General features: G+C 51.8%; 1 protein-coding gene across 2 annotated transcripts; it reads right to left on the reverse strand.

The window, feature by feature from the left end:
- Positions 1 to 53,313: 53,313 nt before the first annotated feature.
- PDE2A (phosphodiesterase 2A) lies at positions 53,314 to 118,399 on the reverse strand. 2 transcript variants are annotated; one of them, XM_079930143.1, is made up of 31 exons: positions 118,159 to 118,301; positions 107,150 to 107,211; positions 85,142 to 85,231; positions 81,691 to 81,779; positions 74,563 to 74,672; positions 73,770 to 73,825; positions 68,419 to 68,478; positions 67,658 to 67,811; positions 67,451 to 67,503; positions 67,193 to 67,267; positions 67,050 to 67,091; positions 66,448 to 66,516; positions 66,064 to 66,194; positions 63,319 to 63,430; positions 62,584 to 62,623; positions 62,378 to 62,441; positions 61,865 to 61,937; positions 61,539 to 61,716; positions 61,204 to 61,316; positions 60,456 to 60,533; positions 59,232 to 59,354; positions 58,704 to 58,774; positions 58,302 to 58,424; positions 57,891 to 57,978; positions 57,612 to 57,659; positions 56,498 to 56,572; positions 56,229 to 56,328; positions 55,859 to 55,971; positions 55,431 to 55,469; positions 55,189 to 55,295; positions 53,314 to 54,851 (listed from the first exon to the last, which is right to left on the reverse strand). In XM_079930143.1, exons 1-31 carry the CDS (start codon positions 118,175 to 118,177, stop codon positions 54,641 to 54,643), a joined length of 2,766 nt encoding a protein of 921 aa, XP_079786269.1. In that variant the 5' UTR covers positions 118,178 to 118,301; the 3' UTR covers positions 53,314 to 54,640. The 2 variants fall into 2 exon arrangements, with proteins under 2 accessions (XP_079786269.1, XP_079786268.1); XM_079930142.1 differs by lacking the exon at positions 107,150 to 107,211 and having other exon boundaries at positions 118,159 to 118,399.
- Between the last annotated feature and the right edge of the window lie 25,780 nt (positions 118,400 to 144,179).

The raw sequence follows: 144,179 nt of genomic DNA on the forward strand, positions 1-144,179 counted from the left end.
TGTATATTAATGCATATATGTCGAACCTAGAAAATGATACAGATGAACCGGTTTGCAGGGCAGAAATAGAGACACAGATGTAGAGAACAAATGTATGGACACCGAGAGGGTAAAGCCATGGGGGTGTGGTTGTGGTAGGTGTTTGGAGATTGGGATTGACATGTATACATCTATATCTATAAAATAGATAACCAATAAGGACCTGCTGTATAAAAATATAAATAAAATTAAATTAAAAAATAAAAATTTTAAAAACCGAAAAAAATTATTCCTTTCTCATACATGTATTTATAAGAATGAATTATTTCCATGCTTATATCTATAAATACAAAAAAGAGGAATAAATTCTACCTTGAACCAAAAAAGAAAAAAATAAAAGAACCCACAGTTATACAGGGGAAAACCCTATCAGGGCACTTGCTCCAGTGGTAAACAATTATGAAATTGGTCAGAGGTGGGAAATTGTCTCCCATGCAGCCAGCAGCACCCCCGCAAAGAGCATCCTCATTGCAAAGAGGGGGGACCGTGCCGAGGCGTCTGTGAGTAAACGTGAGCTGAGCCCCAGGCCAGCTGCTGCTGAACTGTTCCCACCCTTCCCAGGTAAAACACCTGAATAGGTACAAGGACTTGAAAGCCTATAGGAAGGGCCATGCAGCCACACCAGTGACAGCATGCCGGCTAGGATTGTCCGGCCCCGGGCGGTCTTCTGGAAGCTTTCCATTTCCCTGCCTGAGATACCGCTCCGGTCCCAGCCCCCACTGCTTTTTTCCTTCCTCACCTCTGCCTGGGGAGAAATTCCAGCGGCAGGTATGGGTGACACATCCTCTTCTTTAGCAGGTGGCAGCTTGGCAACTCCTGCAGAAAATCCAGCAGAGCCCCACTCACACCGGGCCACCCACAAAGCAGTAGCCCCTCACTCTCACCCACCAGCCCAGCCCTGACACTGCTGACGGGGCAGAGAATATGGCGTCAGGCACAGCTTCGGGGGCTCTTGCTGCCTGGAGCGGTGATTATATTGACCTCAACCCAGGCACACCTGGGGAGGGCTGGCCCACATGGTCAGGCTGCCCAGGTCAGCCAATCCTCGCCCCTCACGGGCTCACAGTTCCAGAAAATGGACCTTGCTGAACCTGCCAAGTCCAAGGAACAGGTGTGGGCTCCTGAGAGTCAGGATAGACAAAGGGCTGCAGCTCTGGCTTCTTTTCTAATCATTTTATCTGGCCCATGAGTGGGAGACAATTTCAAGAAGACCCTCTCCTAATGAGAGGAACCCAGGAGTCAGGGAGAGGGGGGTTGGTGGGGGGAGAGGGAGGCCTGGTGTCCCAGTGTCAGTGGAAGTCTCTGGAAGGCCAGGCGGAGGGAGGCCACACAGAGGGATGCCCAGGGTCACAGACCTGTCAGAGCGTCTGTTTCTTAGTTCAAGTGCTGCTCTGAGGCACTCTGTGTCAGCTCTGAGCGACAGCTGAGCTGGGGGTGCTCTGCAATGAGGGCTATGTGCACGGATCCTGTGTGCCCAGCCCTGCCGGGGTAGCTGCCCAGGGGAGCTCTGTATCCTGGGAGGTGCCTGACCACGAGAGCCTCATGGGCTGCTGGGAAGCTGCACAGGTGCCCTCCATAACCTGGGAGGGACCTGACCATGAGAGCCCCGTGGGCTACTGGGGACCTGGTAAAGGATGTCAGGACAGTCAGTGAAGCCACTGAGGATATACATCCAGTAGTTCCTAATTCCTACACCCTGCTGGTCATTCTACCATCCACCAGGACATGGTATTCTGTATTATACTTCAATGATGCTTTCTCCTGTATTCCATTAGTCCCAGAGTCACAAGAAATTTTGGCTTGTGAGTGGCAGGACTCAACATAAAATAAAAACAATACTGCTGGGCCGTTCTGCCCCAAGGGTTCAAAAATTCCCACACCATCTTTGGGGAAACGTTAGCTAAAGACCTAAAATTCTACCTCCGGAAAAGGGAACCCTCCTTCAATATGCAGACGACATTCTGATCGCCTGCCCTACTAAGGAGGCCTCTGAACTACGTAGCCAATAAAGGATAGAAGGTGTCCAAGAAAAAGGCTCAAATATCACAGACTAAGGTGACCTGCCTGGGCTTAATTCTCACAGAAGGTCGGAGAAGCCCATCCCAGGACAGGGAAGAAGCCATTTGCAGCCTTACCCCTTCTAAAACTAGAAGACAGCTTAGGGGTTCCTGGGGAGGCCGGGATTTGCTGCATCTGGATCCCTAAATACAGTCTAATAGCTGGGCCTCTATATGAAACACTGAAAGGAAAAGATGATGATCCTTTTGAATAGAATCCAGAAGCGGCCTTTCAAGAATGGAAAGAGCAGTCAATTCAGACCCTTACCCTGGACCTCCCTAATTTAGCTAAACCCTTTGACCTTTACATCTCCATAGAAGGTGAATTGCCCTTGGATTATTAGTGCAAAAACTGGGACCACTTGAAATGGAACAATGCAAGAATGCCCTCCAGGTAGGCTAAATTACGGTCACCAAGGGCTTGGCCCACTGCCCCATCCGACTAGGGTACTGAGGGTATCTAAAAACCTGGAAATCAGCAGCCTGCAAGGCCAGCTCCCTCCTAAGGGAAAAGGACCCCACGAGGTGATCCTAACCACCCACCATGCCCTGCAGTTGCAGGGGTCGCTCCGTGGGCACACTGACCTCGAGTGAGGAGGCCCTCCAACTCCAACCTCCAGAGAGACAACTGGGGGCAACGGGCCCCCATGACGACTCGTGTGACCATCACTTGACTTGGAGTTTCTCTCAGAAAACAACAAGACTGTCCCCCAAAAGAGCAGACTACTGCTTGCAGGACGTACTGCACCCAGAGGGGAGCTAAGAAGCTTGGCGGGGGAACCATATATCATGCTGTCACCATAGAAAAGCCTACAGACACTGCAGTGACAGAAGCCAATGAGATCGGATGGACTCCCGGCTACTTCAAAAGGCCATTGTCTCAGTGGCCGTCACGGTCCTGGATCACCACTGGCCCTAGACTGTCTGGGAGTTGAGCAGGCAGGGCTCTGACACCTGGTGCTGTTTGTATGTTAATTCAGGGGCCTAATTGAAGAAAGCACAGACTACAGGTCAGAGCATCTAGGCTGGCAGAAACCGTCAGCCTAAGGTGGCCAAAAAAATGTGGGGCAGGGTAAAACCGGCACCCCCAGCATCTCTGCATATCTCTTTCCTGGACCCTTAAAGGTCATTAGAATCTATAGCACTTCCAATGCTGGTGCTCAGACGGACGAGCAGTGAGGCAGGAGGCCTGGGGACAATCAACCTCACCTGGAGGCTGCTGGGGGGAGAAGTTCTGCCCCTCCCCCCCGGGTATGAGGACTCCCAATTCAGCACGAAGCAGTTACAGAAGAGGGGTCTGCACCCACAGCGCCCCAAGAATGAGGAATGGGAGAAAAGGCAGAGGAGGGGTTTGTCACTGGCAAAGCCCATTAAAAATTCCTGGGAGATAAAAATGGAATCTGGGCAATAAAATAAAGTCTAACCTTTTTTTCCTTTGTGCTTTGTCTAATTTCACGTGCTCCTAGGGTTCCGCATGCAGAGGTCCCACACCCGGCACTTCAGACCCGATTTCCTAGTGCAGAATGGCTGGGTCGACACTCCAGCTCCGGGGACCCCATGCAGACTCTGCGACATAGAGCCTGAGCTGCAGCCAACCCGGCCCTCGAGAGCTCCGCCCCCTCCCTCCCGCTGATGCTGCTGGGATCCCTGCACAGCAGCCCAGCCCACAGCCCACGTGGCAGCGCATGCTCTCATCTCTCCATTCTCTGATCAAAATATAAAGTTTCCTTTGCTTCTGAACCAAACTCAGTCTCGATCTGTTGGCTCCAATGACACTGGACAGGGGGACCCTTGTTGGGGTCCACTCTGGAGGATCAGTAACAGAAATAGAGAATATTGTAACTTCAATGAACAGATGTGTGAGCCAAACTGTAATTAACATAGAGCAGTGTATAAGGTTCGGGTAAAATAAGATGTTTCTAGCATTTCCATTTGATATTTCCATCACTTTATATGGAGCACAGGGGCACTGCAATTCACCCGTTCCCTAACCCTAACCCTAACCGTATCCGTAATCCTAACCTTTACCCTAACCTTTACACTAAACGCTACCCTAATCCTAACCCATACACTAACACTAACCCATAAAATAACACATACCCTAACACTAACCCATTGGCGAACCGTAACCTGTACCCTGAATTGTACCCATTCCCTAAACCTAACCCTAAACATAAACCTAAACCTTAACCGAAGCCTTACCCTAAACAGTACCCTAATCATAACACATACACTAACATTAACCTGTACCCTAACACGTAACCTAAATCTAACCCATTGTCGTATCCTAACCTGTACCCTAAACCATACCCGTTCCCTACCCCAAACCTATCCCTAAACCTAACCCTTACCCTAAGCCTTACCCTAACCTGTACCCTAATCCTAAACCGTACAATAACACTAACCCATACCTTAACATGTACCCTAAACCTAACCGTTTGTCGTACTATAACCTGTACCCTAAACAGTACCCGTTCCCTAACCCGAAACCTAACACTAACCCTAACCCTAATCTTCAGCCTTGCCCTAATCCTTACCCTAACCCGTACCCTAATCCTAACCCGTACACTGCACTAACCCATACCCTAACACGTACCCTAACCCTAACCCATTGTCATACACTAACCTATACCCTAAACCGCACCCATTCCCTAACCCTAACCCTAACGCTAACCCTAACCCTAACCCTTGCCCTAAGACTTACCCTACCCCGTACTTTAATCCTAACCCATACACTAACACTAACAGGTACCCTAAAACGTACAATAACCCTAACCCGTTATCGTACCCTAACTTGTACCATAAACCGTACACGTTCTCTAACCCTAACCCTAAACCTAACCCTAAGCCTTACCCTAACCCTTACCCTAAGCCTTACCCTAACCCGTACCTTAATCTTAACCTGTACACTAACACTAACACATACCCTAACACGTACGCTAACACTAAACCATTGTCGTACCCTAACCTGTACCCTAAACATTACCCGTTCCCTAACCCTAACCCTAACCTTATCCCTAACGCTTACCTGAGGCCTGACCCTAACCCGTACCCTCATCCTAACCCGTACACTAACAATAACCCATAACCTAACACATACCCTAACCCTTACCTGTTGTTGTACCCTAACCTGTACCCTAAATTTTACCCGTTCCCTAACCGTAACCCTAACCCTAACCGTAACCCTTACCCGAAGACTTACCCTAACCCTAACCCATAAACTAACACTAACCTGTACCCTAACACGTATCCTAACCCTTACCCGTTGTCATACCCTGACCTGTACCCTACACTGTACCCATTCCCTAACCCTAAACCTAACCATAACCCGTACCCGAAGCCTTACACTAACCCGTACACTACACTAACACTAAACCGTACCCTAACGTACCCTAACCCTTACCCGTTGTTGTACCCTGAACTTAACCCTAAACCATACCCGTTACCTATCCCTAACCCTAAACTTAACCCTAACCCTAAGCCTTACCCTAACCCGTACCCTATTCCTAACACGTACACTAACACTAACCCATACCCTAACACTTACCCTAATCCTAACACTTTGTCACACCATAACCTCTACCCTAATTCGTACTCTTTACCTAACCCTTAAGCTAAACCTAACCCTAACCCTAACTCTTACCCTAAGACTTACCTTAACATGTACCCTAATCCTAACCTGTACACTAACACTAACCCATACCCTAAAACGTACCCTTTCCCTAAACTGTTGTCGTACCCTAACCTGTACTCTAAACCGTACCATTCCCTAACACTATCCCTAAACCTAACCCTTACCCTAAGCCTTTCCCTAACCCGTACCCTAATCCTAACCCCTACAGTAACACTAACCCGTAACCTAACCTGTTCCCTAATCCTAACCCATTGTCATAACCGAACCTGAACCATACCCATTCCCTAAACCTAATGCTAACCCTTACCCTAAGCCTTACTCTAACCCGTACACAAACACTGACCCATACCCTAACATTACCCTAACCTGAACATGTTGTTGTACCTTAACCTGTACCCTAAACCATACCCATTCCCTAACCCTAACCCTAACCCTTACCCTAAGCCTTAAACTAACCCGTACCCTAATTCTAACCCTTACACTAACACTTACCCTAACACATACCCTAACCTGTACCCTAAAACATACATGTTCCCTAATTCTAATCCTAACCTGTACCCTAACCCTAACCCATACCCTAACACTATCCGTTCACCTGACACCTACCCTAATTCTGACATGTTTACGTATTCTTACCTGTACCCTAAAGCAAACCCATTCCCTAACCCTAACCAAACTCGTTCCCTAACCCTAACCCTAACCCTTACCCATACCATAAAACTAACCCATACACTAACACTAACCCATACCCTAACCCGTACCCTAATACTAACACTAATCAGTACCCTAACACTAACCCGCAGCCATACCCTAAACAGTACCCTAAACCTTACCCATACTCTAAGCCTAACATGTACCCTAACCCCATACCATACCCTATCCCTAACTCATACACTAACCGTAACCAGTACCCTAACCCTAAACCGTACCCTAACCCTAACCCAAACCCTAAACCCAAGCCTTTGTGGTACCCTAACCAGTACCCTAAACCGTGCCCTAACTGTAAAACTAACCCTAAACCTAACTCTAAACTGTACTCTAAACTGTACCCTAATAGAGACCCATATCCTAACACTAACCCGTACCTTAACCTGTACCATACAACGAACTCGTAGCCATACCCTTAAAGGTACCCTCACCCTAACCCGTACCCTAACCCTTACCTGTACCGTAACTCTAACCCATACACTAACCCTAACCCATACTCTAACCCGTAACCTCACCTGTACCCTAACCTGTACACTAACCTGTACCCGTAGTCATACCCTAAGCTGTACCCTAACCCTAACACATACCCTGACCCTATGCCTAACACTAGCCCCAAATGGAACATAAACCCGTACGCTAATCCTAACTCGTACCCTAACAGTAACCCATAACCTCACCCATACCCTAACTGTAAACCATAGCTATTCCCTCAACTGTACCCTAACTTTAACCCATACCCTAACCCTAACCCATACCTCAACACATACTCTAACCCTAACCCATAACCATATCCTAACCTGTACCCTAACCCTAACTCTAACCCTCACCCGTACACTAACCCTAACCTGTACCCTAACACCTACCCTAAACCTTACCCGTTGTCATACCCTAACCTTTACCCTAAACCGTACACTTTCTCTAATCCTAAACCTAACCCTAACTATAACCCTAAACCTTACCCTAACCCGTACCCTAATCCTAACTCGTACACTAACATATACCCTAACCCTAACCCATTGACATACCCTAACCTGTACCCTAAACCATACCCGTTTCCTAACCCTAACCCTTACCCTAAACCATATGCTAATCATAACCCATACACTAACAGTAACCAGTACCATAACACGTACCCTAATCCTAAGGCGTTTTTGTACCCTAAGCTTTACCCTAAACTGTACCCGTTCACTAACCCTAACCCTAACCCTTAACCTAATCCATACCCTAATACTAACCTGTACACTAACACTAACCCGTACCCTAACACCTACCCTAACCCTGTCCCGTTTTCGTACCCTAGCCTGTAACCTTAACCATACCCATTCCCCAAGCGTAACCCTAACCCTAACACTTACCCTAACCCGTACTCTAAACCTAACCCATACACTAACACTGATCCGGACCCTAACATGTACCCAAACTCTAACCCATTGCCGTACCCTAACCTGTACTCTAAACTGTACCCGTTCCCTAACCACAACCCTAACTCTTACCTTAAGCCTTACCCTAACCCGTACCCTAACCCATAACCTAACCCGTATCCTAAACCCTAATCCTTACCCCTAACTTAGTTTTCTTTTTTTGTATTTTAAAAAAATATTTTTCTGTGGCTAAAAAAAATAAGCAGAACAACAAAATAAAAGAGAAAGTATCCTGAGTGTCCCTCAAAAAGCTAAGTCTGAAATACTTGCTACTTGTGTTCTATGGACTGTTATGTAGCCTATAAAAAGTGTGAGAGCTAAATCTGTTTTTCTACAGTGAGAAACATGATGTTCCAGATGTATAGAACACCTGGATAAAATGAGAAATCTACACACTATGCTAGTCATTTCAGTAAATGGGAAAGGATGGCAAGTGGTAAAATATTATCTTTTCCTTTAGTCTTTTAAATTTCACTTGTTACTAAGAACCTGAATTATAATTGTACTTTTAAAAAGTAACAATGGAAATTTAAAAGAAAAAATATATATATTTTGTGTTCAATTACATTTCATAGAATTATGAAATGCTGCCGCGCTCTGGCCATTACCTGAAAACGCAGCTTTAAACCCTATGCTAATGGCCACTTCATATGAACAAGTACTGCAGGGCTGTAAAGGAAACCTGCCCTCATCATGTCTTGATGGAGGTAAAGGCCAAAATATTTCAAAATGTGGCACATATTTCAAGAAAACCATTTGAAGATGTAAGCTGTAATAACAGTTTGAAAAATAAAAGGACATGCCTGAAAGCTCAATTTCAAGGGAGTATGAGACACATGCAAATCCAACCACATAGAGGTATCAGCTCACACCATTCAGAATAACCATCAGGAAAGAAATTACAAATGATCAATGCTGAAGAGGTTGTGGAGAAATGCATACCCTTAATTTGAAGTGGGACGTAAACTGGTAAGAGCCACTAATGGAAACAGAATGGATGTGCCTTTAAAAGGTAAACATTGAGCTACTATATGATCCAGGAGGCCCACTCCTGGGCCTATAACCTAAGAAGACAGAATTGGAAAGACACAGGCAGGCAAATCTGCACTGCAGCAGTATTACAATAGCCAAGACATGGAAGCAACCAAAAGTCCATCAACAGATGGGTGGATAAAGAAGAACTGCTACATGTAGAGATGGAATATTAGCTCGGGAAAAAATGGAACAATGCCATTTGCAGCCCCGTATATGAGTCTAGAGGTAATCATGCAACTTGTAGTAAGTGAGAAAGTGAAAGACACCTAACATATGATATCACTTATAGGTGTTACCTAAAAATTGATAACAATGAAGATTTTCCCCAGAGAAAGGCAATCACAGATTCATTAAACAAAATTATGGTTCCCCAAATGGAAAGGTATGAGGATTGGATACATTATGATATTGGCGTTAACAGAGATATACAAACACATGTGAAATATATAATCACCAAAGACCTATGGAATACCAAGAGAAGACTACTCAACATTGTGTCATAACCTACATGGGAAAAGGATCCGAAAAAGAACAGATAGAACCACATCTTGCACACCTAGAACAAACAAAACATAGTAATCAAATTTGCTGTGATAAAAAATAAAAATTAAATTAAAATAACGAACAAGAAGTAATGAGACATAATCTTAAGGGGCTTTTCCTGGCACATTCCATTCTAATTTTCAACCTAGAACAGGACTTCCATTAAGGCTCCGTTGCCCTGGTAACCAGATTTGGTAAAGGAGAAATGCTGCCGCCTTGTGGCTATTTCACATAACAGCAGCTTTAAACCAAGCACTAATGATCACATAATATTCAAAATATGTGCAGGACTGTAAAGGACACCGGGCCTCAAAAAATTCCTGGGGTCGTAAATCGACCAGAAAATTCAAAAGACGTCAACATTTCAAAAAGACAATGTCAAGAGGCATATTTTGCGCACATTTTGTCTTTTTTTTCTTTTTGTTTAAAAAAAATGCATGGAATAATGATGAATATCAGGAACTAATAAACCCATGCAAATCCAATCTACAAAAACTTTCACCTTACCACCGTCAGAGTGATCGTCAGCAAAATAGTCTGCAAAACATGAATGCTGAAAGGGTTTTAGAGAACTGTGTACCCTCAAGCTGCTGCTGGGACGATAACTGGTAACAGCCAGTAGTGAGATGCGAATGGCGGTGCGTTTAAAGTTAAAAATGGAGCTCATCACTCTGTAATAACCTACACGGGAAAGGAACCAAAGATGAACAGATAGATACATATATATAATGAACCAGATTCTGTACACCTAGAACAAACACATTTTTTATCAAATTTGCTCAGATAATAAATAAAAATTAAATTTAAAAAACAAACAAGAGGTAAGGAGATATAAGATCTTGGGGGTGTGCCCTGGCACATTCCACTCTAATTTGCAGCCTACTAACACGATTTCCAGGAAGGCTCTGTTGCCCAAAAACCCAGAGTTGGAAATGTGGAAATGCTGCCGCCTTGTGGCGGTTTCCCACAAGAGCGGCTTTAAACCAACAACTAATGGCCACTTAACATTCACAAGAACTCAGGGCTGTAAAGGACACCTGCCCTCAAAAAATGTCCTGAGGTGAGGAATGGCCAAAAAAATTCAAAAAAGGCAAAATTTTCAAGAAGGTAGTACGAAGCGGTAAGTTTGACTTACTCTCTTGTTAAAAAAAGGAAAATGGATAGAAGCCCAACCTCAGGAATTATTAGACTCATGCAAATCTCATCTACAAAAAGGTTTCAACTCACACCAGTCGACTGACCATCAGCAAAAAGTCTACAAAGAATAAATGCTGAAGTGGTTTGAGAGAACTTTGTACCCTCTAGCTGCTGGGGGGATGTAAACTGGTAACTGTTAGTAGTGAGAACATAATGAAGGTGCGTTTAATGGTAAAAATTGAGCTACCATGTGATCTGGTAGGTCCTTTGATGCGCCTATCACCTGAGAAGACAAGAATGAAAAAAACACAGGCAGGCAATCCTGCAGTGCAGGAACATTTAACATAGCCAAGATTTGGAATAAACCAAAATGTCCATGAACAGAAAAATGCACAAAGAGGAAGTGGTCCATGTACACAATGGAATATTAGCCACAGAAAACAATGAAACAGTGCCGTTTGCTCCACTTTATAAAGTCCTAGAGATAATCACCCGACGTGAGGTAAGAAAGAAACTGCAAGACAGATGTCCTATGACATCACTTCTAGGTGTTACCTAAAAATTGATACCCATGAAATTATTTCCAAGAGAAGGAAAAGCATGGACTAAGAAAATAAAATTATGTTTAACCAAATGGAAAGGTATAAGGAATAAATGAATTACGATATGGGGGTTAACAGACATGTACTAACACATATGAAATATATAATCACAAAATACGTATGGAATACCAAGAGATGTCTACACAACACTCTGTAATAACCTACATGGGAAAGGATCCAAAGATGAATAGACAGATACATTGATATAATGAACCAGATTCTGTACACCTAGGAGAAACAACATTTTAATCAAATTTGCTCTGATACCTAATAAAAATTAACTTTAAAAAACAAACAACAAGTAAGGAGATATAAGCTCTTGGTTGTTTGCGCTGGCACATTCCACTCTAATTTGAAGCCTACTAACACGATTTCCAGGAATGCTCTCTTGCCCAAAAGCCCAGAGTTGGAAATGTAGAAATGCTGCCGCCTTGTGGCCCTTTCCCGCAAGAGCGGCCTTAAACCCACAGCTAAGGGTCACTTAACATTCACAAAGACTCAGGTCTGTAAAGGACACCTGCCCTAAAAAGTTGTGCTGAGGTAGGCAATGGTCAACAAAATTCAAAACAGGCACATTTTTCAAGAAGATAATATGAAGACGTAAGTTTTACTCACTGTCTTTTTAAAAAAAGGAAAATGGATAAAAGCTCAACCTCAGGAATTATTACACTCATGCAAGTCTAATCTACAAAAAGGTTTCAACTCACACAGGTCGACTGACCATCAACAAAAAGTCTACAAATAATAAATTCTGAAGGGGTTTTAGAGAACTGTGTACCCTCTAGCTGCTGGTGAGATGTAAAGTGGTAACAGCCAATAATGAGAACAGAAAGGAGCTGCGTTTAAAAGTAAAAATTGAGCTACCATTCGATGCAGCAGGCACACCGCTGTGCCTCTCACCTGAGAAGACCAGCATCCAGAAGACAGAGGCTGCAAAAGCTGCACTGCAGCCTTATTCACAATAGCCAAGACATGGAAGCAACCTAAATGTCCATCAACAGATGAATGGATAAAGAAGTGGTCCATGTACACAGTAGAATATTAGCCATGGAAAACAATGAAACACTGCTCTTTGAGGTACCATAGATGAGCCTAGAGTTAAACACAGAACATGAGGTAAGTTGAAAAGCAAAAGACATATATCCTATGATATCTCTTATAGGTGTTACCTAACAACTGACAAAAATGGACACACTTCCACAGAGAAAGACACACACAGACTTAAAAAACAAACTATGCATATCTAAAAGGAAAGGTGGTGGCAATGGATAAATTAAGATTAGGTTTACCATACCTATACAAATACAGATTAAGTACATATATCAAAAAGCCCGACCATATAGCAAGGGAGGTCTACAGAACACTCTGTAATCCTTTACATGGGAAAAGGATCTGTACATGAATAGATATATATGATGTACGAATGAACCAGATTGTGTACACCTAGGACAAACTGTATTCTAATCATTACCCCGGTTAAAACAATTAAAACAACGAACAAGTAGTAATGAGACATAAACTTCAGGGGCTTTTTCCTGGCACATTCAATTCTAATTTACAACCTAGTAAGAGGACTTCCAGAAAGGCTCTGCTGCCCTAGTAACCAGATTTGCGAATGGAGAAATGCTGCCGCCTTGTGGCCATTTCCCACAACACCAGCTTTAAACCCAGTGCTAATGGTCACTAAATATTCACAATCATTGCAGGCATGTAAATGACACCTGCTCTCAAAAAAAATCCTGTGGTCAAAAATCGACCACAAAATTCAAAATATGGCAACCTTCCAAGAAGGCAATTTCAGGAGGTATATTGTACCCACACTATTTTTTCTAAATAAAAGAGAAAGATGTGGAAAATTTCTGAATATTAGGAATTATTAAAGACATGCAAATCCAAATTACAAAAACCTATCAGCTCACACCAGTCAGAATGGCCATGAGCAAACATTCTGCAAACAATAAATGCTGAAGGGGTTGTGGAAAAATGCGTACCCTCGGTGTTAATTGGGACGTGGTAAGAGCCACTAATGAAAACACAATGCAGGTTCCCTGAAAAGGTAAACATTGAGCTACCAGTCAATGAATCATACCCACTGTTGGGCCCATCACCTGAGAAAATGAGAATCAAAAGTCACAGGCTTGCAATACTGCACTCCAGCAATATTTACCATAGGCAACACCAGGAAGCAACAAAAATGTCCATCAACAGAGGAATGCACAAAGAAGTGGTCCATGTACAGAATGGAATATTACTCCTCTAAAAAATATAAATTAAATTTTAAAAACAAACATAAGTAAGGATACGTAAGCTTTTGGGGGTATATCAAGGCACATTGCACTCTAATTTATAACTGAGGAACACCACTGGCAGGAAAGTCTGTTTCTCTAGGTACCAGAGTGGGGAACGTAGAAATGCTGCCATCCTCTGGCCGATACCTGCAACAGCAGCTTTGAAATCTGTGCTAATGGGCACTTCATATGCACAAGTACTGCAGGGCTGCAAATGAAACCTGCCCTTAAAATGTCTTGATGCAGGTAAAGGCCAAAAAATTTCAAAGTGTGGTACATACTTCAAGAAAACAATTTGAAGAAGTCAGCTGTAATAATCGTTTGAAAAATAAAAGGACATGCCTGAAAGCTCAATTTCAAGGGAGTATGAGAAACATGCAAATCCAACCACAAAGAGGTATCAGATCACACCACTCAGAATAACCATCAGCAAAAAAAAAAAAAAAAAAAAAAAAACAAACGATCAATGCTGAAGAGGTTTTGGAGAAATGCATACCCTCAATTTGAAGTGGGACGTAACCTGCTAAGAGCCACTAATGGGAATAGAATGGAGGTGCCTTTAAAAGGTAAACCTTGAGCTACTATGTGTTCCAGGAGGCCCACTTCTCGGGCTATATCTTAAGAAGACAGAATTGGAAAGACACAGGTAGGCAAATCTGCACTGTAGAAATATTACAATAGCCAAGACATGGAAGCAACCAAAACGTCCATCAAGTGATGAGTGGACAAAGAACTGGTACATGTACAGATGGAATATTAGCCAAGGAAAAAAATGAAACAATGCCATTTGCAGGACCATAGAGGAGTCTAGAGGTAATCATGCAACTAGTAGTAAGTGAGAAGGCGAAAGACACCTATCCTATCATATCACTTATGGGTGTTACCTAAAAATTGATACCTATGAAGATATTTCCAGAGAGAAAGGCAACCACAGATTCATTAAACAAACTTATGGTTCACCAAATGGAAAGGTGTGAGGATTGGATACATTAAGATATTGGGGTTAACAGAGATATACAAACACATGTGAAATATATAATCACCAAAAACCTATGGCATACCAAGAGGAGACTACTCAACATTGTGTCATAACCTACATGAGAAAAGGATCTGAAGAAGAATAGATATATGTGTATGTGTAAAAGAACCACATCTTGCACACCTAGAACAAACAAAACATTGTAATCTAATTTGCTGTGATAAAGAATAAAAATTAAATTAAAATAACGAACAAAAAGTAATGAGACATAATCTTAAGGGGCTTTTCCTGGCACATTCCATTCTAATTTACAACCTACACCACAACTTCCATTATGGCTCTGTTGCCCTATTAAGCAGATTTGGTAAGGAGAAGTGCTGCCACCTTCTGGTCATTTCACACAACAGCAGTAATGGTCACTTAATATTCAAAATAATTGCAGGCCTGTAAATGACACCTGCCATCAAAAAAAATCCTGGGGTCATAAATCGACCGGAAAATTCAAAAGATGTCAACATTCCAAGAAGACAATTTCAAGAGGCATATTTTACGGACATTTTGTCTTTTCTTTTTTTTTCTTTAAAATAAAAGGGAATTCAAAAATGTGCAACATCAGCAATTAATAAAGCCATGCAAATCCAATTACAGAAATATTCACCTCACAGCCGTCAGAATGTTCTTCAGAAAAAGTCTACAAAGAATAAATGGTGAATGGGGTTTCAGAGAACTGTGTACCCTCTAGCTGCTGGGGGGGATATAAACTGGTAACAGAAAGTAGTGAGAACATAATGGAGGTGCGATTAAGGGTAAAAATTGAGCTACCATGTGATCTGGTAGGTGCTTTGATGCGCCTATCACCTGAGCAGAGCAGAATGGAAAAGACACAGGCTGGCAATCCTGCACTGCAGGAACATTTAACATAGCCAAGACTTGGAAGAAACCAAAATGTCCATCAACAGAAAAATGCACAAAGAGGAAGTGGTCCATGTAAACAATTGAATATTAGCTATGGAAAACAATGAAACAGTGCAGTTTGCACCACCATATAAGGACCTAGAGATAATCACCCAAATTGGAGTAAGAAAGAAAGTGAAAGACAGATATCCTATGACATCACTTATAGGTGTTACCTAAAAATTGATACTCATGAACTTATTTCCAAGAGAAGGAAAAGCATGGATTAAGAAAAAAAATGTTTAACCAAATGGAAAAGTGTAAGGAATGTATGAATTATGATATGGGGGTTAACACACATGTACCAATACATATGAAACATATAATCACAAAATACCTATGGAATACCAAGAGAGGTCTACTCAACACTCTATAATAACATACACGGGAAAGGATCCAAAGAGGAATAGACAGATACACTGATATGATGAACCAGATTCTGTACACCTAGGAGAATCTACATTTTTATCAAATTTTCTCTGATAATTAATAAAAATGAAATTAAAAAAACAAACAAGAAGTAAGGAGATATAATCTTTTGGGATGTGCCCTGGTACATTCCACTCTAATTTGAAGCCTACTAACACGATTTCCAGGAAGGCTCTGCTGCCCAAAATCCCAGTTAGAAATGTAGAAATTCTGCCACCTTGTGGCCATTTCCCGCAAGAGCGGCTTTAAGCCCACAGCTAATGGTCTCTTAACATTCACAAGGACTCAGGCCTGTAAAGGACACCTGCCCTAAACAATTGTGCAGAGGTAGGGAATGGCCAATAAAATTCAAAACTGGCAAATTTTTCAAGAAAATAGTATGAAGAGGTAAATTTGACTCACTCTTTTTTAAAAAAAAGGAAAATGTGTAAAAGCTCAACCTCAGGAATGATTAGTCTCATGCAAATTTAATCTACAAAATGGTTTCAACTCACACCAATCGACTGACCATCAGCAAAAAGTCTACAAACAATAAATTCTGAAGGGGTTATAGAGAACTGTGTACCCTCTAGCTGCTGGTGAGATGCAAAGTGGTAACAGCCAATAATGAGAACAGAAAGGAGCTGCGATTAAAAGTAAAAATTGAGGTACCATTCAATCCAGCAGTCACACCACTGGGCCTCTCACCTGAGAAGACCAGAGTCGAGAAGACCCGGGCTGCAAAAGCTGCACTGCAGCCTTATTCACAATAGCCAAGACAGTGAAGCAACCTAAATGTCCATCAACAGATGAATGGATAAAGAAGAAGTGGTCCATGTACACAGTAGAATATTAGCCATGGAAAACAATGAAACACTGCTATTTGAGGCACCATAGATGAGCTTGGATATAATCACAGAACATGAGGTAAGTCAGAAAGCAAAGATCTGTATCCTATGATATCACTTATAGACGTTATCTAATAAGTAACACAAATGAACATATTTCCAAAGAGAAAGACACTCACAGACTTAGAAATTAAGTATGCTTATCTAAAAGGAAAGGTGGGCAGAATGGATAAATTAAGATTAGCGTTACCATATGTATACAAATACATATTATAAACATATATCAAAAAGACCGACCATATAGCAAGGGAGGTCTACGGAACACTCTGTAATATTTTACATGGGAAGAGGATCTGAACATGAATAGACATATATATCTATATCTATATCTATATCTATATCTATATCTATATATATATAGTACAAATGAACAAGATTGTGCACACCTGGACAAACAATATCTGATCATTACCCCGATTAAATAAATTTTAAAAACCAAGAAGAAGTAATGAGACATAAAGTTATGGGCGTTTCTCCTGGCACTTTCCATTCTAACTTACAACCTAGGAACACGACTTCCAGAAAGGCTCTGCTGCCCTAGTACCCAGATTTGGGAATGGAGAAATGCTGCCTCCTTGTGGCCATTTCCCACAACAGCAGCTTTAACCCAGTGCTAATGGTCACTAAATATTCACCAAACTTGCAGTTCTGTAATGACACCTGTCCTCCAAAAAGATCCTGGGGTCGAATATCGACCAAAAATTCAAAAGAGGGCAACCTTCCAAGAAGAAAATTTCAAGAGATATATTGTACTCACAATTTTTTTTTAACAGAAAAAAAAAAAGGCATGGCAAAATCATGAATTTTAGGAATTTTTAAAGACATGCAAACCCAAATCACAAAAACCTATCAGGTCACAGCAGTCAGAATGGGCATTAGTAAAAATGCTGCAAACAATAAATGCTGAAGGGATTGTGGAGAAGTTCATACCCTTGGTTTTAAGGGGGGCATGGTAAGAGCCACTCATGAAAACACAATGGAGGTGCTTTGAAAAGGTAAACATTGAGCTACCAGTCAATCAGTCACACCCACTGCTGGGCCTGGCACCTGAGAAAATGAGAATCAAAAAGTCACAGGCTGGCAATCTTGCACTCCAGCAATATTTAATATAGCCAACACTTGAAAGCAATGAAAATGTCCATCAACAGAGGAATGCATCAAGAAGTGGTCCATATACACAATGGAATATTACTCCAATAAAAATATAAATTAAATTTAAAAAACAAGCAATATTAAGGAGACATCAGCTTTCCGGGGTTTATCCGGGCACATTCCACTCTAATTTATAGCCGAGGAAGACCACTGGCCAGAAGGTCTGTTTCCCTAGTACCAGCATGGGGAATGAAGAAAGGCTGCCACACTCTGTCTGTTACCTGCAAAAGAAGCTTTAAAGCCTGTGCTAATGGTCACTTCATGTGAACAAGTACTGCAGGGCTGCAAGTGAAACCTTCCCTCAAAATGTCTTGAGGGATGTAATGGCCAATAAATTTCAAAATGTGACACATACTTTAAGAAAACACTTTGAAGAACTAAGTTGTAATCACAGTTTGAAAAATAAAAAGGACATGCCTTATGGCTCAATTTCAATGGATTATGAGTCACATGCAAATGCAACCACAAAGATGTATCAGCTCACACCACTCAGAATATCCATCAGCAAGAAAACTACAAACAATAAATGCTGAAGGTGTTGTGGAGAAATGCATACCCTCAACTTTAAGTGGGATGTAACCTGGAAAGAGCCACTAATGAGAAGAGAATTGTGGTGCATTTAAAAGGTAAACCCTGAGATACGATGTGATACAGGAGGCCCACTCCTGGGCCTATAACATAAGAAGACAGAACTGGAAAGACACAGGCAGGCAAATGTGCATTGCAGCAGTATTACAATAGCCAAGACATGGAGGCAACCAAAAAGTCCATCAAGAGGTGAGTGAACAAAGAAGTACTGGTACATGTACAGATGGAATATTAGCTAGGGAAAAAAATAAAACAAAGACATTTGCAGCACCGTAGATGATTCTAGAGGTAATCAGGCAAATTGTACTAAGTCAGACGGCAAAAGACACATATCCTATAATATCACTTATAGGTGTTAGCTAAAAATTGATACCAATGAAGATATTTCCACAGAGAAAGGCAATCACAGATTCATTAAACAAAGTTATGGTTCACCAAATAAAAGGTGTGAGGATTGGATACATTAGGATATGGGTGTCAACATAGATATAGAAACACATGTGAAATATATAATCACCAGAGACCTATGGAATACCAAGAGAAGACTACTCAACATTGTGTCATAAGCTACATGAGCAAACGATCTGAAGAAATATAGATACATGTATATGTGTAAAACAACCACATCTTGCACACCTAGAACAAACAAAACATTTTAATCAAATTTACTCTGATAAAAAATAAAAATTAAATTGAAAAAAGAAGAAGCAATGAAACATAAACTTCAGGGGCTTTTTGCTGGCACATTGCATTCTAATTTACCACCAGAACATGACTTCCATTAAAGCTCTGTCATCACTAATAAAGCAGCTTTATAAGCAATGTTGAAGGTAGCTTAAAAGAAGTCTCACTAATTATTGATAGTAACAATAAGACAAACAAAAGTAAAAATCTCACTGCAAAAAGTATACATAGAGTAAGGATAGTAGATCAAACACTTATTAAACTTCTGTAAAGAATAAAAGACAACGGTAGTAAGTTTTGTTAAAAAGAGAGGGCCCAAATAAATCAGAAATGAAAGAGATGATATTACAACAGCCACGACAGAAATACAAAGTATCCTAAGATACACACAGGGTAACTCAGGGCTCAGATTGGACAGAGCGCACTCTCCATTCCCCTGCACATGACTTATAGGAGCATCAGGAACTGAGGAGGGGGTCCCTGAGGAGAGGCACAAAATAGAAGATGTTAGGCATTAACATGACCGCATTCATCTTAAACGTGCCTTAACTACATTCACACGAGATGATTTTGTCCTGTATGTACATCGGCACCTCTCATCGGAACTGAAGATCTTTGGCTTCACCACCTCTACTGACAGCATTAGCTTCACCTGCTGTGGACCATCTCCTATAGGATTTCTAGAACCACAAAACATTGAAGCTTCACAGGACCCAGAGTCTGTGCGACTCCACTACGAGTCTCAAGAGTCTCAGCTGCACTCAGAGACTCAGAGTCTCAACAGAGACTCCACTCTTGGAGGGCACACACAAAGTAGTGGGCACATCAGGACACAGGGGAAGGAGCAGTCACCCCATAGGCGAATGACCATACCTAACTGCTAGTGTTAGAGGGTCTCCTGCAGAGAAGGGGAGTGTCTGTGGATCACCATGGGGACAACGACACTGACAGCAGAAGTTCTGGGAAATACTCCTTGGCGTGAGCCCTCCCAGAGTACGCCATTAGCTCCACCAAGAGCAAGGTAGGCTCCAGTGCTGGGTCGCCTCAGGCCAAACAACCAACAGGGAGGGAACCAAGCCTCATGCATCAGCAGAGAAGCGGATTAAGCTTTTTATTAAACTTTTATTTAATCCACAGACAAGCAGATTAAAGCTCTGCCCACCAGCGCAACACCCAGCTCTACCCACCACCAGTCCCTCCCATAAGGAAGCTCGCACAAGCCTCTAAGATAGACTCAATCACCGGAGAGCAGACAGCAGAAGCAAGAAGAACTACAATTCTGCAGCCTGTGGAAGGAAAAACACATTCACAGAAAGATAGAGAAAATGAAAAGGCAGAGGACTTTATACCAGATCAAGGAACAAGATAAATCCCCAGAAAAACAACGAAATGAGGTGGGGATATGCAACCTTCCAGTAAAAGAATTCAGAATAATGATAGGGAAGATGATCCAAGACCTTGGAAAAAGAATGGAGACAAAGATCGAGAAGATGCAAGAAATGCTTAACAAAGACCTAGAAGAATTAAGGAACAAATACCTAGAAGAATTAAAGAACAAACAAACAGAGATGAACAATACAATAACTGAAATGAAAAATACACTAAAAGGAATCAGTAGCAGAATAACTGTGGCAGAAGAATGGATAAGTGACTTGGAAGACAGAAAGGTGGAAATCACTGCCATGGAACAGAATAAAGAAAAAGAATGAAAATAAATGAAGACACCCAAAGAGACCTCTGGGACAACATTAAACACAACAATATTCACATTATAGGGGTCCCAGATGGAGAAAAGAGAGAGAAAGGACCCAAGAAAATATTTGAAGAGATTATAGTCAAAAACTTCCCTAGCATGGGAAAAAAAATAGCCACTGAAGTCCACGAAGTGCAGAGAGTCCCAGGCAGGATAAACCAAAGGAGAAAAATGCCGAGACACACAGTAATCAAATTGACAAAAATTAAAGACAAAGAAAAATTATTGAAAGCAACAAGGGAAAAATGACAAATAACATACAACGGAACTCACATAAGGTTAACAGCTGATTTCTCAGCAGAAAATCTAGAAGCCAGAAGGGAATGGCATGATAAATTTAAAGTGATGAAAGGGAAGAACCTACCACCAAGAGTACTCCACCCAGCAAGGATCTCATTCACATTTGGTGGAGAAATCAAAAGCTTTACAGAGAAGCAAAAGCTAACAGAATTCAGCACCACCAAACCAGCTCTACAGCAAATGCTAAAGGAACTTCTCTAAGTGGGAAACACAAGAGAAGAAAAGGACCCACCAAGACAAACCCATAACAATTAAGAAAATAGTAATAGGAACATACATATCGATAATTACCTTAAACGTGAATGGATCAAATGCTCCAACCACAAGACACAGGCTCGCTGAATGGATACAAAAACAAGACCCGTATATATGCTGTCTACGAGAGACCCATTTCAGACCTAGGGACACACACAGACTGAAAGTGAGGGGATGGAAAAATATATTCCATGCAAATGAAAATCAAAAGAAAGCTGGAGTAGCAATACTCATATCAGATAAAATAGATTTTAAAATAAAGAATGTTACAAGAGACAAGGAAGGACACTACATAGTGATCAAGGGATCAATCCAAGAAGATATAACAATTATAAGTGTATATATATACCCAACATAGGAACACCTCAATATATAAGGCAACTGCTAACAGCTATAAAAGAGGAAATCAACAGTAACACAGTAATAGCGGGACACTTAAACACCACACTTACACCAATGGAGATCATCCAGACAGAAAATTAATAAGGAAACACAAGCTTTAAATGACACAAGAGACCAGATAGATTTAATGGATATTTATAGGACATTCCATCCAAAAACAGCAGATTACACGTTTCTTCTCAATGGCACATGGAACATTCTCTGGGATAGATCACATCTTGTGTCACAAATAAAGCCTCAGTAAGTTTAAGAAAACTTAAATCATATCAAGCAGCTGTTCCGACCAAAATGCTATGAGATTAGAAATCAATTACAAGGAAAAAAACATAAAAAACACAAACACATGGAGGCTAAACAATACGTTACTAAATAACCAAGAGATCACTGAAGAAATAAAAGAGTAAATCAAAAACTACCTAGAGACAAATGACAACAAAAACATGATGATCCAAAACCTATGGGATGCAGCAAAAGCTGTTGTAAGAGGGAAGTTTATAGCAATACAAGCCTACCTCAAGAAACAAGAAAAATCTCAAATAAACAATGTAACCTCACACCTAAAGGAACTAGAGAAAGAAGAACAAAACCCAAAGTTAGTAGAAGGAAAGAAATCATAAAGATCAGAGCAGAAATAAATGAAATAAAAGCAATAGCAAAGGTCAATAAAACTAAAAGCTGGTTCTTTGAGAAGATAAACAAAAATGAAAAACCTTTAGCCACACTCAAGACAAAGAGGGAGAGGACTCAAATCAATAAAATTAGAAATGAAAAAGGAGAAGTTGTAACAGACACAACAGAAATACAAAGCATCCTAAGAGACTACTACAAGCAACTCTATGCCAATAAAATGGACAACCTGGAAGAAATGGACAAATTCTTAGAATGGTATAACCTTCCAAGACTGAACCAGGAAGAAACAGAAAATATGTACAGACCAATCAGAAGTAATGAAATTGAAACTGTGATTAAAAATCTTCCAACAAGCAAAAGTCCAGAACCAGATGGCATCAGAGGTGAATTCTATCAAACACTTAGACAAGAGCTAACACCCAACCTTCTCAAACTCTTCAGAAATTTTCAGGGAAAGGAACACCCCCAAACCAATTCTATGAGGCCACCATCACCCTGATACCAAAACCAGACAAAGATACTGCAGGAAAAGAAAATTAGAGAACAATATCACTGATGAATATAGATGTAAAAATCCTCAACAAAATACTAGGAAACAGAATTGAACAACACATTAAAAGGATCATACACCATGATCAGGTGGGGTTTATCCCAGGGATACAAGGATTCTTCAATATACACAAATCAATCAATCTGATACACCATATTAACAAATTGTAGAATTAAAATATGAGCATCCCAAAAGATGCAGGAAAAGCTTTTGACAAAATTCAACACCATTTATGATAAAAAAGTCGCCAAAAAGTGGGCATAGAGGGAATCTACCTCAACATAATATAGGCCGTATATGACAAACCAACAGCAAACATCATTCTCAATGGTGAAAAACTAAAAGCATTTCCTCTAAGATCAGGAACAAGACAAGGATATCCACTCTCACCACTATTATTCAACATAGTTTTGGAAGTCCTAGACACAGCAATCAGAGAAGAAAAAGAAATAAAAGGAATACAAATTGGAAAAGAAGAAGTAAAATTGTCACTGTTTGCAAATGACACGATACTACACATAGTGAATCCTAAAGGTGCCACCAGAAAACTACTTGAGCTAATCAATGAATTTGGTAAAGTTGCAGGATACAAAATTAATGCACAGAAATCTCTTGCATTCCTATACACTAACAATGAAAGGTCAGAAAGAGAAATTAAGGAAACAATCCCATTCACCATTGCAACAAAAAGAATAAAATACATAGGAATGAACCTACCTAAGGAGGTAAAAGACCTGAACTCAGAAAACTATAAGACACTGCTGAAAGAAATCAAAGATGATATAAACAGATGGAGGTATAAACCATGTTCTTGGATGAGAAGGATGAATATTGTGAAAATGACTATACTACCCAAAGCAATCTACAGATTCAATGCAATCCCTATCAAATTACCAGTGGCATTTTGTACAGAACTGGAGCAAAAAAATCTTAAAATTTGTATGGAAACACAAAAGACCCCGAATAGCCAAAGCAGTCTTGAGGGAAATTAAAAGAGCTGGAGGAATCAGACTTCCTGACTTCAGACTATACTACAAAGCTACAGTAATCAAGACTATATGGTACTGGCACAAAAACAGAAATATAGATCAATGGAACAGGATAGAAAGCCCAGAGATAAACCTACGTGCCTATGGCTAACTCATCTATGACAAAGGAGGCAAGGATATACAATGGAGAAAAGACAGTCTCTTCAGTAAGTGGTGCTGGGAAAACTGGACAGTTACACATATAACAATGAAATTAGAACACTCCATAACACCACACACAAAAATAAACTCAAAATGGATTAGAGATCTAAATGTAAGATCAGACACTATAAAACTCTTAGAGGAAAACATAGGCAGATCATTCTATGACATAAATCACAGCAAGATCCTTTTTGACCCACCTCCTAGAGAAATGGAAATAAAAACAAAAATAAACAAATGGGACCGAATGAAACTTAAAAGCTTTTGCACAGCAAAGGAAAACATAAACAAGAGGAAAAGGCAACCCTCAGAATGGGAGAAAATATTTTCAAATGAAGCAAATGATAAAGGATTAATCTCCCAAACTTATAAGCAGCTCATGCAGCTCAATATTAAAAACACAACACAATCCAAAAATGGGCAGAAGACCTAAATAGACATTTCTCCAAAGAAGATATACAGATTGCCAACAAACACATGAAAGGATGCTGAACATCATTAATCATTAGAGAAATGCAAATCAAAACTACAGTGACGTATCACCTCACAGCAGTCAGAATGGCAATCATCGAAAAATCTACAAACAATAAATGCTGGAGAGGCATTTATTGGAGAAAAGGGAACACTCTTGCACTGTTGGTGAGAATGTAAATTGATACAGCCACTAGGGAGAACAGTAGGGAGAACAGTTCCTTAAATAACTAAAAATAGAACTACCATATGACCCATCAATCCAAGTACTGGGCATTTACCCTGAGAAAACCATAATTCAAAAAGAGTTATGTACAACAATGTTCATTGCAGCTCTATTTACAATAGCCAGGACATGGAAGAAACCTAAGTGTCCATCGACAGATGAATGGATAAAGAAGATCTGGCCCATATACAAAATGGAATATTACTCAGCCATAAAAAGAAACAAACAAAACTGAGATATTTGTAGTGAAGTGGATGGACTTAGAGTCAGTCCTACACAGTGAAGTAAGTCAGAAAGAGAAAAACAAATACCGTATGCTAACAGAGATATATGGAATCTAAAGGAAAAAAATGTTTATGAAAAACCTAGGGGCAGGACAGGATTAGGGACACAGACATAGATAAAGGACTTGAGGACATGGGGAGGGGGAAGTGTAAGCTGGGACAAAGTGAGAGAGTGGCACGGACATATATACATTACCAAATGTAACATCAATAGCTACTGCGAAGCAGCCACATAGCACAGGGAGATCAGCTCGGTGCTTTGTGACCACCTAAAGGGGTGGGATACAGAGGGTGGGAGGGAGCAAGAGGGAGGGGATATGGTGATATATGTATATGTATAGCTGATTCACTTTGTTATACAGCAGAGACTAACACTCCATTGTAAAGCAATTATACTCCAATAAAGGTGTAAAAGGAAAAAAGCCCAGAAATAAACCTACACACCTATGGTCAACTAATCTATGACAAAGGAGACAAGACTATACAATGGAGTAAAGACAGTCTCTTCAATCAGTGGTGCTGGGAGAAATGGACAGCTACATGTAAAAAAATGAAAGTAGAACACTCCCTAACACCATACACAAAAATAAATTCAAAATGGATTACAGACCTTAATATAAGACCCGGACAGTATAAAACTCTTAGAGGAAAACAGGAAGAATACTCTGACATAAATCACAGCAACATCTGTTTTGATCCACCTCCTAGAGTAATGCAATAAAAAACTAAACAAATGGGACCTAATGAAACATAAAAGCTTTTGCAAAGCCAAGGAAACTACAAACAAGACGAAAAGACAACCCTCAGAATAGGCGAAAATATTTGCAAATGAATCGATGGACAAAGGTTTAATCTCCAATATATATAAACAGCTCATGCAGCTCAATATTAAAAACCAAACAACCCAATACAAAAACGGGCAGAAGATCTAAATAGACATTTCTTCTAAGAAGACATAGAGATGGCCAAGACGCACATGAAAAGCTGCTCAACATCACTAATTATTAGAGAAATGCAAATCAAAACTACAATGAGGTATCACCTCACACCTGTTAGAATGGGCATCATCAGAAAATCTACAAACAACAAATGCTGGAGAGGGTGTGGAGAAAAGGAACCCTCTTCCACTATTGGTGGGAATATAAATTGATACAGTCACTATGGAGAACAGTATGGAGGTTCCTTAAAAACTAAAAATAGAATTACCATATGATCCAGCAATCCCACTACTGGGCATATATCCAGAGAAAACCATAAATCAAAAAGACACATTCACCACAATGTTCATTGCAGCACTATTTACAATAGCCAGGTAATGGAAGCAACCTAAATGCCCACAGACAGACGAATGGATAAAGATGTGGTACATATATAAAATGGAATATTACTCAGCCATAAAAAGGAATGAAATTGGGTCATTTGTAGAGACGTTGATGGACCTAGAGACTGTCATACAGAGTGAAGTAAGTCAGAAAGAGAAAAACAAATATTGTATATTAATGCATATATGTGGAACCTAGAAAAATGGTACAGATGAACCGGTTTGCAGGGCAGAAATAGAGACACAGATGTAGAGAACAAACGTATGGACACCAAGGGGGAAAGCCATGGCGGGGTGGTGGTGGGATGAGTTGGGAGACTGGGATTGACATGTATACATTTATATGTATAAAATATATAACCAATAAGAACCTGCTGTATAAAAAAAATGAAATTTAAAAATTAAATAAAATAAAAAAATAATTAAACAGAAAAAAAGTTCTTCCATTCCCATAGATGTATTTATATGAATGAATTATTTCCATGCTTATATCTATAAATACAAAGAAGAGGAATAAAACCTACCTTGAACCAAAAAAGAAAAACAACCCAGAAACCACCAGTTAAACAAAGGAAAACCCTATCACGGCACTTGCTCCAGTGGTAAACAATTCTGAAGTTGGTCAGAGGTGGGGAATCGTCTCCCATGAAGCCAGCAGCCCCCCCGCAAGGAGCGTCCTCATTGCAAAGCTGGGGGACTGTGCTGAGGCGTCTGTGAGTAAACGTGAGCTGAGCCCCAGGCCAGCTGCTGCTGAACGGTTCCCACCCTTCCCAGGTAAAACACCTGAATAGGTACAAGGACTTGAAAGCCTATAGGAAGGGCCATGCAGCCACACCAGCGACAACACACAGGCCGACTTGGTGCCTGCAGGCCAGCCAGGATGGTCCTGGCCCCAGGCGCTCTTCTGGAAGCTTTCCATTTCCCTGCCTGAGATACCCCTCCTGTCCCGGCCCCCACTGCTTTTTTCCTTCCTCACCTCTGCCTGGGGAGAAATTCCAGCGGCAGGTATGGGTGACACATCCTCTTCTTTAGCAGGTGGCAGCTTGGCAACTCCTGCAGAAAGTCCAGCAGAGCCCCACTCACACCGGGCCACCCACAAAGCCGTGGCCCCTCACTCCCTCCCCCCAGCCCAGCCCCGACACTGCTGATAGGGCAGAGAATATGGCGTCAGGCACAGCTGCAGGGGCTCTTGCTTCCTGGAGCAGTGTTTATATTGACCTCAACCAAGGCACACCTGGGGAGGGCTGGCCGGCAGGGTCAGGCTGCCCAGGTCAGCCAATCCTCACGCCTCAGGGGCTCACAGTTGCAGAAAATGGACCTTGCTGAACAGGCCAGGTCCAAGGAACAGGTGTGGGCTCCTGAGAGTCAGGATAGACAAGGGGCTGCAGCTCCGGCTTGTTTTCTAATCATTTTATCTGGCCCATGAGTGGGAGACAATTTCAAGAAGACCCTCTCCTAATGAGAGGAACCCAGGAGTCAGGGAGAGGAGGGCTGATGGGTGGAGACAGAGGCCTGGTGCCCCGGCTGCAGTGGAAATCTCTGGAAGACCAGGCAGAGTGGGGCTGCACAGAGTGATGCCCAGTGTCACAGACCTGTCAGAGCTGCGGTTTGTTAGTTCAAGTCCTGCTCTGAAGTGCTCTGTGTCAGCTCTGAGCAACAGGTGAGCTGGGGTTGCTCTGCAATGAGGGCTACGTGCACGGTTCCTGTGTGCCCAGCCCTGCTGGGGTACCTGCCCAGGGAAGTTCCGTATCCTGGGAGGGGCCTGACCACGAGAGCCCCATGGGCTGCTGGGGACCTGCCCAGGTGAGCTCCATATCCTGGGAGGGGCATGACCACGAGAGTCCCGTGGGCTGCTGGAGACCTGGTAATAGATGTCAGGACAGTCAGTGAAGCCACCGAGGACATACATCCAGTAGTTCCTAATTCCTACACCCTGCTGGTCATTCTACCATCCACCAGGACATGGTATTCTGTATTAGACTTCAATGATGCCTTCTTCTGTATCCCATTAGTCCCAGAGTCACAAGAAATTTTGGCTTGTGAGTGGCAGGACTCAACATAAAATAAAAACAATACTGTTAGGCTGTCCTGCCCCAAGGGTTCAAAAATTCCCACACCATCTTTGGGAAACGTTAGCTAAAGACCTAAAAGTTCTACCTCTGGAAAAGGGAACCCTCCTTCAATATGCAGATGACATTCTGATTTCCAGCCCTACTAAGGAGGTCTCTGAACTACGTAGCCAATAAAGAATAGAAGGTGTCGAAGAAAAAGGCTCAAATATCACAGACTAAGGTGACCTGCCTGGGCTTCATTCTCAGAGAAGGTCAGAGAAGCCCATCCCAGGAAAGGGAAGAAGCCATTTGCAGCCTTACCCCTTCTAAAACTAGAAGACAGCTTAGGGGTTCCTGGGGAGGCCGGGGTTTGCTGCATCTGGATCCCTAACTACAGTCTAATAGCTGGGCCTCTATATGAAACACTGAAAGGAAAAGATGATGATCCTTTTGAATAGAATCCAGAAGCGGCCTTTCAAGAATGGAAAGAGCAGTCAATTCAGACACTTGCCCTGGACCTCCCTATTTTAGCTAAACCCTTTGACCTTTACATCTCCATAGAAGGTGAATCGCCCTTGGATTATTAGTGCGAAAACTGGTACCACTTGAAATGGAACAACGCAAGAATGCCCTCCAGGTAGGAGAAGTTACGGTCACCAAGGGCTTGGCCCACTGCCCCATCCGGCCAGGATACTGGGGGTATCTAAAAACCTGGAAATCAGCAGCCCGCAAGGCCAGCTCCCTCCTAAGGGAAAAGGACCCCACGTGGTGATCCTAACCAACAACCATGTCCTGAAGTTGCAGGGGTCGCTCCGTGGGCACACTGACCTCGAGTGAGGAGGCCCTCCAACTCCAACCTCCAGAGACAACCGGGGGCAACGGGCCCCCATGACGACTCGTGTGACCATCACTTGACCTGGAGTTTCTCTCAGAAAACAAGAGTGTGCCCCAAAAGAGCAGACTACTGCTTGCAGGACGTACTGCACCCAGAGGGGAGCTAATAAGCTTGGCGGGGGAACCGTATATCACGCTGTCACCATAGAAAAGCCTACAGACACCGCGGTGAGGGCAGCCAATAAGACCGGCTGGACTCCTGGCTACTTCAAAAGGACGTTGACTCAGTGGCCGTCATGGTCCTGGATCAACACCCACCCTGGACTGTCTGGGAGTTGAGCGGGCAGGGCTCTGACACCTGGTGCTGTTTGTACGTTAATTCAGGGGCCTAATTGAAGAAAGCGCAGACTACAGGTCAGAGCATCTAGGCTGGCAGAAAACGTCAGCCTAAGGTGGCCAAACAAATGTGGGGCGGGGTAAAACCGGCCCCCCCAGCGTCTCTGTGCATCTCTTTCCTGGACCCTTAAAGGTCATTAGAATCTATAGCACTTCCAATGCTGGTGCGCAGGCGGACAAGCAGTGAGGCAGGAGGCCTGGGGACAATCAACCTCACCTGGAGGCTGCTGGGGAGAAGTTCTGCCCCTCCCCCCCCGGGTATGAGGACTCCCAACTCAGCACGAAGCAGTTACAGAAGAGGGGTCTGCACCCTCAGCACCCCAAGAATGAGGAACGGGACAAAAGGCAGAGAAGGGGTTTGTCACCGGCAAAGCCCATGAAAAATTCCTGGGAGATAAAAATGGAATCTGGGCAATAAAATAAAGTCTAACCTTTTTTTCCTTTGTGCTTTGTCTAATTTCACGTGCTCCTAGGGTTCCGCATGCAGAGGTCCCACACCCGGCACTTCAGACCCGATTTCCTAGTGCAGAGTGGCTGGGCCGACACCTCAGCTCGCGGGGCCCCATGCAGACTCCGCGACATAGAGCCTGAGCTGCAGCCAACCCGGCGCTCGAGAGCTCCGCCCCTTCCCTCCCGCTGACGCTGCCGGGTTCCCTACACAACAGCCCCGCCCACAGCCCGCAGGGGAGTGCATGCTCTCACCTCTCCATTTTCTGATCAAAATATAAAGTTTCCTTTGCTTCTGAACCAAACTCAGTCTCGATCTGTTGACTCCCGTGACACTGGGCAGGGGGACCCGTGTTGGGGCCCACTCTGGAGGATCAGTAACAGAAATTGAGAATATTGTAACTTCAATGAACAGATGTGTGAGCCAAACTGTAATTAACATAGAGCAGTGTATAAGGCTCGGGTAAAATAAGATGTTTGTAACACTTCCATTGGCTATTTCCATCATTTTATTATAAGCAAGTTCAAGAGGTTTGTCTTATTTGTCAGGTCAACATTAGAGAAATGAAGTGATTTCTTTCCAAGGATGTACATCTAATAATCTTGGCTAAAGCTTTAATCTTGTTTTGAATGCTTTTCCATTGAAAATGATACCTCTCTTTCAGCTCCCCCATTTCTGAGAAGTATAAAATCTTATAATTTATTATTACCAAAGGGGAAAGGTGGGAGGAGGGATAAATTAACAGTTTGGGATTAACACATACACACTGCTATGTATAAAATAGATCATCAACAAGGAACTACTGTATAGCACAGGGAACTACACTCAATATTTTGCAATAACCTATAAGGGGAAAGAATCTGAAAAAGAATAGATATTTTTATCGACATCATCTATCAACGACAGATAAAATGTAACCTAAGGGAGGCCGATTGTGAGCGCTTCTGACCCTGAAGACTTCAATCATCTAAAGTTCGGACTCTGCCTACTGCCCAAGGCCCTTAATGAACATATGTGTGGCCATAGGTTAAAACTTCCCCAGTTTGGGGTTCGGGAAGACACTGATTTGGAAAAATCCCTGGTGTTCTCCTTACATGCACGGGACCCTTCCTACAGCTAAAACATGCCTGTGACACCCAGAAGATGGTACACCGTTTGATCGGGAAGAGTTTGGAAAAGGCGTCTCATCTCCTCATCTCCTGGTGCTCGGGTTCACCCCTCCAGCGTCTTTCCTAACAATCTCCCCACTTGGGGATGTCAGCACTGTCAACATCCTGTTGCGCACAGTTTGGAATTTGTCCAGAGGATGAAGCGTAAGGAGAAGAAACAATGAGAGACAAGTCCTAGGTGTTCGGACAGGCACATGTCACTCTAATTTCCAATAAGGAAGACGAATTGACCAAAGGCTAGGATTGCCCACGGAAACAGAATAGGGCTTGAGGAAATCCCGCTCTCTTGTGGCCAGTTCCCAAAAACACAAGTTGAAAAATGGAACTCAGGGGCACTAAAATTCACGAAACTGCAGAGTTGAAAATATCTACCGTCGAAAAATGTCTTGTGGCAAGTCACCGAAAAGGACTTGTAAGCAAGGGAGAATGGCAGGAAACGGATTTGAAGAGGTAGAAAGGACTCTCCATTAAAGCACAAGAAAAGAGGCTGAACATCACCTACGATGCAGTTGGCCATAAAGGGCGTATGCGTTTTTTCTGAATATATTCAAGAAAAGGGCATACACCCTTTTTAGCCAACAAAACAGGTGGGCACTGGAAATCAATACTACAAAAGGTATCACTTCGCATCAGTCAGAAGAGCCATCCTCATAAAGTGTAAACAGGGCGAGGAGAAAAGGGAGCCCTGTGAGGCTGATAGTGGAAATGTAAATTGCCAATGGCCACTCTGGAGAAGTGTATTGTGTTTATTAAAACATCTAAAAAATGAGCTACAGAGCATAAGGCACTGGCACTCATGGGTGTATACCTTGGGAAAAACAAAAATCGACAGGACACAGGCACCCCAACGTTTACTGCCTCGACTTGGATATAACCTAAATGTCCCTGGAAGGAAAAAATGGATAAAAGAGATGTGGTACTCATGTAGAGTGGAATATTGCTCAGCCCAGAAATCAATGAAATAAGGCCAGTTGCAACAACACCGGAGGAGTTACATACGATCAATCTAAGTGACATAAGTCAGAAAGAAAAAGACACATATCATAAGATATCACTTAAAAGTGGAATCAAAAATGGCTACACCTGAAATAAATTACAAAACAGAAACGTAATCAAATATGTAGAAAACACACATAAGGCTGCTAAAGGGGAAAGGTGGGGAGGGGTGAGGCATTATCCAGGAGGTTGAAATTAGCAAAGATACCATTCCAAATACCAAATTGATAATCAACAAGGCCTACATGGTACCTCAAAGAACTGCACTCAGCACACTCAAGTCACCGGAAAAGAATATATACGACTGGTAAGAATCTGAAAAAGAATTTATTGATGTCTCTCTGTACGTGAATCAAGTGGATGTACAGCAGCAAGAAACAGAGCTTTGAAAATCAGCTGTAACCAATATAATAATAAATTTTCAAAAAATAAAAGAGTAAGACAGAGAAAAATTCTTACAACTTTTGCTCAGGGGCTGTGATGCAACATGGATTGAACACATCTAGACCCACAGCAGGATGAGATATAAGGCTGGAAATTGTTCGCGCTAAGAGAATTAGTGAGGTTGGGTGAGGAAATGCAGACCCTTTAAAGTAATACTGCCTGGGACCCATTCCATGGGTCCCAAATCTGCAGGTTCAAGGGAATCTTCCTACAGCTAAAACATGCATGGGAAACCCAGAGGATCGTACACCGTGTGATCAGGAAAGGTTTCTAAAACGCACCTCATTTTTCATCTCCTGGTGCTCGGGTTCGCCATTCCAGCCGCTTTACTAACAATCTCTCCACTTGGAGAATCAGCACTTTAACCTCTTGTTTCACACAGTTTGCAATTTGTCCGGAGGATGAACGGGAAGAGGGAGAATCAATGAGAGACTAGCTGTAGGTATTTGGACGGGCACACATGTCACTCTAATTTCCCATCAGGAAGAAGAATAACCAAAAGCTCAGCCTGCCGCCCGGAACCAGAATAGGGCCTGAAGCAATCCTGTGGTTTTGCGACCAGCTCACAAAAAAGCAAGTTGAAAAATGGAGCTCAGGGACACTGCAATTCACAAACCTGCAGAGTTATAAAGGACAATTATCGTACAAAAATATATTGAGGTAAGGCTACGAAGAGGACTTGAAAGCAAGGCAGAATTGCAGAAAACAGATTTCAACAGGTAGATTGGAGTTGCCTTTAAAGCATATGAAAAGCGGCAGAACTTTCACACTGATGCAGATGGCCAAAAAGGGCTTATGCGTTTTTTCCTGAATATATTCAGGAAAAAACGCATAAGCCCTTTTTGGCCAACCAAGCAAGCGGGCAAAGCAAATCCGCACTACAATGAAGTCTCACTTCCCACCGGTCAAAAGGGCCATCTGAAGAAAGTGTAAAAACAAGAGAGGCCTGACAGACCATGGAGAACAGGGAGCCTTGTTACACTGATGGGCGGGATGTAAATTGCCAACAGCCACTCTGGAGAAGTGTATGGTGTTTCCTAAAACATCTGAAAAACAGAGCAACAGAGCATAGGGCACTTCCACTCATGGGCGTATATCTTGGGAAGACTAAAAATCAACAAGACACAGGCACCCCAAAGTTTAGGGCTGCTCCGTTTACAAGAACCTCGACTTTGGTACACCTTAAATATCCCAGGAAAGAGAAAAATGGATAAAGAAGTTGTGGTGCTTATGTACAATGGAATAAAATTTTCAGCATCCCTTTGGTACCAACAATAACCACCAACTTTTGGGCATTCTTTTTCCATCTCCCTCCCTTAAGAATGCATGAAGCAGCAAGCAACAGAAAAACCAACCACATGATCTTAAACAAATAAAAACACTATTTGTCTCAGATAACAAAGTCTAGAGGTAGGTAGTCCAGGCTGGTGTCGAACTGCATGATGTCCTCGAAAATTCAGCTCCTTCCCGTTTTGGTCCTCCATCTTTAGAATGTGATTGCAAGATGGCTACCTAGCCTCTGGAAATCACATCCTTGTTCCAGGAAGGAAGAATGAGGAAGAGCAAAAAGGAGCCTAAGATACACCAACTACCTCAGATTTCCTTTGGAAACCTTTCCCAGAAGCTGTACTCAGCATGGTCTCTACTTGCTGCAAGGGAGTATGGGAGGTGAGCAATTTTAGGTGGAACATAGCCACCCGGAACTAGAACCAGGTCCTGTTAGTCAGGAAGAAGGGGCCTCTGTTCTTTTGCCCATGTTTTTCTCTCTGCTTCCAATGCCCCCCACTCCAACTACCCCGGTTATTCCTTTATTTAACAAATATTTATTTAATACTCACTCCCTGCCAGGCCCAAGGCCAGGTCCTGGGGCTCTAAAGAGAATAAAAAGTAGTGTTTGCTCTTGAACAAGCCCTAATGTAATCTATAGCAGAAAGCCAATACGTAATATCTAAACTTGCTAAAAGCAGAGTCACACAAGCAAACATTTTATTTAAAGATATAGAAGGAACCTCTTAAAGATATAAAACCATAAATGGTTCAAAGGGGCTACCTCCGGAGACCAGGCTGTGACAGGAAGATGAAGAGCTGGGGATTGCTGATGCCATTATAAGCTCTTTTGTACTGCTTGGCTTTTTTTTTAAAACCATGTACCTACATAACTTTGATAAAATGTAAAAAGTAATTCTGAAAAATAATACTGCAGTAGACAACTTTGTGCATAAAAAATGGTTGCCATTTTTTTCATGATGTATTCTTAGAATTTCTGTGTTAGAGATTGCAGATATAAATCTGTTTCCAGGAAGTATGAAAGATTGTTGAGTTTAAATGGAGTGACATATGTAAGCTACCAAGCACATAGCAGGCCCTCAGTACACATTCGTTAGAAACAAATAAATCACAGCATTTTGTCCAGATTCCAACCCTTCCCAACAGCTGCCACAAAAAAGAAGTGCAGCTCTCTTGATGATGTTTGTCTGGGTCTTTTGCTAACAAAAATAGTATGGCAATGAGTAGTCTTGTGCCATTGTCAATTCAGGTTTTTGCCAGTGTGTATTTGGGATAGATTCCTAGAAATGGGTAAACGCACATGTCATTTTGCTGGGTGTTGCCATGTTCCCTCCAGAGGGGCTGTACTATTTTGAGACCCCCCCTCTGAGTAATGTGTGAGTGTGCCTTTTCCTCACAGCCTCTTCAAGAGAAATTGTCCAACTGTGGGGTTTATACTCATCTGATGGGTGAGAAATGGTCTCTCAGTGTAGTGTGAATTTGCATTTCTAACTGATACTTACCATTTCTCCCTGCCACAGCCCATTCTGAATTTCCCTCACTCTCAGGCTGCTTGCCAAGGGGATGACCCAGACCTTTGTCCATGAGGGATCTGAGCCCTTGGTGGCCTTGTCTTTCTCAGATCACGGATGCCTCAGTTGCCTAGGCAGCGTTATTACTGAGCGCAGAAGCACCAAGATGTGTCCTAGGGAATCTGAGCTCCAGACACTCTCCTTTCTGCCCCACTAAGCGTCAGCAGCCCTGCCTCCTTGTGGCAGTCAGGGTTGATAACATCCTGCCACCATCACAAGCCCATTTTTGCCTTCTGCACCACTGGTATAGAGATCCAAAAGTGATCAGGTGACAGTTATAGCTTCAGGCTACATGGAACCCTCCTGTGTCCTTTGATGAACAGCTTACCCCTCCCTGGGAACTACGGCTTCTTTCCAACAGAGCCTAAAGTTATAGGAACACAAAGCAAAACTTTTGCAAGTGAGGCACTGGAAATGATGGTAAGAGGGGCCACTTCTCCTTCTACACTTGTGTTCCTGGACCCCTGTATTCCAACTGGTGGAGACAGAGCACCACATCACAGCCATTCGTTCAATATACATTGTACAGGACAGCACAGTACAGGAATACACAACCTCCGGGGCCACACTCAACCCCACAAGGAGTCATCCCCAGGCTACCACCCTCACTAAGACTTTCAGGCCAGGTGCTTTCAGGTGACACATTCTATAGGAGGCCCAGTGCATCTCATGGGAATGTGCCCATTGACACACCTTCTCCATCGTGATATGGGGCTGTTAGGGTGAGGCATTAGCCCATTAGATTGTCAGGAAATCAGGCACACCGTCAGCTCTGTGCTACTCCTGGCAGAGGCCCTGTAAGCTGGGAAGGCAAACCCATACCCACAGCTAGTTTAAGTTCCTATGAGGAAGAATCACTCCCCCTCCAGTTTAGAAGGGATCTGATGCAATCAACTTGCTTGATCTTCTTGAGGGATGGAGCGGCACTGGGGACTCTGTTGGTGACAAGTTAGATAATCAGCAGAGGCAGCAGCTAGAACAGCCTTGGTGAGCGGCAGCCCATGCCGTTGGGCCAGTGCAGAGCCTCCATCCCTGACGCTATGACTACTCCATTCATGAGTCCATTGCTCCAGCACCGGGGTGGCTAAAGACAGAGGTCGGTTGACATCCGCCTGAGAAGTCATCCCATCCACGAGGCTGTTGAGTACTTCCTCTGAGGTCAATGCTTCCTAGTGAACACTGATGTGAGACATAAACGTCTTCACATTGGTGCCCACCCCGGGAGGCCCATCTGCATGCCTCTTCCTTCATCTTCCCATGGTTCTTCTTTCAGGCCCCTGACCAGCCAGCCAGTGATTCACTGCTACTCAGAAAAGAAGCGTCTACCTCTACCTTTGACCACTTCTCACTCCATCAAATGCTCACAACCAAAATCTCTGCCCAGATCTCTGCCCACTAGGAGGATTTTCCTTCTCTACTGCCTTTTAGGGCCACCACTGCCTAGGGCTTTAGAGTGGCAACAGTCCACTTTCGGCTCACATCAGCCTACCCATACATGAAGCAGGCCGAGATGTTTTCTTTCCCTATCATCTGGTCATAGGGAAGCCCCCATGAGGCCTTAAGTGTGAGCTGCAGGAGAGGCATCAGTGCAACAGATTACATGACATGGGCCACCTCTGAGCCACCTGCTTGTGTAACTCATTTGTGCCTGTTGGACTTCCTCAGGCCTGAATGTACCATTTCCATCATACGATGGGTTACTACTATGCCTGCCTGACCTTATTATGACTTGATGGACCTAACAATACCCAACTCATGATAGGCAGCTCCTGTCTCATAATCACTTGGTGTCTGTCCCCTGGTCAGCATCTAATGGGGCCCACTGATCCATCATTAGTTGCTTTTTGAATGAATAGTTCCTTGATGCAGAAGGCATGGCCTAGCTAGAAGACTGTGCCATGCATCTCCTACTGGGGCTTGCCAGACACTCCGCCCAGCATCCCTAGCTCATGAGATGTCTCTAACCCTATAGCCAAGTGGCAGAGCAACTTGTCCTGCAGCCTGGTCCTAATGCAGGGGCCTCTTTTCCACTGGGCCTCACTTGAAATTGCTAGACTTCTAACTACCTGATCAATGGATTGGTGTAGTATTCTCAGTGCAGCATACACTGCCTCCAAAATCCAAAGGACCCATAAAACATGCGTATGTTGCTTATCAATGAGGAGTATAAGGTGTGATAACTTGTTCTTTACCTCAGAAGGGATGTCCCAGCATGCTCAAGACCTAGACCCCCTAAAACCTTCACCTATGTGGTAGGCTCCTGAATCTTTGTGGACTTTATCTCCTCATCCTCTGGCACATACCTGTCTTATGAAGACATTCAGAGTAACCCCATATTTCTGCTTACGAGGTCCAATTAGCATGATATCATCAATATAGTAGACAAGAGTTATGCTCTGAAGTTAAGTCAAGATGACCGAGGTCTTTGCAGACTACACTGTGACCGAGAGCAGAAGAGTTATCATAGTCTTGGGGCATGACCATGAATGAATGACTGCTCTTCCCATATACACCTGAAATGCTCTTGGTTCCCTTACTAATGGGGATTGAAAAGAACACACTGACAGATCCAACATGATCTAGCATGATCCAAATGGTTTTTGCAGATACTAATACAGGTCGACTAAATGGGGGATATAATTGGAGCCACCACCCCTGTAGCCTTTAAGTCTTTAAGGGAGACATTAACTTCTGAGACCAAATAAATTGCCAACCTACAGATTCAGGAACTAAATAAGCGGTTCTAGTTTTAAGCTACTAAATTTGGGACACGGTTGTCATGTAGCAAAAGCCGCATTGGATATGCAGGCTGGGAATATAGAAGAGAGATCTGAACAGGGCGTAGAGATTTAGGAGTCAGAAGATGGTAACTGAAGCCAAGGCAGTAGGTGAGACTATACTGAGAAATCCTGTAGAGTAAGAACAGCGTGAGACCCCCAAAGTCAACATTGCCAAACTAAGTTCAGTAATTCCTATCTCAGAAAATGGCACCACCAGCTACCCAGGCACCCAAACTGGGTACATCATGCCTTTCATGACCTGACCTCACCAACCTCATCTCTCTCCTTCAGGCGCCTTATGCTCCAGCAAAACAGACGTTCTGATGCTCCTCACATGTGCTATGCTCTCTTTCCAACACCATGCCTTTGCCTATGCACTTTCTTCTATCAAGAATATCCTCTCCAGCCCCTTCCTCATATATTTACCTGCCATTTCAACCTCATATGTCACTACTTCTGGGCAGCCTTCCCTAATCATCCCCGATGAGATGTTAGATCCTCCTCATCCCATATCATGGAGCACACATGGAGATGATTGCTTTATCTCCGCCAGCCCTTCACATCCTCCCCACCTGCCTCTGTGACCCTGAAGGGCGTGGACTGTGCCTTTACGTTTATTTATAGTCAAGAACTTAGAGTGTCTCTCTGGAAACAAATAAATCTAAGCATGGTCCTGCTTGGCGTGAGGAGATTTCAGAATGGCCAGTCTGAGGGAATGACCAGTCTGATTATTTTTTCTCTCTTCTTTCTATAGACTGTGTAGCAATCACTGTTGATGGCTAATGTAACACTCATCCTCAAACCACTTTTCCTTTGCCCCCTTAACTACAGAGGTGGGAAAACCTAAATTGTTTTCTCAGGCTCTTTTATATTTAGTGTAGCCAGTATGGTGAAGCAGAGGTCTGCTAGAGGCTTCTGGGAAAGCTTCTGATTTTCTGATCAAAAGGACACGTTAGCTGGCCTCACCCCTATCTCCCATCTTCCTGCCGGGAATATAGATGTGATGCCTGAAACTTCGTCAGCCACCTTGCCATGAGGCAACCGGCCACTACACTAAGGGGGGCAGAGCGAAAAGCCTCCACGAGTCTGAGCCTCTGATGGCATCTTAGAAGCACTGCCCCAGCCTTGGGCTGCCCGCCTCCAGACCTCTCCTCGTGTGAGATAATTAAGTGATCTGATTGTTTAAGACCCTGCTTGTCAGGGGTTCTCTGGCAGAGCAGAAAGCAGTCCTAACAGAGAGAATATACACAGAGCAGCAGGAACTAACTGTCAGAAGAGGGCTCTGAGTCAAGGTCGTGCTGGGACCAGTGTTAAAGATAAACCTATCAATTAAGGAATACAGAGGGTTGCTGTTCTTCAATTCAGCTCCTGGTTCTGTGGGGGAGACTTGGAAACGAGAGATGTAGCCTCTGTTCTTAAAGTGTTTATAGTCAAGTGGGAGGCAGTCTGATGAAATACCACAGTGAACAGCATGCAGTCGAGAGCTGGATTTTTATAAAGCTTGGAGGAGAAGAGGCTCAGCGAAGGGAAGTGGCTCAGAAGGGGAAGGTTTCCTGGAGGCTGAGGGGCTTGAGCCTCAGAAGATGAATGGGATTTGGTGGCATATCATTAGCCCATCCATGACCTCTGCCATGGGGCCGGAGGATGCTGTAGTAGGTAACCTGCTGACAGGCCCCCCCGGGCGCAGTAGAGACTCATTAAGCCTTGATGCCCTTCTGATTCTCCATACCAGGTGGTTTAGGAAGATATTTTTCTCCCTCTCAGATTCATTTATTCAACACATAATTTTTGAGCCTTTACTATGGATGAGGAACAGCCTCAGGTGCTACGTTACGGATACAACTGTGAGCAGCACACACACAGTACCTGACCTTGGAGAGCTTCTATTCCAATAAGGGAGGTAACAAATGAAAGGAAAGCTCAGGGCTGGAGGGGGCGGGATTAACAAACAGCCCTGGGCATCTCCCTTTAGGCCTCTGCCTTCCCAGATTGGTTACACGTCTGGGTTCTTGCGGCCCAAGGGACTCATTAGCCAACCCTGCTTTCTGGAGGAAGTACGGTCCTGGGAGGACACCCGCCAAGGGTGCTGTGCTCAGCCTCGGTGCCCAGGCCAACCCCGTGTTGCTGCAGGCTGCAAGCCACTGCCATCCCTTTCTTTTCTTTCTTTCTTTTCTTTTCTTTTTTTTTTTGCCAGAACTATCTTATTTATTATAAAGATACACTGTGAAGAACAGACCTGACTGTATACTGAAGCCTGGAATGGTACATGTCAGAATGTACAGTACTATACGTAAAAGTGCCATTCCTTTCCGCCCAGCCAGGCTAATCACCCTGCACCACCGCCCCACCTCCCTTTCTGCATCACATGTACAGCGTGTGCAGAAGCTCAACTTCATACTCCCTCGTTCTTCCTGACGGGCTGTGCCATCGCCCCAGCCAACACACTCTGGCCACACCATCCTGCTCCGCGGGGGAAAGCAGCGATCTCTCATCCTAAGGGGCCCCTCACTTCCTCTTCTCCCTGGGAAGCCCTCCTCCTCATCCAGAGCTGAGTGATCACACCGTTGATCATCCCAAACTGGGCCCCAGTGAAGAGGGAAACGGGGCACCATTGATAATCACAACAGACAACAGGCAAACCAAGGCCTGTGTGGTCTCCTATCCAGAGCCCAACACTAAGGCCTGATGCTCCAGACAGCCTCTTCATCTGTTACCTCACCATTTCCCAAACTGTGTTCTGTGGAATACCTGGGAGATATCAATAGGGCTTCACAAAAACAAAAAGAAACTAAAAATTCCACACTGAAATGATTTTGAGAAACTCTTGAGTTAACCCAAGATTAATATGTATTGGTAAGAATATTGCGTGTCATGTCTCCCAAGCCCACTTGACCATGGAATCCTTCTGCAAAGAGCATCTCATGGAAGAAACATATTTTGAGAAATACTGTCCTAGGCAAATGGAATTGTTCCCAGAGTTTGTCTTATCTCTGTCCTAGTGTTTAGTATTAAGATATGAACATAAGGGCTTCCCTGGTGGCGCAGTGGTTGAGAGTCCGCCTGCCGATGCAGGGGACACAGGTTCGTGCCCCGGTCCGGAAAGATCCCACATGCGGCGGAGGGGCTGGGCCCGTGAGCCATGGCCGCTGAGCCTGCGCGTCCGGAGCCTGTGCTCCGCAACGGGAGAGGCCACAACAGTGAGAGGCCCGCGTACCACAAAAAAAAAAAAAAAAAAAAAAAGATATGAACATCAGGATGGAGACAGGCTTATACCCAGCTGGGTGCCATTTTGCACCAGGATGCTTTTGGTTGCAAGTGACAGATATCAGTAGATATTGTAGTTTATCACTCTCATAGCAACAACTCCTGAGCTAAGCACTTCCAGCCCAGCCATCTCCTCAAGGTCCCAGGTGTTTTCTATTTCTTCTCCCTGCCATCTTCAGCATGTCGTTTATTTCTTCTTGTGGTCACGGGATGACTACAGCAACTCCAAGCATAGCATATAGAAACAAAGACATCCAGCAAAGAGGGCGTGTCCTCCCACATATGCCTTTACCATTTATTCTTAGCAAAGAGAAAGTTTTCCAGATGCCCCATCTCTCTCTCCCTCCCTCCCTCTCTCTCTCTCTCTCTCTCTCTCTCTCTCTCTCTCACACACACACACACACACACACACACACACAGAGAGACACCTGTAGAAGTCTCCTGCTCAGGTCTCAGTGGCTAAGCAGGGTGACCAACCAACCCAGTCTGCCCAGGACTGACGTGTTTCCTGGGAATCAGCACTACTAGTGCTGAAACCAGGACATTCCTGGGCAACGTGAATGAGTTCATAACTGGGTAGGAATGGACCCTATGACTGCCTAAATCAGTCATTGGATAGGGGAGTGGACTTACTATGATTGGTTTAGACTAATCAGGATTTACACCCTGAGACAAGAGAGGGAGCCAGCTTTCCTGAATGCAGAATGATGAGCACTCAAATAAAACCTACTTCCTTACAGTGAGGAAGAGGGGAAAGGCTGTTGGGGAGACAATCAGCAGGGCTGCCTTTTCTCTGAAATGAGATACAGCAATAATTCTCTCCTCATGATGCTGTGGTAAGGATTAGATATTGAACAGAATGACACATGACAGTGCCTTACATAGAGAACCAATAATAGCATCTTTTTATTAAGCACTTACTGTGTGCCAAGCACTGTGCTAAAGGCATTACATGTGTTGTCACCATACCCACACAACATTCTAGGAGATACGGATGTATTGATAAATCCCATTTTACAGAGGTTCCTGAGACACAAAGAGTTTAAGTGACTTGCCTAAGGTCATACAACTAGAAAGCTGTAGAGCCAGGCCTCAAAGCCAAGTCTGTCTAATACCATAATGACCATCTTAATCTCTCTACCCCACCTCCTCGCAGAATTGTGCACCAAATGTTAATTCCCTTCCCTTTAATCTCCAGCACCTGGCACAGGGCCCAGCATATAGCAAGCACATTTGTTTTTGATTGATTGATTGATTTTTGGCTGAGTTGGGTCTTTGTTGCTGTGTGCAGGCTTTCTCTAGTTGCAGTGAGCAGGGGCTACTCTACGTTGCGGTGCACAGGCTTCTCATTGCGGTGGCTTCTCTTGATGCAGAGCACAGGCTCTAGGCGCGTGGGCTTCAGTAGTTGTAGCACGCAGGCTTCAGTAGCTGTGGCTCATGGGCTCTAGAGCGCAGGCTCAGTAGTTGTGGCACATGGGCTTTTTTGCTCCAGCGTGTGAGATCTTCCCGGACCAGGGCTCAAACCCATGTCTCCTGCATTGGCAGGCGGATTCTGAACCACTGCGCCACCAGGGAAGCCCAGCAATTGCTCATTAAATAACTTTTGAATGAGTAGATGGTAACAGCTGACACCCCTCAACCATCGGGTTTAACACAGGACTTTTGCCTGAATTTAGGATTTTCTCCTTCAAATCTGATCCTCTTTCAGGGATCCTTCTCCCAGCAAATGGCACCACCATATATCTGTTTGCACAGCCAGAAAGTAGGGTAACCATCAACCCATCTCTCTCCCTCCCACACATCATATCCAACCCATCGCCAAGGCTGTCTCTCAAATCTGTGCATTTCTTTCCATCTTCCGTGACCGTGACCCGTGTTACTACCACATTCTCACCTGAACCACTGCAAGAGCTCCCTCACTGTTCTGTCCACAGCACTGAAGCCATCCTAAGGGCTCTTACCTGTGCTGCAGCCAGAGTGGGTGTCTCCATTTCTGACCAGGTAGCGTGCCTACTGAAAACCCTTAATGTTAATTCCTTTGGGGATAAAGCCCAAACTCTCTAACACAGCCTGGCCTCTGCCTGCCTCCTGCGCCTCTTCTTACACACGATCCCCTCCCCCTCTCATACTCTCCCAGCCATACCCTCCACTGACCTTGCTGAAGTCCCTTCTTCTTGTTGTGCTTCCTCCAGCCACCGGCCCTCTCCACACAAGCTGTTCCCTCCCCTCTTTGCCTAGTTAACTCTTACCACCTGATGTCTTAGCCCGGCCTCCCTTCCTTTTGTTAAGACTCCGCTGACCACCATGACCAGGTCAAATCCCCTTGTCAAAGGCTCTTGTAGCAACATCTACTTTTCCCTAATGGCCCAGCTGGCATTGTTACTGTTCTACATTTGCTTGTGAGTTTGTTATGTTACCTCCTCAGGTCCTTGGACTCTTTAATCAATAGAAATTGATAAGAAGCCAGATGAGGGATGCAAGCAAGGCTTTACTGGGACTCGTGCTGAGGCACAAGGGAATGAAAATAAGTAACAGGTGCCCTTGCTCGCTCCCGAGGAGGGAGGGCTGGTCCCTTACATGGGTGAGGGTAGCGGCGGATGAGTGGGTCAGGCCAGAGGGGTGGCTTAGGTGGTCTGCCCACCCCCTTGGTGTGCTGTGTGCAGGGACCACGCGCAGTCCCGAGCCTTTGCTCCTGGCGCCTCCCAACCGGCAGTTGGTTTGTGGCCTTTTTGTAGCCTGTTGGTTCTAATTGCCTCAACTGCGCATGCGTGTAGTTACTTTTAGTCTTTATGTTTTCTTTGTATTCTGTTGCTCGAAGAGACGTTTATCCAGGTGCAAGCACTTCAGTAAAGGGTCTCAGGCCCCAGCCTATCCCAGTTTGATTGTATATCCCTCTACAAGCTTGTTGGCCTGTTTCGTTGATCTCTCTGCAGCCTTTCCAATGCCCAGCCAGGGACGGCACATAGTATGTTTTCAACAAATGTGTGTTTAATTAATTAACTAGTTGATGAATCAATAAATTAATGTTTCACCCAGGTTACTGTGAGCTCCCTCGGGGCAGGGACCTGCCTTAAATTTTCTGCACCAACACCACCCCCCAGCAGGCAGCACATGACTGGGCCTGGGGAAGTGTGTACTGACCACTCTGAGTGACGGTGGCCACATGGTTGATGGGGATGGGAGTGTCTGTCAGAAACAACCTGGAAGGGAGTGAGGCAAGCAGGACAGGAAAGGGGAAAGAACTGAGGACAGATGTGGTCTAAGGGGACCCTAGCCTCAGCCCGGTGGGGAAGGAGGTTCTGGAGCATAAATCGTGGATTGTATTGCAGAGCTGTCCCATTTTGAGGCAAGACGGCTAGGCTTTTGTGTGTATGTCCCAGATGGTCTTCAGTGATTAGGTGTCCTGCCAGCTGGCCCCAAGACACCAAAGCTTGAAAATGATGATCAGTTATGTCCCCTCCTCCCTCCAATCCATCTGTGCCCTGTGAGCTGAAGTACCCTGCCCCCTGCCTCACCCACTGTGTTGTTTCCTTGGGCTGCTGTAACAAAATACCGCAAACTGGGAGGCTTCGAACAAAAGAAATGTATTCTCTCGGGGCTCTGGAGCATAGAAGTCTGAAATCACAGGGTTGGCAGGACCGTGCTCTCTCCGAAGGCTCTAGGGGAGGATCTTCCTTGACCCTCTCCTAGCTTCTGTGGTTGCTGGCAATCCTTGGCGCTGCTTGGCTATGGCCGCATCGCTCCAATCTCTGCCTCTGTTTTCATGCGGCCATTTTCCTGTGTGTCTCTATGTCCAGATTTCCTTCTTCTCATAAGGACCTCAACTTAACGACATCTGCAAAGACCCTATCTCTAAATAAGGTCATATTCACAGGTACCGAGGGATGGGATGGGACTTGAATATATCTTTTTTAAAAATATTTATTTATTTTTCTTTCTTTCTTTCTTTGGCTGCATTGGGTCTTAGTTGCGGCACGCGGGATCTCTGTTGAGGCACGTGGGATCTTTCTTTGTGGCAGCCGGGCTTCTCTCTAGGTGTGGCACAGGCTCCGGAGTGCGTGGTCTCTGTAGTTTGCAGCACGCAGGCTTAGTTGCTCTGCGGCATGTGGGATCTTAGTTCCCCGATCAGGGATTGAACCTGTGTCCCCTGCATTGGAAGGCAGATTCTTTACCACTGGACCACCAGGAAAGTCCAGGGCCTTTAATATATCTTTTGGGGGACACAATCAATACACTAACCCAGAATGCCACAGTTACCTCTTTCAAACTCTTGAACCTGCCCTTTCTGTATCTGAGACTGAAGCTTTCTTCCTGGGACCACTCCCCTGACCCCTCAGCTTTTGCCAAAAATGAAGCAATGCTCCTCATTCCCAGAAATGCACCCTGATAGAGCCCTGCAATTCCACAGCTGGCAGCTTTGACAGTGGCCAAAGGCTCTTCTGCCTTTTCTCATTTAATCCTCACAACAGCCTCAAGAAGATTTACCATTCTTCCCATTTTATAGACGAGGAAATTGAGACTCAGGGAAGGTAAGCGCCTCACACACAGTCTCACAGCAGGGAACTGGCAGAGCAGAGACTTGATCCAGGTCTGCCTGATGGCAGACACCACATCCTTCACCACCGCACTCTACCGCCTAGCTTCTTCCCTTGGTGGTACATCTGCCAGCCGCCAAGAGGATCCAGGTAAACCCATCCAGCAACTTAGAAGAGTGTCATGAGAAAACTGCTAAGAGATAAGAAAGAACACAGAATTGGGGGCCTGGGTTTGGTTGTTAAGAGGACCTAGGGATAAGGAGTCACAGGTCACATGAAGAGATGAAAACAAGATGTAGTTTGGGGTGACATTTCTTTAGGGAGGAATTTTCCATTGGTGATAGTTTTAAATTCATTTGATGATTGATATAATATAAATTCAGTTATTTTTCTCTGTCCTACTTTTATAGGCCTACTCCTGGTGAATATCCTTTCATATCCTGAAGCCTGCCGGTGTTCTGGAAGCCAGTTTGTTGTTTTTGTTTGTTTGTTTGTTTTTGCGGTACGCGGGCCTCTCACTGTTGTGGCCTCTCCCGTTGCGGAGCACAGGCTCTGGACGCGCAGGCTCAGCGGCCATGGCTCACGGGCCCAGCCGCTCCGCGGCATGTGGGATCTTCCCGGACCGGGGCAGAAACCCATGTCCCCTGCATCGGCAGGCGGACTCTCAACCACTGCGCCACCAGGGAAGCCCAGGGAGCTCACATTTTATTGGGGAAGATGGACAATCACAACTAATGAGATCAGTGCTTCAAGAGAACTGTCAGTTGAGGTTCTTGGCTGTCTACACCATAATCCATACAGGTTTAAGCAGAAGGAGAAGAGAATCAGGCTCAGTGCTACACAGTTAAAGGTCAGGGCCAAAGCAGTCAGCCAAAACACCCATCCACACCAGGGGAATTTTCTAGTGGAAATATCACCACCCTGCCACCTGTTGCTTGGCACCTATGTGAGGTGATGGCTGTTAAAAACTCCTCCACGGATGCCCCTAGAACACCCAGACACCCCCATCACAGATGCTTTCCAGGTGATCTTATCTATCTGCATGCAGACATCAGTGCCCATCATTTCCTTCCACTTCCATGTCTTATCAGGAACACCTTGTGAATTACCTGGTGGTCCAGTGGTTAGGACCCTGTGCTTTCACTGCCGAGGGCCCAGGTTCAATCCATGCTCAGGGAACTAAGATCCCACAAGCCACACAGAGTGGCCAAAAAAAAGAGAGAAAGGAACACCTTCTACGTGGAACCCAGGTTACACGTGAAACCCACGTGGAATGTGGGAAATGTTACTTTCGTTTTCCAGCTTCTATAACACAGGAAAGCAATCCAGAAGGGACTGGGCAACTGGATGTTTGTATCTGAAATTCAGAAAAGATATACAGACCAGTGAGCTGGGACAGATCACAGAGGGTTCCCCCAGGTGCAAAGATTGGTGAGAATGGTGACTCAGACCAGGTACAAGGGTGCTTCCACTTTGGTTCACCACTGAAACAGCAAATGAGCTGACAGTGATAGAGCTAGAAGTGTGACGGTTGCTCCCTGATGCCTTCCTACCTCCACATACAGGTGCACTTTAAGCCTAATGGTCAAAGGAAAGAGTAAGAAACCTGCCAGGGCAGGGGAACCCTGTCTGCCCGTTGGCCCTTCTTTATTCCGTTGGGCTAGAACTCAGCACTCAGGGATCTACTTACTATCATGAAGGGAATTCCCTTTGATGATAAATCCAGACTTCTATTCTGACATATAGAAGTTCTAAACAATTAAATACTGAACTGTTCTGCATTAAAATGTGTTGACTAAGAGGTAAAATTTAGAGAGACAGAGAGAAAGTACTTTTTCCTTCTTATCAGCCACCCAACAAAGTGGAAAGTCTTGATTCCAGGTAGGGATGTCTGGTCAGGGACAGATCCTCAGTTATAGATCAGGAGCTAAAGAGAGAGACCACCACTGGTGACCCTTCTCTCCTAAGGAGAGGTGTGAATTTGAACCCCAAGGATGAGAACCTAGTGGTTGATTACAAATATTTTCCCCACCTCTGCATCATTATTTCTTTCTTGTTATCCCAGGATTTCAGTAAAATTTTGTAGGATATTCTTAGCATGCATTGAATTATGAGAAATGACTTATCTACACTTGATGAGTAGAGGGAATTGAGAAGAGGGAAAATCATCACAGATTCAAGACACATTATGATTCTAAAGCAGGCTAAATACAAAGAAAACCATATCTAAGCATATAGCAATAAAACTGCTGAAAACCACAAAGATAATATCTTAAAAGCAGCCAGAGAAAGAGATGCATTACTTTTGAAGTCACAGTAATAAGACTGATAGCTGACTTCTCATCAGAAACAATGAAAGTCAAAAAGAGAATAGAATGTTATCTTAACAAAGTGCTACAAGAAAATACTTCCCTAACCTAGAATTCAATAGCTGCAAAAACATCCTTCAAGAATAAAGGAAAAACAAAGACATTTTCAAACTAACAAAAACCAGGGTAATTCATCATCAGCAGACCTGCTATAAAAGGAATACTGAAAAAATGTTCATAGATAAAAAGGAATGGTCCTAGATGGAAGCTAGAAGATATGCATCAACAATAGAAGTAAAGATATTCATACAATGAAATACACAAAATATATACATATACAAGAATAGTCATATGGTCATTGTTTCTAGTAGCTAAAACATTAATATCCAAATGTCTGTCAACATTCCTACATGGTGTACTATACTGCAATGAAAGTTACAAATAGACTTACACTCCCATCAAAGATGGAGTAATAAAGACCAAATTTACCCTCCTACCTGAAATAACAACAACAAAATGACAAAATGTAGGAAATAAAGGTTTTCGAGGCATTGGTTATCAGGCAATGTTTGGGATCTTAAGAGGCAGAGAACACATGTAAACCCTACCATTGCCCACACTGCCTGGAGAGAGTTTCCAGGCCACCATGCAGGCAGGATGAACCAGATGAAGCCTGGAATGCCCCCTGTGTTGAGGAGATGGAGCTGTGAGTCTGAAGAGGCTAGTTGGCTAGAGTTTACAGGGCAGAGTGCCAGAGATGAAAGAGCTGCAGAGAGAGAATTCTGGAGATTTTCAGAGGGTCTCCCTCATTGTTCAGCTGAGTTTTGATCAATGCATGCATTGGAGTCCTGACTCTGCCACTTTCTGTCAATCAACACGCCTGTTTTGAGCACCTACTATGTGCCAAACACTGAGGAGGGATGTGGGAAACCAGAGCTGAGGCAGACCTGTTCCCGCCCTTATCAGGCTCCCAGTCTAACTGAGGAGAGAAATCACATGCACCCAGCAGGCACACACCACCCGAGGAGTCTAAGCTGAGAGCCAGAGGAATGGTTCAGGGCAGATGTGAAGAGAAAAGAGGGTCCACTGTTCTAACCCACACCATCCCCTCCCTGACCCTGATCCCAGCACTGGATGGATATGGGGACATAGTGATGTGGGAGACATAGACCAGCTCCCCAGGTCTAGCCTGCAGTGTGAGTTCTAGGTGGGACCTGAGGAAGCAAAGACTGCCATCCCTGGGAAAGGGGGAGAACCTTGGGCCAGGAAGTGGGAGCTGGTGCCCCTCCTTGCTCTGCCTCTAGATCTTTGTGCAGACTTTCCGGGTCTCAGTTTCCTCATCTGACTCTGGGGAGGCTAAGCTCCTTTTACTCTGAAGGAGGTTCCCACCAGCTGAGCTTCTGGGCCTCAGTTTCTCTTGACCACAAAGGGGACAATAATCCCTGTCCATCCTTGGGAGAGCCTCCCAGTCAAGGGATTGTTCTTTTCCTCCAGCTACTGCCAAGAGGAGATGAAGAAGCCCCAGGAGTTTGTGCAGAAGTGAGGGGACAGGCAATGATTGACTGTCCAAGGCAACAGGGGTGAGGCAAGTGCTTTCTGCTGACCCAGCATCTCGCTTATATCTCTCCCCAACTCCCCCCACCCCATTGCACCCCAGACTATTCCATGCTTCCTGCTTCCCGCTCAGTCCTATGGTTTCTCCAGGGATGATTTAGGAATGGAGAGTGGCAGCCATCTTGTCAGGAAGTTGCAACACCTCCGTTCTCACATCTACCCTGCCAATCTTCAGACTCGGTGTACTTCACGTCCTGTACGGACCCATCCTATTCTGCCCTCAGAGAACAATGTGGCTGTGCCGTCTCTAAGCAGATTTCACTCACACAAACTCCCTGGAACATGGTGGCCTCCCAGCACACCCTCCTGTACCCTGAAGGCCTCGCCTTCCAGAGAACTCATCACCCCAGTGAGAGAGTGGACAGGAGTGAGGTTAGCCCCCATCACACCCCTCCCCTTCACATGCCCTTCTCAGACCTCCAGAGAGGTCAGGACAGCAAGGGTTGGGCGCCACCTGCTGGCCACGAGCTGCACTACAGACCACTATCCTCTTCACCCCTTTTCTCGTGCCCCACCCTCTCTGACAACTCAGGCTGATCCCAGACCCTTCTCTGGGGCCCCAACCAACTTGCTCACCACCCCTACCCACCACAGTCCTACGGAGGCAGGTGGTGACCCTGCCCTCCTGAATCTCCTTCCTCCATCTCGGAGAAAGAGCCCTTGGAGACGAGTCAGGCTCACACCAAACCTTGGCCGATTACTTAACCTCCTGAACCTCAAGCTTCTTGGCTACAGAATGAGACTAATAGTATCTACGCCACAGAATCGTGAGGTTTCTGCCCTGCAAACCAGTTCATCTGTACCGGTTTGCAGGGCAGAAATAGAGACACAGATGTAAAGAACAAACGTATGGACACCAAGGGGGGGAATGTGGCGGGGGTGGGGGTGGGGGTGGGATGAATTGGGAGATTGGGATTGACATGTATACACTAATATGTATAAAAAGGATGACTAATAAGAACCTGCTGTATAAAAAAATTAATTAAATTAAAAAAAATAAAAGAATCGTGAGGTTTCATGTAAAATGAAACCATTAAGTTGGGAGGGCAGGGCAGCCACTAGAAGCCCTGGGGCTAAGCCTTGGGTTCTCTAACCTGGTGAGGGCTGCCCGTGGTTCTGCAGATGCATGGCCCTCCTCCCATCTGTCCTCCCACCCCCTCCTCCCGCCCCCTCCCCTGGCAGCCCCAAACAGCTGCCCCGCCCATCTTCCCAGGGAGCTCACCTCCTGCTAGAGGCTCCACCCAACACCCAGTTGCCGGTGAAGGTGGTGCTGAAAAGCTGCCCAGGGCTGCTCACGAGCCGGTTCGTTTCCCAGCTCATTCTCCAGGGCACTTGCCAGTCCGCCCTCTGCCCTCACCCCCATCCAATTGGTCGAATGTGTCTTGAATGCCTCCTCCCTCGCCTCGCCCAGGGCACGGAGCATCGCCCTAGAATGATCCCTGCCCAACCTCTCCCGCCCAGTCCTTGCTCTGTCCTCCTGCTGGAGCTTCTAAAATGCTTGTCTGAGCCACTCCCCACTGAAAACCTTTCCCTGGCTCCCCGCTGCCCACAAAATCAAGCCGAACTCCACAGCCTGGCATTCATGGCCCTCCCTGATCTGGCCTTGGCTCCCCCTCCAAGTCTCCATTCCCTGTGTGCCAGCCACTCCACTCCCCTTCTCCGTGCATTTGTAGGAGCAGGTCCTTCTCCCAGGGGTGCCCAACCCCCTTTGCCCGCAGGAAAATGCCTGCTCATCTTCCAAACCTTGCTGTTCTTCTCAGGCCCCTGCCTGGGACCATAGGTATCATGGCCTGTGTCTCCCCCACCGGGCTGTTAGACCCTCCAGACCAGGGACAAGGATGAATTTAGCTCTGGGCCTCAGCGTAGGGTCCCGAGTGCATGAGGAAATAGTTGTGAGTTGTTCAATTTGGTGGCAAGGAGGGAGGGCCTCGAATGGGATTAAATGTCCTCAAGGAACTGCTGGGCTGGAGACAGCAGATGCAAGGGAGGGGAAGTAAGGCCCAGGGGTGGGTACCCAGGATGTGCTTCCACTTTGTCCAAAGGCTTGTGGAAGAGGACACACACACACACACACACACACACATTCAGGGTTGGGGGTCACAGGTAGAGGAGCACCTATGTCAGCCCGCACCGACGCTGGCTTCAGCTGGGCACCATTAGAATAGTCCTCCCGTGTCAGCTTTGGGCCAGGAACTGATTCATCCCCACCTGGGGGCCCACTGGTCAGCCTGGGTCCTGTGCTGTGAGAGGGCAGACAGACTGGGGGAGCCCAAAACAGGGGCTGGGCAGGGGAGGGGCCTGGACCCCATGGCCCCAAGGGGAGGCTAGAGCCCTGGGACCATTCAGCCCAGAGGAGCAGATTCCAAAGCATGACAGACTGTGGGGCAGAAGAAGCAGACAGGCTCTGTGGTCCCAAAGGCACGGCTGGCACCCTGGGGCCATTGTGGGTGGTCTCAAGATGATCCTGTCTCTCTCCTCCCAGCCCTCCCTCTCCTAGGAAAGGAGAGCCCAGTGCTCAGTCCCTTAACATGCCAACCTTTACTGATCTGGGAGAGATGAACAGGGATAGAAGATGGGAGGGGTATAGGCAAGTGGGGAGTGGGGTATGGAGACTGTGCCAGTCAGAGCCTCCTCATGGTCCCCAATCTGGGACCTGCCCCTCTCTGTCTGTGCAGAAGCAAACACTCTCACAGCCAGGAGAGCAGGGAACCCACCCCGCAGACACAACCCAGCGCTGTATCTGAGGTAGAGTCAGACTCAAGGTTACCCCTCTGGCTGGATTTACAGGGACACAGACAGGCATCCCCGGGGCTCGGAGGGGGTTCAGAGGCCCAGGCCTCGGCTGTATGGGCACTCATGACTAAGGAAGGCCAGCAGACAGAGGGTCTAGGAGAAGCACCAGGTCACCTCCTCTAGGCAGCCTCCTTGATTGCTTCAGCCCCTCAATTCTCGCTTTCCAGTCCACAATCGCTGCCCCATGCTCAGGCCTCTGTATCTGCCATCCACACCTAAGTCCCTACTATCTGTCACAGGACTGGTCCGGGGATACCCCAGCAGGTCTAGGACTCCCCCAGAAGAGGGGCTAGGCAGCAGGGGTGGGACCTCCAGTAGCCTGAGAGTTCTAAAAGGCATTTGCCTCCCCCAGGGCTGTTTCCCCGCCCCCGCCTCCAACCCCACATACAAAGTCTGCAAACAGCCCTGTGGGGGAGGGTTGGTAGAAAGAAATAGATTTATTCTCATGTACAAAGCCGTCAGCCCACAGGACCATATACAACAGTTGCACAGAGTCCTAGAAAAACGCATCTCTCTAAAGGCAGCTCAGAATAGGTAAGGCAGGTGGCCCCCTCCCCCCAGCCCACAACACTGTACTGAACAAAACAGAGAAAGGAGGAACCTGCAGCCGGGATGACCCCAGAGGCCCAGCCCTATTGGGTCTCCCTAGCCCCGGGGCACAGGTGGATATGGCCTTGAAGAGGAGACAAGCCCTACCAGGGCTGAGGCCAGGTTCCCCTCTGGCTGCAGGAATGCAGGAGGGGCTCGGGCTAAGGGAGTGCACTCAGGAGGCCACTGAGGGACTCAGTGTCGGCTCTCTGCCCCAGGGGTCCAGGGACACTCCATGGCCTCTCCTGGGACTCCACAGAGCTATGGGGACTTTGATCTAAAAGGGGTCTTAGAGAATGGATTGTCTCACCCTCCTGTTTCATCCAGATAGGGGAAGGGACTTGCCCAGGGACAGCCAGGATGAAGCACTGCTGACCCATGATGGGCCTGCCTCCCAGCCCAGGGATCCTTCCTGCCCACTGTTCTTATCCTGCTTTCTTCCTGAGCCCCCTCTCCCAGAGCACTGAGCTGCCCCCCTGGCAGCTTCCTTATGGGACCCCTTCATCTCCCCAGGTCCCAGTCTCCACTATAAGTACAGTGGCAGTCCTCAGGGCCACCTGTGGCCCCATCGCTATTTCTAGTCCTCCAGCCAAGCTGATGACTGTCTCTAAGACCCACACTCTGCCCACTCAGATGTCTCACCTTCTTGCGTGAGGATCCTGGGGGGCAGGGGGTGTCCTCAGAGGAAAAGGGCACAGATCTGGTGGGGCAGAAATGGGGCCCAGGAGAAACCATCCAGGCTGCCTCGGAAGAGTGGCCTGAGGGGGGGCACTTGCCAAGGTGTGGTCAGAGATGCAGAGCAGGGCGCACTGTTCATTGTCATCCCTGTGCTCTCAGAGGACAAATAAAGTCCTGGTGAGGCTGGAAGTCTTCCATTATACAGACGAGAAAGCTGAGGCCGTGGAAGGTCGGCCTTGCCCGGGGTCACATGGGAAGTCCTGGTCTAGAATCCAGGACCCGTGGCTCTGGTCCCAGGGCATGTGGCCAGGCCAGTGGAGAGTTGTGGGAGGAGGCCTGGGTGAAGAGGAGTCCCAGGAGGGACTCACTCAGCATCGAGGCTGCAACAGCCATTGATGGGGGCCCCAGCACCATCCAGGTCAGGCACCTCGTACTCCTCGTCCAGGAAGTCCAGCGAGTTGTTGCTTGGGAGGCCGCGGATGGTGAACTTGTGCGACACTTTGGTCCAGTGCTCGCGATTAGAGGCCACACGTTCATACAGCTCTGCTGCTTTGGGGAACAGGTCCTGCAGCAGCCTGGGGATGTGAAGGCGCAGGGTAAGAGGTCAGACTGTGAGCAGCAAGAAAGATTAGGCTGGACCACAGGTAAAACTTCCACAAGAGTATGAGGCATAGGACGGGAAGCACAAGGAGAACATGGCGGTCTCTTTCCATAAGGGACCAAGGATGAAGTGAATGGCCCATTTAGGGGCAAAGCAGGAGAGGTTGTGCCCAGAGGCAGGGAGTGGATGAGCTGGAGCAGAGCCAGGCCAGCCCACCACTTGTGTCTGCTGTGACAGCCACAGCCAGCCCCATCCCACCCACCCTGCTGTCCCTGGCTGGGGTCCCTAGCAGGCCCCACGAGATCGCTCACTTGTAGATGGGCATTGCGATGTGCTCCATGAAGCTGATCTGCAGCTCGGGGATGTAGGCCTTCTCACGGTCCATCATCTCCATCGGCCTGTTGCCCATGGCCTTCTCCTGCAGGCATCAAGTCGTCAGGCCTGGCCCTCTCCTTCCTCCATAAGCACCCGGATCAGGCTAACCCAGCCCTCCCGGGGCCCAGGCTAGGAACCCTCCCCCAACCTGGATACCCTGCTGTCACTCCCCACATACCAAGTCTCCTTGGGAAAAGAACTCTTTGTAGATCAGCTCCTGAAAGGTCAACACTCTCATTACCTCCTGTGAGTGGGGTCCATCCACCCACGCTCCTCCACAGCCCATTCCCAAGGGGGCAAACTGAGGCACTGTGACCTCAGGACCTGCCCTCACCATGTCCGGCCTGGCAGGGGGATGGGCCCCAGATGGGAAGGAGTGGCTGGGTTCTGGCCCACCTTCCACCAGCCACTGATTTGCTATGAGTGACCCCCCCAGTGAGTCCATGTCCCTCCCTGCATCTCCCCACCTGTCGTCCTGAGGGGGTCCAGGTTCCTGTCTCCCCCACAGGCTGAGCTCAGCACAGGGAGGGTGTTCAGGCTGCGGGAGCCACACAGAGCCAGGCAGGGAGTACAGCCTGCGCCTTCCCAGGCTGGGGCAGCACTTACTGCAATCTTCCTCGTTGTCTTCCAGCCCTTGGTCTGGTCCGAGAGGTCACAGGAGGTCATAAGGAGGCAGAGAAGGAGGCTGTGATGCTGCTTGTTGGTTCGGTCATAGCCCACTGTTGGGGAGAGAACGGGGTCAAGGAGAGGGCCCCAGCATCCTGGTACCCTCTCTCGGAGGGCAAGGCCCCAGGGCCCACCCCAAAGTGGTCCAGGGAATTCAGCACCCTGGATGGGAGCCAGGGATGTAGGGCTGGGTCTGCCTGCTGGGTTGATGCCAGAAGGGGTGGATCTAAACCCCTGGGGATGCTCTCCAGGCGAATCCCCCTCTTGGTGGTCCCTCCCCATCCCTGAGGCCTGGGCTAAAGGCAGGCACCTTCGGCCATCTTTTGGAGATCCTTGAAGATGCGGAGGTGGTGGGCCAGGTCTGTGGCCAAGATGATGTCCCGCATCAGGTCCAGCATGCGCTGATAGTCCTGGGCCAGGGCCAGGGGTGCGGGAGGGTGTCAAGGCCTCTGGCCAGACACCCCACCCTCGCCCCCAGACCTCAGGAACCTCCACCCCTTGGCTTCACTCCTTCTCCCGTCTCAGGCCAGCTCCCAGCTCCCACTTCCTCACCCCCAGCCCCACCCCCGGCCTCATCACCTTCCGGGAGAAGTGGTCAAAGATGTTGCAACCGTGGGTGTTGAGGATAGCGATGGCCTGAGCGAAGTGGTGCCTCTGGGGGGAGAGGAGTGATGGGGGTCCAGCTGGGGTGGGGGGCTTCCCTCCTCACTGACCCCAAGAGTGGGAGCAGGCCCGGCCCAGCCCCGGCCCCCAAGGTGAGCTGAGCAGGCAGAACTGGGGAGTCGGGGGTGCGGGGCCCGTTCCCTTTCTGGACTCTGTTTCAACCCTCTCTGTGACCCTGGGCAAGTCCCTGGCCACCTCTGAGCCTTGGATTCCTCAGCTGTCACATGGAGGGACACAACAAGGTAAGCTCTGAGGGCCTCTCAAGCTGGAACGATTCCGAAATGATCCCTCGGAGTCCTGGACACTAATTCATGCAGCCAGCATTTGTGTGCTGACAAGGAAGGGCGGTGACAAGGCGAGGGCAAGGACCCTGTCTCCTGATGCTGAAGGGCTATCACTCAGGGGAGGGGCACGTAAGCCCAGGGCATGGAGGGCAGAAGCAGGGCTGCCACCATGCCTCCCAGGAGGAAGCGAGCCCCTCGTCTCTGGGGGTGTGCAAGCGGGAGCAGCTCTGGAGGGGGCCTGCGGGGTCCGCGTGAGGCAAGGCGAGCTTGGAAGTCTGACTCCCACTCTGTGCCAAGCCCTCTGCCAGGTGCAGGGAACTCAGAGATGTCCCCGATTCTGTCCCTGCCCCCAGGAGCTCCCATCGCGGGCGTGCAGACCCACCCACATCAGTCTAAGGCAAAGCTGAGTATGATGGCAGTGAAGCCCGTGCCCGGCTGGGCGGGGAGGGGGTTTCATAGGGTGTCCCCAGACATGCAGAGAGAAACATGTTAAATGCAAGTCCTCCCTCGGCAAACCTGGGCTCAGGCGGAACCTGCTGCCTGATTCATACCCCCAGCCGCACCTGCACGCCTCCAAGCCCATCGGGGAACAAGAGCCAGGCGTGCCCTGGGGGTGGCTGCAGCTCTCATAGCCTATCTGAGGAGCAGGGCTTGGGAGGGGGACGAGCTGGGCCACAGTCTAACTTAGTAAGTCACTGGCTTTAAGGGGACAGTGGAAACGGGGGTATTGGGCAGAATGGTGGTACCTCCATGACAGAACCTTCTGAGCTGTAGAGCGCGGCCAGCACAGATTTCTGGAAAAGCCCGAGAAAAGTCCATCACTCCTCACATCCAGAGGCAAGTGCTGCCACATTGGGTTCAGAACTGCCCTGCGCCTCCCGCCATCTCCCAAAGCCTGGGAGAGCCTCCTCCCATCTCTAAACTGGCTCCTGGTCTCACCAACTCCCGCCTCTCCCCAGGCTGGAGTGGGGAGACTCCCAGACACCTCGGGGAGGGTGCCCACTGTGACGAGGGCAGGGTCTCACCGAGGCCACCTGGAAGGAGTTGTTCGTGCCTCTGTGGTCCAGGTCGTGACACATGCAGGAAATAAACAAGGCAAAGATCTCCATGTCCCTGGTTGGGAGGAGACACAGGAAAAGGTCAGCCACTGCTGCCTCCCCACACTTTCAAAGGAGGGCCAGCTGGATGAGACGTCCAGGATAAGGGGAATAGCTCAGTGGTTGAGTATTTGACTGCAGATGTCCAGGAACCGCCTGGACAGGAGCTCAGGACACCTGGGTCCCCTTCTTGGAAAGGGGCCTCGTACCTTTCTAACTGGGCTGTTAAGAGGGTCCCGTGAGGCAGTGTGTGTAAAGCCTGCCACACAGGAGGTGCCACCCTGTCCCAGGGAAGGGGACCCCACCAGCTACCAGATGGGGGGAAGTGCAGTCACTCACTCGAGGTAGTTGGCGAGCTCCAGGTTCTTGTAGAGCAGGTAGCAGAAGTGGGAGACAGAAAAGGCGTGCATCCAGTTGTGGTAGGGTGGATCCCGGTAGCCCTTCTTCACCATCAAACAGAACCTGGGGGAGGGGAGAGGGCAGCACAGGGGCCTCAGGCTCTCCTCCTCCAGGAAACCCTCCAGGCTCTGCCCTGCCCCATTCCTTTCCTATCCTGTGGTCCCAGTGTCTGTGAACTGCTTCTCACTCACAGATCCCCCCCACCCTCACAAGAGTGGGCCTCCCCTAGGCATCCTCAGACAGTCCTTCCCAGAGCGCAGGGGGCAATGGATGTGAGAGTAGAGTTAGGAGGGAGGCAGAGATGGGGCTGCCTGCACGGAGGGGAGGGCTGGGGACACACACCGGGCCAGCGTCGGGCAGTCAATTTTGTAGTTATTGATGAAATTCATGTCCTGCAGCATGCTGAGGATGGCCTGGAGAGAGTGGAAAGGCGGGATCAGAGGATCGTCAGTTTCAAGATGGGCCACCCCACCCCCAGCCTTGGCCCTTCTTGGAGCCTCCAACATTTCGGAGTCTTGGAACTTTAGATCTAAACTAGAGAACTATAAAACGGTAGAGCCAAGCACTCTCGGAGCCATGAACTTAGAAATATGACATCTAAGAACTCTTGGAACCAAGTTCACACAAAATCTTAGAAAAACAGGGAGGGAGGTGCCAATCCTGAGGCCATCGTTGGTTCCAGTCCAGCCCCTGGCCCCGGAAAGGCCCTGTGGCCCGTGCCGGCAGCCCGCATGCCCCCTCCATCTCTGAGGAGACTCTATAGCCTTCTTTGATGACTCTGTCTTGCCAGGAAGTTCCTATGCACATCTAACTTCAATCTCCGGCTGTACACTCTCCACCTCCACATTCCAGTGGGACAGGCCAGCTCACCATGGAGGTGTCATCCTCGGGCAGAGAGCGAGGAGTGTAGGTGAAACAGGCAAAATTGGAGTCAATGGCAGCCACAGGCTGGATCCCATCATGGAGAAGTTTGGTGTATTCATCATCAGAGACCTAGAGGGAACCAGCCGGGGTATTAGAAGATGGCCTCCACCCAATCCAATGTCTTCAACCTCAACTTCCCACAGTGGCGGGGACCTCCCACTCAGAATGCACACCAGTCGGGCCATCCACTCCATGGGTTATCACTGGGCAGGAGAACACCACCGTCCCCTCACCATCCTTCAGCCCACCTACTATGCCTCCTTTCCAGTGACCACCCTCATCTGTAACAGCCTGTCCTTGTCAAAGACAGAGAACACCTCTTCATGGCAGCATAGGTAGCCTTTCATGGACAATAAATGAAAGATTCCTTCTTTTGGGAGGACCATCCCAGAGTCTAACCTCAATCCTTCCTGCTACAGCTTTGACCGTAGCCACAAAGTCTGTGACACTTTGGTTTAGACACAGATGAGAGGAATGTTCAAACGAACAATGACCACCACATACTCTGAAGTAAAGCCTGGGACAGCTTTTCTAACACAAGGTCTGGGAATGGGACTGCCCAGGACTGCAGGGCCACTGTATTTAAGGGATCTGTCAGAAGGGCCCTGGGTGGGCTTCCCAGCCTTCAGTAATTCCCAGGATGGGAATTATCCCTGGACATTGGGAACACCTGGCTGAACCAATTCTTCCCTGGGCTAAGTAGTGCTGCCAGCCTTGGGGCTGAACCAGAAACTGCTTTGAAGGCCAGCTGCCCCGAAGAAGAGCAGCAGAGCAAAAGGCGAGGCATTGCTCTGCGTCTATCTTCCTTTTTTTTTTTTTTTTTCTTGCGGTACACGGGCCTCTCACTGTTGTGGCCTCTCCCGTTGTGGAGCACAGGCTCCGGACGCGCAGGCTCAGCGGCCATGGCTCACGGGCCCAGCCGCTCCGCGGCATGTGGGATCTTCCCGGACTGGGGCACGAACCCGTGTCCCCTGCATCGGCAGGCGGACTCTCAACCACTGCGCCACCAGGGGAGCCCTGGGTCTATCTTCTTATATTCAAGAGAGGATGATAAGAAAGCCCAGCCTGTCTTGGGCGCCTGAGGATTTGGGGAGGCAGGGGAGGAAAACGTGGGCTACAGGGGACCCTGGGGCCCTGAAAAGGAGGGCAGAAGCTCCATGCAGGGCTCACCTTCATGTGGTACATCATCATCTCGTTGGCCAGGTGGCTGCGATACTGGGCCTCATTCACTTTCTTGTATAGGAGGGACTGGGGGGAGAGAGGGAAAGATGGGGCTCAGGCAAGGTGGCTGTGAAATCTCAGAATGTCCAGGACTGGGACAAAGGGATCAGATAGAACCCCTGCCCCCTTCCTGTCCCATGCTGGGCCCAGTCTGAGCCTTCAAGCTCCAGCCCAGAGCAGGGGGCCCCTCCAACTTTCATCCAGACCTCCCCTTGCCCCTCCTTCCCAGTGCCTCTTAGCACTTGAGCTGGCACTTGGCACACTCTCCTGAGCTTGCCCCAGGCTTCAGTGACGGAACCTGAGGCCCACAACAGAGAGACAGAAGCAAGGAAGGGGGACAGCGTTGGGGGCCTAGGGGTTGGATTCCTGGGCCAGAGCTGCCAGCTCTGGACAATGAGACCCAACATATCCCAAAAAGAATAACCAGGAGCTTGGGTTGAGGTTGCTTCCAGAGAACGGAGGGAAATAAAACAGACCTCCCATAGTCCTGGGAGGCTAACTGTACAGGACAGGAAGTAGTATCTCTGATTTTCTGATGGGAAACTGAAGCCAGAGGTGACCAGTAGGTACTGAAGATTGCAGAGCAACCCAGCAGCAGGGCTCTGAGCCCCAGGGCAGGGCACGGACCCGTCTGGACAGAGCAAGGAGAGCCAATGTGGAGAGAACAGAGGGTCCTGCACGCCCCTGTCCTCCTCACATGTGCGATGCTGATGCCACAGTAGATGGAGAAGGCTGTCGCCAGATCCTCGTCAAACTTGCTGAACCATGGTCCATTGATCTTATTTACCAGCTCGGCCACACCGATGACCTCTGGGGACCAAAGAAGGGCTAGGATGAACCAGTGGATGTGTCCGACGGAGATCTGCCCTCCCAGGGTGTCCTCAAGGGACATCACGTATTTGGGAAAACCCATCCCTTCGGCTTAGGGACACTAGGGTGGTGGAGAAGGCTTGTGGAACGTCCGCTCGGCTCCGCCCCATCCTGCTCAGGCCCCGCCCCGCCCCTCCTCCCGGAGCCGCCAGGACCACGCACCCTTGTTCTCGTTCTTGATGGGAAAGCAGAGAATGTTGCGCGTCCGGAAGCCGGTGCTGTCGTCCACACCGCGGTAGAAAAGTGGGTGTGCGTACGCGTCCGGGATGTTCAGAATCTGGCCCGTGGTCGCCACGTGGCCCGCGATGCCCTGGTCGGCCGGGATGCGGATCTCATAGCTCTGCCGGGCCAGGGATGGCGTAGAGAGGAAGTTGGTGGCCGGTCACAGAGCGGACCATCAACCATCGGGCCTGCTCCACAGCGCCCACTGCGTACTCCCGGCCCCCAGGACCACGGCCACACCCTCCCTCCTCAAGGCCCTGCCTCACCTCATCATCCACCACGCCCCCATCGAACACCTTGGCCACCAGCTCGTTCTGATCCAGCAGGAACACAGAGCATCTGTGGAGAGATGGCTTTGGTCCACAGAGCCCTGACACTCCTCTCCCGCCACCCCTCTCCTGCCACCCCTCAAATCTCACGACTAGAGGCAAAGCCTGGATTTTGAGGCCTGGAGAGAGAGACTCTCCTCAGAGCTGGCTGACTCCAGACATCAGTCCGGATCGATGATTTTTTTTTTTTTTTTTTTTTTTGTGGCACCTACTCTGTACCAGGCACTGTGTTAGGAGCTGAGGACCCATGGCCAGCAAAGTAAGCCCCACCCCTGCTGTCACTTGCTGTCACAGTCTAGTGAGAGTCACAGGCATGAAATAAAGAATCACAGAAAACGTGAAGGGGTCCCACAAGAAGACAATGGAGGGGAAAAAAAGAGCGGAGGAAAGAAGAGGTCGTTACTGAGGCCCAAGGCCTCTCTCGCCCCACCCCGGGGTGGATTCACTCACATCTCAGCATTGCTGAGGTTTCTGGCCTCTGTGATGATCTCCTGGAGCAGCACAGAGACGTCATCTGTGGGAGCAAGAAGCATGGGGAACAGTGGTGAGACCAGGCCGGAGTGCTGAGAGGCCAAGCCCTCCCACCTCCCCTCCTCAAATTGCCACCCCCCAACTCCCACCCCACAGCCAGGTATGAAGGAGGGCAGTGCACTCACCCAGGTGAGTGAAGAGGTTCTTTGCCACTTGGAGAAGAGCCTGGAATGGAGAAAATGGAAATCACAGGGAATCAGGTTGCAGGGGGTCACCCTCTCCAGCCCCCTGCCTCCATCAGCTCCAGGGTCTTCTCATTCCTCCCCTAGGGCTCTCTGGACAGACTGGAGACTGGCAGAGTCTAATTATATCATTTGGCTACTAAGTGAAGGAGTGGGAGGAATAGCCCCAGTGAGGGTGCACAGACATCCTGAGTCTGAGGTGCGCATGCACCTCCAGCTCTAGCCCCCCAGCTGTTGCGGTGATGTCCAATCTGAACACTAGAGGGCGATCGCATACAGTGCCTGCAGCCAGAGGTGCCGTCTTGAAGAGCTACTGTCCTCCCTCTCTTTTTTTTTTTTTTTTTTGGCGGTACGCGGGCCTCTCACTGTTGTGGCCTCTCCCGTTGCGGAGCACAGGCTCCGGACGCGCAGGCTCAGCGGCCATGGCTCACGGGCCCAGCCGCTCCGCGGCATGTGGGATCCTCCCGGACCAGGGCACGAACCCGTGTCCCCTGCATCGGCAGGCGGACTCTCAACCACTGCGCCACCAGGGGAGCCCTGTCCTCCCTCTTTAAGAGGCCGCCAGAGCCTAGGTAGTCTCCCTGCCACCAGCCCCCAAAGACATGGGCTTTTCCCTTGTGGCTGACTCTCTGGAGCTGAGAGCTGGGCGACGTGGTCTCCGAGAGAGGCGCCACTCACCTGGCACTCACACTTGAGCTTCTGCTCCTTCTGGAAAGCCAGGGTGCTGGTGAGGACCGTGCTGGTGTAGTGAAAGCAGTGCTGGATCACACGCTCATCCTGGTCTGTGAATCTGGCAGGGTGGGGTGGCGGGGGTCACCGGAGAGGGACAGACCACAGACTGCTTACCCCATTCTGCCTTACTTCCGTTCCTCCAGGAAGCCCACTTGGAAATCCACCAGCAAACTCACTCTCCTCTGCTGGGGCTGCTTACCGCACAGGTGGCTTGGGCCAGCTTCCCCCTCAGACTGGGGGCTCCTGAGCGGGGTGGGGGAGTTCTAATCCTCCTCTGACCAAAATGTGTTTTCTTCCTCAGACTATTGCTTCTCGAAGCCAGAGCCATGTCTCCCTCCTCTGACTTTAGACTTACCCAGACTGAGGTTGAGTCTCCTCCCTCAGACTGGGGCTGGGTGTTCTGCTCTTCTCCAGGGGCCCCTCCAGCCTCAGGGAGGGGCGGTGGCACTGCCCTGTCTTTTCCAGCTCCTGTCACTGTCCTACCCTCCTCCCTGCACTTTGCAGGCCCCGATTTGGTGCCTCCACAAGTCCTATGGTGCTGTGGGCAGGGCAGTGCCCATCAGATTCATGGAGCTGGCTCACAACGGACAAGATCAGCCCCAAATCCTGAGGAGGTCATTCAGTGGGGTCACCAGATGATTTGTCACCAGGGAGCTTGGTGGGACTGGATGGACCAAGCTGGAGGCAGGACCTGGGCTGGGGACGTGGGTAAGCCTCTCCGGATGGGGATCATGGAGAGATGCAGCATTCCTCAGAGATTCTGACCATTTCTCAGCCCCCAGATTTCCCTGCCTAGTCCCTTCCCCATTTGGGGGCTGCCTTCAGTGCTCCTCTCTGCCGGGGTATCCTCCACGCGTGCTCGCCGTCCAGTGATTAGGATCCAGACCCCAGGCCCCACCACCCTGTGTCTGTCTGCCCACCTTCCTTCTCGTGGCATTTGAGCCCTCTCCATCCAGTCCCACCCACCTCTCTCCCCTCTTCTATGGGCGTCTCTCAGCTTCAGCCACAGTAAGATCCTCATCGTTCTGAGAAAACCTCAGGCTCTTTCACACCTTCATGCTTTTTCCCACACTGTTCGCTCTGCCTAGAATACCTTTCCCACCCTCCTCCCTCTACGCCCTAAAAATAAACATCAAGCCTTGAAGCCAGGGACCATGACTGTATCATCCCCTAATACAGAGCCTGGTACAGGGGAGATATTTGGAAAGTGTTTGCTCAATGTCGTAACTGTACCTCTGCCCCTGCCACCCGCCCTATCGCACTCCCAGCTAAAGGGATTCTGGAGTCCCTTCTCTCTGGGCTCCAGGCAGCTTCTCTGCAGTGTCTGCTCTGAGCTGAGCGCCACCTTGGCTCATGTAGTTGTTCAGCACTCAGTCCCTGAAATATGTGGAACCCAGAGATGATCTTGCCCCTGCCCTGGGCCTCAGGGCTGTCACCAAGTCCCCATCTCGTTTCCCTTCTGATACCACCTCTCCTCCAGGTCCAGGGCCACCTCAGCCAGCAGCCAGAGGTCACAAACCCTGCTGGACCCTCCCCTCTGGGAGCAGAGGGCCAGACACAGTAGGCACTCAATGTGTGTTTATTGAATGGCACAAATGCTCCCACCACTAGGATGGGACAAATGACACAGATCCTACATCCCCGCTGCCTCAGCAGGTTCTGCCTTGTCCCTGTCTTTATTTTCCCAGGCCCATCCAACTGCCAATAGAGCTCCATGCTGGCAGGTCCTGCTACTCAGATCTCTGACACCCAGATCTCTGCCCCACCCCTGCAGGCCCCATCCCTGGGCTTCTGACACTCTCTAGTCCCAACATCTCCAGTCTCCACTTCCTGCAGGAGGTCCGAGCCCTCAAACCCAGCCTGCTTGCTTGGGCCCCAGGGGCCAAGCATCTTGACAGCATCTCTCTGCATCCTGGAATCAGAATGCAACCCCTCACCTGCCTACTACACCCTACTGCTAGGCCTGCTGGACCAAGTGTGGCAGCATTCACATCCTAAAGCTGCACCCAGGACAGGCACGGCTGATCAATCCCAGCACTGTTTCTCACTAAACTAATACAATGCTTCAGGCAGCTGCTACCCATTAATGAGTTGGTGTGGGACAGGAAATCTATGATACGACTTCTAGGCCTCAAATCTGACCTCAGTTCTTGAGATATGGACTAAGCTTGTTTATCTGACCGTGTGTCCTGCTTACCCCTCTGTTTCACACGATTCCTACAGCTGCCCTGTCAATGCCTCTAAGGACCCTCAGCTTAGCCCAGCCCCCATGCCTATTCCCTGAGTCACTGTCCACTGGGTCGGTGATGCTCTGCGGGTCCCAGAGAGTTCACCCACCCTAGAGCTCATCGCTCCTCCATCAGGCAGTTCCCAGCAGAAATGCCAAAACAAAGGATGGCAAGTGGGGGAAAGGCCAGTAGCAAAAAGTGGATAATCCAAACTGCAAGAAATGGGCAAAGAGAAGGGGAACTCGCCTGGACCGCAACATGATTTTACAAAGTCAAAATGGAGCAGCGGCAAGGGTCTATCGCTCCCATAATCTCACAGTCTCTTGCACAAACCATTCAACCTACCGCTGCTGGAATAGTAAGTACTCCCTGCCCAGTACCCTTCCCGCGCTGTTACCCTAGTCGAGCCCCGCCCGGCCTCTCGGCTCCGTCTCCTGATCCACATCACTCCACCCAGACTCACAAGTCTCCTCCGAGCTTGTTGAAGGTGCAGGCCAAGGCCACCACCTGGTCAGTGGCCCGGCTGATGACAGGGATACAGAGCATGGCCTGCACCTCGAAGCCCAACATGCTTTGCAGCTGTTGCACATCCTCCTGCAAAGGGGAGGCAAGGGGGAGGCAAGTCAGGGCAGGGAAGGAGGAAATATGCTTCCTTCCCCCGCCCTCCACCACACTCTGCAACAGGAGGGGCTGAAGGGCTCATGCAGGGTGGGAAATGCTATGACATGGGGTGGAGTCTTGTCTCCCCCCATTCCTAGGCTGCCCTGGCCCAGAGACTCTGGCCCTGGGGACTGGGCAGTGGGCTCTCCCCTTGGCTCCCCGCCAGTCCAGCCAGGCCATGGCTTACAGAGGTGAGATCTTTCAGCTGGATAGACTTCTTGTCTTCCACCACCTGGCCCAGTCGTCCCATCGTCAACTGGGGGAGTGAGGAGAGCCAGTCAGGGCCCAGCTCTTCCCAAGATCAGGCGATGTCAGACCTCTTCCCCCCCAAGTCTGGAAGTTTCAACTATCTCTTCAGTCAGTCCAAACTGTGGATGGATTCAACACTGAGGAGTGAGGGTGGGGTGAGGGTGGGGGAGTAGGCTCTTGACCAGAATCTCCTATGGAGGACTTGAGGGTCTTCCCTAACTAGGAGAAAGGAAAGCAGAATCCAAGGATTCTCACTGATCTTAACAGATTCTAAGAGAGCCAAATCCAGAAATACTCCAACAGAAGTGACATGGTCGCAGGTGAGTCTTTCTGTAGACTGTGAGAGATTTCTCCTAATGGCTCCTGATCATGAGAGGTTGTGATCTCTCACAACATTTCTAAGTAGACCTCAAGATCCAGATAATTCCATCACATTCCAAGAGATTCTAGCAGATCCCAATCTCTCTGGGCAGATCCCAGGAGAGCCTAGACGACTTTAACTGCTTCTGCAGACTCCCACACAGGGGGTGCGGGACTCACCGGAAAGCTGATTTCTTCCTCCAGCACTTTATCTCCAATCACCTGATGGGCAGAGCGAGGTGGACTGGTTAAGGATGGGCAGGGTTTTTCCTCTCAGAGACCCCGGTCCCTCGCCCTGCTCCACAGTGGACCTGGGCCCTCACCTTACAGGAAAGCTGGAGACTGTCCTCAGATACCAGCAGGAGGCAGCAGCGGGACGCCTGGGTCTCCTGCTGCAGCTGAGAGGGAGGGACACAGCGAGAGGCTGACCGTGGATCTGGGAGCAAACCCACTCCCCACCCTCTGGCCTTTTTGAGGTTCCTCGGGTAGGTGGGGAAGAGAAGAGGGGCAGGACACGGGACTCTGAACTGAGATGGACGGCTCACAGGGACCTTGGTCCCAGGAGGGGCACAGGGACTCACGTATTGGAGGACTTTGAGCTGCAAGGAAGAGGCATCCAGGTCGTAGAGTTCCCCTGCAATGGCGGGGCGCGGGTCAGAGAGAGAGGGCCCACAGAATCCCCCAAGGGTGCGCGCCACCCTCAGGCCCCGCCCACCATGGGCCCCTCCCTTCCAGGTTCGACCCCGCCCCTCCCCGCCCCCAAGGACCTGCCCCAGCCGGGTCCTCACCGCAAAGCTGCAGGATCTTTCGGTCTTGGTCTGTGTACGGAACCCCACCCTTCTGGTCTCCCGCCGCCCCCTCTGGAGTATTCTGGACCGCTTCCGGGGCCGCGCTGGGCCCGCGCTGCTGCAGGGCCTGGACCCTCTTCAGGGCCACCAGGGTCTGGAACGGGCGGAGCGGTCAGCAAGCCACACGCCCCACCTTTATCGCCCTTTGCTCGAGCCCTTCCCTCTGCCTGCGGTGCCCATCGCCCCCACCCCCAACCCGCGTCCCAAACAACTCATCCCTCAGCGCTCCACCCTCCTGTGGACTCCCACTGCCCCCAGAGCGCCCCTCGGTCCATGATCAGGTAAGTACAGGGTTTGTCTCCACGCCTAGCCCCCAGACTCTTACAAGGCAGAACAGGGTCAGATTTCTCCGTCTCTAGCACCCACGGGGAGTCGTAAGTTCTTGTTAAAGTCACAAAATCATAAAATCTCCAGGAAGAGCCTCAATGTCATTATGTAGATAGTCCTTCCTAAGTATTAACAAAATATTTGACTCCCCTTATTTCACCAGTACCCTCAGTAGATCGGTGCTATCCTTATCCTCATTCTCAGATGTGAAACTGAGGCTCAGAGAGGTTAGGTGACTTGCTCCAGGTCACACAGCCCAGAGGTAGTGGACTGGAACCCAGGTCTGTCCATCTCCCGGGCCAGATCATCTTCCCATCAGTTGTGATGAGGGTCTTCAGCAGCCCTCATCCTACCCCGGCCCTATCCCCACTCACATGCTTCTCCACGGCTTGCAGGCTCCACTCCTCACTGTCACTCAGATGACCACAGTGCACCTGGAGGGGAGTGACAAGGGGACCAGCTGTGACCTACCTCCCCTAGCCTCTTGTCTCTACCAGAGTGCCCTCCCCATGCCCGGCACACACCTGTCCCCACCAACACATACACACTCCAGTCTGTGGGCCTCAATAAGCCCATCCTCTGACCAAGCAGATGGCTTCAGGAAAATCCCCTCTTCCAGGAAGCCTTCGAGGGCTAATCCAAAGAAGTGGAACTTTTCTGATCTCTGCCTTTTCAACTACTGTTCCATCTACAGCACAATCCAGGTGTATAGTGAGGGAAACGGGGTGACCCTGGACCCCTCTCCATCTCTCAGTCTATGGAGCCCTTCAGGCCGTGATTATGGAATCAGTGGTATTAGCCTCAGCCTCCCAGCTCCATCCTTTCTGAGTTGGGATTTGAGCTGCCCCTAAGTCTGGGGTAGGGGAAGAGGTCCACCGTTTATGATGCATCTGCTGTGCCTAAAGCACTTGGGAGGATGAATGAGGGAATGAATGAATGCAGTGATAAGGTGCTTTGCCTTGCATGTGATTCTCACCAACAAGTAACGCAAGCTTCCACCTTGCAGATGAACCAAGGCCCAGAAAGTTTGAGTGACTTGCCCAAGGTCACAGAGCAGAAAGTGGCAGAGTTGGGACAGCACCACCCACTCCCTCCCCTTCTCTGCCCACACCTTCCCTTCTCCAGATCCCTTCTCATCATCACACCCATCATCCTGTCCCTCTCCAACTTCCCCGTGTCAGTCACCTGGAATCCCCTCAGCCCATCTTTCATGCTCTGTGAAGTCCCTTCTCCCAGCCCTGCTTGGGTGCTTGGTGAGGGAAATGAAGGGGGGAGCACTGCAGGCCCTGCCAGCAAGCCTCCCCACCCGCGTCACCAGCTTCCTGGGCACCTACTCAGAGCTGCTCACCACCTGCAGGGCTCACCACAGTGCTTGCACTGGGGTCCCCTCCTTCATCCTCCCTCCCCACTCAGCAGCCCCTGCCCGCCTCTGCTCTAAGTCCCCTGCCAGGAGCAGATGGAGAGGAGGAGACCAGCAGGTGCTCAGGAAGCTCACAGTCTGGCTGGGGTGGGATGGAGTGGTGGATGTGATGAAGGGGGTGCAGAACTTCATACCTGAGGAAGAAGGAGAGGGCAGATTGAGTGGGTGGGAACTTATAGGCTGTGCAAGCTCAGAGGGGGAGGGCACCTGGGGGCCTTCCAGAACTGGGAAGACAAGCAGAGCCCGGAGGCGACATTGCAGGCGGGAGGCTGTCCTGGCAGTGCTGGGTAGTAGGTGGTATGGGGAGCTGAGGACCCCGGCAGTGGTGCGGTCCATGGTACCACAGGGCGGGTGCAAGTCTAAGGAATTGGACTTCAGCTTGATCATACTGGGGATCCACAGCAGGCTTTAGCGTCTGCGGACCATGGTCTACAAGGTAGGGGGAGTTGCGGGGAGCAAGACTGGAGGCAGGAAGACCTGGAAGAGGGCTGGGCCACCAAGGGTGGTTTGAAGGTTAAGCTCTGGATGAAGCTCCATCTATGACTCCTATAAGACAGGTTGTTGAAAGGCGCTGGGAGCATGGTTCATTTGCATATGGTTTACAGAAACATGTGGGCATTTTACTGTTAGTAGACGGCGGAGGACATCCTTCTTGTTCTTTCCACCTGGACTCATCTCTCAGGAAAAGGGAAAGTTGGGACCTCTCTAGGGCTGTGGACTTCCTGGGCTGGCAAAATAGCCTGGTCCCAGTACAGAGCTGGGAGACTGAATGAGAGCCTCAGAGGGTTGGAGGGAAGGAAGGAATCATGGAGTCCTCCTCCACCCACTGGACGTACCCCTCTGTGCACACACTCCTGGGCTGCCTCAGCCCATCCCTACCCAGCATGTGCACAAACACACTACACACTTCATGGAGACCTTTAGCGCCCCCCAACACACACACACACACACACTCACACACACACACACACACTCATACATTCACTGTCCCATAGAGATACTCAGGCATGTGCGCACCTGCACACACATAGACACACACACAGTGCAGTCACAGACTCGAAGACATCCACGCACCCACACCCACAGTGACTGCCATCCACACGTGCACATTCATACCTGTAAACAGGATACTTGAGTTCACATACCCGAGAGCCATGCACATGCTTCTGCCCGCACCCCCAACCGACATGCAAACACAATCACCAGCACACACACGGCTCCCTTCTCACCAACAGAATATACTCTTGCACCTACTCTTGCTAACCAGGGGGCGGGTCTGGGGTCCAGTGGGAGCACTCAAGAGTGGGCACTGGAGCTGCAGAGAAGGTTGAAAGCCCAGCACAGCTCCCACCCCCCACCCTCACCAAGTTCACCGTGGCTAATGGACACCACACCCCCATGTAAGGATCTGGGGTGCAGGCACAGCTCGGGGGAAGAGTGGGCGCAAATCACACATCAAATGCCTGAGACCAAGGGCTGCCTGCTCCTCAGAGGGACTTATTATCCCATAATTGAAGCACAGAGCCAAAGACTCTTTCCACACGAAGAATCTGCAATTAAGGCACCTTGATCTGCGAGCTGCAGAGTCCCAGAGCTCAGCCAGGCAGCCCTGCACAGGACAGCATATTCCTCAGAGAGCCCTCCGCTGACCCCATCTCTATCAGGCCCCAACAGTCCTTGCAGGGCCTGCTGGTTTCCTTGCTAGCACTTGCCATCATTTGCAATTCTCTGTTTATTTTGTTCACTTGTTTAATGTCCAGCATGCCCACCCCTCCAGACTGGACGGTCTGTGAAAGCAGGGCCCGTCTGGTCTGTCTCGGTCATTGCTGCTGTGTTTGAAGCACCAGTGCACAGTGCCTGGTGGTGCTCAAGAAATATGCTTTCAGTTGATGGCTGGGTGAGTGGATGGATGGAGGGATGATGAATACAAGAGCAGAGAGGGGAATGGGACTTGTTGAGGAAGGAGCTGGTGAGTCAGCCCTCCCAAGAGATCTGTCCTGTGGCACCCCCTTTCCCCCTCTAGACCCTCAGTCCTCAGGATCTGGCAACAGCTGGGAGGTCTGGGGCTGCCTATGCTGCCTCTCAGAGGATGTGAGATCCTGTGGCCCCAGGAGCATGGGGGTGGAGCAGCAGGACGGGATCCATCAGATGTGTGTGCACCGGGGAGGGGGTGTCCCTCAGAAGAACATTTCTACTTGAGTAGGAAGGCTCAGGCTTGGAGGAGAGGCAGATGGCAAACAATCCAAATACATTTCAAGAGCTCTTCACTGCCCAGGGTATTTGAGAAGGTGAGGGGACAGTAATCGGGAGCTTCTCTTGGCAGCCAAAGCCACAGGTAGCATCTTGCTCACCAGCATGCACCCCCCTTCTCAGCCTTGCCGGGATCACACTCTTCCCCCAGCACTCCACCACCCTGCCTCTGCTCATGCTGGGCCCTCTGCTGAGAATACCCGTCTCCTTCTTCTCTGCCTGTTCACCCCCTACCTGTGTCCCAGAGTCCCACTCAAATGCTGTCTGCGCTGTGAGGCACCTCCTGCTGCTCCAGCCTCTGCCACTAGAGCTCCTGCTGGCAGCATTCTTTCATTTGGCCAGTGGTGGTCTGAAGGTGACCCTGCCTTCCCCCAGACTGAGCTTCTAGAAGGCAGAAATGGGTCCGACTCCTCTCTCTGCCCCAGCACCTGTCCTGGGACAGGGCCCAGAGCAGAGTTTTGCTAGGGTGGGGTAAGTTCAACTGATCTGACCCTTCCTCTTCCCAACACACACACGCCTTTCCTACCCCCAGGAGAAGGCTGAAGCCTGGACTCCCGGCCAGACCTCAGCCACGGTGAACAATGGTCACAACGACCATCCTCCTGCCCACAAGACAACCTTCCAAGCATCTTCCCATTGCAGGGGCTGCTTCCTTACTGACCCAGCCCTCGCAGCCCCAGCACAGGAGGTCCTTCTAGGAACCTGGCACCCCCAGCCCCCTTTCCGTCAACAGAGGTGGGCGACCAAGTCACTGCCTACCACGGCGCACCTCTGCACAGTGAGGGCACGAATGCAGTCCTCCTCCAAGCCACCAGCTCTGGTACAGACTGGGACCAAAGGAGGGAGTGAAGCTGCGCTGAGAACGCGGTGCCAACAGCAGATCCGTTCCCTTCAGGGAACAGAAGCTGGGGGTGGGGGAGGAGCTTTCGGGAGAAACCAAGGGGGCCGCATCCCCCTCAATCAGGCAGATGGGCGCCGAGGAGACCAAGCCAAGTAAGTATCCCTTCCTTCCTCTCCTCTCCCCGCGGCCGCCCCCCACGCCCACCGCCCTCCCCCGCCAGCAGCTGGGGAAAGGTCAGGCGCCTCGGAAATCTTTAATTCCGTTTTAATGAGGTTGGGAGGAGTCCCCCCCCCCCCCGCCCCCGCCGCGGGCGCACCGAGACTGGCTCATTTATCTGTCCGCGCCCCTGCTTGGGGAGGCGGCCGCCTCCGCGGAAGTCGATCCCCAGTGAGGGCGATTTGGGGGCGCTAACCCTTCGGTTCTTAGGACTGGACAAAGATTTTGAGCGCCCACTTCCACACGGGAGGAGAGACTGAAGAACCTCAGAACCCGGACTCCGCAAAGCTCGGCCAACCCCATGGGGGAGCCCAAAGCGGGGAGCTCGGCGAGGGAGCAGCAGGGGGGCGCCCTGGCCCGATTGCCCGCCCAACTCCCCCCACTTAGGGTTCCCCCCTTCCAGCTGAGGCCCCTGCCCCTCTGTCACCCACCCCAGGAAGCCCGCCCCGTTGCCTGGCGTCTGTCCCAGCCTCGGACATAGGTCTGGCTGGGGCTGGGTGCCTTCCCAGGAGCCCTGCCCCGTGGGCCTTCTCTCCTCAAGCCGCCTAGCTCCAGCGACCCCACTCTCTGACTGACTTTCCCACACTGGCTCTGTCGGTGTCATACCTGCCCATCCCTCCTCAGTCCTTTCCCACCTCGCTGCATTCGTGCCCTCTTGGGACACTGCCCCCAACCCATCCTGGAGGATACCAAAGAGGAAGTAGGGTCAGGGCTGTTTCAAGGGCTCCGCGGTGGTAAGAGTCCAGATGGGGCATCCTTCCGCAAGTTGCTGACTGGGCCCGCGGCTTCATTCTGCCCATTCAAGGTGGGGCAGAGGGCTCCTCCCAGACCCCCATTTTCCCCAGCTCCAGCCCAGCATGCTACTCTCAACACACACACACACACACACACACACACACACACACACACACACACACCAGTGGGGCTCCATCCAGTGCTCTCTCCCTTGCTCCCTCCCCTGCTCTCCTCTCCCCCATCCTACCCACAACTGCTCTTACCAAGATGACTGCTGCCACAGCCCCGGCCTCCTTGTCCACCAGCGGTATGACCAGCACTGAGGGGGAGAGGGCAATGAGGTGGTCCTGCGGGGCCAGTGAGGCTCAGAGATACTGAGCAAGGACCCAGGGAGGGAGACAAAGACACAGACAGACAGAGGCCAGGACAGAGACACAGAGAGACCCAGAGACCCGGAGAGACAGAGAGATGGGTCTTGAGGCAGTGAAAACAATGACCACAGCAACGACCCCTGCATAGAAGGAAACCCCCTCACTTGACAACTTTCTCGTGATCCTCCCAGCAACCCTGGGATGGAGGGAGGCAGGTAAGGCTGAGCACCCCTATTTTACAGATTGGGAAACTGAGGTCCAGAAAGGGGAAGTGACTTGCCCAAGATCACACAGCAAGTCAGGTCTCCTGACTCCCAGTCTTGTGCACTTTCCACATCGAGACAGAGGACAGAGACCTAGAGAGACTGAGACACGAGGCAGAGAGACATGGCGGACAGGGGGCATGGAGAGGAAGAGAAAGAAAAACAGACAGTGACAGAGAGAGCATGACAACTACAGCCCATCTAACAACCAGCACAAGCAACACCCCATCAAGGTAGGTTCTGTTGTTCCCACTTTACAGATCAGGAAACTGAGGCTCAGAGAGGTTAATAGCACAACAGAGAGAGAATTAGATGGCAGGTGTGCTAGAGACACAGAGCAAGAGAAAGCAGGAGACGGAGAGATGCAGACAGGGACAGGGGCCACAGTCCCTCCCTGCCCCTGCCCAGCTCCCAGCCCTTACCTTGGGTGTCAGGAGCCAGTGGAGCCACCAGCCTGGCCAAGGGCTTCCCAGGCATGTCCGAGGGGCCCAGTCCATTGCAGCCCAGCCGCTTCCGGGAGATCACAGCCTCTCTGAAAAGAGGATATGATTCTACCTCTCAGTCCCTGGATCAAAGAGGAACAGGCCCCAGCCTGGGGACACACAGTGGGCTGAACCCTGAACATCTGAGAGGATCTGGACAAGTTGACCCAATGCAGGGTGGATATGAGGAGGGCAAAAATAAAAGTCTCGGACCCTAACTCTCCCCTCCCCATGTAGAGAAGCAGGCGGCTACAGTCTGGCCTCTGGTGCCTCCTGCTGGTAGATATGGGAAAGGCACCTTCAGGATCTCTCACAAATCCCCCAGAGCAAGTAAAGCCAAGGCTCAGAGCTAGGCTGTCTGGGTTAAATCCTGCCACAGCTACTACGTGATCTTGGGCAAGTGACCTAACCTCTCTGAGCCCCCCAGGGAGAACTAGGGTGAAGAGAGTAGAATCCTAAGCGTCAGCATCCTCAGAAAAGCATTTTGGAGCCACTTTTGGGGGCAGCACAGGAAGGGGACTCCAGGAGTTTATTGGGCAATGCACGTCCAAGCAACTTACGCAGATGAACTCAGAATTCGCAGTGATCCTGTGGATTAAATATTACCATCATTTCCATTTTTCAGGTGGAGAAACTAGGGTGCTGAGTGGTTAAGTAACCTGTCCAAGGTCCCACAGCTAGTAAGTGGTAGAGCCAGGATTTGAACCCAGGCATTTGGCACCAGAGCCCATACTCCTGAACAGTACACTTGAGTCTTCCTAAAGACCTGAGGGGGTTGAGCCTCCAACAGGGACTGGCATGAATGTCGAGGAGGCAAGGGGCGTAGGTGTGATGGGGGGGCAGGGGGAGGTGGGAACTGAGACAGGGGAGGCTGCAGTAGGAAGAAGAATGAGTTTCTCTCTGGTCTCACCACACATCCCACCCCCACTCCCACCCCATCCCCGCCTCTGGCTCTTCCTGCTTAATTAAGCGCCTGATTTTTCACCAAATGCCACTCCCTAATGATTAATTGTCCTGGGTTCTTCATCCCTCATGCTGCCTCCACTTAATTGTGTTTGTAGGAACTGCCTGGCCTGGAGAGAAGAGAGGCTTGGGGGCCTAGGACTCTGGTGTGTGCATGTGGGGTCACTCAGGGTAGCCCAGCTAAGGTCAAGTGAGGAAAAGAGAGGGGACAGCCTGCAAGTCACCAGATCAGGAGGTCGCAGCAGCTAGAGAAATCGAGGACCAAAGAGGTTGAATGCCTCAGACAAGGTCACGTAACATTCTGAACCCAGCCGGTTCACTCCTGGCTCCTTGGTTCAGAATCTACAATAACCAGAGGTGTCTCCCACCTTCCAGCCCTCACACCTAAACCTTTAGGCTCCTGGAGGGCTGGGCTCCAGTTCTGAGCTGTCCAACTGTGCCAATCACCCTAGGAAGGAATAGGGAGCTAGGGTGGCAGGAGGCAACAGCAGCCACATTTCCTGGTGACTAAGTCGATAAAGGCTGGGGCTTCGTGGAGGCAGGGGGCTGGCCTTATTGACCTTCAGCCAAACCCCTTCTAGTGGACCCCACCCAGTCACTTGGCCTTGGACAATCTGGTTACTGGGCAGCCACAAGGTGGCGCTGGTCCCTGCGCTGCTGGTCAGTAAGCGCTGCAGCTCCATCTCACTAACCCTTGACTCCTCTCTTCCCACCCCCAGACCGTGGGCTGCCTTGGCCTCTCCCCTCCTCCTCCCGGGACCCTGATGAAGGAATTGCCCTCAGCCTTTCTTCTCTTCTGCACAGCACTCCTCTGCGCTCATGGCCTCATGACTCTCCAGCCCCCCCATCTCTTAAGCTCTAGACCCCAGATACCCAAAGGCCTCCTGGAGGCCTGCCCTGGGCGTCCCTGAAGTTGCCAGAGGCCCCAAGGCCCGACTGGAACTTATCGTCTCCACCACTTCCCCCGAAGTAGCACAACCATCCACCGGGTCCCCTGCGGCTTGTCCACAAACTGTCCTAGCTGCCTCCCTCTTCTCACCTCCCCCATCCAATGGATGAGTCACCTCCCATGCATCTCTCATAACTGTCCCCTGCTCTCCATTCCCAAGCCACTGCCCAGCTCAAACAGAGATACCTCTCCCCTGAACCTGCAGCAGCCTCTCCCCTCGCCTCCTGCCTCCTGTCGGGTCCCTTAAATCCATTCCCCCCAACCAGAGCCAGGGCAAGTGTTCTCAACTAAAATACTTATGGGAACATTCTACTTAAAGTCATTCCACAGAGTGGTTATTTATTCCAGAGTCCTCCTGGGTCAGGTTCCTTACTGAGGACTAAGAAGAGGAGGAGTGGTGTTGTGTGGGGAATGATGTACAGACCCACACTTGAGTGCAGGGACAAGGGCTCTGAGAAAGGAAGGAAGAGTGGGCCCCAGCCTATCCAGGTGCAGGACAGAAGTGGGGTCAGGGAAGGCTTCCTGGAGGAGGAGATGCCTGAGTTGAGTCCTAGAGGACAAGCAGAGCAGACAGGAAAGGATGTGCAGGCAGAGGGAACTGCATGGGCAAAGGCTCAGAGGAAAGAAAGAATGTGTGTCTGCTGGATGATCCAACAGCAAGGAGGCTGCTGTGGCCAGACAACAGGGAACAAGGCTGGAGACAGCCAGGGCCCTGAGGAGCTGGGCTTGATCCCGAGGACAGTGGGAGTCCTGAGAGGGACTTGAGCAGGAAAAGGTGAAGGTCAGTTTCAGTTTCAGGCTGATCGTGCTGGCTGCTGAGTAAAGCTCTCACTGGAGAGGGAGAATCTGAGAGACAGAAACCGGGTCTCAGTGAGGGTCCCGTAGTCTCAGCGGTCCCTGGACAGCAGAGGAGAGGCTGGGCTGGGGCAGGTCAACCTTGACTGGGTCTGATCTTCCACCAAGCACTGGGGCCTCCAAGGATCCTCCATCCTCAGGAGTCCCTACACCCTGGCACCAGGCCATGCTCACCTCAACCCACTCCTATATGAGCCCTTTTCCTCTGCCTCACCCTTCCCAGAACTGCTGTCCCCCTAGAGGTTTCAAAGATATCGGAAGGGGGAGGGGACTCCAAGGCTGTGTCTCCCCCACCCAACTGGGGCTGGGGGCCTCATCTACTGCTCACATCCCCTATGACTTCTCCTCAACTCAGAGCCCCTGCTCTGCCTCCTCTCCCCTCCTGAAGGCCCCCTCCCCTGCCAGGCTGATGCTGGGGGGTGAACCTTGATGCTGGGGTCGGCCCAGCCAAAGCCCAGGGCCCGCTCCCCAGACTGAGGGCTAGTGACTCAGCCCTGGGTGCCTGGGTGGTCGTGGCTGCCCCAGTGAAGATAAAGACAGATGGGCACAAAGTGAGGAGAGGAACGGGTGTGGACTTTATGACAGTTCCGTCCCTTTAACAACTATTTGCTTAGTGGAGAGTAGAGTCAATGGCCTGGAAAGACTGCCAGGCCCTCTTCCACTCCTCTGAACCCCTTCTTAGGTGAGGCCCCCTCCCCTTGACTGAGCCGCCCCCCTCTCCGGGGGCCTCAACCTCACTCTCACCCTTTCATCTCTCTTGGAGACAAATTATGATTCAGGCCAGGACCCCGGACCCTCCTCTCTCTCTCCCTCTCCCTCTCCCAGAATGTGAGACTCCAGAGATGGGAAAAGACTGTTCTCTGTGTCCCTTGAGACAAATCAGAGGGACAGACAGATTCTGCAGTGATTGGCGACCAGGTCAGCTCTGAGGAAGAAATTTCTCGAGGTTGGGCCCTGGGCCCCCCAAATGGTAGCAGAAGGAGACAAACAGCTGGGGCCGGTGTGGGCGGTATATCCGTTGCAGCCTGAAAGGCCCCAGATTTCACTGCACTCAGCAGCAAATAATCAGAGGCTTTAAGATGGCAGGAGACACAATGAGAAGAGGAAGGCGGCAGGGCTGGGGACTGCAATAGGCTGGGAGATTGGGGCAGCAAGAAGAGTGAGGCGAAGGCTTCCAGGAAGCCTCTCACCCAGGCAGCCCTCCACGATTCTCTCCCTCCAGCCCTGAAGCCCCCTTGCAGCCCTCAGGGTTCATAGTGGGACCATCCCTCAGACATCACACTGTCCCATCTTATCACCACACAGAAGCGTAGACTGAGGCCCAGAGAGAGTGCATGAGATTGTGATTGCAGCCATGTTGTCCCAGCTCCCAGCCCAGGGTCCTTCTCGTGGACAGACCCATCCCTGAGGGAGGCTACCAAGACCCAGACACCTTTTCTGAAAACTGGATCCTCCTTAGTGCCGGGGATCTACAGAGCAGGCCTCCTAGCAGCCCTCTGGCTGGGCCGTGGCAGAGAAGGGAAATGGGCTGGTAGAGATGGAAAAGGTACAGGGAAGGACTTTGCAGGGGAGGAAAGAGCACGAGCCTAAGCAGGGAATCTAAAACACACTGGGGGGTGAAACGGCATCCGTGAGCCCACGGAGGGGTACGGGGCAGTGGCAGGAGAGGCTGGGTAGCTAATGGGGCCTCCCCACACCACCCTGGGCCCTTATCTGTCTTTATGATCCACCTCTACTTCACACCTGCTGCTGTTTGCCAGCCCTGCCGGCCCTCCAGGGCTGCCTGGAGGAGTGCCCCCTCCACTGGGCATGGCCAGAGCTCAGGCTCCACCTCAGCCTGGGGCTGCTGCCTGGTCTCCTGATGGGGCCAGAGCCACAGAGGTCACCTCTGGAAGGACCCTGGTAGGGAAGTAATTTTCTCAAGGTCACCCAATGAGTACATGTGTTGGGACTTGGGGGTGGAGGGCAGTCAGCAATCATTAAGCTCCTACTGTGTGCTGGCATGGGGCTAAGCCCTGGGCAGCTATGATCTCATTAAGCTAATAGACATGGCCCACTGTTAGCTCCATTCCATAGATAAGAGAACAGGTTTGGAAGGGGATACAGTGGGGCAGGGATGGGGCCGGGCTAGAATCCAGGCCTGTCTGACTGCCATTCAAGTGCTCTTGCCTCTTCCACAAACCTCAGTCTCAGCGGAGCCGAGGAGGTGGGCTCAGCTCCGACACACGGTGGGTGTGTGGGTGGGCAGAGCACAGATTTCAGAAGAGAGGCTGGCCTGCACCTTCACCCCCAATGCTTGCTGGGGGGACGTCCCACTGCCTCACCCCTCCTGCCCCCTCACCTGCCTCACCTCCTCGGCCTCCTGGGATTTCTGAGCCCAATCTCCCAGCAGGCCTCCCCATTTCCACTCAACGCTGGGCTAACTGCATTGGAACATTCACTTTTAATTGCTTTTTTTTTGGTACCTTTTCCAAAGGCTTTACTGAATCCGAGGTGGCTGGGGGCGGGGATACTGAAAGGGCTGCTGACACAGAGGATCTGAGCCCCCTCAAAGATGCCTGGACCACAGGCGGCACCCCCCCCCCCCCCCCCCGCCAACCTCCATCCTGTCCCCAGCTCACAGTAGAAAGCCTACGGGGAGCATCACAGGCTCAGGAGCAGAGCAAACCCTGAAGGATGCTCACCTCTTGCCTCCTGAGCCCACGATCCTGCATCCCTCTCCCACAAGAGCCTTCCCAGGCTGCTTTGACGAAACTTCCTGGATCGGGCAAACTCACATTAAGCAAAGTTCTTGAGGATTAGGGGCTAATTAGGGAAGGCTCAGAAGGAACATTCTAGCATTTTTTCCCCTTAAGATTCCAAAGACCTCCCAGCCCTATCCCGCTGTCTTATAGATGGGACACTAGAGGCCAGAGAGGGGCATGGCTGGCTTGGTTCACACTGTCCTCAAGGGGAGGAGTTGTCAGGAGATGCTGAAGGGGACAGTGTCACCCACCACCCACCCCATGAGGGAATCGAATGGGAGAACAGGAGGTGGGAAGGCTCAGAGCTGTTGGAGGGGAGCCAGCCCCTTCCATGGGGAAGCGCCAGAGGAGAGAATTAGCGTCAAGGAATCCAGGGTTCCGAGCGCCAGGAGGGGCCTCAGGACCACCAGCATCCCCAGCATCAGTACCTCTGGCAATCTTTCCATGGCCTCTGTGAAAGGTGAGTATCTTGCCAGCCTCAGCTACTACCTGAAAAAGCCACATCCCTGACTGCTTGGCCTGTTGGAGTGGAGAGCTGCCTTCTGGTAACACCCCCGCTAGTGTCTACTCAGCCCTCAGCTCCTGACCCTGTGCTCTCTAGGCCCACAATGGCCCTGCGGTACTTAGAAGGCAGTGCCCATGTCCTCCATGGCCTGACCCCCTCTGGACCAGCACCCCTGCCCGTCAGCACTTTCTCATCGGACAAGCTCCACTTCCCTTCACTGTCCCCTAGACAGCCAGGAGCCAGGAGACTGTGTCCCAGACCTGGCTCTGCCTCACACCAGGTATGTGGCATTGGACACATCTCACGATGTTTGCCCATCTGGAAAACAGGGAGGCTGAATTCAGTGATCTCAGAGGTATCCATGGACCATAGGGTGCTGAGCCCATGTTCCTAAAGTCTGTGATTCCAATGTTCTATCATAATGAAAATAAAAACAGACATTTAGCATTCATTATGGATACAGTTTTAAGTGCATTACATGTGTTAAACTCATTTAATCATCACAAGAATCCTCCCATAATAGTACTATGAGGTAAGTACTATTATTACTGCCATTTTACAAGCAAGAAAATCAGGACACAGGGAGGCTGAGTACCTTGCCCTAGGTAGTAAATGGGAGCTGGGATTTGAACCCAAGCGGTTGGGCTCCAGAACCCACAGCGGGACACTGCTTCTGATCTCCCTATTCTCAGAGTTGACACCATGTGGGGCCAGCATTCTGTGATTCCGAATTCTGTGATTCTGTGAGAATCTGCCAGGCGGTTCTCGTAGCCTGCTGGGGTTCTAACTGATAAACTGTAGCCCCGATCTTCTGAGACTTGCTCTGAGGAGGCTACAGCGATTTAGAACAGCTCTCCAGGAGAAAGCCTACCACTTGGTGCTTTCCCTGTGCCATCCACTCCCCCAACACAACACAAGAGAAGACAGTGGACCCGGCCACTGGAACCCCACCTGGCAGGGAGGCTGAGGTCAAGGTCAGATGGGGAGGGTCAGACCAGACCTTGTGGTCACCCTTGACTGTGTGAGAGGGCAATGGGTGGAGAACAGCTCACCGTACTTTCCCCTCCTGGGGCAGCTCATGGGGGGGCTCCTCACACACCAGCCGGGATTCCCCATCCAGCAGGTAGGTGTAGACAGTCTCCTAGGACAGAAGGCACTCATGAGATCCTGAGGAGAAGCCCTCCCAGCTGCCCAGTCCCAGCCTGACACGGGTCTGGATGACAAGGTCACGGGCATCTGTTTGTCTGTCTTTACTCCTCAGGTGATCCTAAGTGCGGTCAGGGTAGGAAGGCTCCCTTATGACCTCAGCACCTCACTCTCTCCTCTTGGAAGGGTTCTGGGCAGGCAGTGACCCATCACCCTGCCGGCTTTCCTTACCTATCACCTCACATCCAAGGTGCTGGGGAGGGTCTGAAGGGCTGAAGGTACAGACAAATCGCCCCAACCCCACAGCCCTGAGATGTCTCCCTGCCAAGTCTCCAGCCTCAGCAAACAATAACTGAGTGTCCACTCAGGGCCGTACTGTAGGAGAGGCTCGGCACACCCTGGAAGCTTCCCTCCTACTTCAGATACACAAACAACTCTACAAGAAATCACAAACTATGACCCAAGCCAGGAGGGCTTCCTGGAGGGAGTGACTTTAAAGTTGTAACTGGAGTGGGAATTAGACACATTCAGGGAGTGGGTGAGGCACAGAAGAATGGCTTCTGGGCCGAGTATTAGGTATGTAAGTGTAAAGGGCCCAAAGCATTGACAGACCTGATGGTGGGGGCAGGGGGCACCGGAGGTGGGCTTGGGGTCAGCCCAGTGCTGAGCTGGAAGGGAGCTGGGGGAGGGTGTTAGGGGGAGGGGCTGCTGCTGGGGAGGGAGGGGCTGGTGAGCCCTGTGAGACAGGAGCTGATTTGTATTTTGGAATGATCACTCCCCAGAGTGAGATCAAAGCTCTGGTCGAAGAATGTCAAGTCTGCAGCTTGTCAATCCACCCTCCCCAAGGGCCCAGAGCAGTCCTGCCTTCAGTTCCAGACCATGTCCTGGCAGAAGCACTTGCCCTCACTGACCCACAGGAGAAAAGCCACATTCCCTCCAAGCAGGACTGGCTACACTTAGGTACCCACAACCAACACAACCTGCAGAGTGTCTCCACTGCCCGCATTGCAGGTGATAAGGGAGACCCAGAGGCTCAACAGAGCCTACACCCCATCGAGGGGGCACCCCTGTGCCCAGCTAAGTATGCTGAGAGGTGTTGTTTTCTCAGGGGGAGAATGGAGAGCTCTCCTCTCTGCTACCTGTATCAGGGAGGGCTTCTGGAGGAGGTGACATTGCAGCTAAATGTTAAAGGCCCACCCTCAGTAAGTGTGGAATCCTTCTCAGCAGAAGCAGTTGCCTTTCACCACTGTGACAGTCCACAATCCGGTCAGACACTCTTGTTGCCTGTGGCTGTCCCCAGCCAGCCCCTCACCCTCTCCCAACCCCCAGGAGATATCCCAGTCTCACTTCAAGAGAATCTGAGCCAAGCTTAGTGGTGGCGTGGGCCAGAAATGATAGGGCCTGAGGAGAGTGAGAAGGGCAGACACAGGAAGACCTGGAGCCCCTCTGTCCTCCTGGGTGAGGGTCTAGCTGAGGAGCTCAGGGATGAAGAAATCAGTGGGAAGGAAGCCACCCAAGCCTCATCTGTCTCCAGCGTCCTTCTTCTTTAAGCAGCCTGGGAGGGGCCTGAAGGATTTGGCCTCCCAAAGAGGTTAAGACACTACCCAGCACCCAGGGTCACACAGAGAGTCCTGCCCTGGCAGAGAGAGCGGTGGGCAACCTGAGGGTGGGGAGGCAGGAAGGAGCCTCCCACTCCCTCCCTCACAGCCCTCTGGGTTAAAATTAGCTGAGTTTATTGCAGAGAAGGAGGGAACCATTTCAGACACATCAGCACCATCTGCATTTGCGGCTGCCTGCCACAATGGGTGCTGATGAGGGAGCCAAGTGCCAGCAACTCCCCTCCCTGGGGGTTGGGGGGGGTAGGGAGACCCCTCCCCCATCTCCTCACCCCTCCCTAGGGGTAGAGCAGACCTCCCATCTCCCCACCCCTTTTTGGAGGGCTGAGCCCCTCCATGCAATCACGGCAGCAGGGCTCTGCAAAGTCAGGGCTTCCCCAGCTCGTACAGGTCTCCGGGGAGCACCGAGGCAGACATTTCCCACTGTCCCAGGAACCTAGTCACCTGGACCACAGCTGTCTTCCCAACCCCCAGCTTTGGGGATACGATTAATCCAGTACAGGGCGTCTGTGCTGGCACAACCACCAGGCATCCTGCCTGTGAAGACTAGGCCAGTCGCATCCTCCTCCCCACTCCCAGCGCAGCCTCGCGGACGCTGACCTGCCATCCTCCCCACCTCCTCTTTTCCAGATGTTTCTCCACCCCAGGCCAGATGTTGCCTCAGTCCCATCTCTGGGAGGATTTATTTTGGGAGCCAACATACCACCCACTTCCTACCAATTCCACAATCAATAAAGCTCACTCATTAGCCCTCCTCCTGGGCTCTGAACTTCCAGGAGGTTTTGAAAAGGCAGAGCTGAGGAAAGGGAATGGGGGTGCTTAGGTGCCAAGCCCCATTTGTTCCTGTCATGCTGTGTGACCTTGGGGGAAGTGCCCTCCCTCTCTGGGCCTCGGGTGGTTCATCCATCCAGCAGATTCAGACACAATGGGCTCTGCTGGTGGCTGATGTCTAGAGTAGGGGAGGGGACATTCTAGGCTATGAGGACTCAGTTTAGGCATCTCCTCCTCTATGAAGTCTTCCATGTGCCTTAGGGTAAGTCAGAGCCTCCCTCCCTGGACTGACAGTCCCTGCTTCCCTCTATCTGGCACAGCTGAGACACTTCTGCTTTGGGTCTTGAGGGCCGGTTTATCCATGCTACTGCCTAAGGGATGGACAGTGGCCACTGGAGCCAGGTTGGGGAGTGGCCTGGGGCAGGTGAAGACGGTCACAGTCTCCCCCAGTCTGCAACCTCATCTGTGGTGTTGGGATGGGTCAGAGAGAAGCTTAAAGGTTTCTAGAAGACACCTTGTCCAGCCTCCTGACTCCAGACAGGACACTTTAACTTGGCACAGATCCATTCATCTAGGCTGAGCCCCATTTCAGCACCTCCCAGACCTGGCATCAAGGAAGTTCTGCATGTCTACTTTCAATCCTTCCTGCTGTACATATTCCAAAGCCCACCTGACTCCACTATGTCCTAGCTATTATCCTAGGTGAATCCATTCCATTATCTGAGACATGATCTTTCCAATTAAGCTCTAAAGCTCTTTTTGTCCCAGACATTCCAGGATTCCTATATAAGTTCATTTTGAGGGCTTAGCCTCAGTCCTCCTCCTCCAGGAAGCCCTCTCAGAACACTCACCCAAACCCTTCACGGGGGGAGGGGGGCCCTGCTTCTTCTTTCCTTCTCAACCCTGTAGGTACAGCAAGGAGCTGGACAAAGGTTTAGGGGGGCAGGGGAAGCGTGGGACAGGTACCTACCACTCTGGGCAGCACAGCTGACAGGGCCTCTTTGACAGCCCATTGCAAGCCTGCAATGTCGATGACGGAGCCCAGGCTCAGCAAAGCATCCTGAAAGAGAGGAAAGGGCAGTGAGGGCCTTTTCCAGGCAGGCCAGGGCAACCCCCCTACCCAGGTGGCTGGGAACACAAATTCCCAGCTTAAACCAGCGCCCAAGGCTCGCAGACACTTGAATCCCAGGATCTTAGGATCTCAGAATCCAACCAGTCTTAAGGCCCTAGAATGTCCAAGTCCCCTCATCTTACAGATGGGGAGACCGGGGCTCAGAGAAGGGCCAGGGACTTAGCAAAGAACTCACAGTGAGTCAAGAGGTCAAGTCTAGACTAGACCCCAGGTCTCTTGTCCTTCAGACAAGGACAACTCAGGAAAGCAGGGAAAGTACAAGCTTCCACATTAATACAAAGCAAAACGAGCAAACAAAAAACCCCACATTTGAATCCTAGCTCCACTATTTATTAGCAGTGGGCATCTTGGTCAAGTCACTGAGCCTCAGTCTTCTATCTGTAAATTGGGGGCAACTGAGGCTATCTCCCCCTACAGGCTAATGTGAAGATAAAATGAAACTGAGTCCTAGAAGTGCCTCACAGGGTGCCCACACACATAGGTGCTCAGCTAAACATTTGCTGAATCTGAGTCCCACTCAGTTTCCTGAGGAGGGAGGTGGTTCACACAGTCTCGTTTGTCAGCCTAGTGAGGGGCTGGGAGTAGCAAGAATCCAAGGGGTGCATGAGCCCACAAGATGCGAGAAACATGGGCCAGCCCCTGGCAAGATAGGAGGAGAAGGAGAGATCAGCCTTGACTGCCTCACAGCCTTCCCGTCCCAGGAACAGTCCCCGTCCTTGGAGAGCCGGAACAGAGACAAGAAAGGTCCCTGCTTCTCGCTCTATTAACTTGGCCAGAACCATGGGGATCAAAGAGAAAGGTAATGGAACAGAGGATCCAGGGCCAAGGCAGAATTGTGACTCATACCATCCACTCAGCTGTGCCTTCCCCACTAGCCCCTGGAAGTTCTTTCTGATGGCTTCCTTGTGGATGGCTGAGTTCATAAAGCAAAGCGATTAACTGTAGGATGCAGGACACATGGCGTGGCCCCATTCTTGTGAAAGTGATATGAGATTGAGGGTCTTAGTGGACCACAGGCTCAGCATGAGCCCGTAGTGTAAATGTGGCTGGTAATACATTAAAATGCTGAAACTGCCGGCCGTATTAATAAAGATCCATTAACCTAAATAGAGAAGATGAGAGTTCCTCCACTGATTCAATCATCCCCAGTGCATTGTGTCCCAGGTAAGGACAAGATGAGACTCATTCAGAGGAGATGACCCATGTAAGGAGGGAACTGGAAATCAAGTCCTGCATGTCACTAAGCTTGGAGAGTCTAGGGGTGCCTAGCCTGCAGCAGAGCAGAACCCAGGGGTCTCAGTATTTGACTCCAATATCTCAGGCTTTCCTGGGCAGGGGGACTGGACTCTGTGGTCCTGGAGACAGCCTGGAGACCCATAGGATTTCACAGGAGGCTGGCCTTGGCCCAGTGGGATGAAAGAACTTCTTCTAGGCAGAGCCACGCTGCACAGGCACAGGCCACCAGGAGAGAGGAAGTGAGCTCCCCATACCTGGGGGTATGCAAAAATGGCTAGATGCCCATTTTTCAGAGTAGCTACAGAGGGGAGTCCTGCACTGGGGTCCAGATGAAGCCTAGGGTCCAAGCTTCAGCTCCAGATTTCACCTTGCATCTTCTTGGCTTCAATTTCCTCCCCTACCCCACCTCCCACTCCCACCCAGTCCTGTGTTGCAGGATGGGGGGCAGTAATGGGCTGTCTCCCCCAAATGCTCACTTGGCATTGCTTTCTCGAACCCCCAACTCCTCTTTTATCCCCCTCACTGCTCAAGTGAAGATACATTTTGGTCATGAAGATGTGACTCCATCCTAGGACATCAGAAGTTGCGCATTCCAAACAATACAATCCCCAAATTGGATCAATTCTCCTTTGACCCTTAGGCGCTCCTCATCACAGTTCACACACCCTCAGCACCACACATACCCAGCCACACAGCCACAAACCTTCACGTCCTCTCAGAAATACCCCAGCCTGCCTTCAGACACCCTCCAGGTACACACAGGTGCAGCTACTTCCTTATGGAGTCACAAGGCCAGGACTCAGCAACACCTGCACGCACAGTATACACATGGGCTATTGTGGCCTTTCGAGGTCAATTCTGCAGACTAAGGCAGGGAGGAAGAGCTGATGCCCCAAATAATCCCCAACTAAAATCTGTCAACCCAGATTCCTCAGACTGGGGTTCCCAGGGCTTGGCTCCAGAGGTGGTGCTGGTTTAGGTCTGTTCCTGCCTGGAGACAGTGGGGATGGACAAGCTAAGCCCTGAGGGGCCCTGCCCTCCAGTGGAGTTTATGTGTATAGTGTGGAAGTTGGAGAAGAGGGGCCAAGGTGATGGAGTAAGCTCTCATGTAGGGAGAGACATTTCTCAAAGCCATAGACTTGGGACAGCTAAGTGTCCCCACTTGACAGATGAAGAAACTGAGGCTCAAAAAGAAGCAATGCCCCATCTGTGGTCAGCCAGCCAGTCAGGGCAGAGCCAGGTCCAGAACCCACGACTCTGGATCTCCAGCCTCTCTCTTGCTTCTGCTCTGCACCGACCCCCAGCTCCCTCCTCAGGGGGCTTAGAGAGAATAGTTTGTCCTTTGTTCTGATTGGTGGCTCCTCGACCTGCCCTTTACTTGGATTGGGGAACGCCCTGAATTGTCCTTTACTGGAATTGGTGGGTGCCTGTCTGGCCTTTGCTTGGATTGGTCAGTTTTCTGTGACTCCTCAGGCAGAGGGCAGGATTATGGCAGTGACGGGGGGAATGGGAAAGGAAACTTTGGGAGAGTTGGGGCAGCAGCAGGGAGGGGTCCTGAGTGGGCTGGATGCAGACATGGCCCATGAAGCCCGGAGCTCTCTGCCTGGCATCCTTCTGTCCACCCACCTCCTGGCCCTGCCCTGCCTGCCCCAGGATGGGGGGTGTTGAGTGCAGGAACCACAGCTGGGAAAGGCCACTTCATACCTGGCCTTTAAGACTCGCTCACATGCCAACTTCTCCTCGAACCTTCTCTGATCTCAAAGCAACTTCACCTCCTGCATCAACTCAGGGAGGAAATAGCTCAAATTCCAAAGTCCAAGCGGGGGCTCAGAGGACAGAGTGGCTGCCCCAGTGAAAGGAGAATCAATGGGGAGCAGCTGAGAATGGGAAGTAGGGAAATTCCCAGTTTGGAGGCCCAGGTGGGGACTAACAAGGCTCAAGTCAGAGGTTAAAACCCCAGAAATCTTAAAAAGATGAGGAAAGGAAAAGTACAAACAGAGCCATACCTGTTCTCACGAACGTCTACACATGTCATACATATACATACTGCCACGCACACACCCTCACACAAACACGCACACACACATGGATAAAAACGCAACCCTATATACAATGCACACATAAATATGCACTTAGGCGTGTACACACACACACATGCAAACACACTCACACACACACAGCCCGGCTCAGGGTGAGGCGAAAGAGGTCACGTTTCCTGCTTTTGCAGCTTTCCTGAACAGCCATCAGTATAAATATCAGCAAAACAACCAGCAATCCCAGACTCCAGAGGAGAATCTGTGGTGTGTAGAAAAGCGCAGCGATTTCCAGTCCTGTCCCGGACTGACTATGGAAGCTCTGTGTGGCCTTGGTAGGCCCTTTCCTCTTCTGAGCCTCAGTTTCCTCATTATTAAAAATGGGTCCTTCCAGCTTGCAACATATAGTTCTATGATTTTGTGTTTTAATTCAGTGAGGATGGGTGGATGGATATGTGAATGGATGGATGGATGGATGGATGGATGGATGGATGGATGGATGGGTGGATGGATGGATGGGTGGATAGAGCCTTTCTACTTTCCCCAGCTCCCTACCTGCAGCTGTATTGTTGGAGGTAGGTCCACTCAGCACTACAGACAGTGCCACTCCCACACACTAATCTTTCACCTCAGATACCAAGAAAGGGGAGCCTGTTCTGAGTGAGGGCTCCTCTGGAGCCAGTGTTGGGGCTGGATCAGCCTTTCTGCACTCATTTGGACAGGGGAGAGGGTCTGGACAAAATTACTTCTAACTCCTTAATGGATTATATGAAGCCAGAGACCTTGGCCTTATCCCTTCTGCAGCCACTAGCACAGGCACGGATGGCCTTCTTGAAGGTCAGTGTCACTGTCACAAGCTAGTTTCCTGCCTTGTCTCCATGAGTCTCTATGTCTTTCCCCACCTCCACTGACCCTTCTATTGCTCTTCCTGCTGCCTGGAACCTAGAGCCCACCCCTCGCTCTCTGGAGGGAAGCCTCCTAGTGCCCCCACGGAGGCCTAGAAGAAGGTAGTAACATCAAACCCAACACTCAGGGGCCTCCTAAGACAAGCTGTGTTACCGGGACTGGCCATACATACTGACTTACCCAGCTCTGCCTGTGCTAGGTCCTGTGTGGCCTGGGGTTGTGGGCGCCCTCCCTCTCTGGGCTTTGGTGTCCTTTTCTCTAAAGGAGGGACCTTCAAGATCCCCAGGACTTTGGAGTCCCTCTCCCTCTCTATTCCTCCTTCCTTCCCCCTGGGGCTGTCTCTCTCTCAGGCTCTGTCTCCCTGATCTCTCCGAGTGTGTCGTCTCTCTCCTTTTCTCCATGCTTCCCTCAGTTGACGCCCATCTCTGTCACAGGCTGCTCTCCTGTCTCGTCTCCAAGAATCTCAACGCCTTTTCCCACCTCCAAATCCTCTCTCCTCTCAGATGGCTTCTGCCCTCTCTCTCCTGTATGGTTCTGCCCCTCCCCCCAACTCCTGGCTCTCCTGCCCACTCCTCCCCCAAACCTCTAAATGGTTACCTTGAAAACTTGGGGAGAAAGCCCCTGACCCAAGATAGGCACCCACAGGACAAGGGAACCCAGGAAAGTGGCCATGATGAGAGAAACCAGGGGTGCCAGGGCAGATGCCATCTATTCTTCTGCTTCCTGCCTCCCATTCTGGTGGGCATTATACACAGTCTCTTCTCTTCCCAGAGAACAGGGCCTTCAAGGGCAAAGGCGCACATTTGTCTCTGAGCCCAGCATGTGCCTGGCACTTGTAAGCCCATCTGCTCCGCCGGGGTGACTGGCAGAGCTCCCCCAAAGGAGGCCTCCTGGAGGCTCAGGCCAGAGAAGCCCCTGTGGGCTGGGCGTCAGACCCCAGCCGAGCCCGGGCACCCCAAGCTTACTCTGTGACTCTCACCGTCCTCACAGCGTGTCTGGCCCTATAGAATCAGGAGACAGCCAGGAAGCAGGAGAGGCAGCCCCATCTCCTCCCTCCCCTCCTGCCGGCCCAGACCTGCCACCCGCCCAGGAGCTGCCTCTAACAGACACTGGTGCCTTAAATACGCCAAGAGCCGCCCAGGAGTGCTAAGATCTTGCAGCCCCAGACCTCCCCTCAAAAAGGCTGAGCTGGACCAGGGGCAGGAAAATAGAGGAAAGAGGCTTGGTGACCCTTGGGAGACCTGATCTGAGGAAGCGACAGGAGAGAGACCCAGGCCACAGTTGGACAAGCTCACATGTCAGGGCCCTGCTTGAGTGGGGTATCAGGCTTTGGGGGAGAAAAGGCACCTTTCTCAAGCACCTACTGTGTGCTAGAGGCGTCCATCAGTGGTTCTCAAACTTGACTGTGCACCAGAATCCCCTGGAGGGCTTGTTAATATCCAGCTTGCTGGCCCTACCCCCAGAGTTTCTGATACAGTAGGTCTTGGATGAGGCCAAGAATTTGCATTTCCAACACATCCATAGATGCTGCTGCTGCTGCTGCTGCCCCAGGGACCACACTTTGAGACCCAGCGACACACGCTCTCTCTCATCCTCCTACCAACCCTGGGAGGCACCTGTGCTGACCACACCGTTTTAGAGCTAAGGAGACTAAGGATCAAAGGGGCGGGGCCTTGCTCAGGTGAGAACGACCCAGCTTCTGGCAGCAGGTCTGTGCCACTTCCCTCGCACGAGGGGGCTCCTCAGAGCAGGTCCCCAGAGAAGGCAGAGGCAGGCGTCCTGGAAGGAGCGAGGGGGCACAGTGGGGTGACATGGGGCCGGGGTGTGTGGAAGGGGCTTCTTGGAGCTCAGGGGCCCAGCCCTCAAGGAAGGACCTGCCCTTCCCCCTTCCTCCTACCTCTCCTTCTCTTCCTCTCCTCCCTCCTCTGGGTCCCCCCTTTCCCCTCCCCCACCCCTCGCAGACTCTGGCTTCAGTTGTTACTCCAACAGGGCCGCGTCCCCAGCCTCCGAGCCACACTGGAGACACGTGCACTGTAGAATACACCTGAGCCCGGTCCTGGCGCTCCCCCACCCCGTCCCCCGACCTCCCCGATGAGCTCGGCCCCATCCTGTGGGCTCCTTCCCTCCAACATTTACACACAGCTCCTCCCGGGACCCTCACCATTTCTAAGCCAGTCTCAGCTTTTACTCTAGCTCCTGCCTCCTCCAAAATGCCCTCCCAATTGTCCCAGGCCCCCCTGGATTCCTCAAGGACTAGGTTTGGGGTTGGATGAAGGAGAAGGGGAAGGAATTGGGGAGGGAAGGCAGGAATTGTATGAACAGTCAGCTCTCCGAGGACCTGACTCGCTGGGCCCCCTCAGTCCCTAGCACAGGGTCTGGGGTGAGGAAACAGCAGAGTGGGAAGAGGGAGGAAGGGCAGAGCCCAGTGTGCGGGGGGAAGATGGTCTCAGGGGGAGTCCAGGACAGGCTCAGGGCTTCTCCCCTAGCTCCCCACGTCCCGCTGCCTCATCCACAGGGCAGAGCCAATAGCTGCCTCCACTCCCATCGCCCACATTCTTCTCGATGCCACAGTCTTCCTCCCCAGCACATCAGTAGCATCCCCTCATCACTGCTGTCCCAAATACCTGATGCCTCTCCTGTCCTTGATTCCTGGGCCAAGGGCCCGTGTGGGCAGAGTTCGGCACAGCGGGCTGGCAGGTGTAAGCTGGCTGTGAGTCAGTCATACCACAAAAGAGAAGCCTGGGCAGGAAGGAGGTGGGCTCCCCGACCCCAGTGGTGTGCAAACAAGGACAGGGGCCCTGCTACGGAGTCTGTGCCATGAGAAAGGACTTGATGAGCCTGGCTGGCCTCCAGCTCTGGGTTCCATGACTCTTAATGTCTTCAAACCCTCCTCAGCCTCACCCGCTCCGTGGCCTTCAGCGTGGGCTGGGAGCTGGACAAGGCAAGTCCAGGAGCCTCTGAGAGGCGAGCACAGTGGCCCAAGCTGGAGAGGAGGATGGAGCTGAGCGACCCAGTGGACGAGTGTCAGAAAAGAGTTACTGTCTCTCCGGAAATGATGGCTGAAGGAACAACTGGGTACATGAATGAATGAATAAATGAGCCTCCCACCCAGGGGCTCGTACAGCCCTGTGCTCCCCATGATGGCATGGCATGCAGAGTTGCCACTACTGTCCATCTGGCTCCCCGATCAGATTGGGGGTTCTTAGAGGGCAGAGGTTGCGCCCTATTCCTCCTGGGGACCCCGGTATCATGCAGCCTGTCACAGGGGTCAGGAGGTGTTTGCTGAGCTATAAAATGATAGCTGGACTCCGAGTGCCCAGGGCTGTTGGGCTGTGAAGGGTATATGCCATTACTAAGCAGAGGGATGGACCCCATGACTCCACCCTCTCAAAGTCTCCCAAGTCTGGCACAGTGACTGTCTTAGAGGAGCCTAAGGTAGGAGGGTGCCTTGTGCTGAGAACTTTTGGCAACCTTTCCAAGGCATCTCTGCAGGCCAGGAGGCCTTTCTGCCTCAGGATCACCTCCCAGTGCAGGCTGGGTAGGGGACAGCATGTCAGGAAGGAGAGGCTCTTCCCTCAGAGGAGCACTATCTTTATCACCTTCTTTCATGAAGGCTCCTCCAGGCAGCCTTCCTGGGTGGGTCACTTGTCCTCTTCCCAGGCCTCGGGAGAATTCCCACAGGATCAGAGTCTACAGGGCCCCAGGCCTATGGAGCCAAATCCCCAGCTTGATGAGGGTAGACTAAGACCAGGAGAGGCAGGAAAGGACTTGCCCAGGGTCTCACGTGGAGTCAGGAGGCCTTTGCCCCAGTCCAGAGGCCTCCGGGACACACTAGGCTCCCTCCCTGCTATGCACTGTTTATCTTAGCGGCCCCTCCAGTTCCTTGCCTTGGCCAGCGGATGGGCTGAGCCCCTCTCAGGTGCCGGGTAGAGCTGGGTGCCCTCCTCCAGGCCAGGGACAGGGCCTCGTGTCTCTCCCTCTGTGCCAGACACGGTACCCACAGTGGGAGGTAAATGCTGGATGGCACTGGCCTGGCCCAGGGTCAGTGTGGGCCTGCAGAGGGCAGGGAGGAAGTGCTAACCTGGGGAGGGGCTGCTGGGAGTGAAGGGCGGGCAGGTCTGGCAGAGCATCTCCTCCAGCACAAGACCGACAGCAGGAGACAGAGCGGCTGCCACTGCCATGGGGCTCTCCTGGCTCTGACCTGAGCTCTCTGTTTCCCTCCCAGCCTTCCTGGGTTCTCCATATCTGTCTCTCTTTCTCTCAGTCTGTTCTTCTCTGGTATGTGTCTCTCCCACAGCCTCACTGTGGGTCCCATGACTGTACTTGGCTCTGTCTTCAGGGCCTGGCCCATCCCAGCTGTTCCCCAAATCCAGGCATGGGGGGCGGGGGTTGGGAGGGAGGGTGAGTCTGAGAAAGAGACTGGGACAGAGATGAGGACCGATTCAGAGGCAGAGGGACAGACACAAGAGCCAGGAGGGGGCCCTGGGGACAGGGCTGGGGAGGCCGGGCTGGCCAGGGTCTTCAAGCCTCCCCAGTCCCGAGGACAAAGCCAGAATTGGAGGGAGGAGCGGGGTCCACCCTTTCCCTCTGCACTGGCTCCTGGCCCCCCTTCCTTCTCCCTGCCCCTGCAGGAATGTGTGAGCACTTTAATTGTTCCTAAAAATAGTCCCACTGTATTGGGGGCTGGAATGAGAAATCTTCTGGGCAGGGTTCATCTCAGGCATGTCCCTGCCTCTGAGCTCCCAACCACTCTGTTCCCCAGAGCGGGGGGCCTTTCTGAGCCTCCCCCAACCCGTAGCTGCAGTGCTGTATTCCTCCCTTGCAGAAGCCTGCCATGGCTCCCAGGGCCCTGGGATAGGCTCTGAGCTCCTGGACCTGCTGGAGTTGTTGGTGAAGCACCTCAGACGAGGCCACTGCTGTTCCTGCTGACACCCTGGTCCAGGCTCCACGCTCTAGACTATTCCCAACTCTCCAGCCTTAAGCCCCCAACCCCTTCATCCCCCCACCTCCAGGCCTTGGCTCCTCCTTTTCCATTTCCTGCACCAGATGTCCTCTCTTCTCCCCTCCTGTCCTTCCAGGCAGGGGTTCCTAACCCTGGGGCCGCAGACCTGGTACTGGGCTGCAGCCTGTTAGGAACCCGGCCACACAGCAGGAGGTGAGTAGTGGGCGAGTGAGCAAAGCTTCAACTGCCGCGATGCACCCCATCACTCGCACTACCGCCTGAACCATCCTCCCCCCGCCCTCGTCCGTGGAAGAATTGTCTCCCACGAAACCGAAACCGGTCCCTGGTGCCAAAAAGGTTGGGGACTGCTGCTTCCAGGCTCAGCCCAGGTCTGCCCCAGTGCCCCACCCCCGCTGTGCTATCCTGCTCCCTGGTCCTGTTCTCATCCCCACCTCCCCTCCACTGTTCCCCTTGGCAGATCAACAAGGGCTGAGCCTCTCCGTGCCACCGCTGCCCCGAGCAAAGCTCTGAGGTGCGGCCCTTCTCCAGGGAAGGGGACACTGGGGAGACACTGCAGGCTCTGGGGCCCCACGCCCTGCCCTGAACCCTGGACCTTACTGGCCCCTCCATCTCCCCACCCCAGCTTTGGTTTTCTCTTCTGCACCCCGGGCCTGGAATGTCTCTCCATTTCAGTCTCCGGGTGAAAGCCCATCTAGTCTCACCTCCTCTCTGCCTCCATTTTTCAGATGGGGGAACCGAGCCCCAGAGAGGGGTGTTGACGGGTCCACAAGTCCACAGGAGGCTGGCCGTGGGCCTCGGTCACACCGCATCATTACGCAGGGTCCCCTCGCTTGGGCTCCAGAGGCAGGGCTCCTCACACAACCCACCAGCCCACCACCCCGCCTGGGCAGACAGGCTGGCATCCAAAATCATTTGCCTTTGGAGGGCCCAGGAAGCCACAGAACAAACATCCGGAGTCTCTGGAACTTCTCCTACTCTCCTTCCTCATATCCTCATATCTCAAGGATCCGGGAGCAACCGAGTGCGTGTACACACACACACACAGCCCAGGGCCGGGTAAACATGTGAGCCCAGGAGATCTCACGTGACTGTTGTGCCTGTGAATCTGTGCTGGCCCTTTAGAGGCCCCCAAACCCTAAAAAGATGAGGATGTACCCCAGTCTCACCAGGCCTTATATAAATTTTGTCTTGGAAATGAACATTAAAATCACATTTGTGTGACTTTTCTGATTGCAAAATTCTGAATACACTCATCACAACTGACTTTTTTTCCCACTTTGTAGGCCGCTCCTGCTTTGCTAGTGACCTAAGCACATGTGTGGCCTGCCCATTAGTTGTCCACGATGCATGTCCCTACAGGCCATCATGTAACCACAGCAGAATATGTCCCTTGGGTTATTAGAAGGATATCTGTGTGAAAGCATGTGGCTCTGGGACTCTGGGGGAATGTGTGTGAAAGTGTAAATGTGTGAGCACCCCTGAGGCACCATCTGTGCACAAGCCATCTGCACGTACGGCTGCCCGTGCATGTGTGATGTGGGTTGTCAGTGTCTGTGTGAGCCTGGGTGTGTGCAGCAAGTGTGTAGCTGTCTGGGGAACTGTGAGTGCTCCAGTGGCTGGTTTTGTCTCCGAGCAAGTGAATGAGTTTATGGTTGAGTGTTGGCATCTGTGCCTGTGGGGGGTTTGATTCTCCTGCCCCGTGGACCCCACCACCTCCTCCATCACCTCTGCCAGACCTGGGCTCACATCCCTACCCTGCCACACACCACCTGTGTGGCACTGGACAAGCTTTTCACCTCCCTGGGCTCAGTTTCCTCATCTATAAAATGGTGCCTTCTCCCAGAGCCACTGGGAAGACTCAAGTGGAACCATGAGGTCCTGCCTAAGCTGTTCCCAGCTAGGGGCTAGGCCACCTCTGTGCAAGTTACAAAGAGGTGACCCCAACCCTCTGGGCAAATGCAGCCTGAGGGGCAAGGATTGGTGGGGGAGAATGAGCTGGGTTTTAGTGCCACCCTGCCTCTGTTGGAGCCCTGTGCAAGCAAGGTACAACCTGCGAGGTTAGAAGCTGTGGCCCTGCAGGTGACCAAGAAATACCAGCTCCCTTTCTTCCTGCCCTTGCTCCAGGTATGCTGCCTGGGACTAGAGGGTCTCTGACTCTGGACAGAGATGAGGCTCTGAGGATACCCGCCCCCTCCTAACTCCCCCTAGGGTTCTGTCCCCTTCACCCACCCTCTACCCCACCCTCTCCAAAGCCCAAGAGAAGGCCCTACGGAAGCCATAAGGGGGGACTGACCAGATCTGGGATGCAGAGACCAGCTATGCTGGCCAGAGGCTCAGAGACTACCCCCCACCCCACTCTCATTGTCAGACAGGGAGACTGAGGCATGGAAAAGGGCCAGGGACCCTCCAGGGTCACAAGTGAACCCGGTCATTCCAAGCCTTTGTCTCAAGATCTCTGTGGCTGGAGTTGGGAAGACCCAAGCTCTGGACTCTTCTGGCTCCAGAATGGAACCCAAGGGAGTGGGTGGGGTGGGTCCCTCCCAAGAGACAGGCACTTCCAGACCTGTGCTCTCAGCTACTGGGGTGGATCTCCTACCCATCCCCACCCACCCCACCAGGGCCAGATCCCCTACTGGTGTGATTAACCAAATTATGGCATTTTTTTCTTGAGCAAATTGCATCGGCCTAATTGAATGAGGCTGCAGGAGCCTGGGCTGGAGGCTGAGAGCGGGTGAGGACGGCAGGAGCCAGGGAGAGGAGTGGGGGGGAGCAAGCTGGGGTGGGGAGGCCCTGACAATGCCGAGCAGGGGACAGAAGGGGCGGAAGAGGGAGGGCTGAGAGCATAGAACACATCATTCATTCTGTGCACCCTCTCTGTGCACCCACTGGCACTCCCATCACACCAGGTGTCTGGGCACACGGATTTGAGGGGTGGTCTCCCCAAGAGACCACTGAGCATTTGCTCAGTGCCAGGCACTGTGTTCATTTAAAAGCACCATTTCACGTAATCCTCCCAACCACCCTATTTTATACTTGAGGGAATTGAGGCTCAAGAGATCAAATAACTTGCTAAATATCACAGCCAGACAGGGTTGTCTGACACCATAGCTTAACAGGTACCTGCAGCGTCCCACTACCGAGCTCCCGCCCTGCCTCCAGGAAGCCTTCCTGGAGAGTTCAGAGAAAGGAACAGGCCTCACGCCAGCTCATACTTGGGCCCAGACACCATTTCTGTCCCCATCGAGCGTTTCTCCTTGTCCACTCTGTGATGTCTGTCCTCTGTCTGACGGTCAGCAGCTGAGGCTGGCGCTGATCTGACATGATCGCACACACCCCCGTCAACCACAACACACCGCAATCCCTCTCATTCCCATACGGCATCCACTCTGTGTCATACTCACCACCTCAGGGCAACACACAGGGACATGATCACTGTCACCTTCATATGGCATGTCCCACATACTCAGTGACACACAATCACTTCACAGTGTCCACAGTGTCACACATCACTGTCACGGGGCCACACACAGTGAAACTATCACTTTTGCCCTCAATCAGGGTGGCCCACCTTCAGCGTCACACACAATGTCTCAAGGTCCCCAGTGTCACCCTCACACAGCCTTACACATACAGTTCCAAGCTGGCTCTGTGTTGCACTGTCTCATTTCAGCGTCATCCAGGACCTTCTGACCTTAAAAATATCCACCTTTGGTGAAATGACATCATGTCTGATATTTGTGTTAAAATACTTCAGCAAAGCAACCTACAAAATGGGAGAAAATATTTGCAATCATATATCTGATAAGGGGTTAGTATCCAGAATATATAAAGAAGTCCTACAGCTCAACCACAAAGCAAACAAACAACCTGATTTTAAAATGGGCAAAGGCCTTGAATAGACATTTCTCTAAAGATGTACGAATGGCCAACAAGCACATGAAAAGACGCTCAGCAGCACTAATAATCAAGGAATGCAAATCAAAACTACAGTGAGGGGCTTCCCTGGTGGTGCAGTGGTTAAGAATCTGCCTGCCAACGCAGGGGACATGGGTTCGAGCCCTGGTTCGGGAAGATCCCACATGCCACAGAGCAAGTAAGCCCGTGTGCCACAACTACCAAGCCCGCGTACCACAACTACTGAAGCTGGGGTGCCTAGAGCCCGTGCTCCACAAGAAGAGAAGCCACTGCAATGAGAAGCCCGCGCACCGCATCGAAGAGTAGCCCCGGTTCACTGCAACTAGAGCAAGCCCATGTGCAGCAACGAAGACCCAACGCAGCCAAAAATAAAAAAATAAATAAATGTACTTTAAAAAAAAGGAACCGCAATGAGATACCACTTCACACTCATTAGGATGGCTGCTATTAAGAAAAAAAAAGGACTTCCCTGGTGGCACAGTGGTTAAGAATCCTCCTGCCAATGCAGGCGACACGGGTTTGAGCCCTGGTCTGGGAAGATCCCACATGCCGCGGAGCAACGAAGCCTGTGCGCCACCACTACTGAGCCTGCACTCTAGAGCCCGCGAGCCACAACTACTGAGCCTGCGAGCCACAACTACTGAAGCCCGCAGGCCTAGAGCCTGTGCTCCGCAACAAAAAGAAGCCACCACAATGAGAAGCCCGCACACTGCAACGAAGACCCAATGGAGCCATAAATTAATTAATTAACTAATTAATTAAAGAAAAAAGAAAAAAAGTGTTGGTGAGGATGTGGAGAAACTGGAACCTGGTACACTGTTGGTGGGAGTGTAAAATGGTACAGCTGCTGTGGAAAACAGTATGGTGGTTCCTCAAAAATTAAAGATTAAGTTACCATGTGACCCAGCAATTCCACTTCTGGTTATATATCTAAAAGAATTGAAAGCAGGATCTTAAAGAGCTATTTGTACACCCATGTTCACAGCAGCACTATTCATAAAAGTCAAAAGGTGGAAGCAACCCAAGTGCCCATCAGTGGATGAACTGGTAAACAAAATGTGGTTTATTCATGCAATAGAATATTATTCAGCCTCAAAGAGGAAGGGAATTCTGACATATGTTATAACATGGCATGGATGAACCTTGAGGACATTATGCTGAATGAAATGTCAGTCATGAAAAGACAAATACTGTATGATTCCACTTAATATGATATACCTAGGATAGTCAGATTCATAGAGACAGAAAGTAGAAGAGTGGTTACCTGGGGCTGGGGGGAGGGGGAGATTGTTTAATGGGTGTAAGTTTCAGTTTTGCAAAGTGAAAAATGTTCTGGAAAATGGCTGCACATCAATGTGAAGGTACTTAACACCACTGAACCCTACATTTAAAAACAGTTAAGATGGTAAATTTTATATTATGCACATTTTATCACAATTAAAAAAATTTTTAATAATGTACTTCAAGAAAGGAAAATGAAAAGAAAAGAGGGGTAGATGAACTAAATATGTCTAAATCTTAATAACTGCTAGATTTGGGTGAGGGGTATATGGCAAGCGTATTGTATTCTTCTCCCTCCTATTGTGTGTTTAAAATATTCCATAATAAAAAAAATTGTACTCTCCCTTGACCTCACACCTCTTTGCAGCAACCATGCCTCTCCTCTGCATCCCTTCACAGTGGAAGGTCTCCAAAGGGCTGACTATGCTCTGTCTTCACCTCCACTTACCACCTGCACAGGCCATCTGGCTTCTGGCCCCACCCTGTCCCCAACAGGGTTCTTGCCAGGCTTATTTAAGCACGTGGCCTAGCCCAGCACAATCTCCCTGATCCCACCTTACCTGACAGCGTGGCAGCCTCCCTCCCTGGTGAACCTCTCCCCTCCCGTGACTTCTGGCTTCATCTGTCTGGTCTCCTCCACCTCCCTGGCTGCCCCTCCTCTGTCTCTTTGCTGCTCCCCTTCACCTCAGGGCTCAGTCCTCATTCCTCACCTCTTCTCTCACTACGCTCTCTCCCTAGGTCATCCCAGCAAGGTCCATGGTTTAATAAAGCAGCTCTGCCTGCTGACTCCTAAATATATCCCCAGCCTGGCCTCTGCTGCCCACTGGATGTTTTCACCTGGATGTCTGACTTACATCCGAAACAGGTCTGTCAGTTTCTGCCTCCTTGTCCTCCCCCATCCCATGAACCCTGACCTTCCCCGAGTCTTTACCCATCCCAGTAACATCTCTACCAACCATCCCTTGGTTCTTCAAGCCAGAAACCTGGCAGCCATCCTCCCTTTTTCCTTCTGGTTCATCCTCCAATTCATCAGCAAGTTCAGTCATTTCTACCTGCGAATATCTCCAAGGTTTGTCCATTTCTCTCCAACTCTGCCCACCCCTTAGCCCAGGCACCACCATCTCCTGCCTAGGGGGCTGCAGCAGCCTCCAACTGTCTGCCCGTCTCCTCTTGGCCCCTCCAACTGGTCCCCCGCATCCACTCTGCAGCCAGAGTACAGACTCTTTCAAAATCATAGACTGGATCATGTCATTTCCCTGCCTGAACCCGTCGGGCTCTTCCCATGACAGTATCACACACAGGGTTGTGTGTTCACAGTTCACGTGGTCACAACCATTACACACAGCATCACACATTCAATGTCAGGGTCAGGGTCACACAGTATCACATCCTGGTTTTCACACACTTGATGTCACTCTGTGTTACGCCCTTGGTCGCACACTCAGACTCACCATATGCCTGGGGCCCACACTGACCATTCAGTGTCAGACACTTGAGCTCCAAACTCAGGACCACACCTGTTATTGCACAGTGTCATTCATCTGTGTTTACATATTTCGTCCTCACGGTGTCACACCCTCAGTGTCACACTTGGTCACTCAGCGTCACAAAATCAGTATCACACAGTATCGGTGTCACACACTTGGTGGCACATCCACTGTCTCACACAGTCTTGGACAAGTGGTGTCAGACACTCGCTATCACTCAGTGTCACACAGTCAGTGTCACACGCAGTGACTCACTCACTCTTCACACAGTATCCCATGATTTCACAAGCTCAGTATCACACCGCAGAATACCCGCTGCCCCACAATCAGTGTCTCAGTGACACCCTCAGCATCACCCTGGGTCCCACAAGCTCCCCCCACCCCCGCTGGGTCCAGTCGCCAGAGCTGCTGCCCCATGTCAAGGCTGCTTCCTGTTGTTGTGCTCAGCCACTGCCTGCTCCTTCAAGGATTTCCTGTTGTCAGGGCCCCAATCAGGCCTGGCCCAGCCTGGGATACACAGCCTAAAGCCCCAGAGCCAGCTGGCTGGCAGGAGCCCTGGGCCCCTCTACCTGCCCCTATCCTCGCTGGGCCCGTGGGATTTTCCCCTGTTCAATCAACCTGGATCCCCCGCGTACCTGGGCTTGTGCTGTGTCACTGAAAGGAGCTAACCTCTGGGCCCTGCCCCACTCCCAGAGTGCCCAGGCCTGTGCTTCCCAGACAGGGAACTCTTGGGCAGCCTGGACGCAGCTGTCTGCATTGTCTGAGTGGCTTGGGACAAGACCTTAGCTGGTCTGCGGGGCTCAGACTGAAGCTACTGGGAGCCAGAGGAGAGGGACTGGGCGTGAAAGGGGGAGGACACAGGGTTAGGGGGTTAGGGAGTTAGGGAAGGCTTCCCAGAGGAAGCCAGCTGGGAGCTGGGACAGACAAGGAAGTGGAAGAAAAGGCATCCCAAGGTGGGGGCAGCAGACAGGAGCCAAGGGTTGGAGGCAGGAACCGGAGGAGACAGGTTGGCAGGGATGAAGATAGGAATGTGAGAGGGCGTGAGGTTAGGCTGCCAGTTTCTCTCCCATCTGCTCCCTCCTCTCTCACACCAGCATTCAGACTCCAGCTCCAGGTCGGAGCCTCAGGGCATGCCCTTCCTGGCCCTGCCTTCGAGCCCCCCAGATTGCCCCTCAAGGCCGCCAAGCCCCCTCACCTCCTGCCCCAGGCCAGCCTGCAGGAAGGACAGGCAGAGGCCAGCGCACGCTCCCCACACGGCCGAAGATAAATATTTCCCGGGAAACGGAACTTGTTCTCTCTGTGTTTACAGCCAAGGGCCAGGCAGAGTGGGGGGAGGGGAGGGGCCAGCCAGAGGAACCTCGTCCAGCCCTGGGGCCCACAGCACCTGGCCCGGCCTTGCCCCAGACCTGCTGTGTGACTCTGAGTCAGTCCCCACCTCTCTCTGAGCCTCCACTGCAGGCCCTCAAGGGGACCTCCCTGGGCCTTGGCCTGCCCACAAGCCTGGCCCAGCTTCAGCTGCATCTTCTCTGGGTGAAAATCCCTGGTTCTTGATGCCTCCCCTTTCAGACTAGGCTTCTCTAATGGCAGGACCTGCATCTGCCCATCTCTGCCTTGTCCTTGGTCAGTCAGGGGTGTGGACAGATGGATAGACAGACAGACAGAGAAACAGGCTGTGGTGGCAGCTGAGACCGCCTCCCTGGCCCAAGTTCCTGCACACCCTGGGCCTGTGCAGCCCGACAGGTGGGCCCAGACAGATGGCAGGGCCTCGGGCCCCCAGGGATGCCAGATGCTATGGCCAACTTGTTGTCAGCAGCTCCCTCGGGGCTGTGGGGCATCATGGAGGCCACTTGCTCCTGATGTGCGGAATCCAGAAGGAGGCTGGCACATCTGCCAGTTAGGAGCATTCGTTTAAGAATTTTAAATATGAGCCTGGAAAGTGCTGCCTGCAGCAGCCCTTCCAGCCTCGCCCCAATGCTCCCTGCATAGTAACCAGGGCTCCACTCACATGTCAGCCTTCTCCTGTGGAGACCTGGGGGCACCCTTCCCACAAACCCTTGCACAAGCTGCTCCTCTCACCTACAAAGCCTTTCCCAACCCCCATAGCAATCCTACCAGACAGGACCAGCTGGGCTCCTGCCCCTGCCTATGGCTGTCCCACCACGGGGGCCCACTTATTCACCATTGCTGGCCTCAGCCTCACTCCAGACTCTGAGACCAAGGGTTCCTCAGACCAGGACCCAGGGGCAAAGAGGTGTTTGGAGCTGGGTTCTCAGCATGGAGCCAGTCTCCTGCAGCACGCCCTGAGTCCTTGTTCCAGGCTCCTCTGTGTTCTTGGTCCCAGTCCTTTGTTGGTCCTTGTTGCCCTCAGGAGGTCCTCTCAGAAGTCGACCACATGGCTCTGACTATCCAGCTGATCTCTGGTCTCATCAGGGACCTTGACCCTCCCCATCCTTCAAAGTTCAAAGGCTGCCTCCTCCAGGAAGTCTCCAAGACTGCACCCAATACAGCAACTGCCCCCTTCTTAGAACTACTCCAACCGCACCCCACCCCACCCCACCCCCCCGCCCACAGCCATTCTCATTCCATCAGGAAGCATTTATTGAGCATCTACTAAAGACCACATGGGCCCAGGAGAGAAAAAGGGGACTCAGCCTTGGTTCCTACCTGCCAGGTGTTTATAACTATGTGGGAAAGGATGTATAGCCATTACAACTACGTGGGAAAGGATATATAACCACATGGGGTAACAAGTTATCCCACTGTAAGCTCAGGGAAGCTTGGCGTTGTGAGTGCCCAGGATAAAGGAGAGGCTGACTTGAGCTGGGTGGAGGATGCAATCTGAGAGGACTTCACAGAGGAGGTGGCATCTAATCTGAGGCTTGAAAAGGGAGTAGGTGGAGAAAAAAGGGAAAGGCATTCCAGAGAGAGGGGTCAGTGCGAACAAAGTCAGGGAGGTCAGGAAGAGTGGGTGTCCTGGAAGTGAGCACTGCCATGTCTGGGGGACAAGGCATGGACATGAGGAGGTCCAGCAGGCACGGCTGGCAAGGCCATGACAAGGGTGTGGTCTTTCCTTATCCCATGGGCAGGAATAGAGGAGTCAACTCCAGGCAGAGCATTAGGGTGCTTAGCGTGGATACCTGTAACCTTGTCCATGTCTGCCTCTTCCCCAGCCCCTGCCCCAGCTGGGGCTCCCAAGCCCCCATCTAGGCTCTGAGAGCCAGCACAGAGAGGGCATGGACCCAGAGTGCTCAGCTTACTACTTGAACTGCCTCAGCCCTGACATCCAGAGAGAGCAATGGCCCTGGCGCTGAAGGAGGATTGCAGACTGTGCCTGAAGAGCCCCTCTCCCAAGCCGGCCAGCTGGCACAGGGGCCAGGGGGCCATCCCAAGCCGGTGTGCTGAACAGACGCCCGCTAGGTGGGAATGGGTCCTGGCAGGCCTGCTCTCGTGGCTGTCGTGCTGCCAGTGCCAGGAGAACGTGCTGTACCCACAGAACCTCCATGAACACCAGCCCAGCCCTGCAGTGCACCCTGTCTCACAGAGCACAGCTGTCTAGACCTGGCCCCAAGGATCTCACCCTTGAGGGAAGCAGGGAGGGTACCAACTCTCTCCAAGGACCTTCTGTGGGCCAGGCCTGAGGCAGGCACCTCACACATACTGTCTTTGTAACTTCTCCAAGCAGCTCTGCCCAATAATAGTGATTATGTCCAATAATGATGAAGCTTCTTATCCCCCTTTGACAGGTGAGCAAACTGATGCTCAGGTTGGTTAAGGGACTGGCCCAAGGTCACACACCTAGGAAGTGGTGAAGCTGGGACTTGAACTCATGCCCATCTGACCCCATGGTCTGTCCACTGGATGAGGCCATCAACTCCCCAGGTTCTGCTCCCTCAGGAGGGCTCTTCATCAGTCTCCCATCCCTCTTCCCTCTTTCCCTCCAGTGGTCCCAATAGTTTGAGCAACACCCTAGGGTCCCTATTCTCTCCAGTCCTATCCTTTCTATGTTGCATCAACCTGTCTCTCCCCAGCAGGGCTGAGTGTGGGCCTGGGTACTCGGAAAAGGGTGCTAAGTAAACCCAGAAACAAAGCAGGCTCCGTCCAGAGGCCAGGAAGACACCTGCCATCTTTGTGGTGGGTGTGGGGCTGGGGGGCAGGATGGAGCTAAGAACTGAGGGGCTCAAAGCCCAAGATCCTCAGTATGAGAGAGGGGGCAGCAGGACCCAGGCCAAGGAAAGGCAGAGGGAGCAAATGGGGATGATCTGGGGATGCCTCACGGGGAGGGGGAGAAAGGAAGGGCAGAACTTGAATTTGCAGGGAGCATGGCCAAGGGTCTAGGGAAAGGAAGCTATGAACAGAGGCATAAACAAGAAGCCTGGGCCTTACTCCTTCCCGTGGGACCCAGCTCCCATTGCCCAGGATGGTCTCAGCTTCTCCAAAGCTCTCTCCCCTCTCCACTTCCTGGGAGGATGACAAATCCAGTCTTTCCTAGCGGGTGGCAGCAGCTGCTGAGACACTGCTGGCTCCCAGGGATACCATCTGTCCCAGCTCTGGGGGGAGCCCCCACCCCATGGGGAATGCCGTAACCATAAATAAATTAATAATGACTTTCCTGTTCCCCTCCTCCCTCCCCCTTCCCCAGCGCCCAGCTGCAGGCGCACTCTCAGGGCTGGGCTCCGTGTCCCAGCAGTGAGCCCACGCTGACCCCACTAGGCACCAGGCCCTGTGTGAGCGTCTTTTGCCATCTCACCCGAGGGCAGGGAGAGAGCAAGGGTTGGGCACGAGACACAGCTCCACTCTCAGCTCTGCCTCCGATTCACTCACTGTGTGACCCCCTGGGCTTCAGCTTCCCCAAAGTAGACGAATAACAGCCCCTGCCTCCCAGGGAGGTTGTGGGGATTAAACAGGGAAGTGTGTCTAAAGCTCCTGGCCCGGAGGAGGGGCTGATATGGCAACAGCCTCCCCTTCCTCCCAGCCAGGCCCTGGGCACAAAGGAGGCTCATCTGAGGTTTGCTGTTTGGTCCGATTTCATACACACCCCTCCTCTGTGCCAACCTTCACCACCCCCGGCCCACCCCATTTCTGCTGCTCAAGGCCCCACGGACACTAACGATTCCTATGAGGCCCCCCAAAGGCATGGTCAGGGGCTGGGATGGCACCCCTCATCTCAAAGGAAAGGCACTCGCTGAGCCCTCACCAGGTACCCTTTGGAGGGCGGTGGGAGACCCAGGAATGAAAAAGGCACATCCCAGGCAGGGCTCAAGATGCTCACAGTTCAGAGGGAAAGACACACAGAGTCACATAATGGAGAAAACAGGGTGCTAAAGGCACAGACAGCAGAATGCCCCAGCGGCTGGTGGCCAGGGCAGGAGAGCTCAGAGGAGGGAGCATGAGAGGCAGGGAGGGCTTCCTGGAGGAGGGGAGGCTAGAGCTGAGCCCAGAAGGATTTGGGAAGCTGAGGGGGGAAGAGGCCAGCAGGAGCGGGTCTAGGGAGGCAGGAGCGGATGAAGGGGGGACTGCAACCTGCCTGGGTTGCAGAGGGAGCAGGGGGAGGGGGAGCATGGAAAATTTTTAAGCCGAAAGTGACAAGTTCAGGTTTGTGTGTTAGAAAGATCCTTCTGGCAGCCACATGGAGAATGGGGGCAACTGAAAGCAGACAGCCAGTGACTGTTCAGGGGAAAGATGACCAGTCCCGGACTGGGGCAGGCAGAGGGAGAGCAGGAGAGGAGTTCAGGAAATACTTAGGGCAGAGAATCAAGAGGGAATTGTTGGGTGAGGGTGGGGAGGACAAGGGAGGTGTCATGACACCCAGGTGACTTGGGAGGAGGACGAATCCTCAGGGGGAGAGAACTCTAGGGTGGGAGAGGTGGTCTTGGTGTGGGGTGACCCTAGGCTGGAGGGGGTGGGGCTGGGATTCGGCTCCAGCCTCCCAGTCCTCCCAGGGGTGGGGGCAATGCTCAGACTGACCCCCAGCTTGCGCCCCCCACCCCCCCAAGCCCACCCACTCCTCCCTCCGCTGAGCTCTCACCTGCAGTGTGCCGTCTCTACTCCCTGGGGGCACTGGCTCCTGTGCAAGGAGGTCCCGGCTGGCTGCAGAGACAAGAAGGCCAGGGGCTGAGGCCTGCCAGGCCTTCTCCCCTTCTCCCCAGGCTGCCCCTCCCCCAGCCCCTAGCAGACCTGGGGTCTCCTGTCTCCCACAGGTGGCCTCCTCCAGGGAGCCTTGCCTGATGGCGCCCTGCTTCCCATGGCCTCTGGCTCTGGTGTATTCTCAGTCCCTCAACTCTGAGAACAGAGCTAAACTCTTTCCTTAAGCCTGGGGCTCCTCAGGAGTGGAAAACCGCATTTTTACTCCTTCTGTGGTCCCCTCCACTTCTGCTTCTCTCCCTTCACTTCCCCTCTCTAAGCGTCAGCTTCCCATCTACAAAATGGGATTTGTAGTGCCCAGCTCACACAGTCACTGGGCTGGGCTCCCAGCTGGGTTGCTGTGAATCCTAAGTGAATGGGACCACACGTGGGAGTCCTCAGCCCAGTCTGGGCTCCAATCGGACACCCAACCTGCATGCTATAAGCACTACTCCATGGCTTCTCAAGGGCTGGTACACACAGAAGCCACTGCCTCAGGAGCTCCTCATTCTCAGGAGCCCACCGCCTGGGTGGCATCCGGAACCCCAGCCGCTCTGGGAGGCACTGCCCAGGGGCCGGCTGTCCCTCCCCACCCCCATCCACAAGCATACCCAGGCATCAGACAGGCACAGGCGGCGGGATATTCTGAGCCTGGCTTCATTCCCGTCAGCTGCTGGCCGCTATGCCAGCCTGGTGCGGGCGCGGGGGCTGATTTGATTTGGCAGCTTCAGAAGCGTGTGGTGGGGAGGGGGAGGGGGAGGGGGGATGAGACACCCATCCCTGCTAGGAAATAGCCTCAGGCGCTCAGCGAGCTGGGGAGGTTCTGGGTTCCCTGCCTGGTGCCCCTGTCTTCTCACTCAGGCTCTGGACACCTGCCCGTGACTGCTGGAATCTACGGTTTTCCTTAGTGGTGACCATAGGGGTGACAGGAGCTGCACCATAGTAGCTGCACCTAGCGTGTGGATGCTTGTAGCAAGGTGTCTGGTTGTCCCACGTGTCCCTGTGTCCTGTGGGCGTCTCCCTACTCAGCAGTGCCTTCAGCTGGGCCCGAGTGTCGCCCAGGATGCATGGGTCTGGGGGGGATGGGGGACGATGGTCTACACGGGACCATCTCCCAGGGCGACTGTGGCTCCATGGCTGGGCCTTGATGGGGGACTGTCTGCAGCCCAGGGCATGGCAAGGTCGCGCATGCGCCTGCATCTACTGCAGGGCCTCGTGTGCATTGGCTCGCCCAGTTCCTTCCCTCTGTGCGATGACCCCGCTAACCCAGCCATGTCCGGCAGAGGAAATGACGGGGACCAAGATAAGTGCCTGACCTCAGGGTCCATCCCTTTTGTCTGAAAGCCTAAGCCTTCTTTACTTAACCCTGGCCTCCAATGGTCCACCCACCACCACCAAATTGCCCCAGGACAGCCCCTTCCCCTGCCCCTTGAGAAGAAGCAGTGCTAGTTTCACTTGATCCTCACTGCCCCCCAGGCTCTCCACCACTCCCTGAAGAGGCTCCTGCCCCACGCCCTCTGGGTCCCCATCACCCACTTCAAGAACAGGGAAGGTGGACAGGATGAGTGGGGTCTTGGCTAGGCATTCACAGCGCCTCCATAATCCTGTCCCAGCCTCAGCGTTTACCACCCTCCTGCCTGCCCCATACTCAGAGCAGCTCACCCCTCCCAGAGGTCCCAGGAATCTCCACCACTCTGTTAATATGCTGCTGGTACCATGGGGACCTGGCCTCCACAGCTTCCAATTAGAGAGCTGCTGCTGGAGGTCAGGGGCTCTGATGCTCTGACCTCTGCACTGAAAGGGCAGGGGGCGGCGTGTCAGACCAGGACCCTAGTCCTAAGAGGTCCACAGGCCAGGACTGTGTCCCAGACACCAGCCAGGAGGTCAGGGTAGGGTGGAGCCTACTTTGGGAAAGACGCAATGTCTCATCTGTCACCGCCTCCCCATTGTCCCACTGTCCTCTGGGGACCTCAGGACTCTCCCCACCCAGCCACAGGAAGCTAAGCCCCTCCTGAGACAGAAGGAGGGAACACTGAAGGAGGGGCTCCAGGACCAGAGAGAGACTCAGCCATGCCCTTGGGGTCACAGAGGAGGAACCTAGGCTCAATAGGACTCAGTTGTCACAAAGGGGCTGGTGGGATGAAGACTCTGCAGAGAGGTCCTGGGGGGGCTTCCTGGAGGAGGTGTGTGGTACCTCACAGGAAGAGAACACTAGGTTCCAGGACAGCCTCCCAACTACGTGGTATAGGTTTGTACCTGGGACCTGTATGTAGTTGCAAGTGTCTTTGTGTCCATGCGTGCATGGGTGTGCATCCCAGTCATGGAGTCCCCAGCTCTGGTCTATGTCCCAAGGGCAGGGTCTGCCTGAGGTAGGGGTCAGCCAGGCAGCAGATCAGAGGACAAAGAAAAGAAGGGAGAACAGCTCAGGGCTGAGGAGAGAAGCCTGTCAGGTTGGTCATGACACAGTCAGTCCTCAAACCCTAGATGCCTGATGCCAAGACAGGGTGCTTCCGTGACCCAGGCTCTGCCACAGCCTACTGTGCAACTTTGGACAGGACCTTCCCCTCTCTGAGCTACTGTTCTCATCTGAAGAATAAAAGGAATGGACTTGATGACCTCCTAGAGCCCTCACAAGTCTAACAATCTTTTGGAGAGACTGACACACAAAGACAGCCAGAGATGGAACCTTACAGAGATGGGGAGAGAGCTCAAAAGGAAGCAGAGGCGACAGCGAGGGGTGGGATGGCAGGAGACAAGAGAGGAGAACCCCAAGGAGGCCCATCGTGGGTCAGGGAGCTGGGGAGGGGTTCCCTGCTGGGGACCCTGTCCTCAGGGCCAAGACAGGACGTGGTAGACAACGCAGCCTTGCGCATGACAGGGAGCAGTTGTCACCACCCCACCTGCCTCCTGGCCTGTGGGAGGAGAAAGATGGTGGGTAACAGACAAATGCTCTGCCCCCCTGACCTGAGTCCTGCCTCCACTCCAGCTCTCCAGGTGTTCCAGGGGAAAGCGGGGAGCTGCAGGCAAAGTGGAGCTCCCAGGGCTGGGAATCAGGAAGCCGTGTTTTAGGCCCTGCTGTGTTGTGGGATCGGGGCCAACTCCCAGCCTCCATCACTTGATCTGTGAACCCAGCAGGCTGGGTCTTGTGCAGCAGTACTGGGTTCTGAGGGCCCCAGCCAGGGTGGGCTCTCTAGAGGGCCGAGATCCTTCTCTCCTGCCTGGAGGTTCTTTCCCCACCTTTGATGTGGGTGCTGAGACTGTGCACAGTCCAAGAGGCAGCAAGCCGCTGGACAAAGGAGCTGGCCTTGTGCTGGGCGGGAGGCCTGTGCTACAAGGGAGCCCCCATCGGTCATCAACCCTCCAGGCACCCTGGCCTGGGACCTCCCTTCCGTAAGCACTTCTCACAGCCACCCCCAGGGCACAAGCAGGGTCCTCCCTCCTTGGCCTGCGCTCAAAGGGTGCCAATGGGTCCCTAGCCGATGTCCGCACTGCCCCTCTGGCTGCCTGGCCTCTGCCCTAGGCGGAGGCCCTTTGTACTTGGGCCCTCACAGGCAGGGCTTCGTGCAGTCCCGTGTCTGTGTCCAGGAAGTGTTCATGTCCTGTTTTCCCCCTCAGGCCGAGGCTGCCAGGGAAGGAGAGGGTGGGGGTAAGCAGGCCTCTCCTTCCTCCACTGTGGACATTCCTCCCAGAGGCTTTAGGGGCTGGAAGGAAAGGGTACTCCTCTCTCTGCCGTAGTCTGAAATGACTGAAGACTGGAGGCAGAGGGATGAAGGAAATGACCCCTTACCCTGAAAGCTTAGGGAGTGGTGGTTCTTGCACACGCACGCACACCAGTTCTGCTGCGGCAGGAGAAACTATCCGTGCAACCCAGGCTGAGATGGTCTCCTTCCCCACTGACACCAACCCAGCCCCTCCTCCCCTTCCTCCCTGGGGGTGGGGGCCACCCCGCCACCCCAAGCTGTCTCCATTGCTTCTCGCTATGTTTTTAATAACTGAACATCGACATTAACAAGGCAGGTGGTTGCAGCTCTTCCCAGAAACCCCATTTAGAATCATTGAATCATCAAATCATCAAATCCTAGAATCCTGGAATCACAGAACGTCTGCTTCATCGGCTCCTGGAGTCTCAGCATCTTAAAGTCACAGAATGTCGGAATCACACAACCACGCATCCACACAGCCCTGGCCGGGAGCTGAGGGTCATGGAAGGCTGGAACCCCACAAACGGACAATGCCAGATTCTCCAGAGAGCTCATCCACCCCAACTTCCTCCTTTTACAGGTGAGAAAATGCAGCCCAGAAAGTGGCCTTATGCAAGGTCACTGGACAGTAGGAGCCAAGCAATGCCCGGCTCCGAGATTGCAAGATGGGACCTCAGTAACCCAGTCTTGCGGAAATGGCGCCACTCTTACTTTCGGAAATACAGATATTCAAGTTGGGGCGATGCTGCTCTTTTAGCTTTGCTCATTTCTCCTCCCTCCCGACCCCACCCCCACTGGGCCCTGCATCTCTCCACCCCTCTTACCCTTGGTTCCTGCAACTCCCTCACCTTTCCCCCTCCCTGGGTCTGTACTCAGGCCCCTCAAATAAAGGCAACAATAGATGGGTGAAGTTCGAGGGGTCAAGTCCCTCAGGGTGGAGGACAGGAAAAGCAAAATGCCTGCCCCCTGACGCTACCAGCCAGAGAGCAGGCTCCCCAGAGGAGGTGCCCTGAACAAGAGACCAGAACGTCCTGGACCCCCTGGGGGTCCAGCCACACCAGAGGCAGCAGCTTCAAGGAAGCTGGAATCAAAGAGGAGGGAAGCAGTGAAGGCTTACCGTTGATATTAAACCATCACAGATGTATGTTTAGCGTTTTCATAAATTTACATTTTAACTCGTTTTGGAATGTACTCACACATTTTTGAATTTGAATTTTATTAAGTATTATATTTTACAGATTGTTTTAATTTTTGAATTCTGAGTGCTCTTCGCCCAGGGCAGATCCCGTGTCCCCACGCTACAGACAAGGACGCAGCAGCCCCCAGTGGGATCCAGGTCCCCTGGTTTCCGTTTAGCTTCAAAGCTCCTGACCTGGGACGCCATTCTGAGACCTTCTGCTCCTTCGAGGGGCCTGACCCAGGCCCAGGCATGTGACCTCAAACCGTGTCTTCCCTCATGTGGCCACCCATACCCCAGGGTGGCGCTTTCTCTCCCTTCACCTCTACAGCTGACGGGCTCCCTCCTCTACCTCTGCCCCCTCTGTCCCCTCCCCTCCAAATCTGGCTTTTCCCTATTCAGTCTCGTCATCCCATGTCGGAACCACACTGCCTCAGCCTCCTGCCTCACTCCTTCTATGTGCTCCCCACCCCATGGCCCAGGGAGCTGCTTCATAACACGCAGGTCTGAACAGTCCCTGAACTGCTTTCATCTCTTCCCCTAGTGCGCAGTTCCCTCCGAAGAAAGTCCAAATTCCTTGACATGGCATAAAAGTCCTGCACAATTTGGCCCCTTCCAGCCTCACTAGCTTCATCTCCTATGCTACACACACACACACACACCAATCCCATCACTCAGCCACCCTGGCTGTCCAGCATCCAGCTCCATGGAATGCTTCCCTCCTTCTGTCTGTCACCAGCAAGCCTTCACATTCGCCATTCTCTCCTTCTCTCTGTCCAGAACCTTCTCCTGGCTCATTCCTCAGCTCTCACTTTAAATGTTTCCTCCTGGAAGCTTCCCAACTTGCCCTCCCTCCCACTCTGGGCTGAATTCGGGGCCCCTAGCTCTGTCCCACCATGGCCCCCAAGTTTCTCCCCATTGCTGCCTTCCCCCCACACAATCTACCAGCATCAATCTTTGTCTGTGCCCCTCCGCCACCCTATCACCTGTCCACCCTTGGCCCTGGTACCTGGGTCTGTCTACCTGCCAAGAGGCAGACGCCTTGTTGCTCAGACTTGGCACAATGTGTGGCCGAAATTTAAGGCCCCCACCATGCTCTCTCTACCTACCCTCTCTGCCGGGCACAGAGTAGGTGCTCACTAACTGTCCACCTATTAAGGCCTGGCAGCACACAGTGTGTGGCACGGACAGGGAGTGCTGGGGTGCTCAGAGGAAGTGAGAGTCCCCGGGCTGGGCTGGGGACTTCCTGGAGGAAGCATTTGGGATGATCCTCCACATGTCAGTCCTAACACAGAAGTTGAGGACAGGCCACAGGAAGTCCCCAGCCAGCCTTAGGGCCATCAGGGCAAACCATCAGAGTGGGACCAGAGTCTGAAATGAGGGAGATTCAGTGACCAGAGCCAAGGACAGGGCCACTGGAGGGGCTGGTGGTGCATTTGGGGAAGACTTGCTGGAGGAGGGGCTACTTCTGGCTGGTTTGGGGCAGGGGAGAAGGTGGAGATGAAGCAGGTTGGAGACAGAGATGTGAAAGAGAAAGCTCTGTTCCTTCTTGTCCTTTACACCTTAAAGGGAAGGGAGGTGGGATTCGGATGGGCAAGAGGAAAGAAAGAAGGCCAAGGCAGCATGGAGCTAACATCAGTGCTGACACCATGGCCAGGGTGGGTATGGGTGGCTGGGGCTGGCAGGGAGCAGGTTCCCAGCTGTGGTTGGGAAACATTTCCTGTCTCCTTGCCAGGGGGGTCATTAATAATCATTTACCCTCCACAGGCAGCACGGAGGCTAGCCAGGGAGCAGCATGGTGCTGGGGCCGGAGCCCAGCCTGGCAGCCAGGAGAGCTGTATTTTAGGACCAGCCCTGCCACCTTGCTGTGAAACCTGGACAAGTCACCTGGCCACTCTTGCTCTCTGGTAACACTGGTCAAAGGAGGGTCTTAAGAGGAGGCTCCCTAAAGATCTCCCTGCTCTGGGCCTCAGTTTCCCTAGATGGCAGCGGGGCTGCCACCCCTACAGGGGGTTAGAGACCTCTGATGATCAATATAAGCATCTATGTTGAACCTAGCTCAGGACACATGGGATGGGCAGACCCAGCCCAGCCTCTCAAGAGCTCGAATTCTGGCAGGAGCCAGACCCCAACACCATGGGATGCATGCCTGGAGCATATCATGTGCATGTCAGGCTGCGGGAAACAGAAGGGAGGGCCGTCTGCCCAAGGCCTGAGGGGCTGACAGTGTGGCTGGGCCATGAAGATGGGGTTTCTTAGACACAGAAAATGGGAGTCCCATGAGGCCTATTTAGTCACTGCTATGACTGCAGCACTTAACACTGTGCCTGCCTGGTGCATAGCAGGTGCTCAATAAATGCTTTCAGACAACAGAATGAGCTCCTGTTAAAGGAGACATTTGTGAAAGGAGCTTGGAATTTGGAAAGAGCTGCCTAAACGGTGATGACGAAGATGATGACAATGATGATTCTGCCCAAAGACAACAGGATGGGAAAAGGTGACATGAAAGCTTGAGAAGGTAGGAGGCCCAGGGATGGCCATCCAAAACCAGACAGTATTGCTTGGGAATGATCAACAGCCTTCAAGATCCCTTCTTCCAGTTGGGCTAGAATTTTCCTCAGCCTCAGGCCACATTTCTCTGCCCATCCAACACCCCCTTCAAGGCTCAGCTCAAGCCCACTCACTTCAGAGAACCTTCTGGAATGTGGTGCTGAGGCATTGGCCCCGAGCCCCTTCCCCTGACTGACTCTGATGGTCTCTGTGCCTTCCAACCACAAGGAGTCCTGGCCTTTCGTGCTCTCAAGTCCTTGTTGGCAGACTGTCCACTAAGGTCTCCCCATAGCTTTCTCTGGAGGGTATGACCTGGATCCTCCTACTGGGTCCATCAGACTAGAGGGTCCCCAAAAACAATCTGGCTTCGTTTTTCAGAAAAAGGTCTCTGTGAGGAAAGCAACTATCCCCCCATCAGATATGGGGTCAACACAAGTGGAGATAGATTGAGCTCTTCCGGGTTGCCTCCCAGCCCAGTGACCCTCTCTGGGCGCCACACAGAGAAGGGAAGAGAACTGGGCAGCATGCAGAAGGGGGCACTTGGCTTCTCAGCACCCCGGAGATGACATGAGAAGGAAGGGCAGTGGGCCACACTTGGGACTAAGACATCATGGTTGGCAAACTTGCCTAACTCCCAGCCCAGCCCCAGCTGCTACTGCGCCGAGGAGGCGCCACCGGGGATACCACCCAGGCCTCAGTGCCTGCGCCTGGACCCCCACCCTCTGCGGAGAACCATGAGGTGGTAGTAAACACAGTGAGCCCGAGACACGTGCATCCTCTCCCCGCCCCTTCCAATCCCGGCCCAAAACATGAGACAGGCTAAGAGGAAAAGAACAAAGGTTCCAGGACCTCCACATCGCCCGCCGCCCGCCTGTCCAGCGCCTGTTCAGCCGGAAACCCAAGACAAAGGCCTTGGTGAAAGCGAGGAGGATGAAGGGCAAAGGGTAGAGGCAGCCTGGCTTGGGCATCTCAGGGGACCTAACTGGGAGGGAAGCGAGAACAGGATGGCAGCCAAGCCTTCCCTGCACACACACATCACTCCACAAACATTTATGGGACACCTGCTGTATTCTGCACACCCGAACATCACATACCTCATTCCTCACCCCACACACCTTATACACCCAATCCCTCACCCCCTGCAACACCTTCCACAGCCCTCCAGCCCCCCCTCTCCCCACACATACCCTAGCTAACTAGATACCCTTCACATGTAAACAGCTCACAGGGAGAGAAGATCACATAATCCACGTGTCACACCGAAAAGCCATCCAGCTCACACACCCACACTTCACGCCACACTCACACTCAACCTCCCACGCGCACCTCACACACCCGACACTCACCTCTCCAAGCACAGACACACAGTTCCAATTAAATTCAATACACACACATCACCTAGACATAGAGACACACCCTGCATAGATAATGTGCACACCTAATGTCACACCAAAATGTCAAATGTTTGCGGGCACACACAGCTCCTTAGCACAGACAGTCCTGCCTGCACACTGCCTCCTCCCCACATGTACTTGGGCATGCGCGCGCGCGCACACACACACACACACACACACACACACACACACACACAGAGTCAACAAGTCCTTGCCTTGGCCCCCTGGACCCTGGCTGCTGCACACTTTCCTACCCAAAGCTGTACAAACAGTCATCACACAGACACATGACACTTAAACACCAACACACAGGTCCCAATATATTTCCCGAGCAACTCCAGGATGTAACTCGGTGACTCGAAGCCAGTCACCTAGGCTGCAAACCCACTCAGACACAGCTCTCCCACCCCCACTCCCCTCTACCAAGACATCCAATGAAACCTTTCATCAGACCCCTCCAGCGGCTCTTCCTGGTTACACACAACAGTCCATAACACACACAAATACACACACAATCCCCCATGTAAGCTGCCCCTACAACTACTCCACCCCACGATGACACACAGTCATGTACACATAAGTTCCCCACACACACAACAGTCATACATACACCTACCACTCCACACTCACAACTCGGCCTCCCTAGCTGCACACGCCATGCAACGCCATTACACTCACAGTCCTCACACTCAGCATAAGCTCCCACAGACCCCCCCAATAATCCCACCGCTGATGACACACACAATACTACATGACACAACACACATGATCACACACAAGGCACACCCAACACACACAACCCAGCTCTTCCTACTCAAACACATACCACCCAGACTCGCCCAGCCCTGGACACCTCCCACCACAGGTGACTGACACCAGGTTGCAGGCTATTCCTCCCCTCCCTCATCCCAAGCCCCCAGCTTCCCAAGTCCAGTTCAGCAGGGATGAGGGGGTTTATAAGTTATGAACCCCAGTGCCCCACTGCACAATCCCCACCCACCTTAAATCCCTCGGTACCGCCCAAGGGCTGCTTGCTCCATGTTTAGCCCCTTCCACCAGCACCCACACCATGCCATGCCTGACAACAGGGGAGGGGGAAGAGGTCCTGGGGACACCGGCGGGGCATTCTGAGCCTGTCCCCTCACCACCCCAAAGTAGAGGCTGATATAAGGGGAAGAATGACCACAGGGAAAAGCCCTAGAACAAAAACAGAAACCTAGAGAAACTGGGGGAGTGATGGGCAGACTGAGAGAGGGGGGCACGTAGGCAAAAGAGACCAAACAAGAAAGAAATAGAGGGGCAGAGGGAGAAGATGCCCAGAAAGACTCAGAGGAGAAACGGGGGCCACCATACCCAGAGAGAGACAAGAGGAGAGGGTGAGACAAGCAGGAAAAGGCTAGGATCTTCTATACAGGAGGGAGGAGGGAAAGCAGGAAGAGGGTGGGAGGGGGATCCTGCAGAGAAGGAGAGACAAACTGTAATGGAAAGAGGCATTTGGACCCTGGGTGGGGTCTGGTGTGAGGACTGAAGTCCAGGTGTTTGAGTGGGAATCTGGGTGAGGGCATAGATGAGTCTGTGGAGTCGGGGTTCAGGGGCTTGAGATGAGGGGCCCCAGCTCTAAAGGGGGGTCCTGGTTGAGAGTCGGGGGTTCAGGTGTTCTGGGTGGGCCTGGAGTCTGATAAATATATTGGGGGTCCAGGGCTATGGGCAGGGGTCCTCCACTAATGTGGGAGGCAGGGGGTTCCAGGCTCAAACAGAACTCTTGGGTGTGAACAGGGGTCCCATTGTGGATTGGGAGTTCAGTGCTTGGGGGTGGAGTCCCAGATCTGAAAAGGGTTCAGAGTCTGGCGTGAGGCTTTGAACTGTGAGGTAAGGACTCAATGTCTCTAGGGTACGGGCTGCAGTCCCAGCACAGAAGTGGGATTTTCAGCTGGGGAGGGGTCCCCACCCTGGGGTCCCCACCCTAGAAGGGTTCAGGGACGGGGTAGACCATGGGACCGGCGACAGCACGCTCCGCGGAGAACCCGGCCTGGCGCTCACCCAACACCCCGTTCCCCTCGTGCCCAGAGCCGGGAGGGGCGGGGGGCCCTACCTGCAGGCTGTCGGCGCATGGCTGCGGCGGCGGCGGCTCGTCCGGCTTGAGGAAGACCTGCTGGCCCCGCCTGAGGAATTGGACAACAGCGATGAGGATGTGGTGCAGCACCAGGACCATGCTCGCAGCCGCCCGCCCGCCCGCCGGCCTGGCCGCTGCGCTTGGCCAGGGCGTCCGCGACGGCTTCGCCTGATCCGCGCGAGTGTCCGCCCTGGCCCCGCCCCGAACCGCCCACTTCCCGCCCCCCGACCGCCCCGGCCCCGCCCACCTTCCGCAACCGCGGACAGCACCTCTTAGCTCGTCCAATCTTCCCACCCCCACCAGAGCCCCCCACCAGCTCTCACTTCCCTTATCTCTCTGCTCTCAAGATTCTTCCAGCTTGTGCGCTATTAGGATCCCCCGCCTGATAGCCTGCTCTCAGCCTTCGCTCCCTTCTCTTGCCCCTTCGCTACTCCTTTCACTACCTCTCAGGGGTCGCCTCTCTGAGCCTCTCTCCTGATCACATCCTCTCCCCCCACCACTTACTTAATAAAGTCCTGGAGCCAGGCTACAGTCCCACGGCAGAGACCAGCGCAGTGAGGGGGCGGGGGGGGGGGCGGTCCGGAGGGGGAGATAGAGGGGAAGGGACCGCTGGCACGAACAAGGAGCCCTGGGCTTGCTCTTCTCCCAGGAAAAAGGGAGGAAATCGGGGGAAATTTCAGAGGTCGCTCCGAGTCTGACAGGCCCTGGAAGCAGTAGCAAATCTGGGAGGGAGACACGTGCGCACTGACACGCGAGCGCACACACAGGCGCACCATTCCCAAGTTGTGGGTAGGGGCACTGGGCCCCCAGCACTGGGCAGGCAGGTCTGCGTTGGGGTCCCCGCAAGCCAGAGAGGGTGCAGGCCCCAGGGCCACACAGTCCACAGTTCCGCGGTGGGACTTGCGAGCCGAAGCGCAATTCACCGCAGAGCGGCCTCTGTGCTCAGGCGCCCGCTGCAGCCGTGACGCTCCTGCGCCCCCTGCTGTCCCAGCGCGGCAGCTCAGCCCGGCCCGATTTGCCATCTGCGCGGGAGGGGCGGGTGTCGGAGGGGAAAGGGGTCACCTGGTCCAGCACCCTGCCTGGACCCAACCGGTTCCTAGCCTCCGCTTGGCATGAGGTCGGCTGGGGCGGTGGGACGTGTCTGGACTGGAGGGTGCTCTTGGGTGTCTCCTGGCCATTGCCGGCTAGCTACTTACTTTATGACCTTGGTCAGATCCCCTCCCCAGTTGGTTTCTGGGCTTTCGTCTTGCCATCTCTTTCACAAGACTGCCAGGAGAATCAACCCCACAATGGTGCGAAGGCAGCCAGAGTCCCCTGACAGCCCTCGCTGTGGTCTGACCTGAATCCTTCCCATGTACTGCGGTCCCCTCTCTCTGCAATTCTCCCCTTAACCCTCACCCGCCACCCCTGTTGGAGGGTGACTCAGTGACCCTCCAGCTTCCCAGCTCCCCACCTCACTGGGCTGATTCATCTGGGCCCTTTCTCCCTGGGGAGTGATCTCCTCAAGGTTGAGTCATTGAGCCCAGTCCTGGACACAGTCCAGGCACCTGGCACACAGGCTGGGCAGAGCCCTAGCTGTGTCACAGCTCAGGGGGAAGCCCTCCATGCCAAGAGTTCTCCCACCTCTCTTTCTGAGGGCCAACTCTGAACAATGCCTCTTCCCCTGCTCACACACCTTTAGTGACTCCCTACCATCAGCACAATAAAGTCCCAACCCTCAGCCTGACACGGCAGACCCTCTATGACTTAGCCCCAGCTTGTTTTTTCAGCTTTGACCCTCTTGCCACCGTTCCTTAAATTTATACTTCCCGCTCTACTCAGATGCGTGACTGACTCATTCTCACCTTCAGGCTTTTACCCAGCCACCCCAACCCTAATGTCCTCCAGATCCTATCAGCCTGCTTACCTTTCAGGGGCCAGTCGGAGGCCCACCTCCTCCAGGAGGCCTTCCCTGGATGCTACCTCAGCCCTCTGGGTCCCCCTTCTTGCACCTTTCCTAAGCGTCATGTCTGGGGGCAATTTCACTGCATCTTATTTTACTGCATCTTCAAATTGGGGGCAATTTGTCCTACTTACTAACACTGTAGAAAACATTACATGGGCTAAGATATGTAAAGGTTCTGGCCCAGAAAAAGGCCTCCCTTCTCTTTTTTTGGCCTCAGTTTCTTGCTCTGTAAAGGGAGTGACCAATGTAAGGGCTATTATAAGTCTGAGGCCAGTGCACAAATCTCTTGGTAAATCCTGAGCATCTGTCATCAGCTCAGTCTTGGGCTCCGGATATGCGGGTGGGACAAAGGCATCCAGGAGGCATCTGTTACAGCCACTCGCCAGAGGCGTTTGTTCTTCAGGAGAGGCCATCTCAGACCTCACAGTCAAGGGCCAACCCTGGCCTGGCACGGCCAGCATCTCTTGGGCTTTAACATTTGCTGAGCACTTACTCTGTGACTCACAGTTCATCTTCTCAACAACACTATAAGGTTGGACCCATTATTAGCCACATTTTACAGATAAGGAAAACTGAGGCACAGAGAGACTAAGTAACTTGCCCACAGTCACACAACTAATAAGTAGTAGAGCCAAAATTCAAACCCAGGCCATCTGGCTCCAATCTGTGCTTTATATTCATTCTCTGCCTCTTGAGGAAAGGCATGTGAGAAAAACTAATTTTCCCACCTCTCCTTTTGTCCCCAAGAATGCACTCAGGGTCCTACACTCCCAGCCCCTGAACCCTCGGCCTGCCTTTGCCATGAGGAAGCCCAGCTTCAGGGGTACCTGGCTCAGCTCCACAGCCGCCTCTTTTCATCTCCCCACCTTACAGGTCACATTAAGCTGTCCAGTGGCCCAGCTACCTCAGACTCGGTATTTTAGGAAAAGGTGACTCAGCTGACAGCCTGTCAACCTGGCTACTGGGCCATTCAACCTCAGGCCCTGTCCAAGAACCAGCCCTTCCTCGTTCCTAACAATGACCCCTCTCTGGACCACTGCGCTTACAAAGCAATTCCTCACCCGGGACTGGTGAGCAGACTTTCACGCTCGTCATCTCTCCATATAAGAGTGTGACACCAGCAGGCCCTCCAAAGACCCCAAATCTGCTCCCATCCTCCATGACCATGTGTCCTGCTTCCAGGAGCCTGTCTGCATGCCTGACACGCATCTATCCTCTTGCTGCTGGCCATGGTCAGACTCCCAGAAGCCCAGGTTCTAACCTGAGCCCTGCCCTGACATGCTGGGTGGCCCCATGCAAGGCTCTGGCCCTGTGAAGGTTGGCCTGGTTCTCTTTGAGAACTCAAGCGGCTTGGGTGGAGGAAGGCAGGATCCAGGTAGGCCTAGCGGGGCAGAAGGCAGCTCTCTGGGGCAGGCACCCGGGCATGCCAGGCCCAAGGACTGTGAGCGAGGGCCAGATCCCGACGTGGGGGCTCCTCAGGAGGCAGCGTGTGTGGCTCAGTCTCTCCATGACTTGAGGTGGAGCCCATGGACTAAAAGAGGGTTCCACCATCCGAGGGGCCCTGCCCGGGGACAGTCCAAGAAGGGCCCAGGAGGAAGCTGACATCTCTGCGGGTTCTGTGTCCAGCTAGAGCCCATCCGCAGTGGGCACAGCCCCGGAGAGGGCACAGTTGTGAGGCACCGTTAGTTAGCTCTGGTGTGTGCATGTGTGTAAGGTCCCGCATGCAGGTCTGTGAGCATGATGTGGGTGAAGGCGGAGTACACTTTTGTAAGTTTGTATCTTTGTAAGGATGTGTGATGCTTTCATTGTACAGCTGAGCTTGTGCGTGTGTACACAGATGTGTGCGTATCTACAGGAATGTGCATGTGTGTGTGTGTGCAGACAGTATGTGTGCCCAGGTGTGAGTGCGTATGCACACATGTAAGTATGTGTATACAATTGTGTGTGTGCACAAGAGTCCAAGTATGGCACATAGATGCGGATGTGTGAGTCTCCATGTACTCAAATTCACAACTAACAGAGGTGCTGCTAACGGCCACTAGCCCCAGTCAGCTCTGTGTGTCCGCTGGCATTGGCTCCAGATGTGGCAGTGGCCCTTACAGAGAAAGGATCTGGCCGCAGGCAGGTGTTGGGGACAATGTGGATTTGGGCTCTGAGTGGGCAGGGCCTGCTCCCAGAGCCCCCGCAGCAGCTCTAACCGGGAAAGAGCACAGGCTGAGTGAGCTCAGGCTCAAGGGATGGGGGAGAGGGGTGGGGCAACCACAGGTCTCGTCCACTTCCATGTTATTTGCATACACATTTATCTTGTCTGCAGCAGATGGCCAGCTGCACGACCCTAGCGGGGGAAGGCAGCCCGGAGGATTCTAGTCCAGGACTAGTCCAGGACCTGCCAGCTCACATCGGGGCTGAGGTCCAGGGGACTCAGGCCTTGGCACACCTTGGCATCTGCTCCTTATCCTCTGCAAACCCCAAGAGCCTTCTGTCACACAAGGCTGCTGCAGGCCACACACAATCATCCAGACACTCACTGTCTTTCCGTAGATACACACACACACTCCCATCACTCCTACACACACACACATACTCCTACACACAGACTCACATCTCTATACGCCTGCTCACAGAGCTCCTGCACATAGAACACTGGTGGGCGCACCTGCCCTAGTACCTCCTTCAGGGACCACTGTGTCTCCTTCTCCCCGATGCCCATACCTGATGGAGTAATCTTTTCTTCACTCAAGTCTGACCCTGCCTCACCCATACCCACACGGGTCCCCACTGCCCGCAGGATAAAGTTGGAGCTCCAGTCCTGGCCTTCTTGGTCCTTAACCCCGCCTCCAAACCATCCTTTCAGGCCCCACACTCTGCCTTCTGGCCACACCCCTCACTGCTCACCAATCCTCCAGCAGCACTTCTGTACTTTTACCAGGCACTCGACCTCCCCACTATGCTGTCAGCTCCAGGGGACTGGACTCTTTCCCCGTTTTGCTCATTGCTGTGGCCCCAGCACCTAGAACAAGGCTTGACCCAGAGGAATTGCTCCAGAAGACATCTGTGGACTATAGGAATCGGTGGTAGAACCCTCCTTCCAACCCGATCTGCCTCCTTATGGAGGATCTGCCCAACTGTATTTGTTTCCCTAGGTGCCTCCCCCATCAGACCCAAAAGAGACTGGGTCTGATTCAGCTCCATGTGTCCGTATGCAGCATATCCAGCACGGGGCCAGGCACACACAGCAGGAGTGGGGGACGGGGGGGCAGATGGTGACCCCCTAAACGAGACACAGGGATGTCGAGAAGGGGTGGCCACCTTGGCCAATCACACAAAGCCCACTTTTCCCAGAGAAGAGGCCTCCTGACCACCTTCCCCCATCTGAGCCCCTTGCTGAAGTCACCCTGACTGGCAATCCAGCCTCTGCTCGCACACTCCCAGGGACAGGGAGCTCACTTTCTTTGCAGCCAACCCCCTCCCGTGGGAGCTGGCTCTGCCTGGTGCCAACTCCTCCCACAGCACCGTCCTGTCAAATCCTGATCATCCCGAGCCATGATTCCCATGGGGAATGGGAAGGAAGTTGAGCAAAAGGAGCAGCAGATCCCAGCTTTCCCAACAGCTCCACCAGCCTTCCCAGCTTTGGGCAGAGGTGGGAGAAGGAGCTCTTGGCTCTCAGCCCGCCCCAGGCTTCTGCAGGCAAGTAGATTCAAGGTGCTCAGGCTTCCGCAACACCAACCACTATCCCCAGCAGTCTGGGGCAGTGCAGAGAGTGCAGCGCTGAGAAACTCTTCAGCAGGCGCCACTGAGCTCCATCCCCTCACTGAGCGCACTCTTTCTCTCATCCCTCAAGCCCCCCCACACCCCATCTCCTCCCCTCACCGGGGCCTCTTGCCCTCCAGTCCGCAGGACCTTGCAGGACTGCTCTAACCCCAGCCCTCAAGTGTCCCACGGAGATGCCTCCTCCTGAGCCCTGTTGGGCAGGGTGGGTGGATGAAGGCGATTAGGTCCTCAGCCAACGGTGGCTGCCAGAATCCCACCCAGCCCTGCCTGGACAGCTGCAGCCCACAAGCTGCCCAGCTTTCCTTCACCAGCTATTCCCAGGCTGGCCCTGCTCCAGAGGTGCCTCGGGCTGCAGTTGGTCACTGACCCCAGTCCCCCATGCGTGCGCACATGCACACATGCATGCACACACACACACACACACACACACACACACACACACACACACCAGGACTGCTCAGAGCTGAGCCCATGAGGAATGCCAAGGCACAAGAAATTCTAAGCAACAGGGACCTGAGGCTCCATGCTCTGAAAACTCCCTGCCAGCTCAGACACTGTCATAGAGGGAGCCCCAGTCTGTGGCTTCCAGGTTCCAAGAACTCCCAGAGCTTTGTGATCTAAGAAAATCAGAGCCTCTATTATAAATCCCATTATTAGAAGAGTCTGTGCTTTGTACATTCTATGAATGCAAGAGCCTGGAGTCCTGAGAATGGAGGAGCCCAAGATTCTAACATTTTATTATTCTAACTGCCTGTAGTGCCGGGACTCCAGGACTCTAGCTCCAGGGTTTCCACAGCCCTCAGAGCCTGATGGTGTGTGGGCTGCGTCTCTGTGAATACCCGGTGAGGTGAGGGCCCCTGTGAGCCCTGCACTTGCCTTCCACCCTCCACCTTTTGCTCATACTACTGTCCAGGCCTAGGGTTCCATCGCTCTCCTCTCTGCTAATTAAATCTTAGACAACTTTAAACGGGCAGGGAGGGCAATGCCGTCAGGGACTACCTACTGAGTGCCAGGGCCACCCGGGTGATTCTCTTATTTAATTCTCATGATATTATTAGCCCAACTTTACAGTTCATAAAACTGAGGTCCCGGGACATGACGTCATTTGTCTAAAGTCTCACAGCTAGAAACAGTAGAACAGCAATCCAAACCCGGTCCCTTGCAAACCCACGCCTCCCAGTAGCAGGCCAACTCCTGAGAAGAGCCCGGTGGGAGGGGGCTCCCTCTTTGGCTTCAGGGCCACACTGGAGCAGCTCCTCCCACCCCAGCAGCCCCCCAAGCTCCAGAAGGCAGAGACCGTGGTCTCCTCTTCACGCCTTTCCAAGCTGGAGGCAGCCCAGAGTGGGCCACGTTTCCTGTCCTGATTGATCAAAAGGAGCTCAATCCGCAAAGACTCCGTGTGGGACCGGGAGACTTTTGTTTCTAGGCACCCGTCGCTATGGAAGCCAGGTGCTGCCAGCCCAAGGCCTAGCAACGAGGCCCCGCGTGGTGCAGGGCAGAGGGCAATTGTCAGGGACTTTGGAGGCTGCCAGCAAGAGAGAGGGAGGGTGGACCACTCCGCTCTCCTGGATGGAAGGCTGGACCCACTGCCCTGGCTGGGCTGGCAAGGGGAGGAAGGGAGGCAGAGGGGGCAGGACCAGGCAGGTTCTGAGAGACAGAGACCCAGAGATAAGGGCAGAGAGAGACTTACAGAGATAGACTAAGGGGGTTCAGAGACAGTGAAAGGCAGAGACACCATCAGAGAGAGGGAGATTCAGGAAGGTGGAAGAAGACAAGAGCTGAGGCTCAGAGACCACTGAGACAGACAAGCGGCAGAGAGGGACTGACTCTCAGACAAGCCCAACTCCTGGGGAGGGAGAGGGAGGAAGCCGCAGGGGAATGACAGAGATGGATGGACGTGTGACAGGAGGAGATAAGCCTGAGGCAGGAGGCAATAGAGACAGATAACAAAGTAAGAGAGGACCAGAAATGGAGGGGCAGGAGGGGTAACACAACGTGGACTGGAAGGCAGAGCAGGCAGCGGCAGGGGCAGTATGAGGACAAGGGCACCAAGAGCACAGAGCCCTGGGCTGGCCCCAGTCCTGAGCCCCTCGTCCTGGGTCTGCCCATCTGCGGCATGGGCGTCACCAGCCTTGTGCCACCAGCCCACCACACTGCCTCTCCCCCAGAACACAGAATCATCTAGGAACAGACGCTCAGAAAAGAGGCTGGTCAGAAAGGTTCCATGTGTCTCTTGCTCCCCAGGGACAGGTCTTGTGCAAGCTCGTACAGTGAGGCAGTATCTGGAACAGCAGAAAGTCAGGCCTTGGGAATCCCAGTCCAGAGCGCACTCTCCACCCCCATCCGAGTCAGACTAGGCCTTCGTTACCTGTGGAGGCACCATCAGTACAGACAGGCACACTCGCCCCCCTACCAGAGTGACTGAGAAGACGACAGAGCCTAATATGGAACCCCCTTTACTTCCTTCTTCCTCAACAACAGGCCCTGTGTCAGGGCAGTGGGGACCCAAGGATGGAGCGGACAGCATCCAGTGGAGAGATGGCTCACAGCTCTCCCTCTCAGGGCTGCAACTAGGGAAGACAGGCTCTGGGGAACTCAGAAGGGCATGACCCCTTGGGGGCAGGGAAATGGCTGCAACTGGACAGGGAACATGTCATTTAATCCTCACTGTAACCTGTTACAAATGAGAAGACAGGAAAGCGACTGCCCTAACCACTACCAGCCAGCAGGTGCCTGAACCAAGACTTGAACCCAGGTCTCCCGGGGTCAGTGAAAGTTGGAGGGCCTGGCGGAAGCCCCTCTGCCAGGGTGGAAGCAGCTGCTCCAGGAAGGGGGCGCTATCTAGGCCTGTTCAGGGGTACTTCCCAGTAGGAATGTGGGGAGGGTCCCAAGCCCTGCTCTGGCCACCACTCCTCCCAGCACCAGCTGTCCCCCTCCCCATGTCAGAAAGATGATAGTGCTCGGCTAGACTCTGTCACCTGTCAGGTACTAATCTCTCTCTCCCTCAGAGCTAATTTTTCCTGTGATTGTTAACACTGTCAGTGGCACCTGGCAGCTACTCTGGGAGCTCGTGTGCCCTCAGAGGCGCCCCATCTGCCCCCATCAGCCTCACTCTCTCCAGACTCCTGAGGGAGGAACCAGCAAAGACTAAGCGCCTACTGCATGCCCTGGTGATAAGAAGCACTCTACATTCATTATCTCATTAAATTGTCCCTTGAGGTCTCTGAAGGCTCGCCTCCACCTCCTGCAGCTCCTGACCCCTGGCCTCCCTGCCTGCCCTCCCCCGACCTCACAGCACCCACCCCAGGATCAGCCTCTGGGGCAGGGTAACCCCACAGCAATAGGTACACACAGGTGTCTGGGAACTGGTAGTTTCATTCTCAGCTGCAGGGCCCACGGTGGGGGGCAGTGGAGAGAGCAAGGGGAAGGTGTAGGGTCAGCAGGCTGAAGGTGAGAGGGAGGGGAAAGGGAAAGCAGGGGGAGGGGCGGGCAGGGGACCCACACCAGCCTCACTCCACATACACACACCCCGCACGCTGAATCTGGGCCACAGCCCGGATGATTGACCCACGGTGCCACACTCCCCTGGGCCTAAGTTCCTGGAAGGCAGCGCTGCAGGGACGATCGATCGACTGCCTCTCAACCTCTTCCTACTGCCTGGAGGCTGCCTCCTCCATGCAGCCTCCCAGGCTGATCAGTGTCACTGTCAGGGTGAGAGTCTGGGGGCCGCCTTTGGACAATAAGCAGTGACTCCCCTCATCCCTTCCTCAGCCCAGCACTCTCCCTATTCCTCAGGAACCTGGCCCAGGTAGGGGCCAACATGGAGGCTGGGGTGTGCATGTGCTAAGTCAGTAGAAGAGAGGAGTTGCAAATGCAAAAGTGAGCCATGCGACCTGGGTTCAAATCCCAGTTCCTCCATCTTCTGGATATGTGACCCTGTGCAAGTTACTTAACCTCTCTGAGCCTCAGTTTCCTTATCTGTACAGTGGGGTTACCAATAGTACTCAGATTGTACATGCAGAGCTCTGGCACAATGCTTCGCATACAGTAGTTTTTGATACATGAAAGCTTTCAATACTGTTACTGTGAGCGTGTATGCGCATGCATACACATGTATGCATGTGTAAGTTCCCTTGGAAGGTCCAGGGGGGATTTCTGGCACTCTAGCAAGGGGGCGTAAACTGCTCCCTAACCCTTGACTCCCCTAGAGTAGGGTCCGCAGCCACACTTTCAGCTCAGTCACAGAGAAGGGAGAACTGCTGCACCCCAAAAAACCCACCTGTGCTGGGAGAGGCTGTGTAGGAGAGATGGATGGCTTGGCGGCCACCAGGTAGGACTGGTGATTAGGAGGCTAACGGCCCAGCATCCGGAAAGGAATGGGAGGGAGACTGAGCCACGGGGCCATCCATCAAAGCTGGCAGGCCCAGCAATGCCGCACAGCGGGACGGAGAGAAGCAAGGGACAGCTTCAGGTAGGGGACGTGTAGACGAGCCAAGGGCCAGGCAGCCGGGCCCAGCTGACCCGTTACTGAGTGATTATCTTGGGACCTCAATTTCTTCATCAGAACAATGGGGCCAAATGTCTCTCTCTGCCCAGATAAGTTCCAGCCTCAGCAGGCCCAATATCAGACGCGAGGGCCGGGGAGAGCCCTGGGGAGAATGTGAGGAGCTCAGAGATGCCCTTACCTCTTGGACCAGTGCCCAGTTCAGTCAAGGATCCCTGAGGGTGTGGAGTAAGGGGATGTGGCACTGTGTCGGGGCTGGCAGCCCAAAGACCCAAGTTTGATTCAATTTCTGACCCTAATCTCTTGCTGACCTTAGCCAAGCCCCTGACTTCCCCAGGTCCTTCCCTGGATGCCCTCCCCGACTAACTTCCCACCCACACCCAATCCTTCCAAGGCAGGAAGGGCCATAAGCACAGCCCTTGCCTATGCAAATTTCATTAAAACTGAGGGTAAAGTCACCCATGGGCCCTCCCCACCCACTGGAGGTAGCGGTTACCTGGAAAAATTCTGGCCAGCAAGTCTGGGGCAAGAGGTCCTAGCTGGGGTCTAGCTGGACCCTGGCAGAGCCCATAGTCTCAGTCTGTCTCAAAGGACCTCATCGAGCTTAATCAAGTCACTTTCCCTCTCTGAGCCTCAGTTTTCCCATCCCTAAAATTAAACAAGCAACAACAATAAAATTCTTCAGGGGGTCCTCTTACCCTGTGGGACAAACTGCAAACTCCTCACTGTGTCCACTCCTTCCCAGTCCTTCCCCAGGCTCCACTCCTCCTGTGCTCCCCACTGCAGACCCCACACTTAGGCTGTCCTGGACTTTTATCAATCTCTCGTCCCTCTTTAGGTTTCACCTCTGGACTCATGCCTTGTGGTTCACCAGTTCACCTCCAGACTTCTGTCTGTCTGTCTGTCTCTCTTTTTTTTTTGGCTTGCAGAATCTTAGTTCCCCGACCAGGGATTGAACCCAGGTCCCGGCAGTAAAAACACTGCGCCCTAAAGACTGGACAGCCAGGGAATTCCCTGGACCTCTGTCTCTCCAGTGGAAAATCCCCTCCTCGCTCAATAGGTCTAGAAGAAGTATCACCCCCTCGGCAAAGCCTTTTACACAGCCACTGGCAGAGCTAAGCCAGACCCCCCCAACAGAGCCACCAGTGGCTGACACACCTTCTCTGGAGCCTAGACCAGGAAATGTCTATGTCCCCATTTCACTCTGAGCTCCCAAGGGTGAGGGTCAGGCTGGGCCTCATTCCCAGGGCGTGAAGGTGGTGGGCAGCTCAGGGCCTCCAACAGGGAAGGGGCTAGGGACATGGAAGGAAGGAAGGAGGAAGAGAGGGAGGAATGAAAAGAAAGAGATAAGAAAGGAGGGACAGAGAGATACAACTGTCCTCAAGGTCCCCTTGGATCTGACAATCTGAGTGAACTCTAGTCCACTCCAGATGGAGCCCCCATGCCTGGTCCTGCCCCATCTCCCACTCCCCTTTGGCCCCTGTCACACACCAGTACAAAGGCCCAGAGTCAAAGAGGTCTCTGGCCTCTGCCGCTGCATTCTGACCGGAGGCTAAGAACATGCCTGGTCGTCATAGTGATGCTGCGATGCTGTCATCAGTAATTCATCACCCAGGCCCTGGGAAGCCAGTGAGGTGTGAGGAGAGCTGGTCAGAACTGATCAGAGCGGCCACTTGGGGCAGGAGCCTTGGGGCTGTGGGCCTTGGGGAGGGTCAGGGATTAAACTTTAATGGCCCAATCCAGCTGTGTCCTTCCCTCAGCCTCCCAATGCCCTGGTAGGAAGGAGGAGCCCAGACCTTTCCCCAGTCTGTCCTGTGCACCTACTGTTTGTCCATCTCAGTCCAGCCTCAGAGGTGGGGGTCAGTGAAGGCTGGAATAGGAAGTCCCCACCCCAGGGCTTGTGAGCAGTGTCCAGGCCCTGCTGCCCTCAGTAGAGCAGGGGAACATCCCTCCTCATGTCACCGGGGTGGAAGGAAGTAAACCCATATGTTGCGCCCTCTCCAAGCAGGCATTCCTAAGAAGTAACTCATTTAATCCTCCCAGAAAACCTTCAGGGTCGGAATTATTACTGCATTTTGCAGATGCCTGGATGTTCTCTCTGCCTAAATCCTTCCAGCCAGTTCCATCCCCTCCTCTGGGAAGCCTTTCAGGATGCCCCACACAGCACTCATACCCCCTCCTCTGAACTCCCAGTGATGGTGAGAGAAGGTTCTGGTCTCCCCAGTCAGACTGGACTGCTGGCTCCTCCTCCCAGTCAGGGTTGTGTAGGGCACACACGGTAGACCCTTTCATCCCAGCAACTCTCCTGGCAACCGGAAGACAGAGGCTGGGGCTGTCCATGGTCCTGAACCCTCCCAGGCCTTTCCCTGGAAGTCCGGTTCTTTCTGTTGGAAGTCACCTGTTCCTCTCAGCCTGGGAGAGAAAGGCCAGATGCCACCTGTGAGATACCCCTGCCCTCCTCTCACCTAGTTCCTTTATTCACAAAACCTTGAAACAAGGAACCCATATGGAGCTGGAGAATGGAAATGAACCTAACATGCATTCACTCAACAAGCATTTATTGAACACCTACTATGCGTGGCCTTGTGAATGGAGCTTGGGATACAATAGTAAACAAAACAGACCTAATTCCTGCCCTTCTGGAGATTTTGGTTCTGTAAAGTCAGTACTGTGGTTTGCTTTACACGTCACATTAACCCATTCGATCCTTACAATATATACAAAGGTGGATATTATTATGCCCATTTTACAGTGAAGGAAATGGAAGCTTAGGGTGATAAAGGAACTGCCCAAGGCCACACAGCTAGTATCCAGTAAAGGTGGGATTCAAACTGAGGCTTGACTGACCCCAAATCTCATTCTTATTCTGTTCCTAGGTGGAGAGGGGGTCACAGACATAGTCCCTGCCCACAAAGAGTTCATAATCTAGTTTACCTGTCCCAGTTTTCCAATCAGCACCACTGGAAAGTGTTCCTTGAGTCTTACCTGAATCCCTCCTGCTGCAGCTCTGACTTGCCCTCTCTTTGTTGGGACCTCAGCGGGGCAGAGGACCAGCTTTCATCCCCTTGCAGACACCTGGGGTCCTTCCATGAGCTCCCAGCCCTTTCTCCACCCCTACCTTGCACAGAAGTCTCCCTCCACAGGAGGGAGTGAGGTGCGTGCTCTAAAAATACTTTAATCCCTCCCTCTCGTGCTCTAATTAAGCTGAGTGAGTCATTACTTTAAGTAATTTATTGCTAGTTACATAATTGCTTTAATATTTGGGTCTAGGACTGGGGAACAAAAGAGCTCCCCTTCTTTTAGGGGAATTGCTAGTCCCCAGGGGAGTTTATGGCCCCTGGTGGAGATAAGGACACAAGTGGAATCATGTTGGACAAGCCCCTGCTCCAGTCTGGACCAATATATGGCCATTTCCACCTGGGCCCCAGGGCACACCTGATCCATGCAGGGGCAGGTTTTGGGGAACACCAACTCCCTAATCTCTGTCACCCACTCTGTAGATTTCTGAGGCCACCACTCCCAGCTGACCCAGCCCTCAGACCCAGAGCCTACCCTCAGGATACTATGGCCTGAGCATCCCTTCCTTTCCCTGGCCTCTTGCCCCTTGGCCTCTACCAGTCCACAGGAACCAAGGCTCAGAAAGGGCAAGCCGTTCCTTGGTGTCTCCCAGCATACAGAGACGGTCCCCTCTCTGTGCCCAGGTTGTCAGCTCAAGGAAACCCCAGCACCTCTCACAGCCCTAGAAGGAGTCACCTCCAATGGGGAATGACTGCAAAGGGCACAAGGGAAGTCTCAGGGGATGATAAAAATATGATTTCCTTGATTGAAGTGGTGGTTATATGACTGTAGAGATTTACCCAAACTCATTGAATCATATACTTTAAATTGGTGATTTTCTTGTATGCAAATTATACCTCAATAAAATAAATGTAAAAAAAATTTTAAAAAGCAGTCACACCCCCACCTTCTGGATCCCCATCGCATAACAGCTGTGCAAAATTGGCAGCCATGCAGAAACTGAGGCAGGGAGGTGCAGAGAACCAGCTACAGAGGGCGCATAGTAGGTGCTCACACTGTAGATGTTGGTTTCATTCAGTTCCAATTAGCAAGGACTCCACAGGCACCTCCTGGGTGCACTTGACTTGATCTCATTAGCTCTCCTCCTGCTCTCACGCGGCCCAGGGAGGGAGCTGAACCGTGCACCATGCGCATCACAAGCTTTGTCTCGGTTAATCCTCGCAGCAGCCCTAATGAGGTGGGCTCCATTATCATCCCCCTTTTACAGACGAGGAGACAAAGGTGGTAGAACTAAGCACAGGTCCTGCTGCTGAGAAGTGGAGGAGCTGAGAGCTGAACCAGGAGGCAGTCCCGAAGGCTTGGGCTCATAATCACTCTCCTCTACCACCTCCCTTTCCCACGCTAAGTGGCATGGGTTAGGAAGCCATGCACGGAAGTCGTGCCTCTGACCCCAGGCCTCCAATAATGAGGTTTTCACTAGGCTTAGAAGTAGAGGGGAGCACACCCAAGCAAGGATGGCAAGTGAACGTGTGTGAGTTCGGAGAGGTGGCAAGAGGCAGAGCCACCTTCGGGAAGGAGGGAACTGGGTCAGGTAACAAGCCTGGAAGAAATGCAAAAGAAATCAGACAGAGTCTGAAAAAAATGAGGCAGAGGGCATCCAGCTGTGCCAGCCAGTGAGTTAAATGCCTGCTCAGGCCCTGAGTAGCCAGGGCTCCTCACTGCTATTCCTGACTCACTCCCCCCAAAGTTTGTCTCTGCCTAGTTTCTCGGCCCTAATCGCCCACTCAGAACTCAGTCACCATCTCACGGGGCACAGGTCAAAAGCTTTCATCCCCAAACTTGTAAAGACTGGTTGCAAAACATAGCAGTGATGCTATGTGGCACAGGAGAGCTCTGAGGTTGGGGAGTATGGAAGGACCACCAAGACCTGTTGAATGACAGGAGTTAGCCAATAAAGGGAGGGGATGTTGAGGAAGGGTGTTCCAGGCCAAAGGAACAGCATATGCAACAGTCCAGAGGTAAGAGGTGGGGAATCCAAGGTAGCTCGATATGGCTACCTGATGGGTATTCTGTGTTTATGATGAGCACGAGTGTTTCTGTGGTTGTGCACCATGCATGTGCTGAATCCGCATCTGTGTTGCATGTCTGCGGTCTGTATGCCTGGGTTATACACAAGGGTACTGGGGCTCATTCTGTTTCTTCTGTGTCTAGGTCGATCTTTAGACTCATCCTGTGTCTGTTTCTCAGTGTGTATTGATATTTGTGTTGTGGGACTCTCCATGTCTGTGGGCTGTGGTCTGCTTCTTTTATGTTGGCTTCTGTGTCTGTTTTTCTCTTTGTTTGGGTTTGTTTCTCCCATGCCTGGAGCTGTGTTTTTGTGGCCAGGGCACTTGGTCCCTGAGAAGAAGCCTGGGCCAGGGGTGCTAAAGCCGGCATGCAGCCGTTCACAATAGCACCTAACGAATGTCAAGCACTTAGTGGGGTGGAAAGTTGCACTGGAGATACTAATTACCACTGATAATGAGTCAGCAGCCTGAGGTCCAGCAGAGGCTGAAAGTGGGTCCCCACTGGGCACTGGGATGAGCTGGCTGGCCAAGGCCCCTAACTGCCCCAGCACCAGGAGGGGCCACTTCCCTTACTCATCCCCCAGGGAGGCCCGAGGCCCAAGCTCTGAACAGCAAAAAGGACTGAGATCAAACTCCAGCATGAAGGTCTCAAAAGGGAGGACTTCAAATAGACTTGGCAGTAGACAGGTCATAAGTGTTATTAAGAGATGAGGCAGCAGTGACACAGCTTTGCTCTTGGGGGCCACGGTCTGAGGGGGTGGCTTATGGGTGCCATGGATGGGTGCTCTGGAGTGTGGAAGCCCCAGGGAGGATGAGGCAGGGAGGAATGCCCCTGGAGGGGGATCTAGAGTTGTCACACATCCCTGCATAGGTGGGCAGACACTGGGGAACTAGGGCCATAGCTGAAGCAGGTGAGCTGGGGGGTGGGCGCTGTCACTCCTCCCCTGACCTGTCGATGCAACTCACATGTCCTCTGCCACCCCTGATGGCAGCCTTCTTGCCTCTCACTTGGGTCTCCACACCAGCCTCCCCACTGCCCCCTCTAACTCACCCTTCACTTGGAGCTTCCTAAACCCGAAGTTGACCATGGCCTGAGTGACATTCTGCAGCAGCCCCAGTGTGGCCCCGACAGGGTGCCGGGCAGTCATGGCAGGAAGTAGTTCCAACCCAACAGCAGACGACTGGGTACACCCACCAGGCATCACTGGACATGATAAAGTGGGTATTCAGAGGCAGGGCTTGACTTCTGGCTCCAGCTCTGAGACCTACTGGCTGTGTGACCTTGGGCAAGTCGGCACCCTCTCTGGGCTTCAGTTTCCCATCATCCATTTGTCCCTCCAAATCTCCACCCTTTTCTGCCATTCTCTGTGCCCCAGAGGATGACTTCTAACGCTGCTTCATCAAGCTCCCTTGCCCTCTAGCCTCCAATCCAGTTCTGCCAGTGAGGGCAGGCAAGCAGAGAGAGAAGTGAGAGGGCTCAGGGTATTTACACCCTCTCCCACCCCACCTCCTTTGACAGGCTCTGTAGGGCAGCTCCCATCCGGGACCCGGCTTGCATCTAGAGCACTCTCCTTGCTCCTCGGGCATCTCAGATGCTAGTCCTGAGTGCCTCCACATGCCCTGTTGGTTCCCTTAATCCTACCCCTCCTCTGTAATTGTTGCTGCATCAAACTGCCTTCATTTAAACCATCTGAGTGTCATCTGTTTCCCCTCTACAAAATAGGGCTAGCTCCTTGAAGGCTAGTTGAGGTGACTGAAGGAGGTGATTTGAACATACAGTTGGCCCTCCAATCTGCGTCCATGGATTCAACCAACCATGGATCAGAAATATTTGAGAAAAAAAAAAAGTTCCAGAAAGGTCCACAAAGCAAAACTTGAATTTGCCATTTACATTGTATTTACAACTACTTACAGATCATTTACATTATATTAGTTATTATAAGTAATCTAGAGATGATTTAAAGTACATGGAGGTTATATGCAAATACTATGCCATTTTAAATAAGGGACTTTTGCATTCTCAGAGCTTGGTGTCCACAGAGGGACCCAGATACCGAGGGACAACTGCATAAAGGGCACTCTGTAAACACTGTTCTCTCCATCTAGCCCCTAAACCCCACTCCACTTGAAGTTTTAAGATAACTTGGGGACTTCCCTGGTGGCACAGCGGTTAAGAATCAGCCTGCCAATGCAGGGGACACAGGTTCAAGCCCTGGTAAGAGAAGATCCCACTTGCCGCGGAGCAACTAAGCCCATGTGCCACAACTACTGAGCCCACGTGCTACAACTACTGAAGCCCACGCACCTAGAGCCCGTGCTCTGCAGCAAGAGAAGCCACCGCAATGAGAAGCCCGCACACCGCAAAAAAAACCCAATGCAGCCACAAATAAATAAACAAATAAATTTATAAAAAAAGAAAAGATAACTTAGAATTCTCTGGTTTTGGAAGGATGCAATACTGGGCTGCCTGCTCCTCTCCTCTGCTACCCTAATTCCCGCCCAGCCCCCAGCACCAGGAAGCCTCCATCCCTGCTCCACCCAGAGCCAATGTCTGAGCCCCCAGCCAGGGGCCTCCCACCCTAGACCCCCAACGACTCAGTACAAAGGAAGCTGTGTGTGTGTCTGTCTGTCTGCTCCCTTGCCAGTGCTGAACCAGCAAAACCACTGCAGAGTTGGCCAGTCCTACGCATCCCACTCCTACCTCCACCAGAATGTCCTCACATCCAGCCCCCTGCCTCCAATCCCAAATCTCCAGGAAGACAAATTTTTCTCCAGTTCCCCCTAGGAGGGGGATCTCCCTGCTTCCAGCTGGATGGTCTAACCTCACACCTTCCCACTGCCCAGGCCGCCAGGGGGAGCACTCTGGGGCTCAAACCTCCTCTTACAGAATGGGCAGAGGCATGTCCTCTGGTCCCTCCATGGCAGCTACAGATTAACAAACTTCTGAGAGTTTGCCACCAACTTCCCTGCTAGGGCAGGAGTCTCATCTCCCACGTCCCTAACCAGGCTGCCCAGCCCCTGCTCTCACCTCCCTACCCCATGGACAGGAAGCTCATCATTCTTTCCCAGGGCAGCCCCTTCCCTATGGGGCTACCCTGGCCCCCTCACACTGAGCCAATCTGGGCCTCCAGGACTCCCCCAGATCCCAGCAAAGTCTCAGTACTAGGAGACCAAGAAGAGATTTTAGGGAAAGCCTTGAATGTTAGAACAACAGAAACCTACGAAGACATCTGATACAAAGATAAGGACATTGAGGCTTCTAGAGGAGGCCCCTCCCTGGTTCCACCCCACTGCTGGACTCTTCTGCATCGAGTCTCCATGTTCCATAGAATGGCAGACTTCACAGGTTCCTTGGAGGAGTCTCACAGCAAGCAGAGGCTCTGGTAGAAACTTCAAAGGTGGCGTCTGAGGCCTGGGAGGAGTCGTAATGCCCAGGTACAGGAGGTGGCCTCATGGCACAGACTTGAACCTCTACTCTGAGCTCCCTGCCTGCTCCAGAGGCTGGAGGGAGGGAGGCCTTCCAGGCCAGACATACCCCCTCTCTCTGTTCCAAGCCCTGCCATCCCTCCCTGGATCCTGCTGTGAAACCTTGTGCTAATCACTAACCCCACTCTGGGACTTCAATATTTGCATCTATATAACGAGAAGACTGGACTGAGAGTCCCTGAAACTCTCTAGTGGGGAACAGGTGCAGCCATTAAGAGTTCCCAGGAAGAATGGAAGCTAGACACCTCTTAGCCATGTCCAGCATCTCAGTCTGATGGCCCAGGATCCTGGCTGGCCCCACCTGAGCCTGGACACAGAGATAATCTGTTCCTTCCAGGGCCCTCACTGACTAGAAGCGGGCCAGAGTCCCCGGGCGGAAGCCCAGCCCCGCACATGACAGCCCCTTCAGCCTAAGTCCACGCACATCTTGTCTCTCCCTTTAGGCAGGTGTTATCCAGGAGAGAACGTGTTGAGTAGCTATACCTTGGGCATGGCCTTGCTGTCAGGCAGAGCAGGTACCTTCACACACATCCACTCATCTGTGCTCTCCCACTCGGACATGTTCACCCACATACACAGACATATACATCTACACAGCGTTACCAGAACAATGTACATAACACTCTACACACAGGCACACATACAAACAAGCCACCATCTACCAATAACTCGGGCATAAAAATGGACACTCACATGTTCACACATATGAATATGTCCACACTTTTATACAAACACTGATCCACACACTCTCACCCTCTCAGACCCATACACACACATGTACAACTGGAAGTTCACATTCACACACACACACACAGAAACACAAAGAAACCAACCAATCTCGCCCCCATCTAAGTATCAAGGAAATCATCATCCAATAGAAATCCAGACACCAACTGCAATGTCAGTCTAAATCCATTTCCAAATCTAAGCCTGCCCCAGAACGGTGAGGAAAAATTTCTTGTTTCCAGGTTCAACCCCTCCAGCGTGTCTGTCCCTGCCGTGTGGGGTCCAGTCTCTCCAGCCTACTTCCTCCCTATGCCATTTCAGCAGGGCCCTCTCATGCCCAGCACGATGGAAGTGGAGAACAATGGATTGCCCTCTCCCCACCCTTCATCTCTGCTCCTTTTCCAGCCTTTTCAAACATAAAGAAGGCTAGAATGGACTGTGTGTGACAGCACCCCTGCTGGAGATATGTGGCATTACAGCACAGCTCTATGATACATGGTCATCACTCCTCAGGCTGTGGTGGAGGAGAATAGGTAGAAGGGAGAGGAAGAAGAGGAAGGGGGAGAGGAAGAAGGAGAAGTTGAGAAGTGTGCCGGAAGAAGAGGAGCAAAATTCTGGGAGCACCAAGAATGGAGTTCAGAAGTCTCAGGCTCTCTTGGGTATCCCTGCTCCAGTCCAATCAGTCCAGGACTGTAAGCTCAATTCTCCCAAAGCTCAGCTCTAATCAGGTCCTGCCTCTGCTCAGAATCCTTGGGTAAGTCCTAGTGGGCCACAGCAAGAAGTCCAAACAAAGCCTGGAGTTAGGTCTCTGGGGCTGGCCAGTCCATCTCTTAGCCTCATATCCCAAGGAGCCCAGCCCTTGCTTCTTACTCTTGAGCCAGGTCTTTGCTCAGCTGCTCCTTTGCTGAGATGTCTAATTTTCCATATCTTGCCTGTCCTTCGAGGCCTGGCCTTTGCCATCTGGGACAATAATCCATGGAAAGGGCAGGAGCTTTGGGGAGCAGACAGACCTGTTCTCTCGGTATTAGCTGGATACCTCTGGGCAAGTTATTTTCCCCTCTCAGATCCTGTCTCTTCATCCAGAAGACAGCAGTCTCTGGGGTTTGTGGTGAGGATTAAATGAGATCATAGATGTGAAAACAGTACTCTGGAAGCTGTAAACTTCTGTGTGAACGTGTGAAGAGTCATAATTATGGCTTAATCCTTTTATCCCTGCACCCGCCAACACACATCAGGCTAAGCGATCCCCGAGGGAAGGGGTGGAGGCTGCTTCACCTTTGGGCCTCGAATATTCCAACATTCACCAGGGCCTGCCCCACCAGCCTCAGCAGCAGGGTGTGGATTTGGATCCAAGGTGGCAGTACAAAATGTACTCACTGCAAATTCACTGGAAACTACAACTCCCAGAATGACTCATAGACTGCCATGGGCGCGGCCACAGACCTAAGCCCTCATCAGGCCCTTTCCTCCACTGTTTTCCCTGGGGATTAGTCTCAGACCAGACAGGGCAGCCCAGGGAGGTGGTCACATGTCTCTGAGGCCCCTCGGCCCCTCCCACGGAACACCCACACTTCTCACCATTCCCACCACCACTGCTCCATTTCAGACCTCTTTGTCTCTCCCACGGGATGACAGCTTCTGGGCTCACTAGCTCTGGTCTCTCCCCCTCCAGCCCCCCACTGAATCTTTCTAAAAGGGTAGGTGAGTGTGGGTGGTTCATAATGGCAGCAGCGAATCTTTATGAGCACCTGCTGCATGCCTGGCGCTAAGCGCTCCACTTCCAGATCCTTCAGTTACCCTGCCAGGAAAGTATTATTATTCCCACTCCATTATCCACATGGGACTCAGAGAAGTTAATTAAGTTGACCAGGACCATACAGAGTAAAGTTGCTGAAACTGGAACCTATGTCTGTCTGCTACCTTCTCTATTCTATTTTCAAAGCTTCCTCTGAACCCAGGGTAGCCATCTCAAGTGTGAGAGCCCAGAAGACACAGGGTTCTCATAGCTCAGCAACTACACTGTGGGGAAGTCCTCCCAGTTGTCTGATTTAAATCCTTTCTGCTGCACCAAGCCCCAGTTGCCTCCTGTTTTTCAGGGAAGGCAGTGAGAAGGGTGACTTCAGGGACTTAAAAGAAGTGGGTCACATCCCTGCGGACCTGGCCTCTCCCAGGGAATGGGCAGCTGAACAGTGGGAGATAAATGTGTTGAAAATATCTGTTACTAAATACATCTACTTCCCGAGAGGATGGGGTTGCTCAGGGTGCCTGTAGCCCCTGTCCTGGAGGCCACAATCTTGTGGCTCTGACAAACTGAGGTGCTCAAAGCAGCAGACAAGGCTGCTCCGGCTGTCCTGGGGGCTGGGGCAGAGCGGGTGGGAGGCCAGCATGGAAGGGGGTGACGTTTCCTCCTCCCAGCCAAAGCTGCCAAGCCCAAGCTGGTTTATTTGCATATTACTTTGCATTCATTTGCATGCCACTTTCTGGAAGGGGCCCACTTTCTTCAGCCCCTGCCTCTCCCTCATTTCCAGAGTCTCTGTTTGTTCACTGAACACCCCATTCTCAAACAATGAGGAGACCCTCAGCAGGCCCAAGAATCTGCACCAGGCCTACATGTCAAAGCTGTTGGGGGACACCTTGATGGCAGAAAGCGCTTACTCTGCTCTAACCTCAATCCCTTCACTCCTCTCCTACTCCAGCTCTGCCCAGTCCTTCCCCCACCCTTGAACTTCACACTTAGGCCACTTTGAACTCTTAACAGTCCTCACATAAATAAAACCATGTTTGTGCTCACCTCAAGGCCTTTTTATGTGGCATTCCCTCTTCCTGGAGCTGTCTCTCAGTTCTGCCGGGAGAAGTGACTCTTCCTTTTAAGGCCAGCCCCAAGGCCCCTCCTCCTAAATTCCTTTGTCTGACACTGGCAGAGGTAGGAAAGACCACAGGCTTCCCTCCAAGCGGTCACTGGCTCTGTCCCTCTCCCTGAAGAGCTGCCACGTTTGGTAGGGCAGCAATCCATTGAATGGCTGCTGAAAGAAGGAAGGAAGGAATCCTGAGGCCCCTCCCCTGTCTATCTGAGCCCCTCCAGTCCCCCTCTCCCTGGATGACATCACTCACCTGCAGGAGGGGTGGGGCTAATAGTGTCTCTGCCTCCAACTCCCCCTCCTGTCCTGGGAAACTTCCCCTCATGCCCACATCCCGCTCTTGTGAAGCCAGGAGATTCCATAGGCCCTCTGTGCCGGTAGGACGTCCTCCTCATTGTCTATCCCCATTCCCTACGCTGGCCACGCCTGCTTCTTTATCTTTATTTTTGGAGAGGGCGCAGGGACTGCTCAATCTGTTTTACCATCTGTAGTTGGAATAAAGGCCACTGATCTCTCATAGCACTACTGAACCACTATGCCCCAGCCTGGCCCTGCTTGGGAAGAAGGACAGTGACCCAGGATGGAGAAATGACACAAGGCCAGGCAGCCTGGAGTAGCTGGGCCTACAAGGGAAGGGCTGCCCAAGAGGGAAGGGATGAGCATGCTTGCCCTGGGAGTATGTAAGCAGGGCTGGATAGATCTGCGGCCAAGCTGTAGAGAGGAGTGAAGTAACTGCTAGAAGGTGGCCCAGACACTCTTCATGTCCTCTCCGCCTTGGAGGCTGTACTGACTGAGCCTTGGTGCCCAGCCCTGTGCTGTGAGTGGGGTGGGGAAGCACAAGGAGGTGGCTCCTGCCTTTGAGGAACTCCTTGGCTGGCTGGGTAAGGAGCTCACACACAGGGGACATCACAGGGGAAGGCTGAATCGGGGCTGCATTCCTGACCCTGTACCATCAGGGAGAAAGACTTCAGGGTGGGTGATGGGATCAGAGGGAATGGGGAACCAAGGAGGGCTTCCTAGGGGAGGTTTCCTATGCAGAAGCCTTTCCCTAGCTCCCTAATTTTATGAGGAAAATCCAAGCCCCTTAGCCTTGCACCTGAGACCCTACAGAATCTGGCCCCTTCTGCCTCTCTTCCTCTTCTCAACTCCCTTCTCACTCCTGCCAACCCAAACTCTCTTTGCCCCTCGAACACACTGTGCTTTCTCACATCTACCCACTTTTACAGGCTTTTTCCTCTGCCCTTCCCTGCCTGGGCAATTCTTATCCATCCCTCAAGATCCAGCTCAAATGTCTCTTCTTGGGCAGCCCTGGCTTGGTGCAGGCCCCCACTCCCACAGCTTCTCTCTGCCCAGCACTCTCCACTGCGTTGCCACTGCTGCCTTCCTCATCAGACTGGGCACTCCCTGAGAGCAGGGTCTGAGTCAGGGTCCTCTCTGTGTCTTCAGAGGCCAAGCCAGCGGGCACCAAACAGGCACTGGGGGATCTCTGTTGAGTAAAGGAATCAACGAATGAATGATCAGATGCAGGAATGGAAGCACACTGAGTGGGTAGATTGGAGAGGCCGAAGCAGCAGAAGCCTGAGGAGTGCAGGCTGGACGTGACAGCAGCGTAGCTGAGGGTGAGACCCCCAGTCCATTAAGACCGAAGGGAGGTATTGCTGGGAGTTCTGCCTCCCCCATTTGGCCAGATCCCAGCCAAGCCATCAGTAATCCCCAGGGACAAGAGGCTGGAGTGGGAAGCAGGAACAGAGCCAGGAGCTGTTTGGTGGGCAGGGGGAGCTGGGGGGTGCAGGAGCATAAAGGCAGTTAACCCTCATGGAGCCATCCAGCTCAGGCAACCAAGAGGGCCTGTGCAGGCCCAAAGGGAAGAGGACTGAGACTCAGCACGAGGCTCGCAGCTGGAGGAGAGCGACAATGCCACAGCTTTAGTTTCCCTGTCTGGGAAGAGATGGCTCCACAGTCTCAGACCCTCTGCACCCTGGCTAGAAACTCTACCAGGGTCCCTTCACTACCTTCCATGTCTGAGCCTTCCAAGAGCTTTTCCTTCCCCACATCTGGACCCTCTGAGGTCACGCCACTGCACCCCCCCCCCCCAACCCTGGCCCAAGCCTGAGCCACTCCCATGCTCCCCTTCCCCATCCTCTTTCCCAAGCCCTCCAACCTCTCCCTTCAGAAAGCCCTGGTCTCATCTGCCCCTTGGCCCACGTGGCCCCAGACCTCACTGATACCCACACTGGTTTAGCCTCCACACTGGCCTCCTGGCTCCCACCCTTCCCTTCCAGTTTAACCTTGACAGTGCCATTGAGGCAGCTTTCTAAATCCCAAATCTGATCATGTCCCTCTGTTGCACAAAACCCTTCTGGACTCCCCAGGGCCCTCAGGATAAAGCCCAAGAAGCCTGGAGTTCAAAGCCCCACACGATGCGGTTCCTGCCTACCCCTCCAGCGTCCTCATTGCTCCAGGCACACACCCCATCCCAGCCCAGGGCCTTTGCTCATTCTGTGGCCACGCCCCACCCCCACCTCTTATCTTGATCTTGGTCTTTACTGCTTAATTATTTTCAAGCTATTTTATGTTAGGAAGCTTAGGAGGCCCCAGAGAGCAGAGCCATTATTGCCTATTTCTTTTCTGGATCTCCCCACACGGTGTAGAATGAATTGTCCTGAGCTCATGGAGGTGGTCACACATTCATCCACCCCCACCCGGCCTCGGTGGGCCAGTGTCCCAGCTGTGTCCTCAACCACCAGGGGAAGGAAAGAGCCACTCACACACACTCAGATGAACACATAGACACACACAAACACACCAGCCACACAAGCACCAACATACACACTCATGCACACTAGCACCATGATCACACACCCACACTGGAACACATGCTAATACAGACACCCACGTATACACACACACACACACACACACACACACGGTAGTATTAATATTCACACACTAACAAACACACACCAACATGAATACACATGGAATCAGACAACATGCTCAATATTGAGTCACTCTATTTTGCAGACACAGCACACATTAACATGCATGCCAATATACAAATTCAAACACACACACATGCATACACACACACACCCCTGCACACATACTCTCACAAAAACTCTGAGAGTCACACCGGGATGCTCACACACCCTGACAGGCTGCTGCACATCCAACCACCAAGGACCCCAGAACTCTACATGCTCCTCTACACCCCACATGTCCCTTGTACCCGCCACATGTATGCACACACGCACACACGCACACACACACACATAGCCTGGCATAGACCTGCACCGCCACTGACTTGGAGACACATGTCACTTGCCTGCTACCTCGGCAGCCCTCAGATGGTGGAAGGGCATCTCCACAGAAGCCCCCTCCACTCACCTGCACGTGCATCTCGCTGCATGTGGGTGCTCACGAGGCTGGTGCACAGGAGCCACATCCCAGCCAGCCCCATGACTCTCTCTGGGACAGGGGCTTCGGGGACAAAGTTGCCTAAATTGCCAGCTCTGAATCCCAATCCTCATTCCATGGAGAGCAGTTGCCCCAGACCCTCTCCTGCTCCAGGGCCACTCATTCATAATTCATGTTCTCTCTCTACACACACACACACACACACACGC

This window comes from Stenella coeruleoalba, assembly GCF_951394435.1.
Source record: "Stenella coeruleoalba genome assembly, chromosome: 8".
Lineage (NCBI taxonomy): Eukaryota > Metazoa > Chordata > Mammalia > Artiodactyla > Delphinidae > Stenella > Stenella coeruleoalba.

Bases quoted from the DNA above. Each gene is read 5' to 3' on its own strand.
- PDE2A (XM_079930142.1), bottom strand. From the start codon at position 118,278: ATGGTCCTGGTGCTGCACCACATCCTCATCGCTGTTGTCCAATTCCTC. The intron at 73,826-74,562 runs GTAAGGGCTGGG...TCTCCCCCTCAG, and splicing joins ACTGGCTCCTGACACCCAAG to TGCTGGTCATACCGCTGGTG. The intron at 57,979-58,301 runs GTGAGTGACTGC...CCTCCCAACCAG, and splicing joins GAGCTCGCCAACTACCTCGA to GGACATGGAGATCTTTGCCT.